The sequence below is a fragment of the Cervus elaphus genome, chromosome 15, assembly GCF_910594005.1.
Source record: "Cervus elaphus chromosome 15, mCerEla1.1, whole genome shotgun sequence".
In the NCBI taxonomy this organism is placed as follows: Eukaryota; Metazoa; Chordata; class Mammalia; order Artiodactyla; family Cervidae; genus Cervus; species Cervus elaphus.
This window is the reverse complement of record NC_057829.1, coordinates 84,726,339-84,870,517: the sequence shown is the minus strand read 5'-3', so window position 1 is coordinate 84,870,517 and position 144,179 is coordinate 84,726,339. Positions and strand designations below refer to the sequence as shown.

Here is a 144,179-nt window from a genome sequence, read left to right as displayed (position 1 = left end):
TTATTCAAGATTCTACAGTCTTAAATTGTGGATGGCAACATAACATGGATTGATACAGAAGTTGATCCCAATGTAGGTTTTTTTCCTTTCCTTCTTAAAAGAAATACTTATAGACCAGAGAGGGGGAAGAAAAATTTGGTTTTAAAAGGGGATGAACCATGGTCTGAAAGAGCCAGTTCCTCAGCACCAGAGACTTCTGCTGCGGCTCAGGAACTAGATTTTTAACTTGATTTCATTTTGATTACACGTGGCCACATGTGACCGTGTCCATAATATTGACAGCACTGATCTAAACGGTCTTGTTGAGTGGCTTGTTTGGCTCTTTGGAGGGACTTGCTGAGGAAAATGAACTCCTGATGCACGTTGAAGGGCCAGTGTGTACATGCTAGTGCAGGGCATCCTGAGCTGACCAGCACCACCCTCTGCCAGCTCAGGGACCACAAGTAAGTCCCGGGACCTCTTGGAACCCTAATTTCCTCATCAGTAAAGTCATCACGATAATCAAAAATTCCCCAAGTGATCATGAGGATAAAATATGATTAACATGAGTGAAAGTACTATACTGAATAGTGTATTTGCTGTTTATTTTGCATGGATGATCCTATGACCAAATTACTAGTGTTTGCATGGGTGTGTGCACTCAGTCGTGTCCAATCCTCTGCTACGCCATCGACTGTAGCCCGCCAGGCTCCTCTCTCCATGGAATTCTCCAGGCAAGAATTATGGAATGGATTGCCATTTTCTGCTCTAGGGGATCTTCCCGACCCAGGGATCGAACACACATCTCTTGTGTCTCCTGGATTGGCAGGCAGAATGTTTCCCACTCTACCACCTTGGAAGGTCTAAATGACTAGCATAATACTCATTATCCCTGGTCCCATTTTAGAGACAAGGACACCGAGGTTCTAAGAGGCCAGTGATGCTCCTAGTCTCCCCAGGTGGGAAGGAGCCGTGCAGTCCCTTGGGCTTTGCCATTCTGCCAAATGACCCCAGCAGCCAACCCTGTAGATGTCAGGGGTGATTAATCGAAACAGTTTCCATGGCACCTTTTGTCTTGAGGGAGATGGCAATCCAAGCCACCTCGGGGGGATGCTTAGCTTCTGGAGTGGAGGGGCCTGGGCAAGCAGCCAGGGCAGGACCGCTCCTTGGCAGAAACCCCCATCCCGGAGCTCTTCCTGCTGGCCATCTCCCCTGCTGCTGAGAGAAGTCATTTCTTGCTTTCATTAGGCTATGGTCATATTTTGACAATAGCCTTGCTGCAAACTGCCTGCTGCCCAGAGTCCAGCAGGACACTGGTCTACTTCCCTCGATGTCTCTGGTGGCCCTTGGGCCCATGGAGAGGCATCTGAAGTGACACCTGTAAATGGTGTCTTTCTTCAAACAAGGGTTATAATTATTCACGTCAAAGAGTAAGCAAGTGGCAGGTAGAGCAGGGAGAAGGTAAAGGTAAGTGGATCTGAAAGTGATGGCGAGGGGGTGGCAGCCCCAGAGTGACTCCAGGTGGCAGATGAATGGACACCAACAGAGGGTGAAGATGGCCACGGTCCACCTGCACGTCCCTCCTCCTTTAAGGACACTGGTCCTGTCAATATGCATCTGTGTATTTAAACCCCAGATGGGTCTACAATGTCCGATGTCATGGAGAAATCCACGCCAGCTGAGGGTTCCACAGCACGGTGAGAACAAGCCTGCCGACCAGAGTCCCACTTGAATTGCTTGCAACGGGAAGACTGAGCACCTGCCTTCTTGCTCAAATAGGGGCCAGGCTCAGATTTAAGGAATAAGGAGATATTCAAAGGATTAGCAGTTTAAGATGTTCCAAATCTCTATATTCCCAAAAAGTTTGTCTTTTTGTTTTTGTTTTTGATGGCTCTGGTCCATCCATTCATTTAAGAAATGTGTATTGAAAGCTTATTTTCAGATTATTTTATAAAAAGTTTCACAAAAAGCATTCATGGTTGATTTCACGTGGTCAAGTTTTACCTTTATATAAAAACAAAGAAGTCTGATTCTGGAGGCAGTGGCTCCATGCCCCATGCTTTGGGCTTTTCTGAAATACCCATTTCGTTAGATCTCCAGTCATCCTCAAGGAAAATGAAAACAGGGAGTGGAAATGGAGATGTCAGGATGCTTGACCCTGGGGACCTGGGTCAGTGGGGCTCCTGAGATGATAGGAAGTGTATTGGGATGTCCAGCCTGAGGGCAGACAAAGCCCAGTGGTGGAGGACGTTGGCTTGGCTAGTGGACACCAGGACTTTAGTTCCTCCAACTCATCCTCTGGGGAAGCTGAGACTCTGAGCAGTGCATTGGGTCCTTCTAATTTGTACAAAGCAGGTTTACTTCCATCATCTCACTTGATACTCACGGCTGTGCTGGGAAGCTGTACTGTTATTATCAACCCCATTTAACAGATAAGGAAACAAAAACCCCGGAGGAAAATGGCTCAGCCAAGGTCACACTGCTGGCGAAGAAGCAGAGCCAGGACTCAGATGTCCTGAACTCACTTATTTGGAGACAAATTCATACATTTCCCAGTGGTTCTTGGGGGACAGTGAAAAACAGGCGTTAGCTGGGGCCTCATCAAGGTAGCTCTGAAGATGTAATCTGAAGCCAATTTTGTTGCTTTTATGTAAGGCGTGTATCTTCTCAGTGCAGTTCTGGTTGTGTTCCATTTAATTATTTGAAACGCAGCATTTTCACAGCTGCCAGTAAAAATACGTATAATTACAGTGTGCAATGATCGGAATCCTGAAAATCCTCAAGGCAGCCACTTTCGTGGGAAGGTGAAGACTCCTGAATGAAGCAGCCCACTGCTTCTTTATCAAAACATCCCCTATAATTAGGTCACGTTAAGGATGCAATGCCCGTAAAATTGGATTATTTAAAAATAATGAAACTTTAAGCAGCAAAAAAAAAAAAAAAAGAATTTCAACAATTAAAGATTTTCAGAGGGTGATTAAGGGAGATTTGCTCCAGTTCGAACTGATTAAAATGTCACCGAGGGAATCAGATGCAGGGAAGGAATGGAAGGAGCACCTTTACCTCCATGACGTGGGTGAGACCGTGGTGAGTTCTGTCTCCAAGGGGGTGGTCGTAGAGAGTCATACAGATGGAGTCTCAGAAGCTTAGAGGTTGTGGGGCATCACCAGTTATGGTGTGATTATGGGCTGAAGAAAGGCTGCCAGTTTTTGAAAGAAGTCCAGTTACATGCCTTTGGGGCTTCGATTTTTTAAATATATATTTATTTATTTGGTTGCGGCACGCGGGATCTAGTTCCCCGACCAGAGATCAAACCTGAGCCCCCTGCCCTGGGAGTGCAGAGTGTGGGCCGCTGGCCATCCAGGGAGGCCCCTGGGCTTTGATTTTAACACTGGGAAAAACCAGTGAAGTCCACCCAAGATGCCCGGTCTGGATCCCTTTCTCCCGCCGCGGTCTCTGTGGCCGGTCTGGCCCTCGGGCCCAGCCACCACCTTAACCTAGCTTGTTTACAGTGGCAACAGCTTGGCCTCTGTGCCCATAGGAACATCAAGCCTGCGATCAGAGACAGGAGGTCAGGAATCCTCCTCACTCCTGCTCTGGAAGCTTCTAGAAAGCTCTCTAGAGAGTCCTGGAAACCAGGCCCATGAGCTGAATCGGGAAGAATGAGGGCACATCCGCTCGCTCAGGGAGGGGCTGCACTTTCCAGGGGAGATGTCATCTTGGTTAGGGTGTCCACCCCTGGAAGATCGTTCTGGGTCGTGAGTGTCCCTCACATTCACTTCCCGGTCCCATGTTATTGGTGGGGGGGATCCCCCTGCTCTCTGGGCCCCAGGCACTTGCACTGTTAGGGGGAGAGGCAGACAGGCCCTAAAGGGAAAACATGCAATTTCAGATCGTGAGGAAAGTGAGCAAGGAGGATGTGGGAGAGGGTGGGTGCCAGGTTGGAGAGGCTGGGCAGGGAGGGCACAGGAGAGGGGAAGGACCCCAGGAGGGGCTGCTGCCAGGGGCTCAGGTGTGTCTGTGGGTAGTCTCCATCTCTCCCAGGGCTGGTGGGGAGTGGCATCTGGAGGGACTCTCTCCCCTGCCTGGGGGCCGCCTGGGGTCCTGGAGGAGGCCTCCCCCTCTCCTGGAGGCCCCGCCAGACTCACCCCTTCAGCCTCACTTTCCCACCTGCCTTGCCCACCCTGTGCCTCACACGTGGGTGCCCTGGGATGGACCAGTTGCTTCCCCAACTCAAGCTCCGAGGCAGAGACACCTTTGCTGCTCATCACGGTGGGTGCAAAGAGCAGACAGAGTCCTCTGGGGTAGGGGTGGGGGTCATTCAAAGAGGGGATGGGAAATACCACTTCATTTCTTGTCTCCGCCTCACTTGTCAGGCCCTTTCCAGGCCAGTGTTCATGGGGTGTCCATGTTGCTATCAAATTGGGTGCAAAAAAATGGGGGAAAATCCAGGTGAATGCTGGTTCCCTGGACCACTCAGAGTCTCAGGAAACAAGGCCAGAGTAAGATCGTGCTACAGGGGCTTCCCTGGGCGGTGCAATGGTTAAGAATCCACCTTCCAATGCAGGGACGCAGGTTCGATCCCTGGTTGGGGAACTAAGATCCCACACGCCTGCAAGGCAACGAAGCCTTCAAGCCACAGTTATTGAACCCGTGCCACAACTCAAGAGAGAAGTCAGACCTCAACTAGAGATGGCCCACACGCCACAGTGAAAGATCCTGTGCCACGACTAAGACCCAATGCAGCCAAATCAATAAATAAAATCTCTCTTTTTAAAGATAGTGCTACAGCTCCCAGGCCTGAACAGACCGTGGTGTGTGCCTCTTGACCCTTGTTTCTGAGGCCCTTTCAGAGCTGTTTGAGGTTTGGAGACAGAAGGGTGTCATCCCCACTGCCCAGGGAGTAAACCACCCACTTGATGTGAAAAGCCAACTCAATGGAAAAGACTCTGATGCTGGGAAAGATTAAAGACAGGAGAAGGGGACAGCAGAGGATGGGATGGTTGGATGGCATCACCAACTCGATGGGCATGAGTTTGAGCAAGCTCCAGGAGATGGTGAAAGACAGGGAAGCCTGGCGTGCTGCAGTCCATGGGGGTCACAAAGAGCCGGACACGACTGAGCAAGTGAACAACAATAAAAACCACTATGCTCCGCTGTTATCACTGAGGCCAAGATCACTCCGTGTCCTTGCTAATGGGCATGCCTGGCAGGTGGGACACTGACCAAGTCCCGTCTCCCTGCAGAGCCTGGGCTTCCTACCCACTGCCTTCTTCCACTTCTTCTCCCCATAGTCAGTGGACAGCGACCTGGCTCACTCCTGTGCCCTGAGGGACTCAAGCTAGCCTAGCCTCTCTGTGCCCAGGACATCTTCCCAATGGAGATCATCAAACTTGCCCTGAGCCTTTCTTGTGAGGGCCCTATGAGCCGACATATGCAAAAGAGTATTGAAAACACTTGAAGTGTGTCATTAAAAATCATGATTCTCAGGACTTCCCTGGTGACCCAGTGGTTAAGACTCCATGCCTCCACTGCAGGGGGCTCAGGTTCGTTCCCTGGTCAGGGAACTAAGATCTCACATGCTATGGCAGCACAATCAGAAAGAGAATCATCGTCAGGATTGTTAAAACCTTGAGTGGAGCAAGCCATGTGAATAAGTAAAGGAGTAGAATGGTCTGTGCCAACACCCCAAACACATGGAGGCTGTAGAGGGGAAAGCCTGCCCTCTGAGCCAGGACCAGGCTGCAGGAAGACAGGTTTCTGGCTCTGAGCCTCCCTGGCCACTTTGCTGAGTCAGTCCCCAGACAAGGGCTGGACCAGCAAGCTGGCACCAACTGTCACTTGCCCGCAGGCCTGGAGCAGAGCTCTCGGGTCAGGCCATTTGCATGCAAGCCACAGACAGATGAGACATTTAAATTTTACCAGCCTTCAGTTATATGCTTGACATAGAGAAATGGCTGCAATTCTTTTTATCAGCTGAGGGAACAGGCATTACATGACAAAATATTAGCCAGGGCCAAGATTCACAAAACCTATGTGCTCTGAAGCAGCTTCATGAAATTTAAACTTGCAGGGAGGCTGGAGGAGAGAGAACGGCCTGGGCCTCCCTTTCCAGGCAGAGCTCTCCAAGCATCTTGTCCATTCTTATATTTATTGTTTTGCCCAATCACTTTATTCGTCTGTCTGTTTATCTGTGCCGACCCATTTTTTAAAAATTTTAATTCTTATTTATAGACTGACCTTCATAAACTCTCCTCAAGTACTGCGGGTTTGTCACTGTCACGGATGAAAACATTATTAATGGCAGGCTGGTTGACCGGGGACAACAGCTGCCCTTTAAACCCCTCACAGATGACCAGACTGCAGAAACTCAGCTGCGGAGAGGGGCTGCGGTCGATGAGGTCAAGGGTCAGCCATCATGGCCCATCATTAACGCCCTTGCCTATCATCACAGCCCACCACGCCCGCAGTTGGAGCGTTCTGCTCCTGCATTCATGAACAGTCCCCAGCTCTCAAATGCACCCGAAAATCCATAGCCGTGGTCCTATTTGTTTAAAATTAAGGCAGATAAATGGGAAGTGGAGGGAGCCATTTAAGGAGAGCATGTCTGACATCACCGGGGGGTGGGGAACCATAGGGCGGCATGGGGAGTGGTCTGGGTCATGATGGGGGACACACGATGCCCTTCATCTTAGCTCCTCCAATGAGCTGCCTCAGTCAGGATGTCCTGTCCTTGAAAAAGAGAAATTCCCAGAGGAGGATTTGAAGGTTGGATCCTGCAACCCAGATCAGGGCCGATGTACCCACCAGGCACAGTCCCTAGGGCCCAAAGAAATGTTTTAATTTTCATTTCTTGCAAAATCAGAAGCAGAAAATTTAATGTCACAGTAAAGTCTTTCTAATCACGAATCTAGTCCAACTTTTACTTGTCTTCATACCAATGCAGTCATAAAATGCAATTTAAAATACACAAATCCATTATATACTTATATATAGTTATATAGTTAACAAGTATTTTAAATTATGTATTTTTAAATTTATTTTTAATGGCAGGAGGAGCACACAAAGGCAAAAGCATCTAGGACCATGAGAGTTCAAAGGCAGCCCAGCCACTGGTTCAGGCTTCCAGGTGGTTTTGAGCTGCCTCCAACATTCTTCCCATATGAGCAATCCATAATTTCATTAAAGGCACGGCCCAGCTTTGCGGGCTTCTCTTGCTCCTCGAAACAACAAACATTCCAAAGACGCTGGCTTTTACAGGGTAGGAAAATGTTGGGTCGAATTGTAAGTCCAAAGAAGGAGGGGGTATGTGTATATAAAGCTGATTCACGTTGCTGCACGGTAGAGACGAACACAGCATTGTAAAGCAATCATATGCCAATTAAAAACATTTCTTTTAATTATTAAAAAAAAACGTAAGTCAAGGAGGTGCCCATTAGCCTTAAAATTAGATATTTTTACATAAGCCTTGGACATGCTCTTGACAGACCACAGTCTCTGGCCTCACTGAGGAATTGGCCGAGTCCTCTCTGTCCCTGGAGGACTAACTTGCTTGAAATAGACATTTTCTTCCCTAGTGACTTAAAACCAGCCGAACAATTATTTGGCAATCTCACCCACCACTTACGTTCATCTCAGGAGAGCCCTGCCATGTGGGGTGACATGGTTTGGGTACCACAGGCAGAGCTGAAGGGCTGCCTGTCACAGCTTTCCCAAACACGTGGCCGCTTGGATGTGGGACATCCTCTCCTGCCACGGGGCCCAGAGCCGGCGAGGTAAATCACGCCGCGTCCCCATTAACGTCTCATGTTGTTGCAGGGTGGTAATTTTGACAGCAAAATAAGCTACAAAACTGCATATGCTATTGGGTGACATGCAATTTTAACTTCATTCAGGAGCGAGACCTTTGAGACATTGTTACCTGCGGGAGCAAGCAATAAAACAAGGATGTACAGGGATGTGTCAAATAGAAGCCCTTCCTAAATTACGCGGGGAGGCCCAGATTAATACATTTAATATATTCTGGTCATGAGTGAAGTGCTCATAGCAGAACAACTGCTCCTTCAGCGATATCAGTCATGGGAATGAACTACAGTCTCACTGACAGCCTGGAAAAATGCTCCCACTTTTCAAACTGTACAAATGGTGGTTGGACACAGTAACTCAAAACTGGACACTTCATTTCAAGTTTAAAGCTAGTGGCCCAGCCACAAACTATTACTCCATCTTCTTTATTTGTGGTCCATGGTTTTGTACTCTTTAAGAATCAAATAAATACTGGTGTAATGGTTAGCAACTGCCAGTTCAACGAAAAATACTGCTAAATTCACCAATAAGTCTTTTTTTCACACACACAAATTTATGCCCCAAGACCAGAAACCATTCCTGCCACAGGGTCTGGATAGTTTTTTAATGTAGAGGGAGACTCACTTTAGTGATAAGAGTTTAAGCCCTTGCTCCTTTTTCCTTTCCTCTTGCTCATAGATCTAGCGCTGGGAACAGGGGGAGGTAAACGATCGATATATGTAAGTGCAGGCGCGTTCACTCGAGCCGTTCACTGCTTGGTGGACCAGGCAGGACTCCTCCCCACTCCGTGCCAGCTGGACACGGCTTCTGGAATTCCAGTTCACGCTGGGAATCTTCCGGGTTGGCTTCATAGGCGTCCACCTTACACTGAGTCCCAGCCAGCACTAACTTACTGTGATATTGTTGCTGTTGATAAAAATATCTCCTGTTTCCAGAAGGTTTTTCTTTTTTTAAATAACAGCTTTATTGAGATACTATTCACAAATACAAGTCACCCATTTATTTATTTTCTTACTTACTTTTTGGCCACTCCCCATGGCATGTGGGATCTTATTTCCCCGATCAGGGATCAAACCCAAGCTCCCTGTTAGAGTCTTAACCACTGGACCACCAGGCAAGTCCCACAATTCACCCACTAAAAGTGTATGATTTGGTGGCTCAGACAATAAAGAATCCACCTGCAGTGCAGGAGACCTGGGTTGGGAAGATCCCCTGGAAGAGGGCATGGCAACCCACTCCAGCATTCTTGCCTGGAGAATCTCCATGGACAGAGGAGCCTGGCCAGGCTGCAGTCCTTGGGGTTGCAAAGAGTTGGACAAAGTGACTGAGTGAGTAAGCATAGCACAATACATCTGTAGATAGGTGCAGACATCACCACGATTTTAGAACATTTTTATCATCCCCAAAGAAACCTCAAGCTCATTAGCAGTCACTTCTTAGTTTCCCTCAATCCTCCAGGCCTCGGTAACCACGGACCTACTAAATGTCTCTGTAGATTCGTAGGATGGGCAAATATATTCTGTGTATTTACATAAATAGAATCAAATAGCACATGATCCCTTGGAGCTGGCTTCTTTCACTCAGCATGTTTCCAGGGTTCTCCTACGTGGTAGCATGGATCAGTATGTCACTCCTTTTTACGGCTGCATAATATTCCATTGCATGAATAGACCACAGTTCACTCGTTAATGGATGGATCAGAGTGCCTCCCTCGCCCCTTCCCCAAATATTCATGGCAGGCCTGCTACGCTCTAAGCATGCAGAGGACAGTACAGCATGTGTTTATTCACGGCTTTGAGGGCTTGTGGTATACCCCGAGCATCACCCTTGGCACTCTCAGTTCCCAGTTATTAGATAGCTGGGGACTCCACAACCGTCTTACCTGGGACATCAGCTCAGAATGTGCTTTCTGCTCAAGGATCTTCCTCCCACACAGGATGGATATGCTTCCTGTGGGGTCATTACCCCGGGAAATGTAAGCCCCCCCCCATTGAGGCAGGGAAGGAGTTGGGCTGCATGTTCTTTAGAGGCCACCTCACAGGTCACTGGGGTTCAGCACCCTGGCAAAGACCACACAGGGGACATGCTGCAGAATGCATAGGTCGGGGCTTCAGCAGGGCTCCTCTCCATACCCGCCTTTGGGAGAGGGATTGACTATGACTTAGTCATCTTTCCAAGGTAGAAGGCCCATCACAAGTTTGGGTGAGGCCAGGAGGAGCTGGATTCAACAGGAAGCCAAAGCAGAGATTTGGGCAACGTAGCCCCAGCCTCCCTGTGTGCTATGCGGATAAAGCTGAGGAATCGTGCCCTGGACAGAGGCTGTGAGTTCCGGCCTGATGTCTGTTCTCCCTTCTTCCTCACTGACCTAACCTCAATTACATCCAGGCATCGGTATACCTAGTTCAAAGACTACATTTCCCAGACCCCCTTTCTACAAGGGCTGGCCAATGAAAAGAAAGCAAAAGTTATTGGGCAAGGATTATGGGAAATAGATCTTTAAAAAGGAGCAAACTTTTTATTAAGAACATTTTCAAGCATGAAAAAAAGGGTAATGGACACCCATATACACCCATAGGCCAGATTTAATACTTGTTAATATTTTGCCATGTTTGCTTCTTTTGTACCCCATATATTAACCAGCCCATAATTCAAGTTATGAAATCTGTTTCAAAAAGTTGACTCAGATGGGAGACAGGTGTCCCTTGTCCATCCTTGCTTTATCCTTCTTCTTTCCTAAATCACAAACAAGAAGGCTGGAACCCCAGCAGCCATCTTGTGATTCTGAAGCCATCGAGAGGATACAAGCCAAGGATAAGAATGACAAAATGTAAAGAGGGAAGTTTAGCTTGCTTGATTAGCAAAATCAAACAAATAAAACTAACAGAATAAGATACCAAAAAACAAAACCCCCCAAAAGGCAAATAAAGAAAAAAATAAAATCCCTGAACACCAGTTTAATTTGAATTTCAGATAAAAATGAATGATTAGTTTAGTATGTCTCAGGCAAAATTTGAGACATACTTATAATTTTAAAATTCTCTATTGCTCATCTAAAATTCAAAATTAATTGGGCGTCCTGCATTTTGTATGGCAATCCTGTAATGGGTCTGGGTCTCTGGTGCTTGTGGACCTGCCATACAAGTGCTGGACTGTCCATTTAGACCTCCCATTTTATCTAATTAACTTATTTAGTGAGCACCTATGTAAATACCTAATCTGTGCTCAGTCTTGGGCAAAGTCCTGTGAAAACAGTCAGATGGACACATGGGATTCACAATCTAGTGCGTAATACCAATATTAAGACAAATACCCAAGTACCAGTGAAATGAGTAAGGAAAAGGGGACCTAGGTTTTCCCCTCCCCACACTTGTCCGTACTGGTTATTCCTTGAAGACTGAGCTGTTCCCACCCCTGACCTTTGCCCACAATACCCTTCATCTTGGAATGTCCTCATCAACACATCTGCTCGTTTCACTTCTTCCACTCATTCATTCACTGAGCACACTCTGGTTAAGAACCTCCTGTGCCCTGTACTAGGGGACAGAGTGCCCACCCTGCAGGGCCTTAAGGACTCACTGCCCTCTGATGAGTCCTCCACGTGCCAGCTAGAGGTCGGACTGTGTGATGATGGTGGTGCAGGGACAAGAAAAGAAGGGGAGGTGGAAGGGCAGGCCAGCAACAGAGTGGGGTCTTGGGGGATAAATAGGAGCTCAATACGCATGTGCGGTGTGAGTGCAGCCGTGATCAGTGGACAGGTGGATGAAGTTGATTCACGAAAATGAGGCCACCCCACATCACGACTGGCCCCAGCCCCACCTCCCTTCTCGTGGGGAGCAAGCCAGATCCAGGGAGGTTTTGGTGTCCCCGCAGGGTGGACAGAGGGCTTCCTGGGAGCCAGGTGGCCCCTGCTCATGCAGTCACGCCCCGAGCCCATTCCAGAAGGAGAAGGTTGAGTCAGGGCATCTGAGTCATACCATCCAGCTTCCTCCACCCCAAACTTAACACTCTACAAAACAGTCCTGGAAGGCCCCCGAGTGGGCACATTCTCCAGGCCCCATGAACATTTATGGAGTCCTCCGGGTCAAGGCCAGAAGGTTTCTTAGCTGCAGTCTATTTCAACAGCTCACTTGTGCTGTACTGTGCTTAGTCATTCACTCGTGTCTGACTCTTTGCGACCCCATGAACTGTAGCCTGCCAGACTCCTCTGTCCATGGGGATTCTCCAGGCAAGAATACTGGAGTGGGTTGTCATGCCTCCCTCCTGGGGGGATCTTCCCAACCCAAGGATCGAACCCAGGTCCCCTGAATTGCAGGCAGATTCTCTACCTTCTGAGCCACCAGGGAAACCCAAGAATACTGGAGTAGGTAGCCTATCCCTTATCCAGGGGAACTTCCTAACCCAGGAATCAAACTGGGGTCTCCTGCATTGCAGGCGGATTCTTTACCAGTTCAGCTACCAAGGAAGCCCAACCTCCCATTTAACTGATAAATAAAAACAGTCCCAGAGAGGGGAAAAACCCAAGGTCACATCCCACAGCCGGGTCCTGTCCAGCACTGCTGGACCCCAATTCCCTGGCCTTCCAGTGTGATCAACAGCAGAAGTTATACTTAGCAAAATCTATAAATAACACCCTGCAACCAATTGTTTGGGGCACCCCAGCAGTGACCTAATCCCCTGTGTACAGACCCCAGCTCTGCCAGGCCTTAAGCCCCAGGCAGCTCAGCTTGGCAGCCGCCTTAGTGAGTACAGGCCACAGCTCCAGCAGCCAGAGGACCTAGGAGGTGCCTCTGGGCAGATGGCCGGAGCATCCTAGAGATTCTTTTTACAGGGGCACAGGAAGGATCCCTCTCCCAAGCTAGTCTCTCTTTCCTTTCTGTAGGGACTCTGCCCCCTAACCAGCCAGGAGTGCGTTGGCCACAAGCAAACAGGGAGGGAGCCACGGCCAATGACTCCTGTTGAACAGATTTGGGGTTGCAGCCTGGCAGGGCGAGAGCCTCCGATTACCTTTGGAGGGAGCCATCATGGATTGTGGAGTAGCTGGTTTCCGCAGACTTTGGGGGAAGTGAGGACAGCCCAGAAGCTTAGAGGACTTCTAAGACCTGCTGGACAACCCCTGAGTTACTGACGAGGCCAGAGAGAGGACAGGCCTCCCCACTCCAAACCCAGAGCTCCCCTGGGGTTCATTTTCACCCCAAGCCCTTCACGAACGCCAGCTCCTCCAGGCAGAGCAGTCACCCAGATGGCCCACTGAGAATGTTCCAGGGTCCTGGGATGGGCCCGTCCTAGGTGAGAGTGTCCTCTCAGGAGCGGGGGACATTACCCTTCATGGACTCAAAGGTTAGCTGCCAATTCCACCTTGCCGCTGGTAATGAAGAGCGCAGGAGACAGATGGAGGCTGCCCCACGCACAGTATGCTAATTCCGCTAACCAGTGGACCAGGAAATGGCCGGTCATTTGCGCCGCCATCTAGAGTCAGAGATGCTGCCTCAAAGCTCACTTGTCTTTAATGCTGTCCCCCTGTTGAGGATCCTCAGAGCGATCGCTCCAGCCAATTTCCAGAGAGGCAGGCAGCCGGAGGACAGGAGGAGTGATGGATGTGTGGGCCTTGCAGGGAGCCCTCCACCAGCACTCAGGTTGCCCGGGGTCCAAGCAAGCATCGGGTGCTCTTGGGGCAGTGCCAGCATCTCCACCTTTGCTTCCCTGCCCACGGGGCTTCCCTCTCGGGGTTGGGGCCTGGACCAAGAGGCAGGCAGGCTGCTTCCATCAGCCTCCTGTAAAAGAATAGAGTTCCTGTTTGTTGTCGTCGCTAAGTCGTGTCCGACTCTTTGCATCCCCTGGACTGCAGCACACCAGGCTCCTCTGTCTTCTGCTATTTCCTGGAGTTTGCTCAGATTCATGCCCATTGAGTTGATGATGCCATCCAACCATCCAATCCTCTGCCTGCCCCCCCGCCCCGACCCCCACCTTCTCCTTTTGCCTTCTGTCTTTCCCAGCATCAGGGTCTTTTCCAATGAGTCAGTTCTTGGCATTAGGTAGCCAAATGCCAAATTAGGTGGCCAGCTTCAGCATCACTCCTTCCAGTGAATATTCAGGGTTGATTTCCTTTAGGATGGACTGGTTTGATCTCCTTGAGTTCCTGTTGCTAGTGGGCGTTTCTGGGCTTGCTGCTGGCTCTCAGCCCCCAGGTGGCTGCTCTCCTTGCACGTAGGGTGGTGAAGGAGGGTAGGACCAGAACACTGCCTGGTACATGCAGAGCTCTGTTCTCAGATTCTGGGACATGTTTGAGGCCAAACCAGGGCTGCCTCCTTGGCTCCCATTCAATTCCTCTTATGTCCATGTCCTGGAGCCCTGATACTTTGAGCTTGAGTCCGGTCCTCCTGGGACACTTTCTCTCCAATCATCAATGGTCCTTTGCCATGGGGAAGCCACTCATATTGGGAAAGCCCGCCCTACCAAGGTAACAGAGACCTGGAGAGGCTGGTCCCACCTAGAACCTGAGGGTGAGAGCTCAGGACAACTGATTCCTGATTCCTCTCTTTCTCTCCTTCGTGTGTGTGTGTGTGTGTGTGTGTGTGTGTGTGTGTGTGTGTGTGTTTTCCCTGCTCACTTATGCTGGGCAAGTGCATGTACGTGATGAATCTCAGAAGCTCTGAATCATAACATAAAGAATGTCCACCTTTTGTCCTGGGGATCCAGGGATCTCACCTGGGGTGTACAAGGTCCATTCATCCTAGGAAAATTAGTGCTAGAAAAGGCCCATTTTAAATGGACCTGTGTTAAGCAGAGATCTCCTTTCTTAGTAAATGGTAAAAACTAAAAAGATGTGGAATTCATCTTAAAGCTTAAATTTGTCTTAAAACTTATAAATGGTATTCCAGTTTATTAAAATTAATTTATCTTGTGTGTTAAGCTATGACTATAATACCATCTGTAATCTTTGAGCAAATAATGAATCAAATGTTGATTTGGGGGTATAAATTTTTCAGCAGAGAATTGTGCAATGACCCACTCTGTAGCCGTTCTTTGTAGTTAATTTTCACAGCATGATCTTCCCAGGTGTCATTTTTTTGCAAAATGATCCAAAGTCTTCATACATTTTCACAAAGGTGTTCGTTAATCCATGGCACTCAAACCATTCCCTTTTAGTGTCTGCTGTGTTATCACCTTCCTCCTTTTTTTCCTTCAAATCAAAAATGGCCAGATCCTTCTTTGTCAGTGGCTTTGCACAGAGTTTGAATGCTTCTTCAGCGTCATTTTCACTTCCTGAAATCCTGTAACTTTAACAATTTGCATTTTGATTTTGCAATCAATTTATCTGAGTTTTGTGTAAGTGGGCAAAGATGGACACCAGAGTTTAGCAGAAGCGGGTGTTGGCTGGGCACCACATTTATAGATGGTCTGTTTCTTAGCAAACAGTGTTATGTTGACTCTCATTGCCCTAAGGAAGTGATGTGACTGGGGGACCCAAGTACTGAGTCCAAGGATAACAAGGACCCGTGTGTGGTTCCCCTTCTTTTATGTATCCAGATCCTTCTCCTGGCCAGGAGTAGTGGAGGCAACGTGCTTCATCTTTCTGGTCTATGCTGGCTCTTCCTGAACCATGTCGGGGACTCATCCTGATAGGGGACTTGAGCCTCTGAAAAGGACCAGCCAACACTATCAAAAAGAGCTCCCGATTTAACTGTACCCACCTTAATTTGTGTCCCAGCAGCCTTCTCATCCCTGAACAGGGTTCAATCTGAGATGGCACTTTCCTGCCATTTTCCCTGGGGGCAAGAGGCTGCAGGATCCAAGGAAGTGGTGTGCAGTACTTGGGGACATCCATTTCATTAAACATCATCAACAGGATAAAAAAAAAAATGAAAAGAGAATTTGTCAAAATTTGTTACGTGCAGCTGAAGCTGCTCAGTACAACTAAATGTTAATACAGTGTGGAATCTTGAATAAAGTCTGAACATAAATAATGGACACTAACATAAATTTTGTGAAATTTGAACAAAATCTGTACTTTAGTTAATAATACTGTATCACAAGTTAATTTTCTGCTTGTTTGTTTGTTTTGTTTTTTTTACAACATAGTATTTCTTTATATTCTCAGGTTCAGATTAGAAGTTTCAAGCCTCATTCAAATTTTTTTTTAAATCACTAAAATAATAAGCTTTCTAGACTTTTAGCAGTAATTCTAGAAGCCAGAATAAATGGCATCAAAGTTTTGAATGAACGTAAATTAGAAATCTAGCATTCTATTCATACTTAGTCAAACAAGTGGAGCCAAAATGTCATAATTTTTTTAGCTAAGCAAAAATTCATGTTTTATAAAACATATATATTATACATACTATATATATGATATAAAAGTTTTTTTTATTTGATAAAGGCTTGAGAAAGAACAACAAAAAAAGAGAGAAATTGGAAAGTGTTAACTAAGATGGGAGCAATGAATATGAAATAGAAAAAGTGTAACAAACTAGATAAAAGTAAAAGATCATCATATCGTCCAGTTGTTTTTAAACATGGCTCTTCATTAGAATCACCTCTGGAGCCTTGGAGAAAAAAAATGACACCTGGGCATTTGTGCTATTTTTTAAAAGTTCCAAAATAATTCTAATGTGTATCTGGATTTTAAAAAGTGATTACAGCTTTTTCTATTAAATGACAGTTTTAGTGGTATAGAATTCTATTATTTTCTGTTGACCAATCATGATACAATGGTATTAAAATGAATAATAGTTTAAATAATCACAATAGTAAAAGATGTCTACCCGTTTCCACAATATGTTAAAAACTATTTTCTAATTTTCCTTAGTACAGCTTCTTAGGTATACACATCATTTAAAAGTGGACATTTAATTTCCAAATACATGGGGTTTCTAAAGTATCTTTGATATTAATTTCTCATTTAAATATTTTATTTTCTGCCATCATCCTGTTTTTTTTCAGTCTTTTTTTTTTTTCCAGTCTTTTTATTGAGGCTTTCAATGGCTGAGTCAAAGATCTCTGTGTAAATGTCACGTTACACTTGAAAATATGTGGGTTATTTTCAAATATCTTTTGATATTGATTTCTAACATAATTCCACAGTGATAACAGACTTCGTATGATTTTAGTAGCTTTAGACCATGAAATGTTTGTGCCTTGTTTTTTGTCTCTGGTTACATCCCAGTGTCTCCTGGTTTATAGTCTGTGTGGTCAGTTGCTCAGTGTCTCTGACGCTTGGTGAACCCATGGACAATAGCCTGCTAGGCTCCTCTGTCTATGGAATTCTCCAGGCAAGAATACTGGAGTGGGTAGCCATTCCCTTCACCCGGGGATCATCCCCGCCCAGTGATCGAACCCGGGTATCCTGCATTGCAGGCAGATTCTTTACGGTCTGAGCCACCAGGGAAACCAGTTTATAGTCTGTGGGAACTTAAACAGAATTTGTATCCTGCTTTTGTGTGAAATTACATAAATCTTAATTATGTTGAATTACTTTATAGTGCTTTTCGGGTCTATTATATCCTTCTACTTTTCATTCTATTAATTCCATTGTATTTCATTATTATATTATTATTTCTTTCTATTAATTTTTGAGAGTTTGATATTGAAACTCCAACTAAAAATCTTAATTTACCTACTTTAAAAAATAATGGTAATTTATAGTGGAACTATATGTAACTTTGTTCTGTATTTTCCAAGTCTCCTGTAAATGTGTTATCATATTTTCATAATTTTAAAAAATCAAATGAATTTAAACTAAAACTATAGTAAAATAAAGAAAATGAAATGACAAAAACCAAAAATCATCATGGTCTCCCAAGTCTTAAATAATAATAGTAATAAGTAAAATGTATTGATTACTTACTATATGCCAGGTATTGATGTAAACATTTCACAAATATTGTCTTACTTAATTCACACAACCCTGGTTAGCGTTACCCCCATTTTACAATTGGGGAATAAAGACATAGAAAGTTTATTTTTTTCCAGGTCATAAAAATGATAAATCGTGAATTGGGATTTGAATTCAGGCAGTCTGACTCTAGACCTCGTATTCATAACTAGTAATGTGTTGGAAACTAACATGTCTTTTTTCTTCTGGGTTTGAATGATGCTGGGGGGGGGTGGATGTAGAATTGATATGTTACAGGACAATAGGATAATCTGAGGGAAGAAAACTTGCCAAATGCAGCCTCCAAAATCAATAGCAAAGTGCCACACTGAAACTAACAAGTGTACTTTATGTTTAATCATGGATCCATTTTGAAAATTCTGTGCATAAGTCAAGAAACTGTCTTTTAGGACCACGAACCCCAGAAAACCTGGTGTCCCTCAGTTTCAGGCACAGAAAGTATTTTCCCAAAGATGCCCCATTTCTTGAAACTAATAAAATAATTGGGTTGCAAATGCTCAGGGCCGTCTTTCCCCTACCAGTGAGCTCTTTTATAGCCACTGAAAAGTCACTTTTTGGGGGGGCTCATTATCCCTCAAGATCCTGTGCCGCTCATTTGCATATGAAAGAGGAAGTTCATAAAAGCTCTTTCTTATTTTCCAACACGAGTTCAAATCAGGGGCCATTATCACCCTATAGAAAGATCCAAATGGCATATGGATCATTCTGGAGAAGGGGGTGAGCGCCTTTTAAGAGAATTGTTTTAGTTTTTGCAGGAAATTAATCAGAGGGATGGGCTTTGTGGAGCGGGAGCAAATCTAATCTGTTCTTTGTTCGAATTTGCCTTGCTCCAATTCCTAGCAATTGTAGACAACATGCTCTTTTGTTCGGGAGACACTTGTTACATGCATAATTAGAGACTGCAGTAGCTGTGTTTAAAGAAAAACTGTTTTCCAATGTAATGTGTGATCTTGATAATAGTATTTTCATCAAAGGTAGCAATTACATTCATTAAGCTGAGACTGGCGTGGAGGCAAGGAAATTAAGTGGCAAGTGAATAAAAAGCTCCCCTCCCCCCCTGTTATCTCCTACTCTTTATAAGTTGAAATGCACCATGGTGAGCTGGAACTGGGAAATACATAGTGCATATAAAAAAATAAAGTCCTCCTTAACCTTTCTGAATAATGACCCTGCAGATATCCTAGGGACGTCAACTATAGATGCACTTTTCAAATTAAAGGGTTTTATTCTCCCTTAATTTCCTATGCAAGTTTTAAACGAGCTCAACATATGATTCAGGTCTTTAAAGGCTGCAGGGCTCTTTAGGATTAATTCACTGTTCTTCGCACTCATAAATTAATAGTTTTGTGTCCTCAAAGAAAAAGAAAAAAAAGCTACAACAAGGCATAAATCAACCAGTTTAGAGAGAAATAGAGCCATTTGCCAGTTTTTAATTACTCCTTTAACTATTTATTTAGGCTTCCTTATACTTTCATTTTAAAGATGCTGAAAATGAAGTCCACACGTGGAGGGTGGAAAACACAGTGCAGAAAAAGAGCCCCCTCTCCACAGACACTCAGGTTCTTGAATCCCACTATGTTGCTGAAAGAAATTTATCCTGAAAAAAAATTCCACACATGTATTTGTATATGCGTGTGTGTGTGTGTGTGTGTGATCTCCTCCAGGCAGATGCTCTGGGTCCTCCCCCACCCCATCCCCCTGGTTTAAAAGTCCTGCTTGAAAAATGTCCTTGCAATGCCTCAAAGGGCTTGATGATTTCAATTTTATTCAACAGAGCACAATGATAGCCAGACATTTCTGGGCAAAAGCAGATGGAAATATGCCACCTCCTATCAGCACCCTAGCTCCGGCCAATGTTTTGACCTGAAAAGCTTTCTGAGAAAATGAAACCAGTCCACAAAAATCAATTGGGGACCCCTATTTCTTGTGATTGGACATGCACCGCTCTGCGGCAAGAATCATTATCTGTAAATTGATTGACCCAAATGTCATGCAGACCATCTTGGAGTGGGAAGCCGAGAGCTTGAACGGCCTCTGCATTTTCTGCTGGCTGCACAGCCAGATGTGGCAGTGGCCTTGATGGCCAACCTCTAACCAAGCGGGTCAGGGTAGGGGAGCAGCTATAATTTGAGAAAAAGCGAGACTTCAGAAGTTTTTCAACTTTACTTTCTGCCCTACTCTCTGGCAGTTGATCTGACAAGGGTATTGAATGAGGAGCCAGGAGACCTGCATGTGGTCCCAGCTGGTGATGAGATCTAAGGTTTGTTGAATGGCTTGCTATCTGTCAGGTACTTGGCTGCAGTTCACACACACCATTTATCTCATTCCTCACAGCAAGTCTTCGACGGGGGCATTGGTATTACCATTTTCATTTTCCAATCAAGAAAATAAAACTTTGCAGAAGTCAAGTAAGCTACCTCAGTTTGCATAATTAAGACATCGGGGAATGGACATCCCTACACTGCAGTCTGATTTCAAAGCTCAACCCTCTTGGTCATTGACTTCATTATTGTGGGAGCAGGGGCTTTGCTCTTTTCAGACTCAGGTTTCCTGGATGTCAACAAAGGGGCAGCTGAGAAAGCCCCAGGGTCCCAAGCAGCTCGACATTTACAAGATTTTTCAGGAGACCTTTCAAGTTATCTTGTCGAAGCAGCTACTTTGCTTTTGGGGCTTTTTTGAAAAGCCATAGGTAGCCCCCAGAGTTGACAGAGGACAGCGCTGGGTACCCAAAGATCATGGGCAGCTGAAGCTCCTAGGAGGGGGTCCAAAGACAGGGGATGGGTGTGGACCTTGCTTCACTGACTCAGGTGAGCAGGAGGGAAACAGCACATTGGAGCTCAGTGGAAATGTTTTCTAATAACCATCTCAAATTACCCTCTGCCCTATACCTCTCTCCTGCTAGGTGGTAGCTCCCTTGACAGCTGTAGATCTCAGTTCAACGTGACAAAGTCAGAGTCACTTTTGGTTCATTGAGCAGCCTCAGTTCGTTCTTGGCCATATTGGGAATTCCCTGGTGGCCCAGTGGTTAAGAAGCTGCCTTGCAATGCAGGGGATGTCGGTTCGATCCCTAGTCGGGGAACTAAGATTCCACATGTCATGGAGCAGCTAAGCCTGAGTGCTGCAACTAGAGAATCTGTATGCCTCAATGAAAGATCCCAAGTGCCACAGCTGAGACCCGATGCAGTGCCCACTCCTCAAAAGACAGCTCAGTTCATTTAAAAACTGCAGCCTCATGTCCATTTAAAAAAAATTTACTTATTTAACTTTAGTTTTTGGCTGTGCTGGATCTTGGTTGTTGCATGCAGGCTTTCTCTAGTTGCAGTGAGGGGGACTACTCTTCTCTGTGGTGCACAGGCTTCTCGTTGCAGCAGCTTCTCTTGTGGGCCGAGCACAGGCTCTAGGCATGCAGGCTTCAGTAGTTGTGGTGCTCAGGTTTAGTGGCCCCAAGGCATGTGGGATCTTCCTGGACCGGAGATCGAACTGGTGTCCCTTGCATGGCAAGATGGATTCTTAACCACTTAACCACTCGACCATCAGGGCAGCCCCCTCATATCCATTCTGAGGCTCCTATGAACAGAATCCCAGCAGTGGTCCCATCTGCCTTCTGTCTCTAACAGCTTGTGGCGTGTGTGTGTGTGTGTGTGTGTGTGTGTGTGTGTGTGTGTGTGCATGGTATGGGGAAGAGTTCACGGTCTTTCTTGACTCTTTCCTTTTTCCCTCTGGTGTTGGGGTTGGTTGTGGCTTGAGAATGGATGGGAAGGGGGGAGACCTGGGCAGGTGACTCCGCTTGACTTTGTTGTTCTGGCTCCTTTTCCATGAGCATGTTATGAATGAGGATTGACTGTCAAGGGGGTCTGTTTCCTTGGGCCTTGGGGGTCTCTGGCAAGAGTGGCTACATTTCACCACTGGCTCTTTGCATTCCTTCCCCACGCCTATTTCTTTGTTCTCAAGGGAAAAGATCCTATAGAAAGCGTATCATCTACAATCCCATTCTAAATCCTGTGCCAACTCTCAGGCCTGTGGGCACAAGCAGGACCTGTCTTCCTTAACTTTTTGGAACAAAGAACTCAAGATGAGGTCATCCTGACCCCGTCTTGGGCATTCCCCCATAATGCCATATGGTTTCCTGGGTTCTTTTCTCCTGCATTTATGGGAAAAATTAACAATCACCTGGCTAAGTAAGTTGTCCAGGTGGGAACAAAATGCATTGGCTGATGGACTCTTTACCACTAGCGCCACCTGGGAAGTCCAGAAGATCTAAACACACTGAGAATTATTTTGGAGATCTCCCAGCCCCACAGTCAGCATCACTGGGCACTTATGGACTCTTTCTGACTTCCTGAACTTGCCTCCTTGCTTGTTCTTAAGGTTTTGGTTCCCTGTTGCTCCACATCTGAAAGCCAGTCCCTAACGATCCTTGGCGCCAGGATTCATCTCATCCTTCCCTCAGTGAGAATAAAAACGTTGGGGGGAAAAAAATGAAACGTTGAAATCCTTTCCTCAAGTGCCTTCAGTTCAGTTCAGTTCAGTTGCTCAGACTCTTTGCAGCCCCGTGGACTGCAGCACGCCAGGCTTTCCTGTCCATCACCAAATTCCGAAGCTTGCTCAAACTCATGTTCATTGAGTCGGTGATGCCATCCAACCATCTCATCCTCTGTCATCCCCTTCTCCTCCTGCCTTCAATCTTTCCCAGCATCAGTACAGTTCAGTTCAGTTCAGTCACTCAGGTGTGTCTGACTCCTTGCGACCCCATGAACCGCAGCACGCCAGGCCTCCCTGTCCATCACCAACTCCCAGAGTCCACCCAAACCCATGTCCATTGAGTCAGTGATGCCATCCAACCATCTCATCCTCTGTTGTCCCCTTCTCCTTCTGCCTTCAATCTTTCCCAGCATCAGGGTCTTTTCTAATGAGTCAGTTCTTTGCATCAGGTGACCAAAGTATTGGAGCTTCAGCATCAGTCCTTCCAATGAATATTCAGGACTGGTCTCCTTTAGGATGGACTGGTTGGATCTCCTTGCAGTCCAAGGGACTCTCAAGAGTTTTCTCCAACACCACAGTTCAAAAGCATCAACTCTTCGACACTCAGCTTTCTTTATGGTCCAACTCTCACATCCATACATGACTACTGGAAAAACTATAGCTTTGACTAGACAGCCTTCTGTTGGTGAGTAATGTCTCTGCCTTTTAACATGCTATCTAAGTTTATCAGAGCTTTTCTTCCAAGGAGCAAGCGTCTTTTAATTTCATGGCTGCAGTTACCATCTGCAGTGATTTTGGAGCCCAAGAAAATAAAGTCTGTCACTGTTTCCATTGCTTCCCCATCTATTTGCCATTAAGTGACGGGACCGGATGCCACTGTACCTTCACCCCTACGTAAAGGATATCAGCTGCCTTTAGGATAAAGCTGGATGGGAAACGCGGGCAGAGCCTGCACCTTCTCTCCAGTCTTGAACCTGATCTTCCAGTCAGGGTTGAGAAGCAGAAGCTCTGTGGCAGACAAGAGGTGCCTACTGTATACACTGGGAATGGCCTCGGTGGTAGCCAACTCTACTTTCCTTGTTTGTCAGGAGCCAAATCTTAAACCAAAACTAACAACCTACATGAAGATGTGGCAACAGAAGCAATTTTACACCTAGATAAAAGTGTAACATTTCATCACAGTTTCGAGAATTTGGCTAGTTGTCTCGGAGTATTTCAGAACGAAGCACTGTGCAAGTATTGTATGAATATTCTCAAAGTTAGTACCTACTTAGACATGGGCGAGGCGAGCTGCTGCCTGGGGCTTTCACATTTCATAAACACACAACAGGCCCTGTATTCCCCTGGATCTGGTGCTATGCTGGCCCCCATGACCTGAACCGGAAGCATCCACCCTCATGACTAACACCTGTCAAGCCGTGGGGTCCTTCTTCAACTGCTTTGCCTGAGACAGAAGGAGCAGGAATCCTGACGAGCATCTCAGAGAGAGATACCCATGTGGGGGTCGGGGTGGGGTGAGGAGGGTTTGCCTGAGCAAAGGACAAATTTACTAACCTGTTAAATCTTTCCTCTCAGAAAACAAGAGTGCAAGAGATTCTTGAGTAACCAGTGACCATTTCCTAAAGCAGGGAGCGTCCCTTCTTTGGTTCCTCTGTGTTCCAGCGGAGACTTCCTGAAGTTCTCATGAATTGGCATAGCTTTCCAACAGTTTTATATGGTGCTGGACAACATTTTGTAGTAATAATTCACATGACTTTTGATTTTATGTATGAAGGTCTGGAACTAACATGCATGATATGTGACAGCAATTCATTACATTAGCTGATGAATACAAGAATTGTGAATGTTCTTGTTCATAAAAAGCATTTACAACTAATTGAAATATCAAAAATCAAGATTAAAAAGCAAGTTTCGTTTAAATTATTAAAACTTTTATACAGGTTGGAATTTTATCTGGCCTTTTAATATTAATTATTTTGAATACTTTAAAAGCTAACTTTTGGGAAGAGATGAAAAAAGAATTCTAATTTTAAATTCTGCATTAACTTCAATATACATTTTTTATGAAGGTACATTCTACTTTTGTACACTTTGAATAGAAAAAAATTTTTTTAGGTTAAAAAAATTTTTTTTAGATCCTGAGTACACATAAGATCATAGTAGAAATAGGAAGTACAAAAACAGGTTAGAAAACAAAAGTAGAAATAAACTAGAAATAGAAAATCTTCAGTGAGGTGGTGATGTCAGCTTAAAACTTTAAAACTCTATAATATCAAGCAAGATAAAACACATTTTTTATTTAAAGAAGATTTAATTACTGATCACAACAATGTAAAGTATGTGAAAACCATTCCCATCAAATCCATACCATGAGGAAGGTTGAAATCTCTGCAATTTCACCCTGTTTATTAATGAAAAAAATAATTACTGGGGCTTCCCTGATGGCTTAGTGGTAAGGAATCTGCTCGCCAGTGCAGGAGATATGGATTCAATCCCCAGTCCAGAAGATCCCACATGCCACAGAGCAACTAAGCCTGTGTGCCACACTACTGAGCCTGTGAGCCGCAACTACTGAAGCACGCAAGCCCTAGAACCCATGCTCCACCGCAAGAGAAGCCACTGCAATGAGAAGCCTCTGCTCCACCACTAGAGAGTAGCCCCTGCTCCCCGAAACCAGAGAAAAGACTTCGCAGCAAGGAAGACCCAGCAGAGCCTGAATAAATAAAGTAATAACTGATTAAAACAATAAGACCAGGGGAGCTCTTTGGTGGCATAGAGGTTAAGATTCCAGGCGTTCATTGCCATGGCCCAAGTTCAATCCCTGGTCAAGGAACTGAGATCCTACAAGCTGTGAGGTACAATCAAGTGAAGTCGCTCAGTCGTATCCAACTCATGGTGACCCCATGGACCGCAGCCTGCCAGGCTCCTCTGTCCATAGGATTTTCCAGGCAAGAATACTGGAGTGGGTTGCCATTTCCTTCTCCAAAAACTTAATTAATTATTTTAAAAAACCCAATAAGACCATAGCTGCGCCTCTGCTGGTAGGTTAGCTCCAAGAGCAGGGCTATCAGGGCCTGGCCTCCTCGCCTTCAGAGAACAGTTGCAGAGATGATGGCATGGGCTCATGTTCTGTCTCATGCATGCTGAAATCATCATGGCAAAGTCAGAAAGTAGGGCAGTAAAAATGGTAGAGGGACTAGGGGTCAAAAAACATTAGAAGCAAAGGCTTGTTTTGAAACTTGTATAAACTTGTTTGAAACTTTGTCTTTTCTTTTTTTTGCCTGAGCCATATGGCATACAGGATCTGAGTTCCCTGACCAGGGATCGAACCCACAACCCTTGCAGTGGAAGTGTGGAGTTTTAACCACTGGACAACCAGGTAAGTCCCCTGAAATTTTTATTCTTCTGGGGTTTGCCGTGGATTGCTGAGGCCCAGTAGAAATTTTAGACCAAAAAACCTGCTTGGAGGCTGCAAACATTTGTATAATTTAGGGTCAACTGGGGCCTTCCCAGGTGGCTCAGTGTTGAAGAATCTGCCTGCCAATACAGGGGATGCAAGAGATGAGCTCGAACCCTGGGTTGGGTTGACCACCTGGAGTAGGAAATGGCAACCAATTCCAGAAGTCTTCCCTGGAAAACTCCATGGACAGAGGAGCCTGGTGGGCTACAGCCCATGGGGTCGCAAAGAGCCGGACATGACTGAACACCACACCCACATATTATAAGGTCAACTGAAGTGAGAAGTGTGCTGATTCCAAGACAGCAGGAAGGTTCACACCAAATGATGACCTGTTAGAACATGACGGTAGATGAATGGAGCCTGAGTTTTTAAAGTTGAGTAAAGCAACACGTACGCCTTTCTGTATTTAGTCAGTTTTCAGTGTTAGTACATTTCAACCTGAGTAATTCCCAAGAATTCTTACCCGCTGTACAAGAGCAGGGTTGTTTCAGCCTCAAGATGCTCTTTATTATGAAACACACTTAAAATGAGCTTAGCAGCAATCAATAAGCAGCATATCCTTAGCTTTTGTCTACTTGGAAAAATCAATTGGGTTGAAAAGATGGAGCATTAATACTCAAAGGAACTGTACATACATTATGCAGTGATAGGTTTCTGTCATATGACTGAGTGCAAAATAACTCAAAGGACCCACAGAAGCTGTCTACTCAATCAGAGGTGTTCCCCTCAGACTCCCCAACCATCCAAAGATGCAAAACCTTACAACTCTGGTATTACTTTATTGTGTTTACATCTCCAAGAGGAAAATAAAGAACAATTTCTCTCTAAGAGAAATGATTAGATTTTAAATCACCAAGTTCAGTTCAGTTCAGTCACTCAGTCGTGGACTGCAGCATACCAGGCCTCCCTGTCCATCACCAGCTCCCTGGAGTTTACTCAAACTCATGTCCATTGAGTCAGTGATGCCATCCAACTATCTCATCCTCTGTCGTCCCCTTCTCTTCCTGCCTTCAATCCTTCCCAGCATCAGGGTCTTTTCAAATGAGTCAGCTCTTCATATCAGGTGGCCAAAGTATTGGAGTTTTTCCAGTCTTTCCAGTGAACACCCAGGACTGATTTCCTTTAGGATGGACTGGTTGAATCTCCTTGCAGTCCAAGGGACTCTCAAGAGTCTTCTTCAACACCACAGTTCAAAAGCATCAATTCTTCAGTGCTCAGCTTTCTTTATGGTCCAACTCTCACATCCATACATGACTACTGGAAAAACCATAGCTTTGACTAGATGGACCTTTGTTGGCAAAATAATGTCTCTGCTTCTTAATATGCTGTCTAGGTTGGTCGTAACTTTTCTTCCAAGGAGCAAGCATCTTTTAATTTCATGGCTGCAAACACCAAATCTAAGGTGATTTATCTTATCATTAACTCTCTTGCTAACAAAGGTAAACTCTCATTAAAGCAAGCCTCACCGAGCCTCCTATTTTGGGGTGGGAGAATTGCAATGAACACACTGCCCACGATTGCTTTTGGCTCCAGAGAACTAAGTGCACAGCTTCTAGTTGGAGCCCTGGGAGAGTGACTGCTCACTCTCAATGAGCAAGTCACCTCTGGATTCGGTAGGAGGAGGTGCCCCTCTCGTTCCTTCTGCTCTACCCCTCTGAGTAGGTGGGTGTCTGGGGACTTCTGGGTTTGCTTAGTCAGTCCTGTTATATTGGGGTGCTGCACAGGTTGAAAAGGAACTCAGACATTGGGGCTGGAATCACTTGAACATTACTCAAGTTTGAGTGTGTGATGAAAACGCTCAGGGGTGTGGTGACAAAGGCAGACTCCAGACCCCAGGTCCAGTGATCTAACTGGAAGTGATCTTCCTGACTGGTCAGGAAGTCTGTCTTTCCACAATGACCACAGGTGATACAGGACAGAAGGCCCAGAGGAAGCCTGTCTTTACACCACTAGTAACTGTTTACGTTGTCTCCCAGACCTCAACCTCCCACCTCATTTTATGTTTAGGTTTTTTTTTTTTTAGCTGTGCCGTATCATTTGTGGGATCTTAGTTCCTGGAACAGGGATCGAATCCACACCTCTTCCAATGGAAGCTCACAGTCCTAAACACTCGACCACCAGGAAAGTCCCCTCCTGCATTTTACATATAAATTTTCAAGAGCCTCTGGACATCCTGCTGGGACAGATCTGAAAATAAACATCATCTCTAACGACTCGGGAACTCTGGGACTAGTATTCCATGGTCTGCACTTTAAGACTCCAGAAGTTACTCTAAAGTACAGTGAGGACGTTGATACGAAGGATAGAAGATGAGTCCTGATAGAATCTTGATAAATGGAAGAATGTCCACGTAAGGGAAAAGAAACCAAGAGTCGGTCAAAAGTAGATGTTTGTCAAAAAGCAAAGGAATCAGAGTCTTAGAAGAGGGGTATCCAACACGATAATGTCATCAATTATGGGTCCAAAGATAACTTTAAGAAAATCATTTACATTCACTGACAAAAGTAAACACCAACCAAAAGGAGATTAAAGGAGCAGGCGCTGAGGATGAGCGGATGCCCGAGCGCTTCTGTAGACTGAAGGAGGGAGCCCATCGGGCTTTGTTTTTCTGTCGCTGAATCATGTCCAGCTCTCTGCGACCCCATGGATTGCAGCACGCCAGGCTTCCTCTGTCCCCTGCACTATCTCCAGTAGTTTGTTCAAATTCATTTCCATTCAGTTGGGCTAGACAAGCTACAAATGAAATTACGAGAGAATAATGATCCAAGTTCCTAGGGAAGGTCTTCCCTCTCTCTTTTTATGATGTGACACCCAGATGAACTGACCAGCTTCGGTAGGATCTGACTTAGGAGGCAACCCTTTCATCAAGGGTTGGCCAGTTTTCCTTTAGGTTTCGTGGGCAAAAGGCATAATTGGGGATATCAGGTCCATGTTTATATAGCATTTTAAATGTAAAAAAGAAATTACTTTGCAGGTCATAACAAAACCAGGCAGTGGGTCAGATTTAACACCCAGGCCCTGGTTCTGCCCACCCAATTTAAACCTGGGTCCTTGGATTTGAGATGCTTTGAATGTTGTTTTGTTTTTTGTTTTTTTTTTTTCTGGTCCAAGAAAATATTATGTTTGAGTACCTCAAGTCAAATCACATATAATCAAATTACAATCAAAGGCAAGCTGGTAATCCCAAGGCCAGGGTGGCTGGTCCAGTTGATGTGAGAGGGCCCCTAGGGAAGTCTTCCCACTCAGCACACCCACACTGCTTTGTGGGGGAGCGGGGTGTCTTTCAAAGTGGTCAGTGCTGCTTATCCACAGAGGTCAAACCTTCAAGGAATTAGGTGTCAGACCCCTTTTCTGTCCTCTCTGTTTCAGAGTCTAGTCTCCCGTGGCCGAATGGAGCTGACTGCATGGCTGTGCCTATTTGAGAAAAGCAGAACAATAAGTTAAAGGTAAATGAATGCACAAAGGGAAAACTTTCAGTAACCCTATAGGTAGCTTTAATTTTATTTTAAATTACACAAGATTATATTTACTTTATTACAATTGTACGCTCTAATAAAATTATGAAGTTCAAATAGTCAGGATGAAACCAGTGACCCCTGTGGCTGCCCTCTTGACCCCCTGTCCCAGGGCAGCCCCCAGCGTGTTGACTGTGTTCTCCGAGTTTATTCCAAGAATTTATATACATGCTTGGATTTACAGAATATATAGATTTGTACTGTTGTGCACAAATCTTACATGATGTGTTATTTTCTTAAACAATGGAACTTGGTGATGATTTAATCTCGGAACATGGGTCTTACTCTTTTAAACTGCTGCACCGGATTACATGGTATGTATGTCCATGATTTATTTCTTCTCCTACCTAGCCATTTCTAATTTGTCACGACTGCAAACTCTGCTGCCCTCAAAGTCCCTGACATGACTTTCTGTCCATCCTCCCAGAGGCACTGGCCACTACAGCTGGGTTTGTTTTGACAACAATATATAATTTATATGTTTATTTTCCAATTAACCAAGGTTATTTGAAGTTATGATCAGTTTTTTGCAGCTTACCTTTTGGTTATTTACTTCTCATTGTGTACAGTAAATGTTGCCTGTAAGTCTGTCTTTTTGGCATTTATAAAAGCTTCCTTTGTGGCAAAAATTCAAAAGTAGACAATTCACTTGCATTTGAAAAGGAAAACTTCTCTCTGTATATAAATATATATGTCAGACTTGTTGATTATGCTACCCAGTCCCTCTCTGCTCTTACCGTTTCCTACTTGACTTGTTGATTTCTAGGTCAGAGGCTGTGATTATGACTTTATCAATGTTTTCACTGTATTTTTATTATTTGTTTGGTTGTCTACAGTTCCCAGCTACACTGTAAGAGACATAAACTTCATGACTACTGGACCTTCTTGGTGAAGGCTTCCTGTTTTATTATGAGATCTCTTTTTCTGCCATTTAAAAATTATCTTAGCCTTTAACTCCATTTTGATGTTAATTTTGCTGTTCTTGCTTCCCTCTTAGTAGCATTTTGTATGGGCTTTCTCCTTCTCTTCATTTCAACTTTCCTGTGCTGCTGTTTTTTTAAGATGTTTCTAACATTATGTAGCTGGGATTTAAATTTTCCTTTTGTCCCATCTTAACATAGTTTAATGGGTGAGTTTCACCCATTTATAAGTTTTACTATGTTTGGCTACCTTGCTTTGTTCTCCACTTACCATAATTTCTTTGGGGGAAAAAAAAGCTGTGTAAAGTTAAGTTTTTTAAAAGCTATTTTAAAAATTTATATTTTATGTATTGGCTTCACCAGGTCCTCTTTGGTGCTCATGGACTTTCTCTAGCTGCAGCGAGCAGGGTCTACTCTTCATGGTGGTGCACAGGCTTCTCATTGTGGTGGCCTCTCTTATTGTGGAACATGGCCTCCAGGCTCACGGGCTTCAGAAGTCGCAGCTCATAGGCTGAGCAGTTGCGGCGTTCGGGCATGTGGGATCTTCCTTGGACCAGGGATCAAACTTATGTCCCCTGCATTGGCAGGCAGATTCTTAACCAATGGACCACCAGGGAAGTCCTCAAAGTTACGTGTCTTTTTTTCCCTTTATATTGTGAGTTACCCACACAAGTGATGGCAAATCGAACCTCCTGTAGCCACTCCCGCTCAGATCTGTATCCTGCTCCATCTTTCTTCCTGCCTCGGGGCAGTTCTTTGACGGCTATGATGGAGATGAATTTTTTTTGGAATTTCCTTAGTTCCCGTTCAGTACCCTTCTCACTCCTCTCCTGCATCTTCCTATTGCCCTGTCCACCCACCCTCCATTCTTTCTCGCCAAACCCATATGCTCCCACCACACCTGTTTGTCTTACAGGCCATGTTCTCAGCTAGTTTCTCTGCTTGAAATGATCTGAAACAATCCCTGAAGAATTATTAGCTAGTAAAGGGCTATGTGGCAGCGACCTTTTAATAGGACACTCCTAAAAACGAACACACCTTAAAGACCCAAAGGAATGAATCTGAGGGGGCCTTCACCAGCCAGACTGAGTTTGAATCATTTCTGTCATGTATCAATAAGCAACTTATTTCCCTGTCTGTGCCTCAGTCTCCTGGCCTTTAAAATGGGCTCACAAGAGCACCTACTATATAGAACTGAGTTAAAATGTGTCAAGAGCATAGAATAATGACTGGTACATGATAAACGCACAAGAAATCTTAGTGCTATTGTTGTCATTCTAATGGATCTAAAGAAATACTTTTTTAAATGCTGCTGCTGCTGCTGCTAAGTCACTTCAGTCATGTCTGACTCTGTGCAACCCCATAGATGGCAGCTCACCAGGCTCCGCTATCCCTGGGATTCTCCAGGCAAGAACACTGGAGTGGGTTGCCATTTCCTTCTCCAATGCATGAAAGTGAAAAGTGAAAGTGAAGTCGCTCAGTCGTGTCCGACTCGTTGCGACCCCATGGACTGCAGCCTACCAGGCTCCTCCGTCTATGGGATTTTCCAGGCAAGAGCACTGGAGTGGGTCGCCATTGCCTTCTCCATTTAAATGATGAGTTTTTTAAACTAATTAATTTGGCTGTGACAGGTCTTAAGTTCACATGCAAACTCTTAGTTGTGGCCTGTGGGATCTAGTTCTTTGATCAGGGATGGAACCTGGGCCTCCTGCATTGGGAGCATAGAGTCTTAACCACTGGACCACCAGGAAAGTCCCTAAAGAAATACTTTAGGGTTGGCCTTGGTGGTTTTCTGTGTGTGTGGATTCACTAAGGAGAACAGGAAAAAAAGACACCTGACATAAACGTTCTGATAAGAATAAGGTCTTCCTCAATTTCGCATGGCAGCCTGGAGTGCACAGCACCTCGTGCCCTTGGTCACAGTGACTGCGTGGCCACATCACTGGATGACAAATGTAAAGATGGACTGGTGTCTAGATTTCTAAAACACTGCAGGAAATGATGAGGAAGAGATAGGCTGAAACCTCCTATGAGCTTAGACAACAGTGTATCACTGAGAAAGAGGTCCACCAATACAAGATTTCCAGACATGATACTACAAACACAGGCATAAATATCAGCTAGATAAGAGCTATCCTGTGAGGAGAAGTCACAGTCGTGTCGGACTCACTGCAACCCTATGGACTGCAGCCTACCAGGCTCCTCCATCCATGGGATTTTCCAGGCAAGAGTACTGAAGTGGGTTGCCATTTCCTTTCCAGGGGATCTTTCCGACCTAGGGATTGAACCCAGGTCTCTGCATTGCAGGCAGACGCTTTACCATCTGAGCTACCAGGGAAACCCCAGTACATACTGTGAAGATGTGCTCAAAAGAAGTGACCTCTCCACTTAAAGCTGCTTTTTCGCTTTAAAAAGAAGCAGGGGAAGGGGGTGATCAATCTGGTAAAAATTTTATTTAGCATCACGAATTTAAAATTGGTCTCTTCCCTGAAAACAAACAAAATTGGCTTACATGACAGGCAAGCTATCAGCTTGGTAAACAAAGGTACAGTGTCTGTCTTGCAAGAAGAGTACATTGTTTTCTTACTTCTGTATGCACAACAAACAATTTTGCTTTATTAAAGTAGCAAAAGCCTTCAGGCAGTGCTTTATTTTTTCATTCTCCGTAGAATACTGATTTTGTAACATGATTACAGTCTGATGTGTACCATTACAACCAAAGTTTTACTTTCTGAAAGATCAGCAAAAATACATCAGCAAGGATATAACTAGTGCATTTACTAAAACACACCATAATCATAAAACCAAGTGATTACAATCATCCTCACATTTGACGTACCAGCTACATCCTAGGAGAGCTGGTATTATTTGGCAGATGATTTATCAATGTAAGTAGTGACATCTATCAGTCTTAACACTTCTGAAATGTTATTCCTTTATCAGTTAAACCTAAAACAAACCAATAAGAGGACTGAAACATAACAAGGATGTAATCCAGAATGTGTTGAACAGAGACAGTGGTAAACAGTAGGAAGAACACTGAATTGGGAGACAGTACATTTGGATCTCTGTCTTATCTTTGGCCCTGGATGGATGATCTTGGGTAAGTATTCTGGGCTACATGAATCCTTCACTTTTAAAATGAAGAGAGTTGGCTGGATGGTTCTCTAAAGTCTTTCTAAGATTTGAAAGTGAAAGTGTTAGTCAGTTAGTCGTGTGGGACTTTTTGCGACACCATGAACTGTAGCCTGCTTCTGTACATGGAACTCTCCAGGCAAGAGTATTGGTGTGGGTAGCCATTCCCTTCTGCAGGGGATCTTCCCCACCCAGGGACTGAACTCGGATCTCCTGTACTGCAGGCAGATTCTTTACCGAGACACCAGGAATCGGGAGCTTTCCATAATTCTAAAACCTTTGACACCGATTCATTTTTGTGTTGTAAAGTGAAATTCCTGACAATACTAACGTGGCAGTTGGGGTGAGTCCAGCTCTGCCCACATAAATATGACTTGGTGCTTGTGTTCAAGTCTCTTCCTTCTGGGACCTGTAATGGCCCTATCCTCAAATTAACAAACAGTAATGATAGGTTTCAGGAGATAAACAAGTCTGTCCTTCCACTAGACACAAACTCAAAACCCCCAAAGTCATGGTTATTAAGAAAAGCTATAATGGAAGAACTATGAGGAAAACCCACCATATCCTTTTTGGTAAATGGTACAATAACAAAATTCACTAATGGAAGAAGGCATGGACAGATATTAACTATAATACATGATTTTCAACTGTTATTTTCAAACATGCGCAAAAATATACACACAATTAGAACTGTACCAATATGAAATATAAATTCAAGGTTCAGATATACACGGAAGCCTCGCTCATACTGCTAATCTGAACAAGGTTTATTGTAGCTTCACATGTTTATAACTCTAGGGGAGGAAGTTAGCATTACTGATATTGGCTTCTACTCTGTCATCTGAAAAGCCCACCTCATTCAAATAATCACAGAAATCAAAGTTGTCCCTGCCACGCTTTAGGACAATTCATCCATCCCCTACTTTCCTTATCAGAGTACTGTCCTTTTGTTCTGAAAGACTGAATGACTGGCTTCCATCAGCAATCTATCTGAAAGTAGACTTGATCCCTTTTGATCAGAGGTCAAAATTTGTCCATATTTCTAATATTCTAATGTAACTCCTATCTCCACTATACTTACACAATTCTGAATACTTAACCAAGATATGCATTATACAGATTTGAAGAACATGAATGTGTAAAGCAAAATTACTTTCAAAATGTCAAGTTTTCTTAATAAACGTCATCCTTTCATTAAAGTACTAAAGTGCTTCCCATTTGACAGCAGTGATTGCTTTAAACAACTGGATGTGTTGAAACATTCTCCAACACCTCTAATGCATGCCCTGTCCCAGGAAATATAATACACTCAGCCCTTCACTGTACACCTCCCGCCTAGGGGACAGAGGACTTAGATTCTGTTCTCCTGGTCGAGAATCCCTGATACTGAAGAACTGGCATTGCCAGCTAGATATTTTGTTGAGCTTTGCCTTTCTATAATTTGACTGTAAAACAACAGATTTTTGCCTTCCTAGATATGTCCTTTTATATAATATCTAAATATGCTTTTCAAACCCTATAGCTCTCTTGTACTCCTCCTTCCTTACAGGATTTTATTTATTTATTTATTTTTTAGATTAAAAATGTATATTTTATTTTTTCCATTTATTTTTATTAGTTGGAGGCTAATTACTTTACAATATTGTAGTGGTTTTTGCCATACATTGACATGAATCAGCCATGGATTTACATGTGTTCCCCATCCTGATCCCCCCTCCTGCCTCCCTCTCCATCCCATCCCTCTGGGTCTTCCCAGTGCACCAGCCCCGAGCACTTGTCTCATGCATCCAGCCTGGGCTGGTGATCTGTTTCACCCTTGATAGCTTGCAGGATTTTAATACACTTCATTAAGAGGGCAAGACAACCCCTCTAGATAATCACTGAACTAAAGTATAATTTCTGAATTACCTATCATGATAAAGCTCAACAACTAAGCTTGAGTAAACAATTTTACTCAGTATTCAATTTAAATTGAAGCCCAAGTATTCAATATAAAGAGAAGTAAACAGCATCGTTGGTAAAATGAATATTACAGTGTTGAGTATATTCTGATTATTAAACCAAATTATTTAAACTTCATACTTGAAAACTACTGTAGAGACTGTTTATTATTTTTTTTAAGTCCAATCATCTTTTATTTATTTAAATGTTTTTTTATTTATTTGGCTGTGTCAGGTCTTCTGTCACATGGGATCTTTCGTTGAGGCACACGGGCTCTCTAGTCGGGTCACACGGACCCTGGAGCACGCAAATTCAGTAGTTGCCGAGTGTGGGCCCAGCTGCTCCATGACATATGGGATCTGAGTTCCCCTACCAGGGCTCAAACCCATGTCCCCTGTACTGCAAGGCAGATTCCAGATTCTTCACCACTGGACCATCAGGGAAGTCCTCAAGACTTGTTTTCAAAATGATTTACTGCAATCATCATAAAATACACCTTTCACACTGGTCAGTTATAGGAACAAATTATATCACTTTCCTTTGTTAAAATGTTTTCTTCAATTATATAAACTATAGAGTTATACCCTCATTTTCCACTCATTTTCTTATATTCAGAACACTTTCAGTTCAGTTGCATCTGACTCTTTGCGACCCCATGGACTATGGCACACCAGGCTTCTCTGTCCAACACCAATTCCCAGAGCTTGCTCAAACTCATGTCCATCGAGTTGGTGATGCCATCCAACCATTTCATCCTCTGCCATCCCCTTCTTCTCCTGTCTTCAATCTTTCCCAGCATCAGGGTCTTTTCCAATGAGCTTTTCCAAAAACTTTTAGATTTTTCTAAATAAATTTTTATCAGTGTCTACCTAGTTTAGCAACTTGGAATTGAATCTGTTTGTTCAATAGAGCTGCCAATGATCACAAATGTCTCTTTGACTGATGATGTATAATGATAGGAATATAAAATAGCCATATCTGCAAGAAAGACTCAAACTGTCTTTATTTTTCCAAATTCTAATAAAGTGAAACTTCTGTATACTGAAGCTAGAATGATCATGCATATAGAGCTTTAAAAATAGTTTTGGAGAAAATATGGGCACATTTCTTCCCAAATTTTAAAAATGATTTTCTGTGCCTAAGTTAAACAGATTGTAAAGAAAAGACAGAAAGGGTCTCAGATCCAAGAGGAAAGGCCCAAATGAAATCATTCAGTGAGACGGAGATCCACAGCCCCCAACAAGGCACAGAGTTTAAAATTTAACACGAGCGGCAGCAGGGAGAGGCCCCACTTCTCTGGCTGTCCTGTCAGTATTCCTCTCTGATGCACTTTGCGATGGTGTTCAGCTGGATATTTGAAGTTCCTTCATAAATTGTGCCTTAAAGAAAGGGGAGAAAAGGAACAAATAGGAGTGGAGCCACGGTAAAAGAGTCTGTACAAGAATCAGGTCTGCAAACACCACCTCTGCATTTACTATAAAACTTTACCAGGAACACTATCTAACGTCCCCTAAATGTGGTATTATTTGACAAGGTAATTTTACCTAAGAGATAACAATATTCCATTTGATTTACAGATTTCCAGAATCAGTATTAAACAGGTGAGGTTTCCCGTTCCTAAACTATCAAGGCACAAGCCTGGATGGTTTCCTGGGAATAGGCAGCTTTTATAACTGCTGAGTTTCTGTCTTCCCACCTGGCAGTACAGCAGCAGAATGCTCAGGCTTGGTTACCCACTTAATGTCTAAAATTAGAACTGAGCTTCCAGCAACAGCATTAAACCAGTCAAAAATATTAACATTTTTAGTAAAAGAACAATTAAGACAGCAGAATTTGTTGTGGCTTTATTGAAAGGCCTTCAGAGGCCTTGAGGCATTTAAAAAGACAATTTGATGCTTTAAAAAAAAAATAAATCTACTTTTTTGAAGGAAGAAGTAGGGGGGAAAAAAACCCAGCCACAAAAAAAGGAGAGCCAAGAAATATAGTAACTGAAGAGATTAAAACTGCCTCTTCCTAGGTACCAGTAACGACAACAACAAAAAAATCAAACCAAATACAACAGCCTAAAACACCTACAGAGTCAAATAAAACAAAATAAATGTTAAAAACTCTATTTACCAATCTTCGCATCTCGGAAATATTTTTCCATAGGGTAACTTTTGGTGTAGCCCACTCCTCCCATCCACTCGATACACTTGCTGGTAATGAGGCCTGCAACCTACCAAAAAGAAGCACAAATCATGCTGAAACCACATAACTTACACATGACCAACACTCTAGAATATTCTTAGTAACACGGATTCTCTGCCATTGGCAATTGGAAGGACTGAAGTTATTTTGTAAATTAACATTTCTTCGTCCCAGTCTCCATACCATTTATGGAAAATTTCCTATTAGTTCATAAAATTCATTTTTTAAGAGAATTAGGGTCTTTGTTTTAGATTCATACACTTGTCGACAGTGTCATTTACTCAGCAAATGTTAACTAAGGGCCTTCTTGTATCACCCACTCTGCCAGCCACAATGTCTGGGCACTGACCATTCACTGTCCTTTTGGTCCTGCTGGTCTTTCAGAGAGACAGATGGTGAACCACGATCACCGAAACTGAAAAACTGTATGGGGTCAGAGAAGAGCCTGCAGGAGAAACTGCCATGGTTTAGATGGGGCAATGGGTGAGGAAGGTACAGCCTCGCTGACAACTAAAGGACAAGTCCAGGGACATTTCAAACTGAGGAATGAGACGTAGAAAGGCTCCAAGGGGGAAATGGGTTCATCGACCTCAGAGGCCTGAGGACCAACGGGCTGGCATGGGGGTGAGCTGTGAAAAGGGAATGGGTGTGGGCAGCAGTGGGCCTCATGTGATGTGAGCAGTTTAAATATTTTGCTGGCCCCCAAAAGGTGTCCAGAGAAGGATCCCCAGAAAGTACAAATGTGCACCACATACACGGCATAGGAACTTGCAGGCTGATTAAGTTAAGGGATGATCCCAGGTTATCAGGGCAGGCCCTGTGTCCTCACAAGGGTCCTTATAATGGAAAGAGGGAAGGAGAGGAGGGTGATGTGACCACAGACACAGGAAGATCTAAACACACGACACGGCTGGCTCTGAAGACAGAGGAAGGGGCCCTGAGTCTCAGAAAGCGAGTGGGTTCTAGAAGCTGGGGAAGAAGAGGAGATGGACTTTCCCCCAGAGTCCCCAGGAGGGCAGCTCCACTGACACTCAAATTTCACCCCATGTGTGTGTACATGCACACATGTGTGAACGCGTGTGCATGTGCGTGTGTGTGCTCAGTCGCTCAGTCGTGTCCAACTCTCTGCAACCCCATGGGCTGTAGCCCGCCAGGCTCCTCTGTCCATGGGATTCTCCAGGCAAGAATACTGGAGTGGGTTGCCGTGTCCTCCTCCAGGGGATCTTCCCGACCCAGGGACAGAACTCGAGTCTCTGTGTGTCTCCTTCATTGCAGGTGGATTCTTTACCACTGCACCACCTGTGAGGCTCATTTCAGATGTCTTACCCCAGAGCTGTGAGATGATAAAACTGTACTATCTCAGGCACCAACTTCTCAGTAATTTGTTCAAAGCAACAATAGGAAGTGAATAAAAAGGTCCCATTTGTTGTGAGGAGTCACTAAGGGTTTAAAACCGGAGCGCGGCATGGCCTCATGGACACCTTGAAAGGGACACTGGACTGGAGGAAGCCACAGGGACCAGCGAGAAGTTAGAAGGTGACTCCGGTGGTTTGGTAAAGAGGTGGTACAGCTTGGACTAGACAACTGGTAATAAATACCAGGGGAGAGAGAAACAAATTCAAGACAAATTGAGGGGTGGAATTCTCACAACGGATGACGGATTCAACAGGGAGCGGGAGCACAGGAGGGGCGTCGAGGGGACTCAGGTTTGTGACTGTGCAGGGTGGGAAGGGAGGGTGGCGGGCAGGGGAGGGCCGTGGCGGGTAAAGCAGAAGCGGATCTGTTAGTCTGGAGCTCAGAAGGGAGGTTGAGGCACAAGATTAGACCTGAGGGCTGAAGGGGTTAAAGAAATATCTGAGGCCAGGGAATGACACATACTGCCTAGCCCCGTGATGCGACCAAGTTTCCGCCCAGGTCCACCATGTTACATGCAGAGTACAGTCAACATGTGGACAGCCTTTTCCTGCTATTTTCTACTTCACATTATCTCCAGGGCATTCGCTTTGTCCCAACTTGAAACCACAGCCACGATGCCAGTGTTCAGCTGAGGCTCACCTAGGGATTTACAGTGGGTTTTCCACCTGAACTGGGTGACTTGGTTTCCCCCTGAGAGCCATGAGAACATGGAAACCCTACAGAGTTAAAGCACCCTCCTATGGCAGCTTTACTTTCTTGCATTTCCTGTGTAGGAACTCGAAGGTCCATGTTATTTTACTTGAAAGACAAACAAATGTTTTAATGTTCCTAATGACAATGTTAGGCAATGTTCCTAAATGACAAGGTTAATAAATAAATATCTTAAAAATTAAAAGACTGCAACCTGAAACTATCACAGCATTGTTAACCAGCTACGCTCCAGTATAAAATAAAAAGTTTAAAAAAAAGTTTTTTTAAAGACTGCATGACTCTTGCTTGGTTTACCTCTGATGCGTAGTATTTGGCCATAGACGCTTCTTTGATGATTGGCCTTCCAGCTTCTAAGAGCCTCGCGGTATTGTATGTGAGTAATCGTGCAGCTTCCAGCTGGGTGGCCATGTGAGCCACTTGGTGTTGGAGGCCCTGGAATAGTCAGACCCGGTTCAGAGAATCACGATTTCTGGAAACACAGCTCATCGTCAAAATCCTGCCTGGATGTGGAACACTGACAGACGCAAAACATACTTCCCCGAAAATAAACATTCATTTTGCAAAAGTGTTATTTAGTGATACCCAACTCTTTTTGACCTCATGGACTGTATGTAGCCTGCTAGGCTCCTCTAGTCCATGGGATTCTCCAGGCAGTAACACTGGAGTGGGTAGCCATTCCCTTCTCCAAGGGATCTTCCCAACCTAGGGATCGAACCCAAGTCTCCTGATTGCAGGTGGATTCTTCACTGTCTGAGCCACCGGAAGGTAGCTTAAAACATGCAGTCTAAAATAAACCACTCCACATATTGCTTCTGAAAAATTTTTCAAAGTTCAGGTAAATTGTTTACAACTGCCGAGATTTAAAGCCTTCCCTGGGGGCTCAGTGGTAAAGAATTCACCTGTAATATAAGAGTAGCAGGAGATGCAGGTTTGATCCCTGGGTCGGGAAGATTCCCTTGAGGAGGGAGGGCATGGCAAACCACTCCAGTATTCTTGCCTGGAAAATCCCATGAACAGAGAAGCCTGGCGGGCTACAGTCTATGGGGTCGAGAAGAGTCAGATACAACTGAAGCAATGTAGCATGCATGCCAAAATTTAAAAGATAAATTATCATAGAATTATGTTTAAAAATGTAAGTGTTATTTTTAATACTGTGTCAAGCACTTGAAACATCTGAAATAAAGCGAAAGTCACTCAGTCGTGTCCGGCTCTTTGCAACCCCATAGACTGTAGCCTGCCAGGCTCCTCTGTCCATGGAATTCTGCGGGCCAGAATACTGGAGAGAGTAGCTGTTCCCTTCTCCAGGGGATCTTCCTAACCCAGGGATTGAACCTAGGTCTCCAGCATTGCAGACAGATTCTTTACCATCTGAGACACCAGGGAAGCCCCTTAAAACATCTATTTGATTCCAAATCATCCTAAAGAGTCCGCAGTGTTATTTTTACAGATGAAGCAGCTGAGGTTTGCAGAGGTGATGTAACATGCTCAAGGACTAAGCCAGCAAGACAAAGAACTGGGATTCTAACCCAGGATGTCTGACCACAAACCCCAGGCTCTGGAACTTGGAATCCATGAAGAGGCAGCTCCCAAGTGCTCACCTGTGTATCCTGAATCATGCCATAACCAGGCCTCAAGGACTACTGTTTTGCCCTTGGAGAAGGTCAAGGCAGTCACAAGTATACACACTGAGACCTATTCCTTCTTTCCTGTGCCTCTCCCATTAAAATCCCAGAGAGGATTCCCTTGCGACTTTGTAACAAAGCTTTTCATTAACAGGAAGACAACAGAGTATGGAACGGTAGAAAGATGCCCATAATTACATACCTGAAAATCAAATACCCTTCTGCCAAATTGTTCCCTTTCTTTAATATATGGAATAGTGGAGTCAAAACAGCCTTGAGCCAGTCCCAGCATCTGTTAAAAAAAAAAATCAGACTTTCTTATTTTTTTATTAATAGTTTATGTTCTTAATTATTCAGGTTACAAATTCTTTTTACAGGCAAATTGAAAAGTTGGGGTAGAGAAAGAATTAGGCATACCAAGATGGTGAGGCATATGTTAATGACCTTCACCCACTGCATTTATAGAACTTAAGGTCTAGTAATTGGGAGAACACTTCCCTGATGGCTCAGTGGGTAAAGAACCTGCCTGCCAATGCAGGAAATACAGAATACTGGAGAGAGTATGGAGAGATCGGACTCAGGTTCGATCCCTGGGTTAGGAAGATTCCCCAGAGAAAGAAATGGCAACCCTCTCCGTATGCTTGCCTGGGAAATCCCACGGACAGAGGAGCCTGGTGGGCTACAGTCCATGGGGTTGCAAAAAGTCGGATGTGACTAAGCAGGCAGGAAGGCAGGGTTTTCCATCTTTCTCTGTGTTCTATTGCCACTGTCGCTAAGCTTAGATTAGGAAGTCATAAAGTCATGAATTGGGAGAAAATGTGAGTAATTTCCTATGAAGAAGAGTACATTTGATTCCAGCATGGAGGTAGACTTTTTGGTATGGTTATGCCCACTTTTACAAATTCTTCTTTAAGCTTGAGTCTCTAGGCACAAACTAAGCCTCAGAAATTTTATCGCTTCTGAACCTTCTATCTTCTGGTCCATCTTGTATATGATCAGGATTAATAAGAGCTTTGGTGCTGGATAAGACTCTTGAGAGTCCCTTGGACAGCAAAGAGATCCAACCAGTCCATCCTAAAGAAAATCAACCCTGAACATTCATTGGCAGGACTGATGCTGAAGCTGAAGCTCCAATACTTTGGTCACCGATTACGATGAGCTGACTCACTGGAAAAGACCCTGATGCTGGGAAAGACTGAAGGCAGGAGGAGAAGAGGGTGACAGATGATGAGATGGTTGGACAGCATCACTGAATCAATGGACATGAGTTTGAGCGAACTCCAGGAGATGGTGAAGAACAAAATCCAGTGCTATAGTTTTTAATGCCACATGTGATGAAGGTGAATCACAGAAAAACTTTAAAAAAGAACAGATAAGCCAGTTCTCTTTACTGATATGTTATCTATGCTTTGTGGGAAATATGGGTTAAGTTTGAGCTAAGACTATTTTATTAGCAGATTAACAGCAGGGAAGAAAAATCTAGAGTAAAATTATAATTTAACTACTCCAAATAGTTAATATATGCAGTATCTTCAAAATCTAAAAGCTGTAAGTTTTTGTTTTCTGAATACTCACTGATTAAAAGTTAATACATTACAAAAATGAATTCATAAAACCAAAGATTTCATTTTGTGATTCTAGAAAACAACTGGTGTCATCTAATAGAAAAATTTAATATGCTATTTAAAGGGCAAATTTGGTGTAAAAAAAAAAATTTGAATAGTTCTTATCATATATATCTGTTTAATTGTTGTCATTTTATCTCTAAGTGCCAGGCCAAAAAGTTGTTTGATTTTCACATGCAAATCACTAAGTAAAAATCTTTCATTACCTACAGAGACTCCCACAATAGATTGTAACTTCTTCCTTTTTTAAAAAGATTTATTTACTTATTTTAAGTGTTTGTTTATTTATCTGGTTGTGCTGGGTCTTAGTTGTGGCACCTGGGATCTTCGCCTTCCCTTGTGGCACGTGCGATCTGGTTCCCCGACCACGGATCAAACCCGGGCCCCCTGCACTGGGAACATGGAGTCAGCCACTGGACTGCCAGGGAAGCCCCCTAAATGTTCAGTTCAGTCGCTCAGTCATGTCCAACTCTTTGCGACCCCATGAATCACAGCATGCCAGGCCTCCCTGTCGATCACCAACTCCCAGAGTTTACCCAAACCCATGCCCATCGAGTCGGTGATCCCATCCAGCCATCTCATCCTCCGTCGCCCCCTTCTCCTCCTGCCCCCAATCCCTCCCGGGGTCTTCCCCTAAATGTTACTTACTCTTAATTTTAAAAATTGCAAAATGAATTGCATGCTTTGAAAAGTTGATTTTCAAAAAAAATACCACATTAATCTACAATGTACTTGTTATCAATCCAGGTATGACATAATACTTTAATGCTCCCAAAGCAGAAAAAAACTGTTAGCTCTAAGCCACTGTTTGGGTCTGAGGACATTACATAATTGACCAAGGTGGAATTTTAAAGAAATCACAGCCAGAAGCTATTCTTTGACTTCATGGAAGGGAAGGGCGCCATCTTGTGTTGACAAGCTTCCAAATACTCACTGGTTTTACTGATTTTTTTTTTTTCCTTTTCACATTTTAATTGACTGTGTGTAGAAGAGTCAAGTTAAAGGGCTAAAATCTGACTAACCTGTGCAGCGATTCCTATTCTGCTTTCATTAAGACTCCTGATGGCGTACTTATAGCCATGTCCAACTTGTCCCAGGATATTTGTTTTTGGAACCTGAAAAGAAAAATGTGCAGTTATTTCTCACTTTAATTTGCCATAATTCATTTTGATTATATATTTTCAAATGCACATATACTCTCAATTTCTGTGATAACACTCTAGCATAGTATTCATTAAACTCCAAGGAAATTGTCCGGTATGTCTCTGTAACTCCTAAACGGCTTCCCATGCACTCTCAGAGGGATAGAACTCAAGTCCACGCTGTTCACTACTGCTTCCTCCAGAGCCTAGCACAGACATCTGTCGAATCTAGAAGAATGAAATCTCATGCAATTAACAACAACATAAATGAATAACAATTCCCCCCCTCCCCAAACTCTTACTTGTATGCTACAATGTGAATAAACTATTAGGAATAACAGAAAACATGTAAGGGTAGTAAGTCTTTTTCTTCTGTTGAGACTTATTGCGACAAAAATCAATGGAGTGATGTGCGTGGACACATGCGTGTGGACACAAGATAAAGGAGGACTGAAGAAATAGATTAAACTGTTTACTCATATTTTAAAAATCTAGACTAGGATCAATTTAAAAAAAAAGACAGCAATTAAAAAAAAAACCCTGGCAGTCCAGTGGTTAGGACTCTGCGTTTTCACTGTTGGGGGCACAGGTTTGAACCCTGGTTGGGGAACTAAGATCTCACAAGCTGTGTGGCATGGCCACAAAAAAAACAAAACAAACAAACAAAAAAAAACTGCTTTATAGAGAGCAGGAGAGAAATAAAAAAAAAATACACTTAGCTTCTTAACATGAGCAGTTAGGAGACAAGAGCGGGCAGCGTGGCGAAAGCAAAGAGAGATGAGGAGAAGAGAGAGAGTTGGGGTGCAGCAGTGAGGTCACACGACACCATCAGGACACCCCAGGAGCACACAGACAGTCACCAGGGAGCCAGAAAGGTGACATGCTGACCAGTGGCAGCTGACGGATTGCACCCTGCCCTAACTCAGTCAAGTCTGAAGCACCTCATTCTAGTCATCCCGGCTTTTTTTGTTAAGACTCAACTCTCACCTGCGGGGGGCTGCCCGGCTGTTTTCCATTCTTCCTGGGCAACAGCCCCACCTTGTGGCCTCCTCCAAAGCCACGTTTGGTGCACTCTAAGTACCAGGCTGCTAAACGGCGAATGAGATGGCCCTGGAGACAGCGGCTGGGCAGACCGGTTTCTGTCCTTGGTGTCAACGCTTGTGAGAAGCACACTGAGGTCATGACCTCAACGAAGATCACTGTTCAAGAGGTTTGCAAAATACTCTCCTGTGTAGGACTAGTAATTTTGATACCTTACTCGCATCTATACGTATAGGCAGAGCTTATTCCTTGTCTAAGATACCCACCTTGACATTTTCAAATGTGATTGGGCAGGTGGAAGATGCTCTGATTCCCAATTTGTTCTCTGGTTTCCCTATATGAAGGCCCTCGGAATCACCATCGACCAAGAAGCAGGTAATTCCTTTATACCCCTGAAATGCAGATTTAAAATGCTATCACCACTTTGACTGAGAAGATCTGTTACTTCCAAAGGGCTCAAAGTAAACAGAAAACTAAAAGCAGACTTTAGCACTATATACTAATGAACTCAGAATTGCACCACGTGTGTTATGAAGCCAGAGTGGTGAAAGTAGACTCAATATCAAGAACTTTACTGTTTATTTTACACTTTCAGAAACCACTGTTGCTATTAAAATTATTAAGCAACACAAAAGTATTACATGATTAATTCCTCAACTTAAATTTAACTTTATTTTATACATTTCAAAATTTAATTAAATGTTACCCTAGAGAAAAAACAAAAGCAATCTTTACCATTTTGCTATATGTCTATTTTTCAACTGAATGTGTATGTGCGTGCTGTCATGTCCGACTCTTTGCAACCCCATGGACTGTAGCCCACCACGCTCCTCTGTCCATGACGGATACTCTAGGCAAGAAAACTGGAATGGGTTGCCATTGTCTCCTCCAGGGGATCGTCCAGACTCAGGGATTGAACCAGTGTCTCCTGTGACTCCTGCACTGGCAGGCGGATTCCTTACTCCTGAGTCATCTGGGAAGCCCTTTTTCTTCTAAATAAGAATAAGCTCTTCTTATTTTAAGAATGTAATAAAACATTCTTAAAAATAAATGTGCTAGAAAAAGAATTTTAAAAAATGTGCTAGGGGACTTCCTGGCTGTCCAGTGGTTAAGACTTCACCTTTCAATGTAAGGGGTGTGGGTTCAACCAGGGACTGGGGAGCTGAGATCCCACATGTCTCCTGGCCAAAAAAATTAAACAGCAGCAATACTGTAACAAATTCAATAAAAAACTTAATATGATCCACATCAAAGATAAATAAATAAATGTACTAAATAGCTATTTAAATTCTTTATTAAACAGAAAATCTGAAATTCTATAAAATTCAAGATTCTAGCCTCCTGTCTAACAGATTAGGAGATTAATTCAATGGTCCTCCATGTAGCTAAAATTTATTGTTAATTGTCATATTTGTTTTAGGAGGTTAGTAAATTAAGCGGATGAAAAGATGTTGGCTGTCTAACCTTTCCAATTCTGAGGAGAATGAAGAATTTAAGACTAAGTCCTAAGAAGAAAATGGAAGTAAGGAAAAGAAACAAAGAGAAAAGATGAGGGGGGCAATGGCGAGCACGTTTGTCTTCAAACTTACAGCAGAAAAGTCTGCATTTGCCATCACCAGGAACAGCCCAGCAATCTCAGCGCAGCTAATCCACATCTTTGACCCGTTGATGATGTAATAATCTCCCTTTTTATCAGCTCTGGTCTTCATAGCAAATGAATCGCTACCTGCTCCAGCCTCTGAAATGCAGATACTTGATGCCTACATATGCAAGGAAAAAATTCCAAATTAAGACCTATATTTATATTTATTATATTTATATTCTGGATAACAAATACCCACTTATAGCAAAATCAACATTTGAAAATCAAAAACTTTTAGCTACTTCCAAAAGCCTGTACATATCAAAATAGTAAAGGCATTCTGACAGCATTATTTCCCAAAATATATCCCACTATTTGTCTAGGTCAGACTTAAAGATCTAAGCACACATATTCAAAGTTACGTTTCATTAAACTGGTTTTCATAATTGCAATGTAAATGAAACTACCAATCAAAATAATAGATATAATTGGGCCCAAAACAGAAATAATTTAATTGTGCAATGGTAATTCTCTAAATTTCCGAGTGTATTTTTCTAGTGTGTATTAGCCACTCAGTCATGTCCAACTCTTTGCAATCCCATAGACTGTAGCCCACCAGGCTCCTCTATCCATGGAATTCTCCCGGCAAGAATACTGGAGTGGGGTGTCACACCCTCCCAGCCCAGGTCTCCGGCGTTGCAGGCACGTTCTTTACCATCTGAGCCACCAGGGCAGCATTAATTTACTGAGCACTGCCTGGGTAATTAGTGGTGCTGTGCTGTGGTCTTAAACAGAAAAGCCAACACTGTAGCTACTTTTCTCCTGAAAACATCCTACATTTAGACAAGATCAGATCCATTTCAACAACTCATGTCAACTCACCTTTTCTGTAGCTAGCTTGGGCAAATAGGTAGCCTTCTGTTCTTCTGTTCCGTATTTTCCAATCATCCTGTTAATTAATGTGTTCTGAATTTCGCATACCAGAGCCACAGATGCATCAACTTTGGCTAACTCCTCTATCACTAGGATAGAGGAAAAAAATGAAGCTCCCGTTCCTCCATATTTTGGGTCAATTTCAATACCCATCAACTAAAGGAAAAAGAAGGAAACACACACTAAGAAAGCTATTTTTTATATGGGACAATTTCTTGCAAGAATGAGTTCAAAAATAATTTGTAACTATATACGTTCTTAATTTTTAAATTCTGTACGTATATGTTATTTTTATTTGGTATGGCTCTATCCCTCTAATAACAAAAAAAAATCTGTAACAGAAAAATCTATAACAGAAATATATTTTCAAAAGATAAAATGACATGCTAGAACTATCAATTATTTGCTTTTGGTATCTAAAAAACAGAAATAAGAGAGGTAAAATAATTTGAAGGATACTGAAATGGAATAGCAATAAAGTATGTAATAAGGAAACTGGAGAAAGCAGCGAATATCTCCAATTTCACTGAGCAGAATCTCTTTGAGTCAGTCCCCTCCACCTTGATCCTTTAAACTGAGATAATAATTGAATGAATAACTGAATGACCATTCTTTTGGGGACTATTTCAGCAAGTTCATATGGTTAGCAGACCACATGTGGTCTAGTGTTTCCTAGAATCACACAAGACAAGGCCCAGCTGCTTGACAATCATAGTCAAAACTGGTCAAGGCTTTTCAGTTAACTGCCTGACTGTTCAGTAACCAGTCCTCCGTCTGGAACAGGAAACATTCACAGTATTCCGTTTTCTAAGTATCCTCGTTTCAGAAAGAGAATGTGTGCACATGTAATTCAAGACCCAAAACTGTGAATACTCTGACTTCTCTTCACGTAGAGTAAAACTTCTGCCTTTTACTGAGGTGGGTGGGGGGACACACAAAGCCGTGAGCAGGCAGAGGAATGCTTCTCTCTGTTCTCTCCAGGTCGTAGGGAGCTGCACGCCCTGCAGCCAGGGTATAGTTATGTTTTCAGCTGATGGGAAACTTAGCTGACAGGAAGTGAGAACCGCAAGGGGGAGGATAGAGGGGCTGAGCAAACCCGCAATGATGTCCTCTGAGGAAGGATTCGGGACTGGGAGGTGCCTGGAGGCTGACGGAGGCGTGAGAATGTTGGACTATCACATCTTTAACAGGTGTCAGAGACACTGCTTCTCTAAAAAGGTCACCGATGGACATATTTGTCAGTTATCTTGGCAGGTGACCTCTGCAGAGGTCAGAAGTTAGGAGTCACGTGAGGCCGAGAATAGCTGATGCAAGATATGAAAGGACGCAGACCCCCAAGGAGTGTGTGACTGCGATGTGGCAGGCAACCTGTCGCTACAAAGGACCCTGCCTGCAAGAACTACCCCCTCGAGAGAGGGAAGCTCAAACTGTGGGACCCCAAGACCTCTCAGAGAATTGAGGTTCTGTAAATGGACCTGGCTGAGAAGTGGATGCTTTCTGAACCACTGTGACTTCACATAAGATTCTATTTTCCCAACAGTTTCACTGCTAAAAGAAAGTTGAAAAACTACTACTGTATGGTATTTAACAACAACAAAAAAAGCTAGTATTATTTGAACAGTAAGAAATAAAACAATTACTGGAAAAGGCTAATTTTCAAACACGATAACTGGTTAAGATTTAAGCCAATGGCTCTGAACTAATAGGGACTATTAGTTTTGGGATAGCCTTGTGTGCTAAGTTGCTAAGTGTCTGACTCTGTGCGACCCCATGGATAATAGCCCACCAGGCTCCTCTGTCCACGGGATTCTCCAGGCAAGGATACTGGAGTGGGTTGCCATGCCATCCTCCAGGGGATCTTCCCAACCCAGGGATAGAACCTGCGTCTCTTACATCTCCTGCATTGGCGGCCAGGTTCTTTACCACTAGCGCCACCTGGGGTAGCCTTGCATGTGTGCGCTTAGTCGCTCAGTCATGTCCCCACTTTTGGTGACCCCATGAACTGTAGCCCAGCAGGCTCTATGGGGATTCAGCAGGCAAGAATATGGAGTGGGTTGCCATGCTTTCCTCCAGGGAATCTTCCCGACCCAGGGATCGAACCCAGGCCTCCCACACTGCAGGCAGATTCTTTACCAGCTGAGCTACCAGGGAGAGCCTTGGTATTCCAAAAAAATCAAGAAAAATCTTCTCACCTATACAGAAGGGAGAGATGAAGAGCCCGGTGATTCTGAAATGTTCTCCGTGGGGCTCCCATGCTGATAACCTCTCCCTATACTCACAGTCAGAACATTTCTATTTTTATCTATTTTATATACTGTGCTTCTATTAAAGCACCATGAGTTTCTAATTAAAAAGTTGGAAACTGGTTGCCTGGGTTATTCTGATGGATTTCAGATATGAACCTCTTGCTTTTAGGTTTCCTACATACACAGAGATTCAGGTAGATGCTCTGGTGTGAAGTTTTACTAAAGCAAGTTTTCGTATCCTTGGCGTTACTAAGCTGGATAATTCTGTGTCTCAGCAGGCCAGCCTGTGCACTCTGAGATGTTTTGCCTGCATCCTACAAGATGTCAGTAGCACACCTAGTTGTCACTACCAACATCTTCAGACATTGCCAGATATCCTCTGGGGAACAAAAACAGACCCCAGTTTAATACCACTGGTCTGAAGAAATCACTCTTGCTTCTAACCTTTTACTTAAAAAGCACCGGTATTTCTAATTTTAAAAGTTAATTCAATTTAAAAAAAAAATTTAACTAGGCTCTCAATCTGAAAGAGAAGTCACATAATTCTGACTAGGAAATTATGCCATCATTACCATTCCTAAATTTAAAAGTATGCATGCATTTTAACACTGGAAGGTATTTCTGAAAGTTTGAAATTAGAATAATCATGAATTATATACCCCTTGTTGAAATAATCCTTGTATTACGGAATTTTCCATTTTTGAATCTTCATCCATTTTTGAAACAAAAGGAGCAACTTGTTCCTGGGCAAATTTTTTAACTGTAGGGGAAAAAAAAATACTAATAAGTCTTTATTTTATAAATCTGGCATGTATTAATTTTTAAAGAAAAAGGAAAAGAGGAAGACTTAAAATTAATGACAAAAATTCCATTCACAAACTTAGGAGAACACCGCCCCAGTCCTGTGACAGGCCATGTGATCTCATACCAAAGGCCACGCCGTGACCTGAGGGGAAGTGTGGTGAACCCGGCTTCACTCACCTGTGCTCTTTATCATCATCTCCTCTTCAGAAAATGTTTGCAGAGGAGCAAGAGGTAGTCCATTGGTTGCTGCTTTGAACTGAGCTTCTGGCTGAGAAGAACTTAGGGCGTGAGGAGGAGTTTTCCAGGAAGACAGGCAGCTTGGGAAGTTTCTTCGTAGCTGTGCGAACCGTCGCCATTGCGTAGGGAACACGCGCACACGCGCCAGGGCAGAAGAGCACGTCAAGAGGAGAGAACGTCAGTTGCTTTGGGAGTTAACTTTACAAACCCACCCTTTATAACGTCCTTCAGCAAAATAAGGGAGATTGGCCTGGCGCCTGGTCACATCCTGTAACCAAAAACCACAGGCTGGGTTATCCGGGGAGGAGCTGTTCTAAAGGAATACGTCTCCCCACATAATTACTTCTTACCTTTGAGGAAACAGAACGTTCCAGGTGGAACTCATTCTTCAAATGACACATTTCTGTAACCTCTTGGCTAGGAAAATCAGACTCTAACAGTACTGACTGACTACGGTGAAGAGAATTCTCTCGTGGGGCAGGGATGTGTGAGGGCCCAGGGACAGCTGAGGGAGCCAAGCATCCCAGCTGCCCTGCCTGGCTGCATGGAGCTCTGCTTTTTGGGTTTCTGTAGCTAGTGTTTTTTTGTTTTTTTTTTCTTCAGCTTCTCATTAATTAGTACCAGAACATACAGGTTAAGAAAACAGCCTCCAGAGTCTGAAAGAACTAGTGTCAGTCTGGCTGCTTACTATGTGATCTTGAAGTGAAAAGTGAGTCACTCAGTCATGTCCAACTCTTTGTGACCCCATGGACTATGGATTCTTCAGGACAGAATACTGGAGTGGGTAGCAGTTCCCTTCTCCAGGGGATCTTCCCAACCCAGGGATCGAACCCAGATCTCCTGCATTACAGGCAGATTCTTTACCAGCTGAGCCACAAGGGAAGTCCAAGGATACTGGAGTGAGTAGCCTATCCCTTCTCCAGCGGATCTTCCTGACCCAGGAATCAAACTGGGGTCTCCTATATTGCAGGCAGATTCATTACCAACTGAGCTATGTGATCTTGGGCAGGTGGTTTTTAACCTCTGTGTTAAAATCGCTCATCTTAATTTCCTTCCCTGTAAAAATAAGGATAATAACCTTTGGAAAATGAGGATAATAACTTTGTGGAAGCAATCCACATCAAGGGTTTAGCATGGTACCCACTGTATAGTAGGAGCTCAACAACGGTGATGACTAACTCTCCTCTGATCCCTAAGAACACAGCCGTGGTGGTCTAAGAGAAGTAGTCAGGGTTGTAACTCCGTGAAACTGCAAGGCTAGCTCCTCCTGCCATTAGTGTGTCCCCTGTCACAGGGTCCCAAATCCTTCAACTTCTGGTCAACAATGGATTTGTTGACCAGAAAGAGAGACCGTCCGATTTCAATAAAAAGAAGAGAGAGACAGAGAGACATCATCTGATTTCAAATGTTTGTTATAAATCTGTTCTCTATGTCTGCATCTCCATTGCTGTCCTGCAAGCAGGGTCATCTGTACCATCTTTCAGGATTCCATATGCATGTGTTAGAGGGTGGGATGAATTGAGAGAATAGCATGGAAACAGATACATTACTATAAGTAAAAGAAAGAGCAAGTGGGAATTTGCCGTGTGACACAGGGAGCTCAAGCCAGGGCTCTGTGACAACCTAGAGGGGTGGGATGGGGTGGGATGGGGAGGGAGGTGGGAGAGGGGTTCAGGAGGGAGGGGACATATGTATACCTGTGGCTGATTCATGCTGACATATGGCAGAGGCCAACAAAATATTATAAAGTAATTACCCTCCAATTAAAAAAACAGTGAAAAAGAAAAAAGAGTACATGGAATATCTAGTATCACCTCTACCTGGGAAGAACCCAGAAAATGCTAGGCAGATGGAGGTAAAGAGGAAGAGAAGGAGCACAGATAACTGGCTTGGGATGCAGGGATTAGGACATCGGGGTGTAGGGGTAATAAAAGATAGGAAGTTAAATAAATGGATAAGTGTAAATTGCATACATGAAGAAATTATATGAAGATGAATTATTTTGGGGAAAAAATGCTTGTTATGCCTTCCCAATTTTTTTTCTGTAGAATTTTAGTACAGGGGAAACAAATGAGGAATTAGTTTTTTCCTGAACACACACAAAACACGCCAAGTGAAAGAAGCCGGCTCAGAAGACCATTTATTTATGTAAGTCTCTTTATATGAAATTTCTAGAACAGGCAAATCCACGCAGACACAAAGTGGAGCAGTGGTTGTGTTTCAGGGCGAGAACAGTGGTGCCTGCCAAAGGACACATCGATCTTTTTGGGGTGATGGAGATGTTCCAGAATCGGACTCTGATGCTGGCTGTACATCTCTGTGTATTTACTGAAAACTATTGCATTATACTCTTAAAAAGGACAAATGATGTTGCTGTTCAGTCATTCTGTCGTGTCCGACTCTTTGCGACCCCATGGACTGCAGCACGCCAGGCTTCCCTGTCCTTCACCATCTCCCGGAGCCTGCTCAGACTCATCATCATTCAACCACATTATAATTACACAGTGTGAATTATATTGCTACATAAATTATACCTCAGTGAAGCTGTTAAAAGAATTAGTGTTTTCCTTGCGGCCAACAAAAATTAACAGAATATACTGAGGATCTGCCAAATGCCTGAGAGAACATAGGGACAGAGTTTACCAGCTTCTGAGAAGCTGAGGGCACTGTCAGGACAAGACAGAGTTCATGGAACAGGCAAGAAACAAAGTCAAGCTTTGCAAAATTAAAAAGCAAATGTAAAGTTGAGGGGAAAAAAAGCAAATTAAGCAAATCCGGGACTAGGCCCACAAGGCACAGCCAGCCCCCATTAAAAATACAGAGGAAGGAGTAGTACTTTCACGCGCACACACACAAAAAAACCCGGGGGGGACCAAATTCTTAAAACCTGGAGAGAGGGGTCTCTCCAAGACCACCTATTGACTCATTGGAAAAGACCCTGATGCTAGGAGGGATTGGGGGCAGGAGGAGAAGGGGACGACAGAGGATGAGATGGCTGGAGGGCAACACCAACAGGATGGGCATGAGTCTGAGTAAACTCCGGGAGTTGGTGATGGACAGGGAGGCCTGGTGTGCTGCAATTCATGGGGTCGCAAAGAGTCGGACACAACTGAGCGACTGAACTGAACTGAACTGATTGCTGTCAAATTGCAGGGGATATCTAGTTGGGTACACTTGTCCAGACTAAAGCTTTTACCCTCAGAAACCCTGCAGGTCACAACAGAAAATAGTATACCTGTGAGCCAGAAGCTCTGAGATACCTGTTCAAAAGATAGGCACCATCGGACAGCTAAGTAAAATGATGTAGAGGGTTGGCTCCTATTTGAAGTCTTATAGGGACTTGGAAATGTTCTTGTTCCCTTGGCTGACATGGTTCTTGACAATTGTCTGATCCTTGATAATCTTCTGACAGAACAACTGCTTCCTGCTGCACTTGGATCAATGTGCCAGAACGGATAAAATTTAATATTAAGGAAATACAAGCCTAGGCTACATATTGTCACCCTGCTTATTTAACTTATATGCAGAGTACATCATGTGAAATGCCAGGCTGGATGAAGCACATGCTGGAATCAAGATTGCTGGGAGAAATATCAATAACCTCAGATATGCAGATGACACCACCCTTATGGCAGAAAGTGAAGATGAACTAAAGGGCCTCTTGATGAAAGTGAAAGAGGAGAGTGAAAAGTTGGCTTAAAACACAACATTCAGAAAACTAAGATCATGGCATCTGGTCCCATCACTTCATGGCAAAGAGATGGGGAAACAATGGAAACAGTCAGAGACTTTACTTTTTTGGGCTCCAAAATCACTGCAGATGGTGACTGGAGCCGTGAAATTAAAAGACACTTGCTCCTTGGAAGAAAAGCTATGACCAACCTAGACAACATATTAAAAAGCAGAGACATTACTTTGCCAACAAAGGTCTGTCAAGTCAAAGCTATGGTTTTTCCAGTGGTCATGTATGGATGTGAGAGTTGGACTATAAAGAAAGCTAAATGCCGAAGAATTGATGCTTTTGAACTGTGGTGTTGGAGATTTTTGAGAGTCCCTTGGACTGCAAGGAGATCCACCCAGTCCATCCTAAAGGAAATCAGTCATGAATATTCATTGGAAGGACTGATGCTGAAGCGGAAACTTCAACACTTTGGCCACCTGATGCGAAGAACTGAGTCACTGGAAAAGACCCTGATGCTGGGAAGGACTGAAGGCAGGAGGAGAAGGGGCCGACAGAGGATGAGATGCTTGGATGGCATCACCGACTTAATGGACAGGAGCTTGAGGAAGCTCCGGGAGTTGGTGATGGCCAGGGAGGCCCGGCAGTCCATGGGGTCGCAAAGACTCGGACACGACTGAGCGACTGAACTGAACTCAACTGAACAAGCCCAGGTGATATTGCCTCCCTTATCAACATTAAGGAAGACCAAAGTTAACCAGGTTCCTTCTCTTTCTATGTCCTTCAATGGTTATTGTTCTCCATTACATCCCTTGCTTGTTTAACCTTTTGGTTAAGTTTGTGTCCTTTTGGCTCCAACAGCTTGATGTCAGGCTCATGATTGCTCAAGGAACTCAGCCCACTCCAGTGGAGAGTGGCCCAGGTCCCTATAGGTCCTTGGAACAGTCAGGGAGGGACGTCTACACCTCTAGGGTAGGCTAAGGTCTGCGGTCCCTGTCCAGCAGGAAGAAGTTTCAGAATCTTGAGCATCTTAAGAACAACAATGTAGAGTCTCTCAGTGGGGAATGAGACAGGTCTGGGATCTGGGACCCTTTGCTGCACTGCTGCAAAGTTTATACCTGAACAACCTCTCCTCCAGCAATAAAATACAAAGAAACTATATGGGATGAAAAATAACTGCTTGCATGAGCAGTTAGGGCAGATTCTGGGCAAAGGATACAAAGAGACCAAAAAACCCAACTGCCATGAAGAGCAAAAGCATGCTCCAGCACCCAACACCACCTAAGGGGTGGGCAGACCACCTAAGTAAGCCACCCCTCCTACCTGACCCCTGGACACATCCCTACCCTCTCCCATATAAGGAACAAGCTCAGCCTTCCTTGGGGTGCAAAGTAAGCAGGGGAACCTGTTGGCTTGTTCTCATATACCCCCACCCTGCAGCAGGAGTCCCAATAAAGCCTGGCCTGGGGGAAAAAAAAAAAAGTATACGTAGTAATATATTGCAATATATTTTCTTAATATCTTTTGAGATTTCACTGAAAAGCTTATTGATAAAAAGAGGAAAAAAGAAATAAGAGTCACCATGTCTGACATCACTGTTAATCTCACCTACATATGGGTTAGTCTCTGCAGTTCTGTGCTTAAGAGTACATGCAGTCTGCTCTGGGTTCTCCTGGGGAAAAGAAATACTGGCCAGTCAGGGAGAAAAAAAAAAAATGTGTCCATCTCAATTTTTCTAGCTGATTTGTTTTGAGAATTAGGAGACAGACAATTCAGGGCAAAGCTGCATGGACCTTTTTCTTTTCTCATTAAAACACAGAGCTGAGACATGAAAACTTGGGACTAGATAAAAGGAAGGGGGAAGACACCGCCTTCTTCCTGTTGAAACAGATGACAAGAATGAAAACACAGGATAAGGAGTGAGTCAGAAATGCAAGTATGAAGGGGCCCCCCAACCCGACCTCTGCGGGGTGGGGCAGGGGAGCGTTGCTAAGCAGCAGAAGGAGACAGAGTGATCAGCAGTAGCAGGCACAAGGAGGGAGGAAGAGTGGGAGAAGGGGAGCTGGAGTTAAGTGTGGGTGCCCTTCTGGTCAGTGGCTGGATGGGGCCCTCAATCTATATTCGAATGAATGAAAGAACCGGCCAAGCTACTTTCTCCACAAAATGTTCTGGAATCTTGCCTATTACATGTCAAAAGCTGTAATACACTGCCCACATTTCTTATTTCTAGGGGAGATTTGCTTCACTAAACCCACTACAGAACTCGCTGTACATCACCTTTCTACCAAAGCTAATCTTCAGCAGAAAACCCAGCACTGAGAAACTTAGGATGCCAGGGGGTCTTACTGTATCAAGTTTTCCGTGCTGACACAATTGTGACCCCGTTAGTCTCAATATTGCTACTGACAAAGTATATGACTGTTCAACCCATAGCAGTTACTTTAGACACAAGATAACAGGGGCAAACGTACTTTAAAAAAGTGGTGTACAAGTACAGGAGACTACTGAAGATACTCATCATAAAATAGTGGCTGTGTATGCTAAGTGAATGGAATCCATTATAAACCAAAGCATTGAAAGATAACACCTCTCCTTTTGGGCAAGAAAAAAAAGATTTCCTTTTAACACGGCAGTTCTTAATAAAGGAGATATCTCCTTGCCTTGCCTTTAACAGCTCAGCCCAAGGTTTCCACGATGATTTTCAACTGCCCCCTGCCCTTCAGTGTTGACCTCAGCCTCTGCAATTTGGTGTCCACTCCATCAAAATGATTTTCCACGGTTATAACCCATTGCACCACATCATCACATTTTTTTGTATAGAGCAGCAATTGCTAGCTGAATGGAATAATGGTTATTTATGCCTTGCCAAATACTTTTCGAAGCTTGAGTCTGATCTGTTTCCTACTCAACTGCCCAGAGTTCTGCTGCACTCAGAAGTACTAATGATCAAATCTGGGGTCTGCAGGCTCCTACAGGCAGAACAAAGCCCAAGAACATAGATGGGGAAAAACTATATTTTATTTCACTAACCTCTAACTGGAATATTAGAGATTATGCTAATACTTGATTCAGTTCAGTTCAGTCGCTCAGTCGTGTCCGACTCTGCGACCCCATGAACCGTAGCACGCCAGGCCTCCCGGTCCATCACCAACTCCCAGAGTCCACCCAAACCCATGTCCATTGAGTTGGTGATGCCATCCAACCATCTTATCCTCTGTCATCCCCTTCTCCTCCTGCCCTCAATCTTTCCCAGCATCAGGGTCTTTTCAAATGAGTCAGCTCTTCGCATCAGGTGGTCAAAGTATTGGAGTTCCAGCTTCAACATCAGTCCTTCCAATGAACACCCAGGACTGATCTCCTTTAGGATGGACTGGTTGGATCTCCTTGCAGTCTAAGGGACTCTCAAGAGTCTTCTCCAACACCATAGTTCAAAAGCATCAATTCTTCGGTGCTCAGCTTTTTTTATAGTCCAACTGTCACATCCATACATGACCACTGGAAAAACCATAGCCTTGACATTATTAGGTAATGCTAATCAAGGAAATCAGTATTCTTTGAATGTTGGCAACAAGTTACAGTAGTTATTATCTGTGATTGTCACCAAAATAAATCACAGATACCTTTACATCAGTTGAAATATTGTTGGGGGCTCATCACCACTTCAAAATTATAGTAGTTATCCAAATTTCTGTCAGGTCTTACTTAAGAAGCACATATTCTTGTATTGCAATGTAAGGCATATGTATCACTTTTATGGTAACTAATTTCCTTTGTGATCCTATATATTTTATGCATTTTAAAACATTTTGAGAAAAGGTGTATAAACACAACTACATTGCTGTCTACCTTCCACAAACAGCACAAAGAAGCTTACGAACGCCCAACTGCTGAGTGTTCTGGCGAAACTTGTTTAACTCATTGAGTGAATCACAGCCCTTCTTTGCTACGTTCTAGCTAACAAAGTGCTGTTGGGAACCTTCAAGTGTTTCAGTCAAGAAGCTTTCACACATCTGAAAGGTAAAGAGGAACACAGAAGAGAGGTCTTTTCCAAGGACACAATCGGATACAACAATACCTTGCGCCCTAGTAGACAGTGGTTCCCACCACCTGTGCCTTCCTGGCTCTCCTTACTGCACATGTGCAAGAATCTTTTTTTTTTTTTTTTTAATTCCATTAAGCACCAGACTTCACAAGAGTTCATTCTAGCCAGTTTTTCTTGTTTTAACTTCTGACAATGAAAAACCTGGCTATGGGCTTCTCATTGGCTAGGACGAATCTGCTTGTTCAAACCTAGCACATACATGAAATCATTTCAGAACACACTACACCGTGAGAATCAAATTAATCGGAGTGCTTGGGTTCAGTTCTGTCTTTAGCCCCATGTAGCCAGTCAAAAGAGTGCTTCTGAAAGTTCTTTCTTCACCCCATCTCAGTCTGGTTGTGTGATTCACTTGTAATGATTCTGAGACCAATTCCAACATCTGAGGGACTTCCCCACACCAACGAGCAACTTTCCAGTGCCAACTGAGGGTCCTTCTATTCAACTCGATTTTGACACTACAGAACTGTGAAAGCAGCTCTTCTGCCCCTTTCCCGTTTCCCCATTTCTGTCCTCCTCTTCCCTTCAAAGAACCTATTTAAGAAATGAGAGCACCGAGCAATTTAACCTAACTCCCGACTTACACTCCCCTGAATGCACACTGTGCCTTGCCTACCCTGCTGATTCTTTTCCAAGAAGTAAAGATTAGCCCTTTAATCCCAAGATAACGTCTGAAGAGAATGAGCCAGTCTGCATACAATGGAGAAGGAGGCAGAATCCAACCTTCTGCATCAGGGATTCACTGATATTCTGCACCCCACCCCCCCCCCCCCGTTTTTCCCCTCTTTAAAAACTGTCAGGGCTGAGCAGAATCTTTGGCGGTGGTCTCAGGACATGAACCCACCTTGCCCCCAGATTTCCCGCTTTTCTGATTAAAGCACCTTTCCTTTTTTCTGACACTTGCCTCTTGATTATTGTCTTTGAGTACCAAGCAGCAGAACCTGAATTCAGTAACAGATTTTGACACCCAACATGGGGCTGGGCTCTGGTGATGTCTAGTTGCTTCAGGCTTCCTGGGTTGGAGCTGCCAGCTGCAGTGACTTGCACTTAAAATGGTGCATCATAAAACTGCTTAATCTTCAAGAAGTTTCAAAGAAAGGATTTTTTGACAACTGCAGGTTTTTAATAACTTTTAAATCATACTGTTGAACTGGGTAAGATATACAAAAAGTCTAATGTAAACTGATTTCATAAAACTATTAAAAAGAAATTAGTTGACTTGAATACACTGGTGAATACAGTTATAATTTTTTTGTTTTGTAAAATACTATTGGCTTTTAATCTTATTTTCCCAGATGTGAGGAAAATCTTTCCCCTTAAGCTAATTATGACAGACAGCAATTTGGTAAATTATATATTTGTTAGCAGACTTGAAACATTTTTTCCTTTCTACTTGATCCCTCCAGAGACTGAAAACGCTTACGTTCCCAACAGCTTTATCAGGGAAATTAGGAAGGCCACATCTTAACAGGTGCAAAAGTCTCACGGTATTTTGGGGATCTCAAAAAGCAAGGAATTCACCTAAATCCACAGAGCAAAAATATATGACAAGCCGTTGGTATGGTTTTCCTGGTCCTGAGACACCTTTATGAAAACTTTTGGCACAGTCAATTTAAAGGAGCCAATATAATCAATTAATCAGATTCATTTTACAAACAAGTTTAACCTGAATTTGGTTATATTTGTTTAAAACAAGGGTAATTTTAGATAGAGATGTTTCAATGGATATCAAATTCTGATTCTGTTGAGTTCAGTTACTCAGTCATGTCTGACTCTTTGGGACCCTATGGACTGCAGCACACCAGGCTTACACGTCCATCACCAACTCCTGGAGCTTGCTCAAACTCATGTCCATCGAGTCGGTGATGCCATCCAACCATCTCATCCTCTGTTGTCCCCTTCTCCTCCTGCCTTCAATGTTTTCCAGCATCAGGGTCTTTTCCAGTGAGTCAGTTCTTCACATCAGGTGGCCAAAGTATTGGAATTTCAGCTTCAGCATAAGTCCTTCCAATGAACACCCAGGACTGATTTCCTTTAGGATGGACTGGTTGGATCTCCTTGCAGTCCAAGAGACTCTCAAGAGTCTTCTCCAACACGACAGTTCAAAAGCATCAATTCTTCGGTGCTCAGCTTTCTTTATAGTCCAACTCTCACATCCATACACGACTACTGGAAAAACCATAGCCTTGACTAGATGGACCTTTGTTGGCAAAGTAATGTGTCTGCTTTTTAATATGCTGTCTAGGTTGATTATAGCTTTTCTACCAAGGAGCAAGTGTCTTTTATTTTTTATTTTTATTTTTTTAAAATTTTATTTCTTTATTTTGCTTTACAATATTGTATTGGTTTTGCCATACATTGACTTGAATCCACCATGGGTTCCCCATCCTGAACCTCGCTCCCACCTCCCTCCCCATCCCATCCCTCTGGGTCATCCTAGTGCACCAGCCCAGAGCACCCTGTATCATGCATCGAACCTAGACTGGCGATTTGCTTCACATATGATAATTTACATGTTTCAATGCCATTCTCCCACATCATCCCACCTTAGCCCTCTCCCATAGAGTCCAAAAGACTGTTCAATACATCTGTATCTCTCTTGCTGTCTCACATAAAGGGTTATCGTTCAATTCAGTTCAGTTCAGTCGCTCAGTCGTGTCCGACTCTTTGCGAACCCATGAATCGCAGCACGCCAGGCCTCCCTGTCCATCACAAATTCCCGGAGTTCACTAAAACTCATGCCCATCGAGTTGGTGATGCCATCCAGCCATCTCATCCTCTGTCGTCCCCTTCTCCTCCTGCCCTCAATCCCTCCCAGCATCAGGGTCTTTTCCAATGAGTCAACTCTTCTCATGAGGTGGCCAAAGTATTGCAGTTTCAGCTTCAGCATCAGTCCTTCCAATGAACACCCAGGACTTATCTCCTTCAGGATAGACTGGTTGGATCTCATTGCAGTCCAAGGGACTCTTGAGAGTCTTCTCCAACACCACAGTTCAAAAGCATCAATTCTTCAGAGCTCAGCCTTCTTTATAGTCCAACTTTCACATCCATACATGACCACTGGAAAAACCATAGCCTTGACTAGACGGACCTTTGTTGGCAAAGAAATGTCTCTGCTTTTTAATATGCTACCTAGGTTGGTCATAACTTTCCTTCCAAGGAGTAAGCATCTTTAAATTTCATGGCTGCAATCACTATCTGCAGTGATTTTGCAGCCCAGAAAAATAAAGTCAGCCACTGTTTCCCCATCTATTTCCCATGAAATAATGGGACTGGATGCCATGATTTTAGTTTTCTCAATGTTGTGCTTTAAGCCAACTTTTTCACTCTCCTCTTTCACTTTCGTCAAGAGACTCTTTAGTTCTTCTTCACTTTCTGCCATAAGGGTGGTGTCATCTGCATATCTGAGGTTATTGATATTTCTCCCGGCAATCTTGATTCCAGCTTGTGCTTCCTCCAGCCCACCGTTTCTCATGATGTACTCTGCATATAAGTTAAATAAGCAGGGTGACAATATACAGTCTTGATGTACTCCTTTTCCTATTTGGAACCAGTCTGTTGTATCATGTCCAGTTCTAACTGTTGCTTCCTGACCTGTATACAGGTTTCTCAAGAGGCAGGTCAGGTGGTCTGGTATTCCCATCTCTTTCAGAATTTTCCACAGTTTATTGTGATCCACACAGTCAAAGGCTTTCGCATAGTCAGTAAAGCAGAAATAGACATTTTTCTGGAGCTCTCTTGCTTTTTCGATGATCCAGCAGATGGCAATTTGATCTTTGGTTCCTCTGCCTTTTCTAAAACCAGCTTGAACATCTGGAAGTTCATGGTTCACGTATTACTGAAGCCTGGCTTGGAGAATTTTGAGCATTACTTTACTAGCGTGTGAGATGAGTGCAGTTGTGTGGTAGTTTGAGCATTCTTTGGCATTGCCTTTCTTGGGGATTGGAATGAAAATTGACCATTTCCAGTCCTGTGGCCACTGCTGAGTTTTCCAAATTTGCTGACATATTGAGTGCAGCACTTTCACAGCATCATCTTTTAGGATTTGAAATAGCTCAACTGGAATTCCATCACCTCCACTACTTTTGTTTGTAGTGATGCTTCCTAAGGCCCACCTGACTTCACATTCCAGGATGTCCAGCTCTAGGTGAGTGTGAGTGATCAACCTTCATGATTATCTGGGTCGTGAAGATCTTTCTAGTACAGTTCTTCTGTGTATTCTTGCCACTTCTTAATATCTTCTGCTTCTGTTAGGTCCATACCATTTCTGCCCTTTATTGAGCCCATCTTTGCCTGAAATGGTCCCTTGGTATCTCTAATTTTCTTGAAGAGATCTCTGGTCTTTCCCATTCTATTGTTTTCCTCTATTTCTTTGCATTGATCGCTGAGGAAGGCTTTATCTCTCCTTGCTCTTCTTTGGAACTCTGCATTCAGATGGGAATATCTTTCCTTTTCTCCTTTGCTTTTTGCTTCTTTTCTTTTCACAGCTATTTGTAAGGCCTCCTCAGACAGCCATTTTGCTTTTTTGCATTTCTTTTTCTTAGGGATGGTCTTGCTCCCTGTTTCCAGTACAATGTCACAAACCTCTGTCCATAGTTCATCAGGCACTCTGTCTATCAGAGCTAGTCCCTTAAATCTAATTCTCACTTCCACTGTATAGTCATAAGGGATTTGATTTAGGTCATACCTGAATGGTCTAGTGGTTTTCCCCACTTTCTTCAATTTAAGTCTGAATTTGGCAATAAGGAGTTCATGATCTGAGCCACAGTCCGCTCCCAGTCTTGTTTTTGCTGACTGTATAGAGCTTCTCCATCTTTGGCTGCAAAGGATATAATCAATCTGATTTCGGTGTTAACTATCTGCTGATAAAACATAATTCTCAACTTTTACGTTGTGCTTTTTTTTTTTTTCGGTCAACACGTGATTCTAACATGGAATAATAGCATGAACCAGAATTTGTGGTTTTCATGCTTGACTGTGGAGAGTAAAAACTCAACCCCTTCTTACAACTTTCTAAAGCCAAATGATTCACTTGTCCAAGATAAATGATCCACAAATGTGCCTTCCCTGATCCCCCTACACCACACTCCCAGCTGCCCTACTTAAAACTTTTTGGTTTGACCAGATGTTCAAAAAAGCTACTGCCTTATCCCCATCCAGCCTCCCATAGGGGAGCTTCTTACACACCCATCTGGTAATCTTCACAAACAAACATAAAGCAAATAGAAACACAGTTGTTTATTTTCCTCCTGGTCCTTCTAAAAGACAGCACACTATGTACCATATTCTGGTTTCTCCCAACCCCAGGTAGCAATATATTCTGGAGAGGTTTCTAACATGTAACAGAATTCCCTTTGTTTTCATAAGTAATGCTGCAACAAGGAAGATCTTTGCTGTGAATGTGTCCATCTGCACCTGGACTGTGGACTTGGTTATACAAATCTGCAGGAGATAAAATACCACAGAAATATATGTACACATTTCTTTGGAAGAGAACTTCTCTACCCCTTTGGCTTCTAATGGTAGGGGTTAGGGTGTGGTGAGGGCGCTGGAAAATAACTGACAATAGATTTACAAGAGAAAAGAAAGTTTGTTTATATCTGCAGAGGTACTTTCAGCAGGCTCTGTTTGAATATAGAAAATGCTTCTTTCTTGAGGCTGCTGAATGGTCAAATGGTTTAGGGTTAGAGTAATTTTCATACCATTTTGGTGGGTTGTTATTTCCTTGTTATTACAATAATATCAATTTTCTGGTTTCAATAACTGTATGACTGAGATGTAACTACGGGAGAATCAAAGAGTGATGGACAAGGGAATCTCTGTCTCTACTATCTGTGTTTATGTAACTTTCTGTGAATCTAATTACATATTTCAAAGTAAAGTTTGTTTAAAAGATGCTGCAAACAGTAAATTTGGATCTACATGATTTCACGTCTGTGCATTTTACTTCTACCTGCAGCATAAGCTAGAAGAGGGAATTCTCTAGCAAAGGGCAAAATAAACTCAAAAATACTGATAAATTTTCTCTAACTGTGCTTTGCAGCAGTTAAATCATTCTCTTTCCCATTAGCAAATATATCACGGGTCCTATGTCCCTAGCATCTTGCCAAAACATCTGGTAGGCCAATGTTTAGGTCTCTGCATGCCTCTCATAGGTTAAAAAAAAAAATTGTGTCACAGTATTCTTATACTTGTCTTCATTTATAAGTCTGCACCCGATGGTGTGATCACTCACCTAGAGCCAGACATCCTGGAATATGAAGTCAGGTGGGCCTTAGGAACCATCATTACAAACAAAGGTAGTGGAGGTGATGGAATTCCAGTTGAGCTATTTCAAATCCTAAAAGATGATGCTGTGAAAGTGCTGCACTCAATATGCCAGCAAATTTGGAAAACTCAGCAGTGGCCACAGGACTGGAAATGGTCAATTTCCATTCCAGTCCCCAAGAAAGGCAATGCCAAAGAATGCTCAAACTACCACACAACTGCACTCATCTCACACGCTAGTAAAGTAATGCTCAAAATTCTCCAAGCCAGGCTTCAGTAATACGTGAACCATGAACTTCCAGATGTTCAAGCTGGTTTTAGAAAAGGCAGAGGAACCAAAGATCAAATTGCCATCTGCTGGATCATCGAAAAAGCAAGAGAGCTCCAGAAAAATGTCTATTTCTGCTTTACTGACTATGCGAAAGCCTTTGACTGTGTGGATCACAATAAACTGTGGAAAATTCTGAAAGAGATGGGAATACCAGACCACCTGACCTGCCTCTTGAGAAACCTGTATACAGGTCAGGAAGCAACAGTTAGAACTGGACATGATACAACAGACTGGTTCCAAATAGGAAAAGGAGTACATCAAGACTGTATATTGTCACCCTGCTTATTTAACTTATATGCAGAGTACATCATGAGAAACGGTGGGCTGGAGGAAGCACAAGCTGGAATCAAGATTGCCGGGAGAAATATCAATAACCTCAGATATGCAGATGACACCACCCTTATGGCAGAAAGTGAAGAAGAACTAAAGAGTCTCTTGACGAAAGTGAAAGAGGAGAGTGAAAAAGTTGGCTTAAAGCACAACATTGAGAAAACTAAAATCATGGCATCCAGTCCCATTATTTCACGGCAAATAGATGGGGAAACAGTGGAAACAGTGGCTGACTTTATGTTTTTAGCTCCCAAATCACTGTAGATGGTGACTGCAGTCATGAAATTTAAAGATGCTTACTCCTTGGAAGGAAAGTTATGACCAACCTAGGTAGCATATTAAAAAGCAGAGACATTTCTTTGCCAACAAAGGTCCGTCTAGTCAAGGCTATGGTTTTTCCAGTGGTCATGTATGGATGTGAAAGTTGGACTATAAAGAAGGCTGAGCTCTGAAGAATTGATGCTTTTGAACTATGGTGTTGGAGAAGACTCTCAAGAGTCCCTTGGACTGCAAGGAGATCCAACCAGTCCATCCTAAAGGAGATCAGTCCTGGGTGTTCATTGGAAGGACTAATGTTGAAGCTGAAACTCCAATATTTTGGCCACCTGATGTGAAGAACTGACTCATTGGAAAAGACCCTGATGCTAAGAAAGATTGAAGGCAGGAGGAGAAGGGGATGACAGAGGATGAGATAGTTAGATGGCATCACTGACTCAATGGACATGAGTTTGGGTAAACTCTGGGAGTTGGTGAACGACAGGGAGGCCTGGTGTGCTGCGGTTCATGGGGTCGCAAAGAGTCGGACTCAACTGAGCAACTGAACTGTGTCTAACTGTAAGAATTACTTTAAAAGTAAATTAACACAATGGGATATAATTACAAACCTATCAGAATGGCTAAACTAAAACAATTTACTGACAACTCCAACTGCTGGCAAGAAGGAGGAGAAACAGGATCTCTCGTACCCTGCTAGGAGGAATGGACAATGGCAGGGCTAAGGCGAAAAACAATTTCAAAGTGAAAGCAAAGTGAAAGTGTTAGTCACTCAGTCCTGACCAACTCTTGCAACCCCATGGACTGTAGCCCACCAGGATTCTCTGTCCATAGGATTTTCCAGGCAAGAATACTGGAGTGGGCTGCCATTTCCTTCTTCAAAATATATATGTTACTCCAAAAAGGAAATAGAGGAAGAGAGGAGGAAGGTCCTTCATACTAAGTTTTTTTAGATAATACATACAAGATCAAATGTCAATTTGCTTAATTATGGGCTTCCCAGGTGGCTTAGAATCTGCTTGCAATGTAGGAGATACAAGTTCGATCCCTCGGTCAGGAAGATCCCTGGAGGAGGGCATAGTAATCCACTCCAGTATTCTTGCCTGGATAACCCCATGGACAGAGGAGCCTGGAGCACTATATAGTTCATGGGGTGACACAGTCAGACATGACAGAAATGACTTAGCACACATGCATGCCCTTAATTATGCTCGTTGCTTGTTATTGCTTTAGGTTAATTACCCTAATCAAGATGAGAACTGTGATTTTCTGATGTTTTTATGATCCATGAGAGGATAAAGGCGTAATATGGCATATCAACAGTTCTATAGGTTGATAGGTCAATTAACACAGAATTTAGATTTGAAAGATGCAGCTCAATTATGACTAAATACAGCTACTCAATTCTGACTAAACATAGGATATCCACTTTAAGATCTGACATAAGTACTGCATATCTCACTGTAGGTTTTAAAGTTGATCCTTTCTCTGTTTTAATATGCTCGGGCCAAAACTTTAGCAACAGAATCTCTTGAATCCCTGCATGCTTTCTCTCCAAACAGTAGCTTCTCTTCTAAGGTGTTCCCCAAAACTACTGAACATGTAATCTCTCCCTTCCATTGTCTGTAGCTCTTCATTCCAGTCACTAGTAGTTCCTAACAATGCCACCAACTTCTGGAAGAACATCGGACTGCCTCAGGAGTGGGCTAAATCAACCAACATAGAGCACAGTGCCAGGAACCAGCATAAAGGAGACCTGTTTGCCTTCTGTATAACCTTCGCAAGTCAGCACGTTCTCCTTCCCAAACTACCAGTGCATAAAAATGAAAGCAGAGACTATCTTTCCTTTATTTCCAAAGGAATCTTAAAAGAAGGAATTATTAATGAATCTGGTTTTTTAATTGTGCAATTAACTTGGGTCCAATACCTTCTGGGAGCTGGGAATTTCTTTGACCCTTACTCCTATTCAGGCAAACCAGGCTGGTAGCAGAAAAAACAGTTAAGACCGAAGTTAGCACACCTAAATTCCAGAACATGCATGGCATAGTCCAACGCCAGCAGGGGCCAGTTGGTTGCCAAACCCAATGATGACAGCACTAGCGCCTCAAGCAGTTCTTCATGGGTCAACGAACCAAGTTCATACCCTGCCACAATTTTCAATCCAGCATCTCCAAAAATTTGCCCTGGGTTAGGGGGCTGCACTTGGAACTTCTCAAAAAACATTTGCCTCTGCTTTCCTTAGGTTGTTTTCTTTATGTGGCACAATCTCTGCTCGTACTTCTGCTCTTATGAAAAGACTGAAGGAGATGAAAAGACTTCTCCTTCTTTTCCTCCAGTTCTGAATAATGCACGTTTGCCACAAAGCCTCCTCGGATATCCTACATTTATTCTTCTTTTGCTTTGCCTTTCTGCAACATTCACCCAGCATGGTCTGTAATGTACCCCAAGAGGCATAGACTTGGGCTCTCTGGAGCTTTCAGTCCCTCAGATGTCCCAGGCTCACCTGTGACTTCAGCTAATACCTACTTCTTTAGTTCTTATTTTTCTGATTTCCAGATCCTCATCCTGCCCAGCTTCCCAAACTCTCCAGAGATACGTTTCACTGGCATTTTTTAAAATTAAAAGTCTAACAGAGAATTATTTTCCCTCTGTTCCCCCTAAATTACCTTTCCTCTAAACATCCCAATCTTTGCCCATCATTAAGCCACTCCATTTAGAAAATGTGTAATTTCTTCATCTCAATGGGAGTCTAAGATAGGGTTAGTACTAAAGGATTGTAAGAGAAAGGAGAAAGAATCTTACGGCTGCCAGAGATCTTTATGGTTAGCCTTCAAGGCACCAGAGAGAAAGGACGGTGGAAAACAAATTGCAAAGAAATACTGTCCTTTCAGTACCGACGAGTACTAGCATTATAAATGCTGTGTTTTATTAAACAAAAAAAGCTGTTGTCTGTGACTGTGGGCAATGCTGTTTGGGCTATACTCAGTGTTATAGGAACAAGTGCAGTCAGACATAACCTCTGAACATGGTAAAGTCCTGCCAGCTGAATTCGTTCTATCCCTCTGCAAGCTATCCTGGCACAACTACTCCTCATTCCAACCTTTGTTAGTACATCTCCTTGGTCTTGAACTTTCACCCCTCTGAGCTTTACTTAAACCTAAGATATTCCTTCTTTTGGTGCTCACGTCAAGCCCTACCTTCTGTAAGCACACCTCTCTGAACTATTTATTTAGCACTGGCAATAATTCATGCAAGGCAATAATAAGCTAACACTTAAAGAGAGCTGACTCAATACTGGGCACCGTTTCAAGTGCTTATGAATTAATTTAATCTTCACAATGCTCCCACTGTATAAGTACTGCTATTCTCCCCATTTTACAGGTCAAGAAACTGAGACCCAAAGTGGTTAAGTAAGCTGCCCATGACCTGAGCGACCAGTCTACGGAACCCACATTCTAACCCACTCTGCTACAGGCAACATCCCGTCCATCAGATTTTGCTAACTTAAGTAAAAGAGCTACAAGTGAAAGTGAAAGTCACTCAGTCACGACTCTTTGCGACTCCATGGACTAGACAGGCCATGGCATCCTCCAGGCCAGAGTACTGGAGTGGGTAGCCTATCTCTTCTCCAGGTTATCTTCCCAAGCCAGGAATCGAACCCAGGACTCCTGCATTGCAGGCAGATCTTTTACCAGCTGAGGCACAAGAGAAGCCCAAAGAGCCCCAAAGGCCACAATAAAACCAACAAATCCAAATAGGCTTTTGATATCTCTGAGGAAGGGGAGGCACTGGTGCAGGAAGGTTAAGTTTAGAAGCAGACTGTGGAGAAATTAACTGACAACACGGAGTCAGTCAGGTTCTCCTGTCCCACTCTCTCACGGTCTCGTACCTTATATTCTTTAAACAATGATATTCTGACCTTGGTAGCACTGGGCCTGTGCGCGCACTTGGCCATGGGCCACTTTGTCTTAATATATGAGTAGTCTTTGAAGACTCCTTGCTGCTGCTGCCGCTGACCCGAGAATAAACATGCCTGCGGTCCCTACAGTTCCTCAGTCTTCGTCCAGCTTCCCTGGTCGTGCCTTCCCTACCCTGGGTTCAGTGAACGGTGTGAGCGGCAAGACACAGACCAGTTAGAATACCAGCTCTACCATTTTCTAATCAATTTCGAGCAAGTCAAGTCACCTAACCTTTTTTAGCGTGAGCCTCTGCGTCTGAAAGACTATAAACTACTTTTCAGAATGGTTGTGAGAATTAAATGAGATGATACAGGTAAAGCACCCAGCACATGGCTGCCACCTAGTATGTGATCAATAAATGCTGGCTCTAGAACAGGAGAAGAGGCTCAAATTATAAAATAGCGTGCCCTGTCTTCACTAAAGTATTACACAATGGCTATAAAATGGTATTAAGCAGTAACCATAAAAACCTAATTCTTTACGACAATACACTAATGTGATTTTACTAATTTCCTTAATATCCCAAGCCTGTAAAAGAGCCAAACATTATCTCTAATGAAACAAAAAGAGCCTTGCCTCTGGGTATCAGACTGAAACAGGAAAGGGCCTATAACTCACTAAAGACAAATGCAAATAACAATAAAAAGCAAAAAACCAGCAGTGGAAAAGTTCCCATAAAGTGCACCAACAAACGGGAGTGTATTGGGATAGTTCTGGAAAGCGCGTCTTAAGGGCTGAAGGTTCAATGTGATGAGAACTCGACGACGCAAGAGTCTACAGTTTTTGGAGGTCTGGAAAGCGGACCTGGGAGGCAGGTTTCAGTTCCCTTTCTAGGAAGAGGGATAGGAAAGGGCTCCTCTGTGCCACGATGAGCCCCCCGTGCAAGATGCTCGCGTCCTAGCCGGCTTAAAGGGCAGAGGAAATTCTCCTTCTGGCCGATAAGGCCCACCAACTCCGAGGTCCCTTTCCAACTCTGGAGCAGGGCCGCGTTAAAGAGGACAGGCGTGAACTGCGCAAAATGAGACTGCTCACAATTCAACGATCTTTTTAGGGGGTAAGGGTAGGCGGTGAAAACGTAAGCATTGGGAAAAGTCGGCATCAGATAAGTGACATCTCTGCAAAATGCCTCCAAAGAATCTCAGGATCCAATGACCTTCAAAAGCTTCCTTGCAGCTGTTGTCTCTCCGACCCCACGCAAGGTTCACTGCTCCTCCAAAAAAGCTTCTAGGCCAGTCCCTCGCCTACTTCTCACCAGCTGCTACTCCCAGCCTTCCTTACGGAAACTGAGGCCGGTTGGATCAGAAGCCTGGAGAGAGGTCGGGGTCGTGGCCTGCCCGCGGTAACAGGTCTTGGGACAGACCTGGCGGAGGGAGGGAAGCGCGGGTCCGGGACAGGGACCGGGCACACACCACCCTCCCACCCCAGTCCTGTTAGGAAAAGACCCCTCTGCCGCTGCCAAGGTAATCCGGCACCCCCCAAGACGCCGGCCTCGAGCGCACTCACCAGCGCGCCGGCGCGCAGCAGCCGAACCGTAGCTCGCTCCATCAGTGCTAGAAAGCAGATGCTACTGATCCCGCCAGGACGTGCGTGGGGGCCCTAGGGCCGCACGCCAACACCTGAAGGCAGGTAGAAAGAGAGCCCCGCCCACTCACCCCGCCCTTTGTTCCGCCCCCTTGTCCCGACGGTACGCCGAGAGGGACAACAGCCTCCCTTCGCTTTTCGCTCTGCTAACGCGAGAGTTGGGCAAGGCAGTGGGGCGGGAAGGGAACCGGAGACACAACAAACATGGCGGCGGCGGTGACGAAGACGGCGGGGGCAACGGCAACGGCAGCGGCATTGAACAAGGCGGTGGGGGTTCCTCGGTGCGACTGTCAGGCGGTAAGTAGCTGGTCGTCGGCTCGGACGGCAGTGACAGGGCTGGGCAGAGCGGTTAAGGAGGAGCGGCGAGGGGAGAGAGCCGGGTGCTCGCGACGGGCCGGCTTACTCCGCCCGGGACTCAGCCCCAGCGGAGGGGCGGGCGTGGTTGGTCGGTCGGTCGTTCGGGTCGCGCCCGCGACCTTCCTGACAGGAGCGCGGAGGGTGCGGTGTCTGGGCCTCCGGAGCTCCGAGGGAGCGGTGTCTGCGGTGGGGTCGCCGTCAGTTGGGGGTTTGGAGGCTCCGGGGTAGGGAGTAGCCTCTCTCGCTCTGACAGGTGGTCGCGAGTGCGGGGGGGCGCGCCCCGAGGTTCGCGTCATCACTAGGTCCCTGGGCCCGGGGTCTCCGCTGAGGCGCCGGTCTCCTAGGCGATCCGAATCCTGGTGAGGATGCCGCCCCGACGCCAGTTGCGGGCTGCAGGTTGGGAGGACTTTAAAAACCTCCCGTCTTTTATCAGACAGTCCGGTCTTGATCCTTTTCTACTGCTTGAGAGCACTCCCTCTACTTGGGGGGAGATGTGAGATGTAGGGAGGATTTTGCAACAAAGAACTGTTGAGGTTCGTGCAGGATTTAAATCTTAACTGGCCGAAGTGGAAGTAGCCAAGCCATACACCTCCTAAGTGCTCGGTAACTGAATCTAAAGTGAAGTTAAACCGGTTCCGGCTGCCCCTAACCGAGCGGCCCAGTCAGTTAGTGGCCCCTCAGTGTGCTGTTTAGGTCCGAAGAGGTTCGACCAGTGGGGAAAAGAAATACAGGCCTTTTAAGTTGTGAGCTCTGAAGAACTTAAGTTTGGAAGACACATGACTTCTTTAGAATGACTGTTTAAACATCTGAGCTAACAGTTTTACAGATTCCCTTTAGTTTTGATTTATGTTGTGCATTTAACACGACGGTATGTTAATATAATCTTGGGAGTTCGTTACAGAGAATTGAGGTGTTTGGTGTTTTTTTGCCTCCTGGGATCCCAAGAGTTTCCCAAGGAAACCCGAAGTGTTTTGAGTTGCGACAGAGAGGACAGTAAAGATGGGGATCAGATATGTCGTTATTAGGCGTGCCTGGTGGGTTTGTTCTTTTAAACCTTTTGCCGCAAATGTTTCCCTGTGGGGCTACGCTAGTACCTCGTTTTCAGGCAGTTACAGCTGTTCGGCAGTACTAAGCCTGAGCCTTTTGGAAGTGTACTGTGAACAAGTGAAATAAATAATTTAATTTAGAAAGACAAAATTTTTGCCCAAAATGTGAAATCTTAAGAAATCGACCAGCGGGGGAAAAAAACGATAGTCACACTGATGCATGTCACTCTTTGTTGATTAGTTGGAGCTTTTGCTGAAATGAAGCTGCTGCTTTGGTCTTTATCTTCCAGCTTAGTTTTCTGGTACTAGTAAAACTGGCACGTTATTTTATTAGCTTATTAAACCTGTGGATGTTAATTTTTTATCTGTGGTCTGTTTTTCTTTGCGGAACTCTGTATGGCTTTTCAATTTTAGTTGAAATTCCCTCCATGGCCTTTGGGAGTCTCTTGGTGTGTCTCCAGAGTAAATTTCGATTACTTTACATTTCATCAATGTTGGAGTGGCAAGAAAAAGGAGGAACTGATTTGGGGTGAAAAGGTTAGATTGCATACATCTTTATTTCTTCCAACGTGTTTTTATTTATGTTTTATATTATGTTTTATGATTTCTCAAAGCCTCATCATGTGCCTTTTGCCTTTGAAGAACTTGCTTTTTTGACAGTTATGTAATTCTTTCTGAAGTTTCATGTTCTCTGTACAAAGGAAGCGTTATGTATTCTATGGCAGAGTAATCAGGACCATAATTGTTAAAGTATAAAAGTATATATACATTCATTGAACTGCAGTCACTGTGTGTATATAGGCTGTCTAAACCCCAAATTAAGTTATTGTACAAGGAAGTTAGTTGCTAAGTCGACTACTTGATGTAGATAAAATAAAATAGATCCTACTGCTGCCTAATCATATTCTCAAAACCTCCTGTAACTTATTAAAAAAATAGAGTTTGGGAGGAAGGTAGGTTAAAGAGCTCCTTCTGGTTCTCATATTACCTCTCTTTCTTTTGATTGTCTTCTAATTTGCATCATGATGCCTCTGTTTTAAATTGTTAGCTCCTAGTTAAGAGGGTTTGTGGGTGTATTGATGAGCAACTTCCCTTTCTTAGTGTGACACTGAAGAAGATCAGAGGACTTGAATATCAGGACCCAGAGAAGGTCAGAGAAAAGTTTAAGTTACCTGCTTAAACAGGTTTTTGTGTTCTTTTGGGATATCAAAACTTATTTCTCAGATGCTTCTTTCTTTCACTAGCGTGGGTAATTTCTGGTTGTTTTGTAAGAACCTTATTTGTAAGTTTTGAATGGATAGTTGGGGAGGGCTGTTGGCATAAAAATAATTTAAGTGCATTCTAGTTAATTTCTGTATAGACATGTATCTAGAACCCGTGGAATACCATGCCAGCTTAACTTTAATCAGAGGGATCACAGGGAGGACTCAGAATTTTGCTGTATCATAGGAAATGATAATAAGGACATTATAGTTTGCTGATTCTGAAAGTAGATTTTTATGTTAACATTTGCAAAAGTTTTAAAATTTATCACTGTCTTAGCTGCATCTCTAGATACTAGTTAATTTATGGAGTTCTTAGATTAAACATTCCGTCCTGAGACTGACGAGCTATCTAAAGATAGGAAGATGGTTTGGATACAAAAACCCTTAATTTTTTTCCCCCTCCATATCAGGAACTCTTCTGTAGTTTCAGAATTATTGTTCTTTTTCTAATTATTGTATTAGAACTACTGACTTGAGATGGAGAAAGCTCGGTTTTCAACTGTAGACTCTATTCGGATTTAGGAATCTCTCATATATACTTGCTTGTTTTATAGACTAGACCCCTGCAAGGGCTTGCAAGTCTGCAGTCGGGGAGGAGTCTTGCAGGTCTGTGTGGGAGGAGGTGATGTAGGTCAAGTGGGCGCAAAATTGCTTAGGGATGGAATGACAATTTTTAAATCATTGCAGGATGTCTGTGGTTATAAACCATATCGATATATTTAAAATTTTTAAGTATAGAGTTTCTCTCAAGTTTACAATGTTCAGTTCAGTCACTCAGTTGTGTCTGACTCTTTGAGACCCAATGAACCTCAGCAAGCCAGGCCTCCCTGTCCATCACCAACTCCCGGAGTTTACTCAAACTCATGTCCATTGAGTCAGTGATGCCATCCAACCATCTCATCCTCTGTCATCCCATTCTCCTCCTGCCTTTAATCTTTCCCAGCATCAGGGTCTTTTCAAATGAATCAGTTCCTCACATCAGGTAGCCAAAGTATTGGAGTTTTTCAGCTTCAGCATCAGTCCTTCCAGTGAACACCCAGGGTTGATCTCCTTTAGGATGGACTGGTTGGATCTCCTTGCAGTCCAAGGGACTCTCAAGAGTCTTCTCCAGCACTACAGTTCAAAAGCATCAGTTCTTCGGCGCTCAGCTTTCTTTGTAGTCCAACTCTCACATCCATACATGACTACTGGAAAAACCATAGCTTTGACTAGACAGACCTTTGTTGGCAAAGTAATGTCTCTGCTTTTTAATATACTTTCTAGGTTGGTCATAACTTTTCTTCCACCGAGCAAGTGTCTTTTAATTTCATGGCTGCAGTCACCATCTGCAGTGATTTTGGAGCCCCCCAAAATTAAGTTTCTTACTGTTTCCATTGTTTCCCCATCTATTGGCCATGAAGTGATGGGACCAGATGCCATGATCTTAGTTTTCTGAATGTTGAATTTTAAGCCAACTTTTTCACTCTTCTCTTTCACTTTCATCAAGAGGCTCTTTAGTTCTTCGCTTTCTGCCATAAGGGTGCTGTCATCTACATATCTGAGGTTATTGATATTTCTCCCGGCAATCTTGATTCCAGCTTGTGCTTCCTCCAGTCCAGCATTTCTAATGATGTACTCTGCATATAAGTTGAATAAGCAGGGTGATAATATACAGCCTTGACTTCTTTCCTGATTTGGAACCAGTCTGTTGTTCCATGTCCAGGTCTTACTGTTGCTTCTTGACCAATGTTGTCTTCCCTTTTTTCACTGGCATCCTTTGTGGTTGTTTTTTTAAGTCCATCGTGCATTTTGATTCAAAATCAAATTTATGGCGGGGAACACAGTGAAATTTGTAATGTGACAATGTGATAATAGCCTGGACTGTCAGAATATGCCAGCCATCCTCTGTGATTAGGTTCATTTGTGTTCTTAAAACTTGAGATGCATGCATAAAAATGTCCTGCATTTTTCCCTGCAGTCTCGTGCATTTTTCCTCCTGCCTTGTGGTGTGTACCTTAGCAGTGTTAGGCTTTCTAATCAGGATTTGGTGTAATTTATCTTGCTTGTTGAAGAAGTATGTTCAGATACTTTGCAGTGGAAACATTGGTTTTTATGTGAAGTGATTGGCAAGAAGTGATGCTAAGTTGACAGGAAACACCAGGATTTCTTTCTAAACTACAGCCTTTATAATTAGAACACAATCTGTAGGGCCTTAACAGCTTTTATATTTTAAAAAACAATTTCCCAGATCTTATTCTTTTCTTTTTTGGGGTGGGGGGAGGGGTATCTCCCAGTCCTTATACGTTTTAGTACTTTTTTCCTTTTTATATTGTGAGGGGCTTTTACCTGTGTTGAATGGCAGTAGTAATAGCAAGCATTCTTGCGTTCTTAATTCTAGAGGGTATGCATCTAAATTTTCTCCCTTAGTTGTGATGTAGATTTTCAGAAGTGAGCCTTTAGCAGCTTGAGGAAGTTTGTTGTTTCTTTGTATCCAGTGCTGCTACTATATCTGTTTTTCTATGTGGGTTGGCAGTCTTTTCTCACTAGAAAGTTTCCTATTACTCCCTTTGTCTTTGAGGTTTTAAAATTTCACAATAATGTGTCTAAGTGTTATTTTAGTACATGTTATATTTTGCACTCTATGCTCCCTTTAAGACTGAAATGAAAGAAATCTTTAATCCTGGAAATTTCTTGGTCATTTCTTTAAAAAGCATTTCTCTTTATTTTTCTCTATCATTTTGGAACTCATTCTGCATCTTTATCTGCTATTATTTCTTACCTTTTTATGTATATTTTTATGTTTCTCCCTATCCCTGTATATTTTGAGGTGTGGTTTTCAAATTTATTGAGATACAATCTTCTTAAGAGTTCATTCACTCAGTCATGTATAGTTCTTTGCAACCCCATGGACTGCAGCACACCAGGCTTCCCTGTCCATCTTCTTATATTTTTATTTTTTTGGCTGCACTGTGCAGCCTGAAGAACCTTAGTTGCCTAATCAGGGATCCAACCCATGCCCCCTGCCGTGGAAGTGTGGAGTTTTAACCACTGGACCGCCAGGGAAGTCCCTATTACAGATTATTATTATTATTTTAAATCTTATTCTTGATGATCATTTTCACTGTAGCTGATTGGCCAACTTTTTTTTTTTTCCTAAGCAAAGGGCAGATTTTAAAGGAAAAATAATCAGCAGAATCAAGTGTGGTCATAAATACTAATACAATGATAAGGAAACATAGAGAAGCAGTTCAGGTTGACAGATCGATGAGAAAACAACGGAAACAAACTTGTTTAGAAGCCAGCAGTAATCCTTAAGATTGAGAAAGCTGAGCCAGATTAAAGCAAGTGACTTAAAGAGGTGGCCTAAAAGAGGAAAATAAGAAGAGATGAGTTTGGGAAATTGTAAATTGATTTGGGAAATTGCAAATTGGAATATATGAATAATGGAGAAAAGTGGACCATGTTTGTTTCATTGTAACCACAGACGAGATATGTAAAATGGTAACATAAGACACTTGGAATTTTGGACAATGGGGAATTTCTTAATCTAAGGTATAACCATTTTTGGCTGCAGAAATAGCTGCTATTGTCTGAAAACATAAACTGCACATCTTGCAAGATACTTATACTTACTTGTAAAACTTAAAACAATACTGCAAATTGGTACTGTTATCTCATTTTACAAAATAGGAAACTAAGGCTAGAGAAGACCCTGTTCAGAGTCTTTAAGGTGGTAGGTTTAACCTAATACCACAATAATATTCTGTTCTTCCAGAGGACCGACTTTCAGTAGCCTCAACTTTGTAGAACACGGTGAAAAGAGACTAATAATAATGACCCCTAGGCATCTTCTAAAAAAGGAGCAAAGAAACTATTCAAACATGTTGCCTTAAGAAAAGTGAGGATTTGGTCACCTGTAGGTTCTTACTTAGCTGAATGTTTCTGGAATAAAGAACAAATTAAATGTTAGGAGAGAGGAAGGCAAGAAAGATAAAAATAAAATGTATCGGTCTGGGGCCAGTGAACAAGGGAAACCAGATGAGCCCCCGTGTTCTTATTGGTTCCTCAGTTCAGTTCAGTCGGTCAGTCATGTCTGACTCTTTGCGACCCTATGAACCACAGCAGGCCAGGCCTCCCTATCCATCACCAACTCCCGGAGTCCACCCAAACCCATGTCCATTGTGTTGGTGATGCCATCCAACCATCTCATCCTCTGTCGTCCCCTTCTCCTCCTGCCCTCAATCCCTCCCAGCATTAGGGTCTTTTCAGATGGGTCAGCTCTTCACATCAAGTGGCCAAAGTATTGGAGTTTGAGCTTCAACCTCAGTCCTTCCAGTGAACACCCAGGACTGATCTCCTTTAGGATGGACTGGGTGGATCTCCTTGCAGACCAAGGGGCTCTCAAGAGTCTTCTCCAACACCACAGTTGAAAAGCATCAATTCTTTAGAGTCCAACTCTCACATCCATACATGACCACTAGAAAAACCATAGCCTTGACCAGACAGACCTATGTTGGCAAAGAAATGTCTCTGCTTTTTAATATGCTACCTAGGTTGGTCATAACTTTCCTTCCAAGGAGTAAGTATCTTTTAATTTCATGGCTGCAGTCACCATCTGCAGTGATTTTGGAGCCCAGAAAAACAAAATCAGCCACTGTTTCCACTGTTTCCCCATGTATTTGCCATGAAGTGATGGGACTGGATGCCATGAACTGAGTTTTCTGAATGCTGAGCTTTAAGCCAACTTTTTTCACTCTCTCTTTCACTTTTCATCAAGAGGCTCTTTAGTTGTTCTTTCTCCCATAAGGGTGGTGTCATCTGCACATCTGAGGTTATTGATATTTCTCCCAGCAATCTTGATTCCAGCTTGTGCTTCCTCCAGCCCAGCGTTTCTCATGATGTACTCTGCATATAAGTTAAATAAGCAGGGTGACAGTATACAGCCTTGATGTACTCCTTTTCCTATTTGGAACCAGTCTGTTCCATGTCTAGTTCTAACTGTTGCTTCCTGACCTGCATACAGGTTTCTCAAGAGGCAGGTCAGGTGGTCTGGTATTCCCATCTCTTTCAGAATTTTCCACAGTTTGTTGTGATCCACACAGTCAAAGGCTTTCGCATAGTCAATAAAGCAGAAATAGATGTTTTTCTGGAACTCTCTTGCTTTTTTGATGATCCAGCGGATGTTGGCAATTTGATCTTTGGTTCCTCTGCCTTTTCTAAAACCAGCTTGACCATCTGGAAGTTCACGGTTCACATATTGCTGAAGCCTGGCTTGGAGAATTTTGAGCATTACTTTACTAGCGTGTGAGATGAGTGCAATTGTGCGGTAGTTTGAGCATTCTTTGGGATTGGAATGAAAACTAATTGTTGTATAACACAATCTATAGTAGCAACACAGTCAAGGTAGTCTGTTTCTAGTAGATTTCTAGTTAAAGTTAATTAAAATAGAACTTTTTGTTTTCAAAACGTTGGTCAAGTTTTTTGGGACCTCCCTGGTGGTCCAGTGGGTAAGACTCCATGCTGCCAATGCAGGGGGCCAGGATTTGATCCCTGGTCCACGACTGAAGTGACTTAGCAGCAGCAGCAGCAGGGAGCTAGATCCCACATGTCGCAACTAAAGACCCTGCACACCGCAACTAAGACCCAAAGTAGCCAAATAAATAAATATATTTTTTTAAAAGTTGATCACACTTTTGTTAATTGGAAAATGTGCTTTTATCTCATTTCTTCAAAGCTGCAATTCTTCCACAGAAAAACTTAGGCTGAAAAGGGTGCTGACTCAGACCATAAAGAAAAGAACCCAGAGTGGTCCAAATATTCTTTAAGAAGAAAAACAACTGATGGACTTAAATTACTGAGATATTAAGATTTTTATTACTGAGACTGTGTGATGGTAGTGTGAGGAGAGACAAAAATAGGCCAATGGAACAGAATGAAGAATCCAGGAATAGCATCTCGTGTATCATCTGTTTTAGAAAGGTGAGAAAAGAGGCTGGCGGAGAAAGGCTGGTCTATCAGATGCATGTTGCTCGGACAGTTGGATATCTCCATGGGGAGAAAAAGTGTATTTTGACTCATAACTTTACAATACACAAAGCTCAATTCCAGATAAAAATATGAAAGGTAAAAACATAATAAAAATTTCACAAGAAAATACAGGAGAACATCTTCATGTAAAATATAGGCAAGGATACCAGCAACTATAAATGTAAAAGTAGGGGGAGGATGGGTAAATTGGACTATATTAAGAACTTCTGTTCATCAAAAGTTACCATTAAGAAAGTGAAAAGGTGAACCACCAGAGTGTGAGAAGTACTCAAGATATACATGTCTAATAAAGGGCTTCCCTGGTGGCTCAGTTGGTGAAGAATCCACCTGCAATGCAGGAGACATGGGTTCGATCCCTAAGTTGGGAAGATCCCCTGGAGGAGGGCATGACAACCCGCTCCAGTATTCTTGCCTGGAGAATCCCGATGGACAAAGGAGCCTGGTGGGCTACAGTCCATGGGGTCGCAAAGAGTTGGACACGTCTGAGTGACTAAGCACAGCACAACAAAGAAGTCACATCCAGAATATTGTGAAGAACTCTCACATATTAATTAGATGGACAGCCTAATAGAGAAATGAACAAAAGACTTGAACAGATGCTTCATTGGGTATGAAATAGAGGTTATGTAAGCGGGAAGTTAACATAACAAGTACACAGCTTAATTAATTATCAAGTCATACAAATTAAAACCAGTGCAATACCACCATACACGCATCAAGATGGCTAAAATGAAAAAGGCAAAAAAGTTCCTGAGTGTTGGTGAGGGTGTGTGGCAATAAAACTCTTGTTCCACACTGATGGGAGTACAGATTGGTATACTCACTTTGAAAAACTATCTGGCATCATCTGAAGCTGAATATATGCATACCCTTCAGCCCAGCAGTTTCAGCTGTCAGGGATGTGGGGCCCTTGGTGGTGCACAGGGGCATTCGTGTTGGAAGGGTGCATGGTGGGGCTCCTGGCATGCTGGTAGCCTTCTGTTTCTTGACATTAGTGTTGATTTCATGGATGTGTTCATTTTGTGACAATTCATCAAGCCTCTATCCTTAGGACTGCTGCGCTTTTGTGTGTATGTGCTATGCTTTGAGAAAAAGTTAAGCATATATACTGAGACGTGACTGATCTTTAGCTTTAGATGCCTACTACTGGCTGTCAAAGATAACTTTCTTAGATAGTAGATTACTCATTAAGTAGTTGGGGTTTAGGAAAAGAAACTTTTAGCCTAAGGTATATTTAAGAACATGTGCATAAATATGTATTTATTGGAAGGATAGACTTGTTGTCTCCTAGGTGCTAGACTTCCTCAGCTTGTTTTTACTAGAAAACTTTTTGGTTATTTGATTTGTGAGTTTGGGCCATACACTTGTGTGAAGACCAGTTTTAGTTTATGATTGCAAAATCTGACATGAGAGTTTCTCTCTGTTAGCATCAGGTATTTTTTTCTTTTCTGTAAAAAATTTTTTTCTTTTCTGTAAAAAATTTTTTTCTTATTCTCAGAATGAGTAGGATGGTGAGTGTGGTAGAGGTGGTGATTTGGGTTTCTAGGGTAGGGGTCACGAAATTTCAGCCCATAGGCCAAACCTGGCTCTGTGCCTGCTTGGACCCTGATGCTGGGAAAGATTGAGGGCAGGAGGAGAAGGGGACGACAGGATAAGATGGTTGGATGCCATCACCGACTCGATGGACATGGGTTTGGGTGGACTCCGGGAGTTGGTGATGAACAGGGAGGCCTGACTTGCTTTGGTTCATGGGATCGCAAAGAGTTGGACACGACTGAATGACTGAACTGAACTTAGAACATGAGCACATTTATTCCTTTATGTATTGTCTGTGGCTGCTTTTAGCTATAGTCACAGTCACAGGCTAAAATATTTCCTATCTGGCCCTTTTCAGAAGTTTGCCACCACTGTTCTAGATCACCTACTTCTAGAGTTCTCATTCATGAGAGAATGTTGTTTTAAGACCCTTTGCTGTTTGATATGGTAGTCACTAGCCACATACAGCTATTTCACTTTTAAATTAAACAAAACTCAAGTCATTTGTATTAGCCGCATTTGAGCACTCAGTAGCTACATGTGGCTAGTAGCACCTGTACTGGCCAGTGCAGGCGTGCACCATGGACATCATCCAGAAATTCTCTCCACCAGCCCCGTTTGAGCCACTTGGTTTCTCTACTGTCTCCTTCAGTGATAATCCCTGCTGATATGCTGATTTCTTTCATCTGGATTTTTCTTTTTGTAATTTCTTTCCATCCATTCAAACTAAGTTTGAATCCCAGTTTATTTAAATATTAAATATATGAATTGTTGACTGTTTTTTGTATGTCTTCTTTAGTTCACTAGGAAGATTATAAGATATTTAAAAGCAGGGACTGTGTTCTCTTGCTTTGTAGTACCTGGCCCATAATAATCTTCGTCAGTGTTGTTGTTTTGATACATACTGCATCTCCCTAAATAGTGTAAAATTATTTTATTTTCCCCCCATAGGTATAACGAACTGTAAACTCCAGAAACATTTATATATATATACATATATATATATATCAAACACAAAGATGGGTGAGAAGAAACCGGAGCCTTTGGACTTTGTGAAAGATTTCCAGGAATACCTAACTCAGCAGACCCATCATGTCAACATGATTTCTGGATCAGTTAGTGGGGACAAAGAAGCAGAGGCTCTTCAGGGAGGTAGATTCCTCTTAATACCATTAAATAATTCATTTTTTATACATGTGATGTTTATGTGTTGTTATCCATAGTATGAAGCCACTATTGCTTGCTAATGTGAATCATTCTGTTTTTCATAGAAAGATGGGCAGTTTTTTTCCCCCCCTTCTTTAAACAGGTCAGGTTTTGCTGAGGGAGAGGAAGCCCCCTCCCCAGAGCTTACCCTGGGATCCAGAGATGCGTTCTCTCTTGTGCAAAAGTTGGGGATTCTAAATTTCCTTCCCATTCTCCAGGTTCCATTAGCTAACAGTGGGCACAAGGAGCCCAAAGGGGGTCCATCTTCATTACACAAGGCCTTTGGCCATTAGGAAATTTGTATTAGACCTGAGACAAAATAGAGGCTTCTGTTTCTTCTCTTAAAATGAAGAGAGGGCCCACCATGTGTGCTCACCTAGGAGGTGAAACTAGAAGAGAGAAAGCAGTGACTACTTGAACCTGTCCTACCTGCCCTACAGAGAGACCAGCGGGTTTGCTCCCACACGAAGACTGGGGTCTCTTCCTAACCCTCGCTCAGGAGGCAGCAAACTGCAGCCTGTGGGCCCCCTCTGGACTGCTGGTGTGGTTGCTAAGAGTGGTTTCTACATTTGTAAATGGTTGATAGGAAAAAGAAAAATAATGTCATGACACATGAAAATTAACACGAAATTCAAACTTCAGCATCCATAAAGTTTTACTGAAACATAGCCATGCTTGCTGACCTATTTTCTATAGCTGTTTTTGAGTTATAGCAGCAGAGTCAAGTAACTGTGAGAGACTTTGTGGCCCACAGCCTGAAATATTTGCTATCTGACCCTTGTGGAAAAAGTATGCTAACCTTTGACCTAGATGGCCTAGGGCTTTGTAATTCAGGGACCAGCAACAGCAGAGACAGGCATCACCTGGGAACTGGCGAGAAGTGCAAACTGTCAGGCCCCACCCCAGATCTACTGAATCAACAGCTATATTTTAATAAACTCTCCAAGTGATTCCGTATGCATGTAAAATTTTGGAAGTCACTGCTTTAGAAGAGCAATGGGAGAAAGGGGGACACTGAGCCTGGTTGTCCGTCCAGTGCAATGGACCCACTGGATTTTGGACTTGCACCAACCAGCAAAGTCCCTTCTCTCCTCCTGGTGAGGGATGGAGGAAACCGTAGAGCAGAGGGCTCAAACTGCCCATACATCCATGGCTACCTCTTGAAGATGGTGTAGAAGTGCTTTTCCCATGAAACTGGAGGAATAGACACTCCATCTTAATGCTCTAGTGTACAATTCCTGGACTCAGATTCGAGAGAGCAGGGTTGTAGTCCCCACCATCTGCTGGTTTTCCAGACCTGAGCACTTGCTCCTTCAGTTTACCTATACAAAGTAGTTGATTAAAATTGAACAGCCCAACATCTCTTAACTGAAATTCTTCCAGGTTATTACATCCAGAGATATCAGGTACAATATTTCCCTTTATGTGCTTAATTAGAATTTTAAGGTCCTAAATGCAACCCAGGGTCTAGAACATACATGTAAGCTGAGTGGAACTACAAAACTCAACATGAATTACTCTAGATTAAATAGACTAGGATTTGGGAAGATGATCATGACGGCCCATTGTATTTGTAGAAGTGGCTAGAATCTTAAACATGTATTTGCCATCACTGTTTACTCCCCTCTTTCTCCTTACCTGTCAGATAAAGGTAATGCCCTGTTCTCTTCCTCAAAAGCATGTTGAACACTGATATGTGTTAATGATTTGAGATCCCCCTCATATAATGCTGCTTTTGTATGGAATTAATGTCAGTTCAGAAAGACTGTGATTTTTGTGAATTTAACTTTTATGCTAAGCGACCTGTCAGTTTATGAAAGATTTTCTACCACTCAATACTAAATTGCTAAATTGAGTTGATGCTGAGATGCATAATTTCTTTTGCTATACTTTGTTTGTAGCTGGAACAGATGGTGATCAAAATGGACTTGATCACCCATCTGTTGAAGTTTCCCTGGATGAAAACTCAGGAATGTTAGTAGACGGGTTTGAAAGGACCTTTGATGGAAAGCTCAAGTGTCGGTACTGCAACTATGCCAGCAAAGGCACCGCCCGGCTCATTGAACACATTAGAATTCACACAGGTAACGGAGAAGGGGCTGGAGAGGGGCCGAGGAGGCAGGTTGATCTGTCTTATATATAAATAGTTGTGATTGTTTGAAAATGAAGATTGATGTAAGGTTTGAGTAAATGGAGAAGTGAATCCAGTTTTACAAAGCAATAGCATGACAGCATACAAGGAAGGAAGACCCCTTGTAAGCTTCCCCTTCCTCAGCTATCTTCCTTCGTGGTCTAAACTCAGTATCTGTCAGCTTTTCACATTGGCCAGCTTAATGCTTAAGGCAGAATGAAGTGATAAATGTTTTTATCTGTATCCTGTCTAAGTCCATTGCCATTGCAGACTAGGGAGGAGGTTTCTGTACAATTGCAGGCGACACTGCTAACCCTTAGACGTCACCTTAGCCATCCCTTCTGTGAAAGGAATATATTCCACTAGTCAGTATAGTATGAAGATTGTTGTATGCAGCTTTCTTAACAGATTTTAATAATATTTTGTGCATGTGTGTATTTCCGAAAAGCATTTTATTTTTGATCAGTTTCTAAATAATGAATGGACAAAATATGAAATTTTTCATAAATGAGCTACTCCTGCAGTTTCTCTCCCATTTTTCTTTTTAAACAGGTGAGAAACCTCATCGATGTCACTTGTGTCCATTTGCATCTGCCTATGAGCGTCATCTGGAAGCCCACATGCGTTCCCATACAGGAGAAAAACCATACAAATGTGAATTGTGTTCCTTCCGCTGCAGTGACCGAAGCAACCTGTCCCATCATCGAAGGCGCAAGCATAAAATGGTACCAATTAAAGGTACTAGGTCTTCCTTAAGCAGCAAGAAAATGTGGGGGGTTTTACAGAAGAAAACTAGCAACCTGAACTATAGCAGAAGAGCACTCATCAACTTAAGCCCACCTTCCATGGTGGTTCAGAAGCCAGACTACCTTAATGATTTTACCCATGAAATCCCAAATATCCAAACTGACTCCTATGAAAGTATGGCGAAAACCACACCAACTGGAGGCCTGCCAAGAGACCCCCAAGAACTCATGGTCGACAACCCTTTAAACCAGCTCTCAACTCTAGCCGGACAGCTGTCCAGTTTGCCACCTGAAAACCAAAATCCCGCATCCCCTGATGTAGTTCCCTGCGCCGAGGAGAAGCCCTTCATGATGCAGCAGCCCTCTGCCCAGGCAGTAGTTTCTGCTGTGTCAGCAAGTCTTCCTCAGAGCTCCTCTCCCACCAGCCCCGAGCCTCGGCCGTCACACGGTCAAAGGAACTACAGTCCGGTGGCAGGGCCGAGCAGTGAACCAAGTGCCCACACGAGTACTCCGAGCATGGGAAACAGCCAGCCGAGCACTCCAGCCCCCACCCTGCCAGTCCAGGACCCGCAGCTTCTCCACCACTGCCAGCACTGTGACATGTACTTTGCCGACAATATCCTTTACACTATTCACATGGGATGTCATGGGTATGAAAATCCTTTTCAGTGTAACATATGTGGATGCAAATGTAAAAACAAGTATGATTTTGCCTGTCATTTTGCAAGAGGGCAGCATAACCAACACTGAAACAATCACGCTATGCTTTCGTTGCTTTGCCTTCTTGTGTTTTGTAGTTTACTGTTGTTTTTTGCGGGGGAGGGCTGGGGTCGTGTCATCCCTAATAAGGTGTCTGCTAATTTAAAGTTCCATACATATAGAGTATAAGTTTGACAGTGGAAACAAAATGTCTGTTTTCTTTTTTTCATAGATGCCTCGTCAGGGTCATTTATGTATTAGAAGAGTTGGACACATTGGTGTTTTAATTTTTTTTCCTTTCATTTAGACATTTGAGAATTTGAGTGCAATCATAATCTTACAAGTGGTTATTTAAATTTCTCACATTTACAGTCCATAAAAACGTCAAGGCTGATGGATACTCTTGGTATTTCAACATCTGAATTACAGCTAGATGTTATTTCTGCCATACTTTCAAAATGGTAGAATAAATTACTTTCTCTTTCAAAATCTATTCCAACTTATTTCAATGTTTTGTAGAGGAATTGCCTTTGAAATTGCCCTTAATTAAAAATTAGTTAACATAGCTTAGTTGAATCAATAGTTTAATTTCAACTGGTAATAGTAAAGCAGTATCAGTGTAGTAAATCTTTCTTTTTTCCATAAGGGCAAATGTAGAACATTTAATTCCTTTAAAATTAAAGTTATAAAAATATGAGGTAAAAGTTCTGAAAAGAAATGAAACTTTAAGACTGTAAATTGAAAATGGAGTTTAATATTTAAAATACCTGCTTATTCAGTTTCTAGTTTAAACATAGCAGTTTTCCATTGTATTCTTTTTATTGTAATTTATTTAAAAAACTACCAGTAAGTACTCGAGAAACCCTAGAAATATCAGAGGGTTATCTATGAAGATGCCTTTTTTTCTTTTAATTTGAATTTTTCATTTAAATCTTAACTCTGATGTTACAAATGAGTTTTACAGCCAAGCTGAGAATATGTTATTCCTTCCATTCCTTTGATGACCAAAGAGGTACAGTGGAAGTCATCCATCTTATTCCTAGGAAATGTGGTCCTTCCAAAAAAAAAACCTTAAGTTCCCTTTTCCTGCCTGCTATCCATTTATTGCCCATAGTTTTCAAGAAAAGGTAGATATAGAAACACTTGGGAAAATGTGATGGTGAAGTAGCATTTACAAAAATGAGAACATATGTCCACAACAAATTCTGTTCTCTTCAGAATTGGCCATTTAAGGTATTTTCTGTGAATTCAAGTTATAACATTATTTGCAGTTTTACCAGTCTTTCATGTATGGCAAGAAAACTATATGAAAACTGTGAACTGAATCATCGCCTTAGTAGAAGAGGATATAGATATAAAAATGCATTTAAACCTATTTGTTTACAAAAATAAAACTTGCTATATAAATCTAGAATAATTTTGAATAGAAGGCTGTTGTTTTTATATTGTGTAATAACTAGCTTACTCTGAGGACAGCTTGGTCAAACAATAAAATATATTGTTACTAACTGTTGGTTTCTGTGTACTTTGCAAAAGTTTTGTTTTTAATTTGGTTCAAATCTTGAAAGTGTTATTAATTGGCTTCTTAAAGCAAACATTTCAATTATTAAGCATTAACTAAAAAGGACTTGTACTCTTAAAGTAAGTGAAAGGGAAATATTGGTGGTATCTGTCCACAAAAACCCCCAAGTGCCAAGTTAATGAATCTTTTGCCCTCTCTTCCAAATACTACAAAGCCATTAAATTGAGTTCTTGTGGTTTAATCTAATCTCCACTGCACTGTGGAAAGAGCAGCACTGAGGAGTTTCTCTAGACAGCTCTTCCTGTCAGCCTGAGGCCTGTGAATCTCAAGTCTGCAGTCTCTTCTGCTCTGTTGCTTGGAGCTCTTGCTCCTCGGATCAGTTTTAGAGCAGCCTTTTCCAAATGTGTAACTTGACCCTCGTATGTATATACTGTCAGAAACAGGGTGCTGTCATTTGGACACTTTTGCATTTATTTTTTTCTTCTATTGTATTCTTCATATAAAAGCAATACCACAAAATAGGAAATGGAAGTTTTCATTAAACAAAAAGGAAGAACTCTAATGTTAAAACCAGTTTATTAACTGTATATTCTGGGCCAAATAGTGACAAATGTGGTTTCTTTTTTTCTGACAATTAAAGATGCTTTGAAAGAGCATTTTAGTTCCGATAATTTTTTCATAATTCAAACTAGAATGTATAATGTTAAAATTACTATGACTTTATTAAAGAGCATAGTTGTATTCCAAAGGTATCAATGCTTGAAAGCTACAGTTAATTCTAAATGCACTAATGTATTTGAAGCAAATCTACCTTAGAAACTTTTTTAGTATTGTATTTTTTAAAATATGTAGGATTTTATTTAAATTTTTTGAGAATTAAATTCTGTATTGGAAAGATATTATCTTCCATTAAGTATTGAATATGTTTCTCCCATTTTATTTTTAATCATATATTTTATAGAAATGAGTTGAGAAAAGTTTAACATGCACTATTTATAATACTTTGCTGATAACAGGCAATGTTCTGAAACTAAATTTATTTTTGTTCAGTGAACATAAGTTTAGATTTTTAAAGTTGGTAGATAATTTATCTCCACTAATATTTTTTTAAGAAACTGTGATGAGATTAACAGGGAATAATTTTATTTCAGATTTTTATTAATATAGTATGTAGCTACAACTTCTTGAAACTCAAGTAAAGGCTAGACTATTACTTTGAAAAAATTTAATTGGATATTTTCCAGTGCTATCTCATTTTAGAAATGTGTTTGCCATTCATCTGCAGAACTGTTTGACAAAGGGAATATTACCTAAAAAAATGTCCAGAGATAAACTCATTTAAGTTCTACAAAAATATTTATCAAATGGATGTATTATTTAAAAAAAAATTCCCTGCTAAGGACTTTTCATTAAGTAGTCTTAGAGGATATATGATTTCTAGAACGTGGTTTCATTAATATGTACTTTGATGTAAAGAACGTATTTTGTATGTAAAATATAAAACTTGAGTATGGTTGCAGAACACACTATATTGTTTAGGGATTCCAGAGAGCAGTTTAATGCTGAAATAACTCTATCTAGTATGTAGTTCATATTGTGAATGAAGCTTTGCTTTTGTAATGTATGAATAAAAAAATCACACTTTCTAATGGATCTCGATTTTTCTTTTTTGAAAACTAGGATCCAGTTTTTTAAATAATTTTTCAGTATGTCAATGTTAATTTTTTTTTAAAGAAAAGGTTTTATGGCTACATTGGTTTCGATTTGTAGAATGCCTTACCCATGAGAAGATCTGTCATGTGAGTTACCAAAAACAAAAATGGTAACATAATTAGCATTTTGTCTCCTTCCTAATTTCTGTTTATTTAAGGTGTGACCCCCTTAAAGTGTTCTGGCACAGGAATGAGGAAGGCTTCCTCTGCTGCTCAATTATTCATGTCACATCTGAAAAGTGACTACTGACTGAAGGAGTTTCTGTTATGACAAATGAACTGATTTTATTTCCTTCTCTGACTTACTCTACTCAACATGACATTCTAGGTGATGTTGCTGCAAATGGCCTTATTTCATTCTTAATGGCTGAGTAACATTCGAGTTGGACTATAAAGAAAGCTGAGCGCCAAAAAATTGATGCTTTTGAACTGTGGTTGAGAGCCCCTTGGACTGCAAGGAGAACCAATCCATTCTAAAGGAGATCAGTCCTGGGTGTTCATTGGAAGGACTGATGTTGAAAGCTGAAACTCCAATAGTTTGGCCACCTGATGCAAAGAACTGATTCATTTGAAAAGACCCTGATGCTGGCAAAGACTGAGGGCAGAAGGAGAGGGTGATGACAGAGGATGAGATGGTTGGATGGTATCACTGACTCAATGAACATGAGTTTGGATAAACTCTGGGAGTTGGTGATGGACAGGGAGGCCTGGCGTGCTGCAGTTCATGGGGTCACAGAGGCGGACATGACTGAGTGACTGAACTGAACTGAACATTCAATTGTATATTTGTACCATATCTTTGCCCATTCCTCTATAGATAGACTTTTAGGTTGCTTCCCTGTCTTGGCTATTATAAACAGTGCTGCAGTGAACATTCAATTCAGTTCAGTTTCAGTTGAGTCTGACTCTTTGCGACCCCATGGATTGCAGCACGCCAGGCTTCCCTGTCCATCACCAACTCCTGGAGCCTTCTCAAATTCATGTCAATTGAGTCAGTGATACCAGCCAACCATCTTAGCCTCTGTTATCCCCTTCTCCCGCCTTCAATCTTTCCCAGCATCAGGGTCTTTCCAAATGAGTCAGTTCTTTGAGTCAGGTGGCCAAAGTATTGGAGTTTCAGCTTCAGCATCAGTCCTTCCAATGAATACTCAGGACTGATTTCCTTTAGGATGGACTGGTTGGATCTCCTTGCTGTCCAAGGGACCCTCAAGAGTCTTCTCCAGCACCACAGTTCAAAAGCATCAATTCTTCAGCACTCAGCTTTCTTTAGAGTCCAACTCTCACAGTGAACACTGGGGTGCATTTATCTTTTAAGCCCATGTTTTTCTCTCGGGATATATGCCCAGGAGTGGGACTGCAGGGTCATACGGTAGCTCTGTTTTAGTTTTGTAAGGAACCTCCATAGTGGCTGTACCAATACAATATACGTTGTCACCAACAGTGAGAATTTACATTCTCACCAATTTAAATTCTCTCCACACCCTCACCAGCATTTCTTGTTTGTGGAGTTTTTGATGACAGCCACTCTGGCTGCTGTGAGGTGGTATCTCATTGTAGTTTTGGTTTGCATTTCTCTAATAACTAGCAATGTTGAACATCTTTTCATGTGCCTATTAGACATCTGTCCTCTTTGGATAAATGTCTGTTCAGGTCGTCTGCCTATTTTTTGAGTGGGTTGTTTGTTTTGATGCTATTAAGTGTCAAGCTGTCTCTTAAGTTTTGGAGACTTAACCCCATATCAGTTACATGATTTGCAAGTATTTTTTCTCCCAGTCTGTGGGTTGTCTTCATTTTATTCCCTTTGCAAAAGTTTTTGAGTTTAAGTAGGTCTCATTTGTTTATTTTTGCTTTTATTTACATTATTCTGGGAGATGGATCAAAAACGATGTTGCTGTGATTTATGTCAGAGAGTGTTCTGCCTATGTTTTCCTCTTAAGAGTTTTATAGTGTCCAGTCTCACATTTGGGTCTTTAATCCATTTTGAGCTTATTTTTGTATATGGAGTTAAAGAAGGATCTAATTTCATTTTTTACATGTGGTTGTCCAGTTTTCCCAGCTCCATTTGTTGAAGACGCTGTCTTTTCGAACACTGTGTAGTCCTGCCTCCTTTGTCATAGATTAATTGACTAAAGTTGCTGGGCTTATTTCTGAGTTTTCTATCCTGTTCCATTGATTTATATTTCTATTTTTCTGCCAGTATCATACTGCTTTGATGACTAGCTTTGGAGTATAGTCTGACTTCAGGGAGCCTGATTCCACCAACTCTGTTTTCTTTTTCTCCCCCTCCAAGATTGCTTTGGCCATTCAGGATCTTTTGTATCTCCATACAAATTTTGAGATTTTCTGTTCTAGTTCTGTGAAAAATGCCATTGGTAATTTGACAGGGATTGCATTCAATCTGTAGATTGCCTTAAGTAATATAATTATTTTGACAATATTGATTCTTCTAATCCACAAACATGGTATATCTTTCCATCTGTTTATGTCTTCTTTGATTTCTTTCATCAGCATCTTATAGTTTTCAGACCAAAGGTCTTTTATCTCCTTAGGTAGGTTTATTCCTAGGTGTGTTATTCTTTTTGTTGCAATGGTAAATGGAATTGCTTCTTTAATTTCTCTTTCTGATCTTTCGTTGTTAGTGTGTAGAAATGGAACAGATTTCTGTGTGTTAATTTTGTAACCTGCAACTTTACCAAATTCATTGATGAGCTCTAGTAGTTTTCTGGTAGCATCTTTAGGCTCTTCTATGTACACACTCACACTACCTGCAAACAGTGACAGTTGAGCTCACTTTCCAATTTGGATTCCCATTACTTCTTTTTCTTCTCTGATTATTGTAGCTAGGATTTCCAAAACTATGTTGAATAAAACTGGTGAGAAAAAAAAAAACAAAAACCTGGTGAGAATGGACATCCTTGTCTTGTTCCTGATCTTAGAGGGAATGCTTTTCGCCACTGAGTATGATGCTAGCTATAGGTTTGTTATATGGCCTTTCTTTTTTTTTTTTTTCCATTTATTTTTATTAGTTGGAGGCTAATTACTTCACAACATTTCAGTGGGTTTTGTCATACATTGACATGAATCAGCCATGGAGTTACATGTATTCCCCATCCCGATCCCCCCTCCCACCTCCCTCTCCACCCGATTCCTCTGGGTCTTCCCAGTGCACCAGGCCCGAGCACTTGTCTCATGCATCCCACCTGGGCTGGTGATCTGTTTCACTACAGATAATATACATGCTGTTCTTTTGAAACATCCCACCCTTGCCTTCTCCCACAGAGTCCAAAAGTCTGTTCTGTACATCTGTCTCTTTTTCTGTTTTGCATATAGGGTTATCATTACCACCTTTCTAAATTCTTATATGGCCTTTCTTATGTTCAGGAATGTACCCTCTATATCCACTTTCTGGGGAGTTGTTATCATAAATGGGTGCTGAATTTCATCAAAAGCTTTTTCTGCATCTATTGAGATGATCATACGGTTTTTATTCTTCAATTTGTTGGTATGATGTATCACAGTGATTGATTTGCAGATACTGAAGAACCCTTGCATCCCTGGGACGAATTCCAGGGATTCACCACTTGATCATGGTGTATGATCTTTTTAATGTATTGTTGGATACAGACTGCAAGTATTTTGTTGACGATTTTTGCATCTATGTTGATCAGTGATACTGGCCTGTAATTTTCTTTTTTGTGTGATATCTTTTTCTTGTTTTGACATCAGGGTGATGGTGGCCTCATAAAATGGGTTGGGAAGTTTTCCTTCCTCTGTGACTTTTTGGAAACAGTTTCAGAAGGATAGGTGTTAACTCTTCTCTTCATAAAATTTGCCTGTGAAGCCATCAGGTCCTGGACTTTTGTCTGCTGGGAGGTTTTTAATCATGGTTTGAATTTCAGTGCTTGTGATTGGTCTGTTCATATTTTCTATTTCTTCCTGATTCAGTCTAGGGAGACTCTATCTTTCTAAGAGTTTGTCCAAAGAATAGACTGATTTTTTTTAAACAGGTCTTTAGCAATTCACATTATTAGACTAGAACACATCCAGTAATACATAATTGTTTTAATTTGTTTGCAAAATCATAACCAAACTAGATGTTTGATTGGAGGTTCAGAAGTTTTAATGCTGCTTTGAAAAATACTTCTGTACAATGTTATCTTTCTCATAATGGAAAAAAGAAATAACATCTGATAAGTCAATGGTTTGTTGAAAGCACAGGTATCTTTTGTTTCCTTGTCTTAGGTCTTCCAAACACTCTGCTTTGAGCTTGTTAAGTTCCTCTGCCAAAAGCTTCAAGTTGTAGGGAAACATCTGTTCATCTAAAATAAAGATACTCAAAATTATTTGGGTAGATTAAATTTAGCTGGACTGATGACACTAGGAAATTAATTTGATTACTTCAGACAAACCATTCAGATTCTTCTACAAATTATAATTGAGCTGATGTAATATACATGTAGACAAAGGTCACAATTCAATACAAGCAAATCATTTAAATAACTTGCTATGAAATATGTGAGCAGAAAAGGCTTTTTGTTGACAAAATAAGTTGGCTTACAATCTTATTGAATTAACAGATAGTAAGGCAAAAGAGCAGAGCTAGAAAATGACAGTTGGGTTTAAAGCTCATATACCTAGAATAGTTGTCCAATATAATTTCCTACAATGATGGAAGTGTTCTATGTCTGCCCTATTCAGTTCAGCAGCCACTAGCCATGTGGGTGATGTGACTGAGAACTTGATTTTTTTGTTGAACAGCTTTATGGAGGTAAAATTAACATTACAGCTTACCATTTAAACTACAATTCAGTAGTTTTAGTATATTCACAGATATAAGCAGCAATCATCACAGTCAATCTTGAAAAACATTTTTATCATCTGTGATAGTTAATATCACCCTCCTGCCCCATTCCCCCTCTCTCTGCCCTCAAAATCTAAGCAAGCAGTAATCTACCTCATGTTTCCAGATTTCCCCATTCTGGACATTTCACATGACTAGACTCATACTTTTGTGACTGGCTTCTAACACTTTTCATAATGTTTTCAAGGTTCATCCATGTTGTAGTATTTTCTTGCTTTTTATGGTTGAATAATCCATTTTTTGGATAGATGGACATATCCATATGTTTGTCAGCTGATGGTCATTTGGGTTACTTCTATCTTTTGGCTATTAGTAATAATGATGCTATAAGCACCTGTGTACAAATTTTTATATGAATATATGTTTTCATTTCTAGGTCCCATGGTAACTACATTTACTCTTCGGGAGCTGCTAGGCTGTTTTCCAAAACAGCTGCACCATTTTACATTCCCAGCAGTGGTGGCCATGGATTCTGAGTTCTCCACATCCTCACTAAAACTTGGACTTTTAGGTTCTAGCTGTCCTAGTGAGTGTGCAGCGGCATCTCACTGTGGTTTTGATCTGTATTTCCCTGATTACTAATAATGCCAGGTGTGTTTCCATGTGTTTACTAGCCATTTGTCTATCTTCCCTGAAGAAATTTCTACTCAGATTCTTTGCCTGTTTAAAAAATTGGGTTATTTGTCTTTATTATTGAGTTGTGAGAGTCCTGTATATACTTTGGGTATAAGTCCCTTATGAGGTGTGATTTGCAAATATTTTCTCCCATTCTGTGGATTGTCCTTTTACTTCTTAATGGAAAGAGAACCAAATTTTCTAATTTTATTTAAGCAGAGTTCTAGAAGCTAGTGCCATCTCCTTCACCAAAAGGGGGGAAAAAATATTTTAATGGATAGGAAGAGAGTCAAGAGTAATTTGGGTATAACCCTATTCCCCCTTGATTTTATGTTGTTCAGTTACTAAGTCATGTCTGATTCTTTGCCACCCCGTGAATTGTAGCATGCCAAGCTTCTTTGTTCTCCACTGTCTCCCGGAGTTTGCTCAGATTCATGTCCATTGAGTCAGGGATGCCATCCAACCATCTCGTCCTCTGTCACCCCCTCATCCTCCTGCCCTCAATCTTTCCCAGCATCAGGGTCTTTTCCAATGAACTGGCTCTTTGCATCAGGTGGCCAAAGTATTGGAGCTTCAGCTTCAGCTCCGTCTTTCCAATGATTTCCTTTAGTATTGACTAGTTTGATCTCCTTGCAGTCCAAGGGACTCTCAGGAGTCTTCTCCAGCACCACAATTCAAAAGCATCAACTCTTTGGCGCTCAGCCTTTGTTATGGTCCAACTTTCCCAACCATACATGACTACTGGAAAAACCATGAAAGTGAAAGTGAAGTCGCTCAGTCGTGTCTGACTCTGCGACCGCATGCCTACCAGGTTCCTCCTTTCATGGGATTTTCCAGGCAAGAATACTGGAGTGGGTTGCCATTTCCTTAGTTTTGACTATATGGACCTTGTCGGCAAAGTGATGTCTCTGCTTTTTAATACACTGTCTAGGTTTATCATAGCTTTCCTTCCAAGAAGCAAGTGTCTTTTAATTTCATGGCTGCAGTCACCATCTGCAGTGATTTTGGAGCCCAAGAAAATAAAATCTGTCACTGCTTCCACTTTTTCCCCTTCTATTTGCCATGAAGTGATGGGACCAATGTCATGGTCATAATTCATTTTATAGACAAAGGCAAATGGCTGAAAGAACTTCTACAACTATTCTTGTTTTCATTCTGATGTAAGACCATTTTTGTTCCAGCTCTTTTCCAAATTTTGTATTATAACCCATTCCTGGGTTGCACATTGCAACCAGTGTTTTTCTAAGATGCAATCAAATAGTCCCACAGTAGAGTTCATTAAACATGGGAGTGTTTTATGAAACCAGTTTCTATGCAGGAGTGTGTTTGTGTAAGGGGCTACACACACTAGGTCATTAAAATCTACTTATGGATCACAGTTTTCAAAAAAAGTTTGAAAAACATAATATGGTTAGTATACTGTTTCTTCTTCCAATGACCTAAGTTTTTCTAAAGGTATTAATAATAAATGTTGGTGATGTGCGGGAGCATAACAGAAAGCACTGACTAGAATCAGACTTAACTCTGAACCCCAAGTTGCCCAAGTATATATAGCCACTGTTCAGTGTAGCCTTGAGCAGGGATACTTATCCTCTCAGACCCTCCATTTCCCCATTTGTAAAACTACACTTCTCTGATAGGATTCTGAAGACTAGAAAAAATATATAATGCTCTTAGCATATAAAAGGAGTTTAAGAAATGTTAAGCTGCTGTTATTTTTAAAATCAAGGGTGATAGTAAAGAGTTCAATATTTAAAACCTAAAGGAATAATTTTCCAAAATTGTAATTACCACATATTTCATCTAACCTCAGACTGACAGTGCACTGAGCTTGTTCAGATGCCATGCTGATTTTCCAACTGGCCCTGACTACCTCTCTCCATCCCTTGCTTCACTCTGGACTCAATGGCTTCTTTTGTGTTCTAGAACATAACAGCTTTACCTGTGCACTGCTTGGAATGATCCTTCAGGCATCAGTATGGCTTGCTATTTCCCTTCATTCACATCTTTGCTTAAATGTCATTTCCTCCGAGAAGTCTTCATGGTTGCTCTTTTAAAAATAAATCCTCCCATCACTACACTGTCATGTGAAAGTGAAGTTATTCAGTCATGTCCGACTCTTTGCGACCCCATGGACTAATGTACTGTAGCCCACCAGGCTCCTCCATCCATGGGATTCTCCAGGCAAGAATACTGGAGTGGGTTGCCATTTCCTTCTCCAGGGGATCTTCCCAACCCAGGGACCGAACCCTGGTCTCCTGCATTGCAGGCAGACGCTTTAACCTCTGTGCCACCAGGGAAGCCCCTATACTGTCTTACCCTACTTTATTTTTCTTCAGAGCACTGGTATATATTCGTATATTCATTTTTTGTGTGTCTCCTCACTATGACATTCTGCTCCCTCCAAATGTTCCAATATCTAGAATAAAGCCTAGTACAGAGTAGCCACTCAATAAAAACCTACTGGATGGATGAAAGCCTGATTCCAGGGGTGGAAGTTTAACATAACCAAGTTGCACATTTAAACAGAAAACATGATGTAAACGTCACAAATGAAAGTACATAAAGTACTCGTGTCCAGGGAACAAGAGTAGCAGGAGAGAATAGTCTCAACTGAACAGAATCTTAACTACTAAGCATACCTTTGGCTTCCTTCATTGTCTGAGAGACAATTCTTCGGAGGGTCTGATCAGCTTGATGAAGAATGTTAGTTGAACAGATAAGTCTGTCTGTTTCCTAGGTAATAAGACATTGTTATTGGGACAGTTACCTAGTTGTATAAAAGAAATGACTAAAGTGTAGGTGATACATAGGTGAACAGACAGAAAGAAAAGTAAAAGGGGCTTTTCTGTTCCAGGTATTCTCTAGTGAAAGTGTTAGTCGCTCAGTCGTGTCCAACTCTTTGTGACCCCATGGACTGTAGCCCGCCTGGCTCCTCTGTCCATGGGATTTCCCAGCCAAGAATACTGGAGTGGGTAGCCATTCCCTTCTCCAGGGGATCTTCCAACCCAGGAATCAAATCCAGGTCTCCTGCATAGCAGGCAGATTCTTTACCATCTGAGCCACCAGGGAAGCCCCCTTCTTCTCTAGGAGAGGGTCTAAGTGAAATACATCAAGTTGTAAACTGGGTTACATGTGCCTACATGTATGCTGGTTAATGTCTAAGAATGAGCTCTCAAAGACAGAAACAAACCCATCTATAGTGTTTGTCTATTTAGAATGGGAAAGATTCTCTATTCAAGAAAATTAGAGATACTAAGGGAACATACCATGCAAAGATGGGCACAATAAAGGACAGGAAAGGTATGGGCCTAACAAAAGCAGAAGATATTAAGAAGAGGTGGCAAGAACAGACAGAAGAACTATACAAAAAAGATCTTAATGACCCAGATAACCACAATGGTGTCATCACTCACCTAAAGCCAGACATCTTGGAGTGAGGAGTCAAGTGGGCCCTAGGAAGCATCACTACAAGCAAAGCTAGTGGAGGTGATGGAATCCCAGCTAAGCTATTTCAAATCCTAAAAGATGATGCTGTTGAAGTGCTGCACTCAGTATGCCAGGAAATTGGGAAAACTCAGCAATGGTCACAGTACTGGAAAAGGTCAGTTTTCATTCGAATCCCCCAAAAGGGCAGTGCCAAAGAATGTTCAAACTACCGCACAATTGCACTCATTTCACATGGTGGCAAAGTAAAGCTAAAAATTCTCCAAGCTAGGCTTCAACCGCATGTAAACTAAGAACTCCCAGATGTTCAAGATGGATTTAGAAAAGGCAAAAGAACCAGAAATCAAACTGCCAACATTCACTGGATCATAGAAAAATCAAGAGAATTCCAGAAAAACATCTACTCCTGCTTTATTGACTATGATAAAGCCTTTGACTGTGTCGATCACAACAAACTGTGGAAAATTCTTCAAGAGGTGGGAATACCAGACCACCTGACCTGCCTCCTGAGAAATCTGTATGCAGGTCAAGAAGCAACAGTTAGAACTGGACATGGAACAATGGACTGGTTCCAAATTGGGAAAGGAGTACATCAAGGCTGTATATTGTCACCCTGCTTATTTAACTTATATGCAGAGTACATCAAGTGAAATGCTGGGCTAGATGAAGTACTAGCTGGAATCAAGATTGCTGGGAGAAATATCAATAACCTCAGATATGCAGATGACACTACTCTTATGGCAAAACATGAAGAGGAACTAAAGCGACTCTTGATGAAAGTGAGAGAGGAGAGTGAAAAAGCTGGCTTAGAACTCAATTCAAAACACTAAAATCATGCCATCTGGTCCCAATCACTTCATGGCAAATAGATGGGGAGACAATGGAAACAGTGACAGACTTTATTTTCTTGGACTCCAAAATGACTGCAGATGGTGAATGCAGCCATTAAATTAAAAGACACTTACTCCTTGGAAGAAAAGCAATGACAAACCTAGACAGCATATTAAAAAGCATAGACATTGCTTTTCCAAAAAAGGTTCGTCTAGTCAAAGCAATGGTTTTTCCAGTAGTCGTGTACGGATATGAGAGTTGGACTATAAAGAAGGCTAAGCACCGAAAAATTGATGGTTTTGAACTCTGGTGCTGGAGAAGACTCTTGAGAGTCCTTTGGACTGCAAGGAGATCAAACGAATCAATCCTAAAGGAAATCAGTCCTGAATATTCATTGGAAGGACTGATGCGAAGCTGAAGCTCCAATACTTTGGTCACCTGATTCGAGGAGCTGACTCATTGGAAAAGACCCTGATGCCAAAAGATTGAAGGCAGGAGGAGAAGGGGATGACAGAGGATGAGATGGTTGGATGGCATCACTGACTCAAAGGACATGAGTTTGAGCAAGCTCTGGGAGATGATGAAGGACAGGGAAGCCTGGCGTGCTTCAGTCCCTGGGGTCGCAAAGAGTCAGACGCGACTGAGTGATTCAACGACAACAACAATGGTGTAAATATTCCCATCCATGCCCACTTCAAGCTACCAGTGTAACATCAGCAGGCTCCAACGTTTCTGAAAATTTAACAGCTGCCTTTGACCAAACAGCGCAGGCTGCCTCCAGAGCACCGCTGCACCCAGGTATCAGGGGCTGGATGCTGGTGAGATGCTGGGGCAGGGACAGAGATCATCTTCCACACGTTATTCATACTTCACACTCAGCTCCAAATGCTCTTCCTACAGAAGATCCTTCTTCCGAGAGAAAGTTCCTTCTCATTTATGCTAAATCTCAACTGAAAGACTTACTTTTTGTTCCAAATTCTCCTCCACGTATTTTATTGGATTTTCCAAAGCAGTAATCAATAAATCAGTCAGCTTCAGCCTGTAAGAGGAGGTAGGATTAAATAAATTCTTACATCAAACACCTGTTTTTTAAAAGAACTTGTGTTTTTGAGCACTAAGCTGAATTCTAGAGGAATACAAGTGGTATATTCAAAATCCTAAACAGAAGTGGGAAAGCAAAGTGATTTGGAAGCTACCTTCTACTTGCAAAATTCAAATGTAGAACTTCAAAACAAAGAAGCCCCCCAAAATCCCTCTTGTAAAAAATTAATAATTTCCCAAGACCCCTATTAATAAGCTTTGAAAAGACATTCTCTCTTTTCTCTCATTAAGTGCTGAACTTTAGGTACCTACAACTTTATATTCCCCAGAGAAGCATGCTTAGTCTTTATTTCCTGGCTTCTACTCATTTGTGTGTGTGTGTCTGTGTATGTGAGTTCAGATGTCATGTCCAACTCTTTGTGACGCTATGGACTGTAACCCACCAGGATCCTCTGTCCATGGGATTCTCCAGGCAAGAATACTGGAGTCGGTTGCCAATTCCGACTCCAGGGGATCTTCTTGACCCAGGGATCAAACCTGCAGCTCCTGCATTGCAGGCGGATTCTTTACTGCTGAACCACCAGTTAAGTAGTTGTAGTATTTCACAGAAGCCTGGGAAAGGTTTATTTGTCATATCATCTTTCAACTTCCAATAGAAGGTCACCAGATTTTAGACAACCCCTTCACAGCTATGCTGGGACTATTTTAGACCACAGGTTGGTTTTCTTTCCTCCCTGGTTTAGGTTTTGTCTTTTTTAAATTATATATTTATTTATTCGGCTGCACAGGGTCTTAGCTGTGGAACGTGGAATCCTTTTAGCTGTGGCATGTGGGATCTAGTTCCCTGACCAGGAATTGAATCTGGGTCCCCTGCTTTGGCAGCACAGAGTCTTAGCCACTGGACCATCAGGGAAGTCCCTGGACCAAGTTCTTAAGACTCAAGACAAACCTGCAGATTCTGCTCAGGGTTATCCCTGGCACTGGCAAAGCTCACACTCCTTCCTACCCCTAGTAAGAACTAGCCCCCAAAGCAGTGATGGTAACCTTGGGCTGCTCTCATGGGATATCTCAATATCTCAACCAGCCATTCATTTCCGAAGGAAAACATTTTCAGTATTCCAGAAACACAAGCCATCAATCAGCTATGTGTTCACCTGCTCAAAGTTTCAAGATATTATGGAAAGTTAAAATTAGAAATCTCAGCCATAGCTTATTTCATTAACCCTATGAACAGTACTTACTTAAATCCAATATTGAATGTTTTTAGAATGTTAGAGTATTACAAAATGCATGGAAACTATCTTGGGAACTAAACATTTTGAAGAATGAGTGTAAGAAAAACATTTATATGATTGGAAGAGAATACAGAGTTTAAAACATTAGCCTTTTAAAAACTGTTGATCTCAAAAAAAAAAAAAAAAAACTGTTGATCTCATATGGACAGACAACAGTGAGGCAGGAACTAAGGGACTAGGGGGACATACCTCTAGAACTGTGTTGTTCCTGCAGCACCCACAGGCCACATGCAACCAGTTAAGTTTAAAGTGATCAAAATAACATTTAAAATTCAGGTCATGGGATTTCCCTGGTGGTCCAGTGTTTAAGAATCTACCTGCCAATACAGGGCATATGGGTTGGATCCCTGGTCTGGGAAGATCCCACATGACTCAGAACAACTAAGCCCATGGGCCACAACTACTTAGGCTGTGCTCTGGAGCGTGTGGTCCACGACAAGAGAACCCACCGAAAGGAGACTCCCATGCACAGTGACTAGAGAGCATCCCTGGCTCTCTGCAACTAGAGAGAGAGCCCACATGCAGCAAAGACGACCCAGGGCAGCCAAATAAATACATAATAAATAAAATTCAGGTCATGAGTTGCACTGGTTATATGTCTAGTGCTTGATGGCCAGTTGCATGTGGCTAGCAGCTACCATCCCGGGCAGGACAAAGACAGAACAGTTCCATCATTGGTGAAATTTCTATCAGAAATGTTGTAAACTAGAACTCTAGAGACCTATTTCAGTAATCAAATGCATTAGACAGCATAGCCACAAGCCTCACACCTACACAAGCAATGTAATGGAGTGAGATTTAAGGCATAGCCAGGATTCAGTTCCATTACTTTTCTCTGTATAAGAAACTACTGGGGGGACCTCCCTGGTGGTCCAGTGGTTAAGACTTTGCGCTCCCAATGACGAGGACATGGGTTTGATCCCTGCTTATGGAACTAAGATCACACAAGCCTCGTGGTGCAGCCAAAAAAATAAATAAAAAGTTTTTTTAAAAAACTGACAAAGGAAAGAAAACTGCTGGGCAATCTAGACTACACTACTTCAGCAAGAGTATCAGAGAGGTACCCTACTCTGAACTCCCTGCCCTGATCCCTGGGAAACCGTATAATTTTAACAAGAGGACATATTTGCAAAGAAACCTGGATTCACCTCTCAGCTGTAACTGACAATCTCAGTGACTCTGGGCAAACTAAACTTCCTCACTGGGTTTTCTCTTCTACACAAAGGGGAAGAAATAATCTCTCTCCAGGCTTGTGTGAAGAGCAACCAAGTGGATACAGGACAAGCATGCAGCCCAGGGCTTGGCCCAGCAAGGCGCCTGGTGAAAAGACACCTTTGAGTGGGCTACCTGGCCTCTGAAGAACATGCTGGACTCTGAATTGCGAGGCTGTGGTGTTCCCAAGCATTTTTCTCAGGGTTGGGCTTTTCTATCTTGTTTCCCATCTGGTGGATGGTCTCAGCAGGCAGTGGTCGTGGTCTCTGGGCATTCCTCTGTAGACAGGTCTCGAGAGCACAGTCTAAAAAGAGCTGGCAAAAGCCTAATGAATCTGAAAACAATTCAAAAACCACAAAATTACTCAGGCAGTACTCTTCCAAAATGGGAACTAAATGTATTTACATAAGTTACCCCATCTGCAGAAGGAAAGATCATTTGCAGTACTGAACGTGTAGCTTTGAAAATGAAGTAAATCCATATAAACCTCCTAATCCACTTAAGTTCCCACTAAAAACAGTGATGTTGGTTTTGTTTTTTTTTTTTTTGATGCGACCATTTTTAAAGTCTTTACTGAGTTTGTGACAGTGTTGTTTCTGTTTTATGTTTTGGTTTATTGGCCACAAGGCATGTGGGATATCAGCTCCCTGACCAGGGATCAAATCCTCACCCTTTGCATTGGAATGTGAAATCTTAATCACTGGATCACTAGGGAAGTTCCAGCACTAGTAAATTTGACACATGAATAAATATCTTTGTGTGTGAGAGGAGAAAAAATGTGTTAATTACATTTCCGAGCCAGCTGATAGACTTCATATCTCATACTTTGATAATAAAAGTTGTCATCTAAAATCAAAAGCAGAGGTCTAGACACAGCAGTCTTCGTTAAGGAGTAGAGAGACTGGGCCTCAACAGCTGCAGAAGATATCATATCTTGATCCTTCAAGCAGGTTATAAAATCCTCCCACATGGTTTCAGTCCTGCTGGGTGGGGTAGACATCTGACACCCATTAATGACAGCCAGCAAGAAGTGTTCAAGGTACTTCAACAGTTCCTGGCGAAGCAATTTCCACTGGGATGGCTGCAAAATACCAGAGAACTGCAAATTATATTAGGCTTTGGCCAGTAGTGTGGTCATGCCTCAACACCCGCCCTGCTCCATATGATAATTTCTGAACCATTTGGAGGTCTCTAGACACAACTGGCTTTCTCATACTCATGTCTTCATATATGCTATTCCCTCTGCTGAAAAACTACTCAGTGATATTAGCTCTCTGTGAACTCTTTTCAGACTCAACCATGCAGAAGGCATGCAGACCCTTCCTTGCCTACCGTGACACCTGTATACATTGAGTCTCCACTCTAAGAGGGTTTACACTGTTTAAGCAACTCCATGTCCCTGCTAGATCAATAGAGTGCTGTATACTCAGCCTCCAGCAGAGGGTTTGACACCTAAAAATGCTCCAGAAATGTATATGAGATGACTGAAAAAGTGAATAAATGAAAGAATGAAAAGCTGTTACCAGGAGAAAGAAGGAACTAAAATAAATATCCTGCCAAGATAAAACAGTCTGGCTAAGATATAGCAATGCCCACATGCCCTTGAAATAAGCAAATTTGCAGACAGAAAGAGGATCAGCTGAAAATTCTCTGGGTCCAGATGAAAGGTATCAGGCTAACAATAGGAATGGAATGGGATAATGAAAGATAGAGCAAGCAGATTGAGGGGAAGAGAATAAATAGTGTGGAAACACAAGTAACCTCGCTGCTGCTCACGGGCTCTGGAGAACACCGACTCAGTTATGAGGTCAAGGCTGGAGGGAAAACACAAGGATGGGAGATGAGGATCCCTCTCCTGTCTGTCCACGCCTCATCACAACACTGAGATTACAGCTCACAAAACAAATATTGGATTGCCCAAAAAGTTGGCTCAGATTTTTCTGTACCATCTTATGGAAAAACTCAAATGAATTTTTTGGCCAACCCAATATATCAGTGAAATCCACTGAAAAGAAAAGAGCAACACAGATCACTTCCTAAAATGTGAGATATCCTAATCATGGTAACAAAATGAGCCCCTGGGCCTTTGTAGGGGGAGAGTGGAAAAAATACAGTAAGAAAACTGAGGGAAAACCACAGCAAATACAATCTCTATTGTCAAGTTCCAGCTTCCTGCAGAGTGGTGAAAATACTATTACCTAAGTAAATCCAGTGCTACCATAGGACTGATACCATATTTACCTCACAATTAGCCAAGAATGGGGAAATATATAACTTTGCTGGTGAAGTCCAAAATTTTTCACACGCCAAATGTATTGTATTTTTGCAAATATACTCAGACTGAAATCACACATTTGCATTTTATTTATGCGAACTCATCTACATTCAGCACTAAACAACGAAACTACTTAAAATTTTCAGAATATGTCACTGAGTATTTTCTCTAGAGTTAGCATGAGATGAGTGCCATCAACCTACTGTTCCCCAAAAAGTCTCTGTTTTCACATGCTTCTCAAAGGGATGCATCCCATCGCGCTGAGGGTGATCTGAGGGTTTAAAGCAGAGTATGCACTTGGTACCCAAAGACAAGCCTATTACTTCATTTGGTGGTCAACTAAGAAACCAACATCTTTTCCTATTCTGGCAGTGGCAGGTTTACTCTGATTACAAATGAAGATGCTGCTTCAGAGGACGAATTTTTCATTTGTACAAACTGGACTTTCACAGGAGGCACCCTAAAAGTACCTTGTTACTTGTAATTTTGAATTCTTCTTCTTTAAAAGGGTTTCCCTCAAACTGCATAACTTATAGCCCCATAAAACCTGGATTTTCCTGGCTGATTGTTAAATTGGCTGTGTTGGAATTTTTGAAAGCGTCTGTCCCTCTTTTCAGAACAACCTTCCCAAAGGATTTTCAGGAGGGTATCTGACAATGGGAGATTTCCACCTTGCACGCTGACTTCAGAATCTAACCCTATACTGGTGGCTGTTTGTACCTGTCATATTCATAGTCAACTTATTCTGTGTAAACCAGCTCACTTTCCTCGAACCCCCGTCTCTCCTCCATCAGGGATCCTTCCCCCACACCATGCATTATCCAGTACACCTATGGTGCCATCCAACCATCTCATCCTCTGTCGTCCCCTTCTTCTCCTGCCCCCAATCTTTCCCAGCATCAGGGTCTCCTCCAATAATACATATTTCCCTTGGCTATTGAAGACGGGAGGAGAAGGGGACGACAGAGGATGAGATGGTTGGATGGCATCACCGACTTAATGGACGTGAGCCTGAGTAAACTCCGGGAGTTGGTGATGGACAGGGAGGCCTGGCGGGCTGTACTCCTAGGTGTCACAAAGAGTCGGACAAGACTGAGCAAATGAGCGGAACTGAGCTGAACTGAACTCCGGCCTAGGCCCCGCCCCCTCCGTACTGACCAATGGGCGCGCGCTTGCCTCAAGGCTCGCTTCCGGCATGACGTCATCATAGGCGACGACGCCCACCGCCCATCCCAGCTCCTGCCGTAGCCGGTGTCTGAGGGCGAGCGCGAAAGTTGACTTTCCTGCCGCGGGCAGGCCGCAGAGAACGCAGAGGACTAGCTTCTGTGGCCCTTCGCTGTGCGCTCCTCTGACGTCCTCCCCCATCTTCATGCTGTAGCGGGAGACCCGAAGCCACCGGAAGCGTTGACGGCGCAATGGCCGTCAAACCGCGCATGCGCAGTCCCCCAGCGCCTGGTTGCACCTCCTGGGGGCGCAAGGGAGGACTTGGCGAGTCTTCGGATCAAAAAGGTCTGCCTGGTCTCGGTCGTTTCCGAGATTGTCCCGTTGGACCCTTGAAGCGCTGGTGCTGAACTGACTGTGAGTCGAGTCCCTTACGCTGGCAAGTTCACGGGGATGCGTTTCCTAAAAGGTCAGAAAAGTTGGACTTAGGAATTCCCTGGGATCCAGTCCAGCTAGGACTCAACGCTGTCACCGCGGAGGGCAAAATTCAACCCCTGGTCGGGGAACTATTGAAATCCCTGAAGCTGCGGCGCTAGGCAGTTAAAAAAAAAAGAGGAAGAACCATCGAGCTGAAGCTGAGTCCGACAACTGTGCCCCGCTGTTCCTTCCAGGTGACAGGTGGAAAGGCAAAAAATATTAGTTATTGCGCGGTAACGCCACCAGCCGGCAGCAAGTGTCCGGAAATGAAGGCAAGAAAGGCACATTCCTCCTTACACTTCCAAGTCCTGTGCATTCATGCAGAGCACACTTTTTTTAATGTTAAAAAAAGAAATGCTAAGATGTGGGGAAATATAAAACGGATTCCCTCTGTGGAGAATGTGATGTAGTATAATTGCATTCAGATTCTAGCTTTTAGCTTAACTTATGAGGTTACTTCTTCGTCATAAGGAGGTATGTTCAAAATGTGGTGAACAAGTGAATGAGAATGAGGGACAAAATATAATCAATAACCCGGTGTTGTATCTGATATATTTGTGATTACAGAGCAGGTGCACATACTCAATCTCATTTTCTTTCTCTTGGGTTTAAGGTGACCATTGAGTTAAACATTGATTTCATGACAGTTCATTGTCATATGCCCAGTGCAAGATCCCTCTCCTTTATTATTGTTTTTTTTTAATTCCTCATCCACGCTCACACTCATTTCCTCTCCCTTTCTTAAGCAACCTTTTTTTTTTTTTTCTTGCTTAAACATGGTTAGTTTTGCTTGCTTACTTTTTAAAGAGAGACTTTTTAAAGAGCAGTTTTAGGTTCACAGCAAAATTGAAAAGAAAGTGGAGAGTGCATATACACCTCTGCCCACCCCAACCCAAGTCTCTTCGACTATCAGCATCCAGGACGGTACATTTGTTACGAATTGATGAACCTACACATCATTATCAGGCTTCCCTGGTAGCTCAGCTGGTAAAGAATCAGCCTGCAATGCAGGAGACTCCGGTTGGGTTCCTGGGTCAGGAAGATCCCCTGGAGAAGGGATAGGCTACCCACTTCAGTATTCTTGGGCTTCCCTGGTGGATCAGACAGTAAAGAATCCACCTGCAATTCAGGAGGTCTGAGTTTGATCCCTGGGTTGGGAAGATCCCCTGAAGGACAGCATGGCAACCCACAGGAGTATTCTTGCCTGGGGAATTGCCATGGACAGCGGAGCTGGACCAGCTGCAGTCCATGGAGTTGTAAAGAGTTGGACATGACTGAGCAACTAAGCACAGCACAGCACACATTATCACCCATAGTTTACATTGGGTTTATTCTTGGTCTTATGCATTCCATGAGTTTTGGCAAATGTGTAATGACATGTATCTACCATTATAGTGTTAAACAGAATCGTTTCACTGCCCTAAAATTCTTCTGTACTCTACCTATTTGTCTCTCCCTGAAATGAAGCGGAACCTCACAGTCTTTGCCCACCATGTCCTCAGTCAGCTTTTTGTTTGTGGAAAAACTTTAGCCAAAGAGTAAGTTTCCTTCTTTACTTTCTTTCTAATTCCTAGAGCTAAACCTTCTGGAACCCCTTTCTATTCACAAACAGATTTTCACTTAAAAAGACCTTGAACTACTTTACCTTAACTCAAACACAACCTGGACAGCACGGCATTGTTCATAACCTCTCCAAAATCTCACCTGTAGTTGCTGAGATTAACTAAGACGTTTATTCTGTACTCTATAGAGCTGACTGTGGCTCAGTTCATGAACACCTTATTGCCAAATTCAGACTTAAGTTGAAGAAAGTAGGGGAACCCAAAAGACCATTCAGGTATGACCTAAATCAAATCCCTTATGATTATACAGTGGAAGTGACAAATAGATTCAAGGGATTAGATCTGATGGAGTACCTGAAGAATTCTAGACAGAGGTTCATGACATTGTACAGAAAGCAGTGATCAAGACCATCCCTAAGAAAAACAAAGGCAAAAAGGCAAAATGGTTGTCTGAGGAGGCCTTACAAATAGCTGTGAAAAGAAGAGAAGCCAAAGGCAAAAGAGAAAAGGAAAGATCTACCCGTATGAATGCAGAGTTCCAAAGATAGCAAGGAGAGATAAGAAAGCCTTCCTTAATAACCAATGCAAAGAAATAGATAAAAAACTAGAACGGGAAAGACTGCAGATCTTTTTAAGAAAATTAGGTATATTTCATGCAGAGATGGGCACAATAAAGGACAAAAGCCATATGGACCTAACAGAAGCAGAAGATATTAAGAAGAGGTGGCAAGAATACACAGAAGAACTATACAAAAAAGATCTTCATGACCCAGATGATCACGATGGTGTGATCACTCACCTAGAGCCAGACATCCTGGAATGCAAAGTCAAGTGGGACTGAGGAAGCATAACTATGAACAAAGCTAGTGGAGGTGATGGAATTCCAGCTGAGCTACTTCAAATCTTAAAAGATGATGCTGTGAAAGTGCTGCACTCAATATGCTAGCAAATTTGGAAAACCCAGCAGTGGCCACAGGACTGGAAAAGGACAGTTTTCATTCCAATCTCCAAGAAAGGCAATGCCAAAGAATGCTCAAACTACCACACAATTGCAGTCATCTCATGCACTAGCAAAGTGATGCCCAAAATTCTCCAAGCCAGGCTTCAACAGTACATGAACCAAAAACTTCCAGGCATTCAAGCTGGATTTAGAAAAGGCAGGGGAACCAGAGATCAAATTGCCAACATCTGCTGGATCACTGAAAAAGCAAGAGAGTTCCAGAAAAACATCTATTTATGCTTTATTGAATATGTGAAAGCCTTTGACTGTGGGGATCACAACAAACTTTGGAAAGTTCTTAAAGAGATGGGAATACCAGACCACCTGATCTGCCTCCTGAGAAATCTGTATGCAGGTCAAGAAGCAACAGTTAGAACTGAAGATGGAACAACAGACTGGTTCCAAGTTGGGAAAGGAGTACATCAAGGCTGTATATTGTCACCTGGCTTATTTAACTTATATGCAGAGTACATCATGAGAAATGCTGGACTGGATGAAGCACAAGCTGGAATCAAGATTGCCAGGAGAAATATAACTAGCCTCAGATATGCAGATGAGACCATACTTCTGGCAGAAAATGAAGAGGAACTAAAGAGCCTCTTGATGAAAGTGAAAGAGGAGAGTGAGTAAGTTGGCTTAAAACTCAACAGTCAGAAAACTAAGATCATGGAATCCAGTCCCATCACTTCCTGGTAAATAGATGGGGAAACAATGGAAACAGTGACAGACTTTATTTTCTTGGGCTCCAAAATCACTGCAGGTGGTGATTGTACCAATAAAATTAAAAGACGCTTGCTCCTTGGAAGAAAAGTTATGACCAACCTAGACAGCGTATTAAAAAGCAGAGACATCACTTTGCCAACAAAGATCTGTCTAGTCGAGGCTATGGTTTTTCCAGTAGTCATGTATGGATGTGAGAGTTGGACTATAAAGAAAGCTGAGCACCGAAGAATTGATGCTTTTGAACTGTGGTGTTGGGGAAGACTCTTAAGAGTCCCTTGGAGAGCAAGGAGATCCAGCCAGTCCATCCTAAAGGAAGTCAGTCCTGAATACTCATTGGAAGGATTGATGCTGAAGCTGAAAAACTCCAATACTTTGGCCACCTAATGCAAAGAACTGAGTCATCTGAAAAGACCCTGATGCTGGGAACAATTGATGGCAGGAGGAAAAGGGGATGACAGAGGATGAGATGGATGGCATCACCGACTCAATGGACATGAGTTTGAGTAAATTCTGGGAGTTGGTGATGGACAGGGAAGCCTGGCATGCCGCAGTCTATGGGGTCACAAAAAGTTAGACATGACTGAGCAACTGAACTGAACTGGACTAGACATTTAGTAAATGCTTGTCTCTTTGGCTGCTACCCACTTACAGACCCATAAAAATGAACTTCCTTACTTTAGTCTCAAAGAGGTATTGTTCATACCCATTTCAGCAACTCCTCCTTTAAAGTTTAGGCCAATGTAAAACTTACAAGCATATTGGCTCCTTTTCTATACCTTACCATCAGTGTCATTTTCAGTTGAATCATTATGTTACCTCCTTCTTATCTTACCTTCCTTCTTATCTTCCTTATTAAAAAAAAAAAAAAAAACTAACAAAGATAGCCTAAAATGTGAGCCAGGTATTCAAATGTTACCAAATCTTGAACTAATTTTACAGTATCAAGTGTTTTTCTGATTTCCCAAAGACCACTCTGCTCCTGGTATTGTGAGGCTGAAAGCAAAGTAAATGAACTAATGTGAAAGTGGGTACTTAGATCCAGAATAATCATCAGTCTCACTAATCCTAAGAATTACCTAAGTGTCTGAGGAAAGATCAAAAGTACAAGCAGTTTCTCCTAAGATAAGGGAGAATCTGAATGTTACCAACCTCTTATAGCAACAATGAATAGATATTAATTCCTTGTTTTTTTAAGCTTCCAAAACTATCTTCTCAGAAGAAAGAAATTCCTAGAGATTTCCAACAGAGATTTTTCACTGTTTGCTTACTTCCATCATTGTGTTTAAAATAATTATTAAGATATTTAAAACAACCAAATCCTTCAACAACAATAGATGAGCCTTGTATTTTAACACTGTGAAAGTTATCCATTCAATGTATTTGTGTATCAAATACTGTTAAATGCTGAGGATTCACACATAAATAAAGATACATTCTGCTGGTAAAAAAAACAAAAAAATTTATTTCAGGAGGAACGTGAGAAAAACTGTCCACGGCACAGAGATAAGTGTAACTAAATCATATAAAATTTACATTGGCTGTTCACATTAAATTGTATATAAAAGCAAAACTATCAAAGGTAAAGCTCGTAGGAAGGATTCTATACCTTCCCCTTAACCTGCAATGTGCAAAGGTGGGTTTGATAAAGGACAGAAATGGTATGGACCTAACAGAAGCAGAAGATATTAAGAAGAGGTGGCAAAAATACACAGAACTGTACAAAAAAAGATCTTCATGACCCAGATAATCACGATGGTGTGATCACTCACCTAGAGCCAGATATCCTGGAATGTGAAGTCAAGTGGGCCTTAGGAAGCATCATTACAAACAAAGCTAGTGGAGGTGATGGAATTCCAGTTGAGCTATTTCAAATCTGAAAACTGATGCTGTGAAAGTGCTGCACTTAATATGCCAGCAAATTTGGAAAACTCAGCAGTGGCCACAGGACTGGAAAAGGTCAGTTTTCATTCCAATCCCCAAGAAAGGCAATGCCAAAGAATGCTTGAACTACCGCACAACTGCAGTCATCTCATGCACTAGCAAAGTAATGCTCAAAATTCTCCAAGCCAGGCTTCAGCAATACGTGAACCATGAACTTCCAGATGTTCAAGCTGGATTTAGAAAAGGCAGAGGAATCAGAGATCAAATTGCCAACATCTGCTGGATCACTGAAAAAGCAAGAGAGTTCCAGAAAAACATCTATTTATGCTTTATTGAATATGTGAAAGCCTTTGACTGTGGGGATCACAACAAACTTTGGAAAGTTCTTAAAGAGATGGGAATACCAGACCACCTGACCTGCCTCTTGAGAAACCTGTATGCAGGTCAGGAAGCAACAGTTAGAACTGGACATGGAACAACAGACTGGTTCCAAATAGGAAAAGGAGTATGTCAAGACTGTATACTGTCACCCTGATTATTTAACTTATATGCAGAGTACATCATGAGAAACGCTGGGCTGGAGGAAGCACAAGCTGGAATCCAGATTGCTGGGAGAAATATCAATAACCTCAGATATGCAGATGACACCACCCTTATGGCAGAAAGTGAAGAGGAACTAAAGAGCCTCTTGATGAAAGTGAAAGAGGAGAGTGATAAACTTGGCTTAAAGCTCAACATTCAGAAAACTAAGATCATGGCATCTGGTCCCATCACTTCATGGTAAATAGGTGGGGAAACAGTGGAAACAGTGTCAGACTTTTATTTTTTGGAGGGCTCCAAAATCACTGTGGATGGTGATTGCAGCCGTGAAATTAAAAGATGCTTACTCCTTGGAAGGAAAGTTATGACCAACCTAGATAGCATATTAAAAAGCAGAGACATTACTTTGCCAACAAAAGTCCATCTGGTCAAGACTATGGTTTTTCCAGTGGTCATGTATGGATGTGAGAGTTGGACTGTAAAGAAAGCTGAGTGCTGAAGAATTTATGCTTTTGAACTGTGGTGTTGGAGAAGACTCGAGAGTCCCTTGGACTACAAGGAGATCCAACCAGTCCATCCTAAAGGAGATCAGTCCTGGGTGTTCTTTGGAAGGACTGATGTTGAAGCTGAAACTCCAATACTTTGGCCACCTCATGAGAAGAGTTGACTCATTGGAAAAGACCCTGGTGCTAGGAGGGATTGGGGGCAGGAGGAGAAGGGGACAACAGAGGATGAGATGGTTGGATGGCATCACTGATTCGACGGACATGAGTTTGAGTAAAATCCGGAAGTTGGTGATGGACAGGGAGGCCTGGCGTGCTGTGATTCATGGGGTTGCAAAGAGTCAGACACGACTGAGCAACTGAACTGAACTGAACTGAACCGTCAACATAATGGAACAAAATATCCCTGGGAGGACTTTTAATAAACATAACCTCCAGTTTTGGATTTTCTTTGGGATACCTAAAAAGCATAAGAGTCGTATGGAGGAATTAGTTTAATTCTGTCGTAGGGTGGAGATCTGCTTGGTTTTGAATGATGGATGAACAGGATTTTCTCTGCTCCAAAATAACAGGCTTTCCAGGAAGAGGGAACCGCTTTTGCAAAGGTTGAGGTAGGAGGGAGGGCAGGGAGGCAGGCAGGAATCAGAGTACAAGAGGCTGTACTCAGTCAAGAGCAACAAGCACCAGAAGCAGCAGCAAAGGGCAGAGCAGAGGGTGGAACGGAAGTGACTGGGAATGAAGGCTAAGGACAGGAAAGAAGCTCCTGAAATTGTTCAAATGAAAGTTAGTGCTTCAAAAAAGAAGCAGAGATGAAGAAAGATATAATAGGTTTTCTTTCAGAAAACCCAGATCTGGTGACTTCACTGACTGTGCAAGAGAAAGGAGAGACCATAGAAGTCTAGTTTCCTGACTCCTGGTCATTCAGCCTTGTTCAGGAACTCTGAAGTCCAGTGATAGTGTTGACCCTGCTCTTTCAAGTGCAGACTGATGTTTCTGAAGAAGAGTTTATTTGGACTGTTCAAACATGTTACTGTCAATGAAAGTTAATGTATTAGAACAAGAAGCAAGACCTTTCAAACTCTGACATTCCACTTTTTTATTCTGATTCCCTTTTTCCTTTCAGAACATGGAAAACTCATCTCTATGGGCTTCCTGAAGAGGATGGGTGGTGGTCGTGGGGAAGGACCATATACCTTCCTACCCCGAGAGTATCTAGAAAATTCCATCCACTCCCACTTTTCTGGGCAAAGCTTAAAGGCCCATCAGGTTCAGCTCAGATTTTACTCCACCACAGACTCAACGCTTCCTGATCGCTCCTCCAGGGGCCTCGAGTGCAGACGGGGGGCGGGGGGTGGGGCAGCCAACCCCTTCGGGCCCTGCTGTTTCTCCACCTTCCATCTGACCTGGTGGCCCCGTGGACAATAGGCCCACGTCCCAGAGCCCCTAACCTTCCTCAGACACCACCTGCCCCAGTCCCACAGCTGCCATGAACACCATTCAAATCTCTGCAACTAAAGTCCAATTGCTGGCATCCACCTGACACCCTCGAAGGAAAGAGTGCGTGTGGAAAAGGGAGTGAGGAGAGAAAATCCGACTCCATGCCCTCCCCGTCCCCATCCCCCCGCAACCACCACCCTCAGGCTCAGGGTCTGTTCCAGAGAGTGAGGGTCGGGAAGAGGTGCTTCAGGTCTGTAGAAAGAGGACACCACACTTACCTTGCGAGGGACTCTCCTCTTTGGACCAGGTTCAAAGAGGCACTGGCATCCCCACTACCTGCTATTTCTCTAAGACCAAAGTCACTGGCTGTCTGAGGAGGCCTTACAAATAGCTGAGAAAAGAAGAGAAGCTAAAGGCAAAGGAGAAAAGGAAAGATATTCATCTGAGGGCAGAGTTTCAAAGAATAGCAAGGAGAGACAAGAAAGCCTTCGTAAGTGATCAATACAAAGAAATAGAAGAAAACAATAGAATGGGAAAAACTAGAGATCTCTTCAACAAAATTAGATATACCAAGGGAAAAGTTCATACAAAGATGGGCACAATAAAGGGCAAAACAGTATGGACCTAACAGAAGCAGAAGGTATTAAGAAGAGGTGGCAGGAATACACAGAAGACCTATACAAGAAAGATCGTCATGACCCAGATAACCACGATGGTGTGATCATTCACTTAGGGCCAGATATTCTGGACTGAAGTCAATTGGGTTTTAGGAAGCATCACTAGAAACAAAGCTAGTGGAGGTGATGGAATTCCAGGTGAAGTACTTCAAATCCTAAAAGACAATGCTGTGGATGTGCTGCACTCACTATGACAGGAAATTTGGAAAACTCAGCAGTGGCCACAGAACTGGAAAAGGTCAATTTTCATTCCAATCCCAAAGAAAGGCAAAACCAAAGAATGTTCAAACTACTGCACAGTTGTAATCATCTCACAAGCTAGCAAAGTAATGCTCAAAATTCTCCAAGCCAGGTGTGAACTTCCAGGTGTTCAAGATGGATTTGGAAAAGGCAGAGGAACCAGAGATCAAATTGCCAACATCTGTTGGATCATAGAAAAAGCAAAAGAATTCCAGAAAAACACCTACTACTGCTTCACTGACTATGCTAAAGCCTTTGACTGTGTGGCTCACAACAAACTGTGGAAAATTCTTAAAAGATGGGAATACCAGACCATCTGACCTGCCTCCTGAGACATCTGTATGCAGGTCAAGAAGCAAGAGTTAGAACTGGACATGGAACAATGGACTGGTTCCAAAGTGGGAAAGGAGTACCTCAGGGCTGTACATTGCCACCCTGCTTATTTAACTTAAATGCAGAGTACATCATGCGAAATGCCTGACTGGATGAAGCACTAGCTGGAATCAAGATTGCCAGGAGAAATATCAATAACCTAGATATGCACCACCCTTATGGCAGAAAGCAAAGAGGAACTAAAAAGCCTCTTGAGGAAAGTGAGAGGAGAGTGAAAAAGTTGGCTTAAAACTCAACATTCAAAAAACTAAGATCATGGCACATGGTCCCAATCACTTCATGGCTAATAGATAGGGAAACAATGGAAACAGTGACAGGCTATTTCTTGAGCTCCAAAATGACTGCTGATGGTGACTGCAGTTATGAAATTAAAACGTGCTTACTCCTTGGAAGAAAAGCTATGACCAACCTAGACAGCATATTAAAAACAGAGACATTACTTTGCTGACAAAGGTTCATCTAGTCAAAGCTATGGTTTTTCCAGTACTAGTGTATGGATGTGAGAGGTGGACTCTAAAGAAAGCTGAGCACTGAAGAATTGGTGCTTTTGAGCTGTGGTGTTGGAGAAGACTCTTGAGAGTCCCTTGGACTGCAAGGAGATCAAACCAGTCAATCCTAAAGGAAATCAGTACTGAATATTCATTGAAAGGACTGAAGCTGAAGTTCCAATACTTTGGTCACCTGATGTGAGGAACTGACTCATTGGTAAAGACCCTGATGCTGGGAAAGCCTGAAGGCAGAGAGGGAGAAGGGGACGACAGAGGATGAGATGGTTGGACGGTATCACTGATTGGATGGACACCGGAGTTTGAGCAAGCTCTGGGAGTTGGTGATGGACAGAGAAGCTTGGCATGCTGAAGTCCCTGGGGTCGCAAAGAATGGACCACGACTGAGGGAAGGAACCTAAAGTCAAGTAAACGCTGGGGGGCGGGGTGGGGATGCGTGACCACGGCACTGCGCCTGCGCCTAGCCTAGAGTGTGGCCAACGTGCTGTCAGCGCGCATGCTCTAACCGGAGCTTCCCCTGCGCGCCACCCCACCGCGGCCCAGAGCTTTTGAACCTCGCTGCCAAATCCTGCCGGCGCGCGCATGCGTGTCTGCGGTAGCTAGTCTCCAGACAACCGGGACAAGCGGCCGCTCTCAGGTTTGCGGCGGGCCGAGCCGGAAGTTGCCCTGTTCTTTCACCTTCCCTCGGTCTGGCGCAAATTAAAGAGTTATAAAGAGAGGTTCCGGAGCCGGCTTGGTCCGTAGGTGGCCGAATGGAGACCGAGACCCTACACGGGCTGCTGAGCCGCTGCCCGACCCTAGCCTCTTCCTGGGATGCTGCGTGCGGAGCCTTGGCCCAGACTCTCCGTCTCACCCGGAATGGTCTTGGCGCCCGAGACGCCGACTGGAAGGAGCTGCTGGCGCCGCCCGCCGCGGGGTGCGCTGGGCCGGCGGGGACTGGGTTGTGCTCGGGGACACAGCCGCGCTCCTGGGGGAGCCGCGAGGGGAGGCGGGGACCCTGAGGGGAGAGGGTTTGCCCCCGAAATGCGGGAGCCGAGCGGGTGACGGGGCTGTGCGGGCGGCGAAGGCGAGACGGCCGGGCCCGGGTGTCGGGAGGACAGAGGGTCGTCCGCGGGAAAGCTGAGGGGACTCGGGTGTGAATGTTGGGAACGGGGAGGGGGGGGGCGGAGTGGGCGGGTGAGCGGGAGACAGCGTTTCACACACACCCGCCTTGAGTCCATCTCGTTGGCTCCTGAGGCCCCTTGTCGAGATCAGAACCGACCTCTTATCCTGCAAAAAAAAAAAACACCTGTCGACCAATGCATGCATGGTCGTCCCCACACTTACCTTGCGAGGGACTCTCCTCTTTGGACCAGGTTCAAAGAGGCACTGGCATCCCCACCACCTGCTATTTCTCTAAGGCCAAAGTCACTGGCTGTCTGAGGAGGCCTTACAAATAGCTGAGAAAAGAAGAGAAGCTAAAGGCAAAGGAGAAAAGGAAAGATATTCATCTGAAGGCAGAGTTTCAAAGAATAGCAAGGAGAGACAAGAAAGCCTTCGTAAGTGATCAATACAAAGAAATAGAAGAAAACAATAGAATGGGAAAAACTAGAGATCTCTTCAACAAAGTTAGATATACCAAGGGAAAAGTTCATACAAAGATGGACACAATAAAGGACAAAACAGTATGGACCTAACAGAAGCAGAAGGTATTAAGAAGAGGTGGCAGGAATACACAGAAGACCTATACAAGAAAGATCTTCATGACCCAGATAACCACGATGGTGTGATCATTCACTTAGAGCCAGATACTCTGGAGTGAAGTCAATTGGGCTTTAGGAAGCATCACTAGAAACAAAGCTAGTGGAGGTGATGGAATTCCTTCTTCAGCCGTGTCTTGACTCTTGGCGACCCGCGACCTATGGACTGTAGCCCGCCAGGCTCCTCTGTCCGAGGGATTGCCCAGTTTAGAATACTGGAGTGGGTTGCCGGCTCCTCCTTCAGAGGATTTTCCCCCACCGAGGGATGGAACCCGCGTCTCCTGTTGTTTCCTGCATTTGCAAAGGATGCTTTATCGCTGAGCCAGCTGGGAAGCCCGTGGACTAAAATAGCCCTTTAAAAAAATCCAAATGTTGAAAAATCTTCATCAGTTTAATTTTGAAAATGCCACACTTTTCCCCTTTATTCTGCATCTGCCCCCAACCCCCAACTTGTGAACGGTTTTTAATTCGCAGTAGCCGACCAGTAAATACATTTCATTAACTGGTCAGGCAGTTTCCAGGAAGTCGCCTACAGTGTAGATAGAAGTCCAGGGGAAAATAAGAGTGGAGAACCCTGAGTCTAAAGCATCATTTCCTCATGATTTCTGTATTGAGCATTTATTTGATCAGTGCTTTGCAGGGTGCTTGGACTCCAAATGCAAATGTCAATTAATTGGATAACATGTCAACCCCTGTGGCCCATTAAGGGGGTTAATGGCAGTGTTCTGTTATTGACAGGGAACTGTAATACTGCATGTTGTTCAGTCACTCAGTTGTGTCCGACTCTTTGCGACATCATGGACAGCAGCAGGCCAGGCTTCCCTGTTCATCACCATCTTCTGGAGCTTGCTCAAACTCATGTCCATTGAGTCAGTGATGCCACCCAACCATCTCAGCTTTTGTCATCCCCTTCTCCTGCCTTCAGTCTTTCCATCATCAGGGTCTTTTCTAATGAATCAGCTCTTCGCATGAGGTGCCCAAAGTATTGGAGCTTCAACTTCAGCATCAGTCCTTCCAATGAATATTCAGAGGTGTGTGTGTGTGTTAGTCAATCGTGTCTGACTCTTTGTCACTCCATGGACTGTAGCCCACCAGGCTCCCCTGTCCATGGGATTTTCCAGGCAAAGATACTGGAGTGGGTTGCCATCCCTTCTCCAGGGGATCTTCTCAACCCAAGGATCAAATCTAGGTTGCCTGCGTTGCAGGCAGATTTTTTACCATCTGAGCCACCAGGGAAGCACTATAACACTACATAATATTCTTCATTTTCTTTTCAGCCATGATCTGGTGATTTTGAAAAGGAACCTGAACAGCCAAGATGAAAACCCCTGCTTCCTTCACCTGAGATGTGACCCTCATGGAGGTGAAGAAATCGTTTCTATTGGCATTTTAAGTTCAGCAAGAAATATGGAAGTATACTTAGGAGAGGAGTACTGTGGAACCAGTAGGGGCAAGAATGTTTGTAATGTTCTGGATAACAGGTTTGTGACTTCTGCATGTGGAAGTGTTCTTCTGAAGTAGTGTTTTCTTGAGCTTTTGCAGTATCTGTTGATTCTCTGACATTGGTGCTAAACACTAGGAGAGAGAAGATAAAAACATACCAGCAGAGGTAGAAGTTTAGACCTTTAAGGATCTTAAAGACAGTGTAGATCAGCCTAGTTGGAAGTGTGAATGTGGAAATGGAGAGCAAATGGAAGGTAGAGAAGTCAGTAAAAGATCATAGCTAGTTTGGGAAATGCTTGATGAAAATGAAGTTCTGATAAGTTTCCTATTTGTTTTTAACTCATAAGGAATCTGTTTTCCAAAAATCACTTTGTCAGTCAGCCTGGAACTTTGAACATTTTCTTGTAGGATGCCGTTAACAAATAGAGCATGAGCTCAAGACTGTGCCATCCTGGCAAGCTTAACCCATTATTAGATTTTTTTACTTTTTTCCCCCCAATTTCTTATGAAGATTCTGTTCTAATCATTCTTTAATATGAATCAAAGTATGAGCTGCTTTATGTACTATATATGTTGTGTATGACAGATACGTTGTTGAGCTTTAAAATATGCCAGTGCTGCAGAGTATACTTTGGATATATAATTTAATTTTCTCCTATAATTAGTAAGTGGCAGATATTGTCTTCATATCTAGTGCTATTCAGTAGGAAGGCTCTACTGTTCATGCCTCACCAGGAAAACTGAATCTCAGGATTAAAATATTGTCCTGGTAACCTTTATCTTTAAATATAACTCTTCTTAGTGATAATGTGTGAAATTTTTAATAAATCAGTTCTTTTCTAATTTTAGTGAACATGAAAAGATTACTTTATACAAAAAATATCTAAAATTGGAGTCTTCCACACATGCTGGTAAAATAAAGGTAAGTCATTCCTAAATTTTCACTAATTTAAAACTACAGTTGCTTTCCTAATATATAGATATATTTATTTCCATAAATTGGTAATGCAGTTAGTCCAACGTGTCCCTCGTTTTATTTCAAAAATACTTAGTAAACATGTAAAAAGAAATTCTTTTCTAAAATAATTATCAACCTTCTTTTAAAATTTGATCATTTATTTCCTATGGTCATGTCAGTGTACTTTTGTTAGTAGAACAGTGTTGGACACAATTAGAGAAGTTACAGACAAGAGCATCCCAAAGTTAAAGGTGTTTAGACTGGTGGTGTCAGCATGAAAAATTTTATTAAGGTAAACTTTACTGATGTCATCAGATCTGGAGGAAGAGTACTGAGCTGGAAATCATAAGCCCTGACTATTAAGTGAGGTCTCTTGCTGACTAAAAAAGTAACCTTGGGCAAGTTCCTTCATCTTTTGGGACCTACTTTGTGGGTAATAATAGGGAACTAAAGAAAATTCTTGGATTATTTTTGTCTCTAAAATTCTGTGCTGATTATTACTTACAGAGGAGCACAGAACTATCTCAAGATGTTGTTTAGGTGTATACACTAATGGCTTCTAAAGTCATTTTAGTAAAGTGATGCATTCATCCAGCACATATTAGAGTGCATATAGATAGCGGCTGCTGTACTCGGCATTTAGGAAGTGGCAGTTATAAAATAAACTGGAATGTTGCTCATATTATAGTGGCAAGACAGGTAGATTAAGTGTGCAAAATAGGCACAACATTCACTGGTGAGAAAGGCTTGGGGGTTGAAAGGCATACTATGCATGTTGAAGTGTGGGTGTATACATTTCATGAGGTACTTACTTGTTGATGACAGTCACATCTTTGGTGCCACACTGAGTTTTTAGATCATGGACCTCTATTCACCTGTGTCTTTGTGTGATGTATGGGTTTGTTGTCTCTGAAGATGAATGGGGTTTGTAATTGTGCTGTGGAAGTACCAGGGAGTGCAGAGAGTTTCATTTAGGAAAATCTTTGGGTTTGTATGAAGGCCTCTTCTGGGCCAATACTACCTTCAATAGTTTATGAAAGTTAAATGGTAGTTACTGATGCATATCTTTGAGCACTCACTCAGTGATATATACTGGACATTTTAACGCACAATCCTTATAACAACCATGTAAACTGATTTTACTCCTAACTCAAGCTTGGCATCTGCCCAGGGTCACCCAGGCACAGCCCTCACTGAACTCAGGTCTGTCTGATTCTAAATCCTGTTTGCTTTCCACTTTGCTACTTTGCAGTCCTACAGCACACAGGAAACATCTTGGTTTAGAAGCATATACAAGATGAGGCAGGACACAGCCCTGAAAAGCTCCTGGGACAGAATCCAGAAGAACTAGGCTCAAAGATTGACCTTTATTTACTCTCTTGACAAATTAAAAAAATCACCATGAACTCGTTTTTCATGTGTAAACTATTGAGATCTCTTAGGTTGTCTTAATATTCCCTATGGTTTTAATTCTAAAATACTGAGTTATATTTAGCACTTCACAAACATTTTGCATGGGATCCTGGACAGTCTTCTTTTGTATTAAATGATATAGCATGTTTCAGGATGGTAAGATCTCAGATTGATACAGTTTATCTTTAGTTCCTTAAACAAGAAAACATTATTAAATAAAACATTATTTGTATGTAAACTTTTACTTAAAAAGGACTTTTTACATTTTCCTTGTTCTTTTGAATATTTTCTTGGCTTTGACTGTTCTAGAGACAACTTAAAAATGTACTTGAATTTAATTTTTAGATTCTTGAATGCTTCTTTCTTACTTCAGTATTAATAAGAAATGACCTTAAATAATGGTTGTTTTTATTACTATTAATTTTCCTGGTCTTCTGTGTTATAATAGCTTCTCTCCTTTGGTGAAAAGAACTGTGTGTTCATCAGTAAAGTTGTGGTACACCTGAGGCCAGTCTCGGCACATTCTTCAGCAGGCTGTCCTGCTCTAGGATCAAGGATAGACCTGGAGAGGGTCCAAACCATCATGGAGTCCATGGGGTCAAAGTTATCACCTGGAGCTCAGCAGTTGATGAATATGGTGAGATTCCAGCAGCAGGTGAGTAGGAATGGATTTCTTTCCAGATACCATTACAATTCTTTAAATAATAGCTTTTTATTAGGACATGTGGTGACATAAATCTTTTCTATTTAACTATTGTTATTGATGTGACTGTTATCTTTACTAACTTTTCTAAAAGTAACATTCTGTAGCCTTATGCCCTTACAAATAAAATATTTCTATTACAGACTTCATAATTTTCTACGAATTCACTCATTTATTCATTCAGCAAGTATTTACTTAGCCCCTTCTTCGTGAATGCTCTGTTCTAGTTACTACAGAAGGTTCCCGGGTGAATTAGTTTATGGCCTGTCCCTAAGGGTCTCTGTGGTCTTACTAGGGGACTACATAGGTGGAATTAGGCATGTGAATTTGGAGGGCTGCAGCTTGAGAGAGAGAGAGCAGTATGGATTAAATCTTCAGTGCTGGAAGGAGTATAATGTAGCTAGGAAACGGATAGAAGTTCATTTCTCTGGAGTGAAGAAGCGATAGGGGAAGCTTCAGGTAGACTAGGGCTGGATCATAGAGGATTTTGAATGCTCTTATGAAGCTTGTGGGCATGTTTTACCTGTTTTAATTAACTCTAATCCACTATTACATGTAAGATGAGGAGTCAGTAGAAAGTGAGACTGCAGGAAGAAAAGGATCTCTGTGTTATTTCTCGTCCAGATGAGGGTTAAGGAGGGTCTAAACTTGAAGGAGGAACCTAGTGCTGGGTGTGAGATGCTACAACAGTGGAACCACTGGGACTTGACAATAACTTAGTATGGGGTTTTGGGGAGAAAAATAGAATCAAACGTGAAACCAAACTTTTGAAGATGGTGATGCCAATAATACACAAGGAACGCAAGGGAGGGAGTGACTTGGAGGGGAAAAAAGTAGTTTAATTTGGCAGTATTGAGTTTTCTATGTGAATACCACATTCCCTGGGGTGACGTTGTGAGCCTTCGGAAACACAGAGGGGCGGGAGCATCCCTAGTAGATGACAGGGAAGGTGATGAAGGGAGAGACTGGAGCCAGGAAGGAAGACCCTGGGCAAGCACCTGCATTTGCTCAGAGCACAGGGAGAGGGGCGAGGAGCCGGAGTACAGGAGCCACTGTTTAGAGCAGCAGAGATGTGATGTCAGGAGACCTGAATTCAACCGTGTTAGTTCTGTCTTATTTAGCATTGCGTCCTCTATTTAAGGATACATTTCTTCATGTTTACAATCTAAATGGTAATTGTTTACAATCTAGCAATGCTGAGATCATAGGATGAATGTGAAAGTTTAAATCAAATAATACAAATAAAAAAGTCATATAACTTCTGTGAGATTTGCCATCATTAATGTAGTAGGAGTATCATTGGAGAGACAGGCAGACACAGGAGAACAGGAGAGCTGGTGATGATCTTGGAAACCTCGGAAAGGAGAGCTTCCAAAAGCACAGAGTCCGTCCTCTTCGTACTCTGCTACAGTGATCTTGCCCACATAGCTCAGGCGGTTCCTAACGGGTGCTCCTGGTCCAGCGCTCCCTCTCCACAGAGCAACCAGAATGATTTCAGAGGGTCCATCAGACTCGACTTCCCCGTGTAATGTCCCGAACTGCTTCCCCTCACACCAGAGTCAATCCAGATTCCTCACCCTGTCATCTCAGATCTGGGCCGTCATTCCTTCTTCAACACCATCTCCTGTCACGTCTACTCAGATGCTCGTCTCTAGACATTCTGAGGTGTGTGTTCCCCAAATATCCACCTGTGCTCCCACCTCAGGACCTCTGCACTCTTAACTGTTCTCTTTGGCCATAATCCCCTCTTCCTGATCTTAGCAAGTCTGCCCTTTTCTTGTTCTTTCAGCCTCATCTTAAATGTTCCATCTTGAGCGAGACCTTTGCTAGCCACGCTGTTAGATTGTGCCTGCACAATCTGTATCATATTTTCATCATGGCCTTCTTCATTATTTTTGTTGTTTTATATATACACGCACATGTATACATGTATATATATTGCTCTATTTATCTAATTGAAATATAAGCTTTGTGCAAACAGGAATCTGATCTGTCTTATTTATGACTCTAATGTATATGTTCCTTGATTATCAACTAAGCTTCTTTTGCAGATCCTTAATGGGTCTGCTTGAATAGTGAGGAGATGAAAACCAGATTCTGAAGGATTGGATAGTAAATGAGTAGTTGGAATGTGGAGGTAGCCAGGTTAAAGTGGATTGTTTCAAGAATGCTAGAGATAAGGAACCTGCCTGTATCAGAATCCCTTGGAATGCTTATAAAGACAGAACACTGGCCCTCAGTTGTGACCTAAAACCCTGAAGGTATGATCCAGGACTCAACTATTTCTAACCAGCAACACCAGATGAGCCCTATGCATAGTGTATTTTAAGAACAAATGTTTAAGGGGAAAGATCCAGTGGACATATAGATTAAAAATTTAAAAACAGAAGAAACTGTGTGTGTGTGAAAGATTTTGGAAACATTCAAGAGGGTTAATGAATTTTAAAAAAATCAGTTCATGACTGATATTTATGCTTTAAAAACTTGTCTTTGGAAAATAAATGATGCCAAAGTTTCAGGTTTTTTTTCGGCTATGTCTTTAAGGGTTTTTTTTTTTTTTTTTTTTGCTTTTTTATTTAATTCCCAAAACAATATGCTTTCTTCATCATGAATTTATGTCAGTTCAGAAGTGCGTTAGGTAAATCCTGAGTCCTTGCCCAGCTCTTATCTTACTCTCAACCTTGCTGTGTGTCTTTGTAGCTTTGTCTCTCAGCCAGAAATGCAAGTCCTCCAACCAGCAGCACATGTATTGTATCCTGTTTCCCCTCATATGCATGTGCTAAATCCTTACCTGTGGGGGCATTTGGGAAACACCCTCGGGAAGAAAGGAGATGATCCTGTGAACTCTTCTTTTAAACATGCTAATAAATATCCTATTTCTATGGGAAAACTATATTTATGGAATGATTCTCACGGGATATACCTGGTTCTCTGGGGTGGCTTTTGTTTGCAAACAAGTAACCCATGGACTGTCTTTCTGAGAAGTGTCACATAAGCTCTGTAAGTATCTGTTGAGTATAGAGTAGGGGTGTTTCACGATCAGGACCCCTCCTTCTGTGGAAGGGGGGTAACCACGCACACTGTCGAGGCCTTCGCGTGTTCTCTGGGGCAGGGCCTGTCCCGAGGGAAAGGAGGGACTTGGGAGCAGCTTCCTGGCCTCCCCTTGCTTCACCTGCACCTTATGGTTCCTTGTTGCCTGAAAAGCTTATTCAAGTGGTTTCTTATTTCCTTCTATTTGGAGTTCACATGTGCTGACTTTGATTTGTTTTTGCTTCAGCAGTTTAGAATAACTGAGTAAGAATTCTGTCTCATAGGTGTCTGGCATATGTTTGTCATTTAAAGTTATCTGAGTGTAAACTCTGGGCCATTTTCTCAAAGAAAATATATTCAGTTATTCCAAGATTTTTCACTATTTACCTTGTTTATCTTAAAAAATAAAAAGATTCTCTTTGTTGTTGTTTTTTCAAGGTGAGTAAAAGGTTAAAGCAAATCCTTTAAGAGGGTCAGAGATAAATATTTAATTTTTCACAATTCTGGGAGTATATATACAAATTTGTGTTTGCTTTTCACTGTCTTATTTTCAGGGCCTGAATCAGTACCTAACTCAGAGTAGATTTCTGGTAAATATTTGTTGAATGAATGAGTTCTGGGCTAATTTTATCCAAGCATCATTTTTTAGTATATCCAGAAAATATATGGATCGAGTGTCTTCACCTGATCTTGAATAATGCTTTTCTTAGTCTCTCTCACAAGGTGTTGAACAGCATTAACTATGAGATGATATCCCTTGATAAGAATCTCTAGGACTTCCCTGGTGGTCCAGTGGTTAAGACTCCAAGCTTCCACCTACAGGGGGCCCGGGTTCAAACCCTGGTTGTGGAATTAAGATCCCTTATGTGGTAGAGTGCAACAAAATAAATAAACAAACAGATAAGTTAATAGAAAAGAATTTCTAGTAGAGTTCTGGGTTTAGAATTTAGGGTAGAGCCATGTAATATAACAGTTAGCTAGGCTGGAGGTAGTTTTGCTTTTCTCTTGTGGAAAAATTGAAGAACTGTAACCTAACAAATGTGAGGCAGTCTTTTCAGGAAGAAATATAGCCTAGCTGGTCGAGTTGAGGCCACAAAACATAATCATTACCCTATAAATTATTACAGCAAACATGGCCCAAAAGTAGCTCATTTTAATCATTGAAAATGTCACAAAAGTATTCAAACTTTAAGTATACAAGTAGAACACCAAACTTTAAGCAAGTAACTATCTAGTCTATCTTCCAGTGAAAATGAATTGCATATCCTTAGGGTGGCCTACATATGTGATAGTGGACAGATGATTTTTAATTCTAGGAAAATTATCAATTATTGTGACTCATTCAAAAATACCATAAATTAAGGAGGCCTTTGTAGTGGAAACACTAAAATATGCCTGTGCAGTTTTACTAAGTATGCTTGTATTTATTTGCAGATTTTCCTTAGCAGAACTACACTGGAATTTGGAATGACTAGAAGTCCTGACTGGAGTTGGGTGTCCGGGGCTCCAGTCCTAGTTCTGCCACAGGCAGCTGTGTTACCTTGGCCGGGTTAGATTTAGTTTTTTCTCCTCAACTCAGTACTGGGACCGTGGCTGTAGTCTACTCCATGTGAATGTTCCCAGGCTCAGAGGGAAGAAGGCACCTTGCCTCCAGAGTTAGCTGTCATTATCATTAATGTTCCTGCTGTTTCCTTGCCTGCCTCCCTTAGAATCGTGTTGCCCTCGGAGAGCAGCTCCAGTCCATCCTGGGAAACGCAGGACACAGGCACGTGCAGGGACTGCAGTCCTCGTCTGCTCCGGGAGCCTTCGACAAGTCATCCTCCACACCTTTTCCTTTCAGAACTGGGCTGACATCTGGAAACGTGACTGAAGACTCAGAAGCTAACACTGAGAAAAGTCTGCAGCCAGCTGGTGGAGGAAGCCTGGGCAGCCTCCACGAGTGTAAAATTGTGCCACAAAGCCGTTCTCTTCTTGAGAATGACCTGAAGAATGCAGTATCTTCTTTCTTATCAAAGAAAGCAAGTGACAGCTCACACATACCTAACTCGGAGTTGCTGCCTCTTCTCCAGAATTTGTGTGGTCAGGTGAGCCATCTCCGGGTGGGACCCGGCATCAAGTGGCAGGACAGCATCCCGAAGCCCGGCGGAGGCACTGGGGGTGTCACGTAAGTGTTTAGGGGTGGATGAGGAGGCAGGTGGAGGAGAGGCGTTTGTTTCAGTAACTTCTGCCTGAAATTGTTTCCGGAGAGAACCGTAGGAGCTTTGACATTTCACCACTGACACATGTAGAGGAAAGAAATAGTCTACGGAGTAGAACGTGTTGCTTTGAAAGAACTGTGTAAACTGGAGGTGCCGAGCACTTCTCAGGCGTTTGGTGGGAGGAGCATAAGCATCAGACAAGGGTCGGAGTGGAGAGATACCTGTATGAAAGGAGAGGAGCTGTGGTAGCCATGATGTGTACACTGTTTGCCCGATTGTATGAAGTGAGCCGTTGCAATGGATTTTCCTTGTAGATCCTGTGTGACCCGGGCTAATTTTGGAGTCATCCAAACAGTTTTCAGCTCTTAATTATTTATAGTATACAGCCTCTTATCCTCTGATTTCATAATTCCAATTATTTCCAGTCCTGCTTTGATCGAGGGATAGTTAAGTGTTTAGTATGTGCAGCAGACAGAAGAGACACAGGTTCGATCCCTGGGTTGGGAAGATCCCCTGGACTAGGAAATGGCAACCCATTCCAGTATTCTTGCCTCAAAATTCCATGGACAGAGGAGCCTGGTGGGCTATAGTCCATGAGGCTGCAAAGAGCTGGGCGCGACTGAGCACACACACACCATCCTTTAGATAGACGGAATGTTTCCAAATATTGAACTAGATGGGAATTCAGGACTTTAGCCATGGTTCTGACTTAACTATTTTGCCTTACTATTTCAGTCTTTTGAGTTAGACTTTTTTTACATCTCAAATGAGGTCGTTGTATTGGTTGAAATTTTCTTAATGTATTTAATAGCATTGAAATTTGAGGAGTTTAGTAAGTTATTGAAACAAATAGTGGTCCTTCTTTGGGAAGAACAAGGAAAGGTGACAGTGTTTTAGTTGTTGACAGTCTTCATCAGTGTTAACCTGTGACATGGCAAAATGAACCAATACTAAAACGCAGAGAAAACAAAACCTAAACCTTAAAAACTGCGCTTCCCTGACAGCTCAGTTGGTGAAGAATCTGTCTGCAATGCAGGAGACCCTGGTTCAATTCCTGGGTCGGGAAGATCTGCTGAAGAAGAGACAGACTTCTCACTCCAGTATTCTGGTCTGGAGAATTCCATGGACTGTATAGTCCATAGGGTTGCAAAGAGTCGGACACGACTGAGCAACTTCCATTTCCACTTTTCTGATTCCAGCTGAGCTGGAATGTCTCCAGTACTCTCAGATCCTCCCTGTTAACAATAAAAATCCCTGGATATAATACAACAAACACGAAAGACTATAAAAGGTGGAGAGAAGTCAGATTGCTTAGGGCTGCTGAAGCTTAGTGTTTCTTAGTTCCTGGTTATCAGAGTTTCTTTCATCATAGAGGGATACAGGATTTTGTCAAGTATTTTTCCTATGGCCATTTATTTGATCATGAATTTTCTTCGGTAATCTCTTCATATGGTGAATTACATTAGTTTCAAAAACTGAACCTGCCTAGCATACCTAGAATAGATCCCACTTGATTGTGGGGTCTAATTCTTTTTATACAATGGTGGAACTGATTTGCTAATATTCTGTCAAGTATTCTTACATAGAATTCATTGGAGATACTACTCTGTATTTATCTTTTACTGTCTTTGTCTGGTTTTATATTATGAGGGTGATACTGGTCTCATAAAATGAGTTCTACCTTTTTTTGAGTTCTATATTTTAGAAGAGATTGTGTAAAATTGATGTGATTTTTTTCGTATGATGTTTGGTATTGATAGAAGTCTCCAATGAAAACCAGTTGGGCCTGGATGATTTCTTTCCTAGTAACTGTTAAATTACAAATTGAATTTCTTTTTTTTTTTTTAAATTACAAATTGAATTTCTAACACAGTAAAGTTGTCAGTTCTCCCCGTTGATATGAAGGTTTAATGCAATACATACTAAAATTTCACCACAATATTTTGTAGACATAGACAGGATTATTTTAAAAATTATATGAAAAGCAAAAGAGGAAGAATAGCTAAGACAGCCTTGAGAAAGAATGAGGTGGGAGGAGTCCCTCTTCCAATGTCGAGTCTTCTACAGTGAGAGTGTCAAGACCAGGCAGTGATGGCGGAGGGGCAGACCAGGGCTCAGTGGAGGCCGGTAGAGGGTTCAGAGGTAGACCCACACAGGTGTGCTCCACTGAGTTTTGACAGAGGCGCAACAGCAGTGCAATAAAGGAAGAAGAGTCTTTCTAACTCGGGGTGCTGGAGCAGATGGATAGCCAAGGAGCAAGAAGTGAACTATGACCCAAACCTTGTACCTTGTATAAAACTTCACTCAAAATGGATCAGAGACTTAAGTGTAAAACATAAAGCTATGGAAGTTTTCTAATAATCCATAGGAGACATTCTTTGGGAACCTAGACAAGACACCAAAAATGTTTGACCTCCATGAAAATGTTAGAACTTATACTCTGTGAAAGACTCTTTTAGGAGGAATAAAATACAAGTTCCAAAGTGGGAAAAAAATATTTTCAGATTACAAATCCAACAAATGACTTACATCTAAAATATAGAGAGTACTGAAAACTCAACATTAAAAAAAAAAAAAAATCCAATTAGAACATGGGTAAAAGACCACAGAGAGACATTTTTACCAGATAAGATGTACAAAGCAAATAACCACATGAAAAGATGAGCTGTTCTTGACCTCATGGCTATTAAGGAAGGGCACATTAAAACCATAAGACACAAGATACCACTAATTATTCAGATGGTTAAAATAAAAAGTTTAAAAATGGTGACAAAACCAGATACCAATGAGAAATGGGATCTCTCATACATTGCTCATGGGGATTTAAAGTAGTACAGCCACTTTAAAAAAGGTTTGGCAGTTTCTCATAGCTAAACATGTCACCATGTGACTCAGAAATCAGACTCCTGAGCATTTATCCCAGAGAAATGAAAACTTCTTTTTTTCATTAATTAATTTAGTTTTGGTTGTGCTGGGACTCCACTGCTGCTCGTGGGCTTTCTCGAGCTGTGGCGAGCAAGGGCTGCTCTTCATTGCTTGGCGCTGGCTTCTCATTTGTTGCTCTGTGGCATGTGGAATCGTCCCCAACTAGGGATTGAACCCGTGTCCCCTAAGTTGGAAGGTGGATTCCTATCTGTTGTACCACCAGGGAACTCCCCCAAGAATATTTTTCCACATAAAAATCAATACACAATTGTTCATAGCTTTATTTGTAAAAGCCCAAAACTATAAGCAGCCAATATGTCTTAAAGTTGATGAATGGTTAAATTAACCCTGGTACATCCATATCATGGGATGCTATCAGCAGTAAAAAGGAATGACCAAAAAAAAAAAAAAAAAAGGAATGACCTATTGACACATGCAACAATTTGGTTGTCTGGCAAAGGCATTATGCTGATCTACAAAAGAGAATCTCAAGAGGTCACGTTACATGGTTCCATTTCTGTAGCATTCTCATAATACAGATGAACACTGTAAGTGATTACGAGGTGTTCGGGATGGAGGAGATTAGGGAAGTGATGTGACAATGAAAGGGTAGCAGGAGGGAGATCATTGTAGTTAAGGGATAGTTCTGTCTCTTGATTGTGGTGATATTTACATGAATGTGTGTACGTATGATAAAATGGCATACACACACTGTATTGACATCAAATTCCTGCTCTTGATATTATACCATAGTTACATAAGAAGTAAAGACCAGGACCATTTGGTGAAGGGTACCGGGCAAATATAGTATCTTTACAACTTCCTATGAATCTATAGTTATTTGAAAAGAAAGAGAACAATAAAAAGCTTCTTGTATATTCTAGAGTGTTGTTGTTCAGTCATTGTTGTTTGACCCTCTGCAACCCCATGGACTGCAGCACGCCAGTCTTCCCTGTCCTTCACCATCTCCCGGAGCTTGCTCAGATTCATGTCCATTGAGTTGGTGATGCCATCCAACCATCTCATCCTCTGTCATCCCCTTCTCCTGCCTTCATTCTTTCCCAGCATCAGAATCTTTTTCAGTGACTCGGCCCTTCGCATCAGGTGGCCAAAGTATTGGAGCTTCAGCTTCAGCATCAGTCCTTCCAACAAATATTCAGGGTTGATTTCCTTTAGGATGGATTGGTTTGATCTCCTTGCTGTCCAAAGGACTCTCAAGAGTCTTCTCCAGCCCCGCAGTTCGAAAGCATCAATTCTTTGGTGCTCAGCCTTCTTTATGGTCCAACTCTCTCATCCATGCATGAGTACTAGAAACCACTACATTCTAGATTAGCAGTTCTCAAAGTTTTTGGTCTTTACCCTCTTAAAAATAATTGAGCACTCCAAAGAACTTTTATTTATGTAGGCTATATAAAAATATTTATTAGTTTAGAAATAACAGTAAACCCATTACATAGTAACATAAATATCTTTTTGAAAAAATACCATGTTTTCTTTTTAAAAAGTTTAGTGAGAATGGTATTGTTTCAAATGTATGTAAAACTGTATTGACTTTGGGTTGTAGTTTCATATATGTTGCCTGACAGAGCTAGTAAGACCACAGTAGAAATACTGAGAACAAACAAGTTACCTCTGAGAAAAACATTTATCTATACCCTAAACCTACTACCTTAAAGAATTCTAGGAAACAGAATATACAACCATATAGCTATTAGTCATCACAGTAATGACATTACATGGTGTGGCCTCTGGATAATTCATTGTACATTTATTGTACAATTCATGTTCATATAACTTAGTGTTATTATAAAAAATACTTTTGACCTCATGGAATACCTGGAAAAATATGAGGAGATCCTAGAGTTTTGTGGACCACTCTGAAATTCACTGTCCTTGTCCTTCCAATGCTTTAGAAGGTTGTTTGGATGAAGAAAAGAGAAAACTGAGAAAACTGTTAAAATGGTAGGGTTGCTTGGGGAAGGACTTGGAAGACATACAAAGACCTTAAAGAAAAAGCAAGATTGCTTTTGATTTGGAGCTCAAAACCAAAAAGAAAGACCCTTTGTATCTAAAGACTTGTTTTTGAGGGTAGAAATTCTGTCATCTTCATTTTTATATTCTTATTTCAATTTATGCTTAAATATTTAAAGAACTGAAGCAATAATAATGCTTTGAGCATTCAAGATTGTATGTGTCTAGAATCTGGAAATATGTTGGAAGGAGACAGAATGTAGTTGTGGAAACAAATTTCAGCAATGTGTATTGGCTACTTTATTGTAGTGTATTTTGGCTGTTTTGTTATAATACTAGGGAAAATTGTCATAATATTTTTTTAAATTTATTTTTAGAGTAGAAGAGCAACCTCTTTGTTCCTATTTGGAAAAGATTCTTTCTAAAAATATGGAACTGATGGAAAAGAAACTTACAGACTACATTGATCAGCGAATATATAAGCTCCAGGAGCACATAGATAATAAGATTGCTTTGTTAATGGGCTTGCTGCAGCGTCCGAACTCCCCACCCTCTGGGATGCCTCTGAGACATTATGACTCTGGAGAAGGACTTTCAAATGGAGAAAGATAAACGCTCAACATGTACAAAGTACTACAGATATTTATTACATATTTATTAGAAAGCCAAACCCTACCCCAGAAAGTTTATGAAAAGCAAGTATTTAATGTCCTTTGAAATATTACCACTTACGTGAAGTGACCTCAGTGTTCATTTTCCTGCACACATTGTAAATCCAGTACTGTACACTATGTTAACATGGTGTGATCTTCAGTTATTTTTGTTTGTAATATTTTTCACTCTTACTGAAATTTATGTATACTTCTGGATTAAATGTTTAAGATTTTAAGGATTTCTAAAGCAGTTCGTTAGTTTGTATTGTGTATGTGTTTTGTTGAAGTACTTTTTTTTTTATACAAAGACTTTTTACAGTCTTAGGAGTCTGAAAAATAATGCTTAGGGTATTTGATAATTTTTCTTTTTCTAATTGTTTTTGAAAAATTGGGAAGACTTGGAAACTTTCATTAAAATCTCTAATTGACATTTTGTATTGTTTATCTCAGGTAATGAGGAAAATGCAGTGTTTGGCATGTGTTAAAGTAGTTTACACTGATGTTAGTATCATTGGTTTCAGTGCAGTGTCGTAGTAGAGAGGGAAGTACAAAGCAGAGCTAGCCTATTCCTTGTTAGGAATGTTATCTTAGATCTAGTGTTTGATGTAAAATGAGAGAAGTCATTTTATTTTATCTCAGTCAATCCAAAAGATACAAGGAACTGTTTTCCTTTCTGGACTGGTACAGGTTCCTCTTTCCAGAACCCTTTTCTGTATATTTAAAGCATGAAATTCTGAGGATCTGCATTGAGGGGTTGAGGCATATGAATCAAGGAGATTACAGTTCTCTCAGGCAGACTTAATTTTTAGAAATTATAACTTATCATATGTGTGTTGAAGGGTGATGATTCACATTTAAAAAATAAATGTATCCACTCTGGAAACTACTTGTCTAAGTAAACAAATTTATTTTCAACTCTCTTTTCTAATTGGAGGATAACTGCTTTTACATTGTTGTGTTGGTTTCTGCCTTACAACACCGTGAATGTATATATATCCCTTTCCTCTTGAGCCTACCTCCCTCAACTATCTTTTCTTAAAATGCTTTATGAAAGGGGGTGTTTTGCAATCGACTTTGTGGTCAGTTCTTTCAAATGAGGGCAATTTACATACTCTCGTTCATTTGTATCACACTACAAAGGTGACACAGTATATGGGACATACTCTCACTATAGCCACTTGATAATTTGCATATTTTTCTATTCTTTTCTAATTGATGGGACAACATACATAGCTGTAAGATAGTATTTCCATTGTTGTTCAGGAGAAATGCCTCTCCCTCCAAGCTGAGCCCTTTAGTTCAGTTTTACAGCTTCTGGTAGTTGTAGTCTGTTGATTTACAAAATGTTTCCTTCCAGAGCTTCCCTGGTGGCTCAGTGGTAACAAATCTGCCCGCCCAAGCAGGCGACACAGGTTCGGTCCCTGATCTGAGATGATCCCACATGCCTCGGAACACCTAAGTCCCTGTGTCACAACCCCTGAGCCTGTGCTTTAGAGCCTGGGAGCCGCAGCTGCTGGAGCCTGCATGACCTAAGCCTGTGCTCTGCAGTAAGAGAAGCCACCACATTGAGGAGCCCACTCGCTGCAACTAGAGAAAAGCCCATGCAGCAGCAAAGACCCAGCAAAGCCAAAAACAATTAAAATTATTTTTAAAAAGGCCTCTTTCCAGATACATGACTCATATTACAAGTCTCACCTTGATTACATCTGAAACAGAAATATGGTCATATCAAAGATACACAAAAAGATATATAAAAGTTCAAGACTGAAAAGAGCTGATATCAAACATTCTTCAACTGAATTTTCCACCTTATAGACACCAAAATCTCTCTCTCAAAAAAGTGTGGGGAAGATGGGCCTGGAATGCAGGACTCCTTTCCTTCTCCTTGTTTCCTGGTGCCCATGTAGATTTTGGTGTAGAACCTTATTTTGAATTGATCTCCTTTGACATTTGAAATCCACGGCTATTGAAAGGTGAAGTGACTCATCTCTCAAGGGAAAGCAAATACAGCATCTTCCTCGTTGTCCCTTCCTGCCCTCACATCACTACTTCCTCCTTCTTAAAGGCAGCCCAGGGTTTCAGTTTTCTACCATTCTGACATTTCTTCTCTAAGTGTTCTTGGAGAACATATGTCCATGATGATGTAGAGGAAAAAACACAAGGATAGATAAATCTGAGCTCTTCCTTGTTGGTCACTTAACTGCTGTCTAACTTTGCATGAGGGATTCAATATTTTTAATAACTTCAGTTTTCCCTTCTGTAAAATGGGAATATCACAGCTTCCATCTTGTGTGAGTTTATAATACTCTGAACATGAAGCAACTAGTACAGGTCTGGCACACAGGAGGAAACAATAAATGTTAATCTCCCTCTTCCCTATTTTTGGCTACGCTGAATCTTCCCTGCTGCGTGTGGGCTGTTCTCTAGTTGTGATGTGCAGGCTTCTCACTGCAGTGGTTTGTCTTGTCGCAGAGCACAGGCTCTGGGGCTCCCAGGCTCAGTCGTTGTGGCGTGTGGGCTTGGCTGCTCCACAAGTGGAATCTCCCCAGACCAGGGATTGAACCCTTGTACCCTATGCATGGGTTCCTATCCACTGTACCACTAGGGAAGTCGTATGATTCTTAATAACCCTAGAATTCCAGGCAATTTGAAAGCCCCACTTCTCTTTTATTTCTTTGAAGGATAAAGAGAAGTCAGTTCTATGTCAGTGGTGTAGGGCTGTGATTCTCAATGTGTGGCAGCATCAGGATGACCTGGGAAGTTGTTACCTGTGCAGATTCTCAGGCCCCACCCACCCTGTTTGAGTCCGAATTGGGGGTGTGGTGGGGCCCAGCAATTATGCTTTTAAGTAACTCTGCACGTGCTTCTGATACTCCGTCCAGTTTCAGAACCACTGGGATAGGGTAAGGAACAGTACGGGCTCTGGAGCCAGGTGGCTTGGATTCAGTTCCTCTCCGCCTTCCATTAGTATGTGCCTTTGGTCACATTAAGTGACTTCTCTGGACTTTCTTTGGCTTCTCCAGTGACTCAGCTGGTACAGAACCTGCCTGCCAATGCAGGAGGTCCTGGAGATGTGAGTTCTATGCCTGGGTCAGGAAGATCCCCTAGAGTAGGAAATGGCAACCCGCTCCAGTATGGGAGCCTGGAGAATTCCATGGATAGAGGAGCCTGGGGATTACAGTCCATGGGGTTGCAAAGGATCGGACACAGCTCAGCAATGGAGCACAGCACACTGGACTTTCTTAGCCATTGACTGGGAATTAGATCACATCTACCCCTGTAGATGTGAAGATGAGAAGGCTGTTGAGAAGATTAACTGAGGCAGTTCTCATGAAACCTTGAGACAGTCTTGTAGTTTAGTGCCCTGTTCTCAGCTTGGCCTCACACTGAGATCACCTGGGCACTTAAAAAAAAAAAAAGAAAAAAAACGGAAAAACCAAAACCACCCGTGGGTGTATATTTATTTCAAAATAAAAAGTTAAAAATAATCAATTGGTTCTTGGGTCCCACCCCTGGAGATTGTGATCTGAGTCCAGGGTGTTCAGCCCATAGATCTGGGTTTTGGGAAGCTCCCCCACTGATTATAACGCACAGAAAAGCCCGGAACTAGAAGTTCAGTATCCTGGGGACAAGAATCTGGAACTAGACTAGCTGGCTACTAACTCTAGTCATCCCGTTTACAAACAGTATGATCTGAGACAAGTTCTCAACCTCCCTGTGAGCTTGAGCTGGGGGCACAATCATCAGTCAGTGACTTATCAGCCGTGCCCATCATCATCATCTATAAGCAGCTGTCTGTCTAACAGGTTTTTCAGTATGGGCAGAGACTTCAGCCTTTCTTGCTCAGAGATCAAAGTCTCCACTTGCTGAAAGTGGGGAAAGACGATTCTGATGTGTGGCTTTCTGCTTATTGTCCAGGTGCCGTCCTCACTGGGGCTAAGTTTCAGGATCAGGGCTTTGTGGGTGTCCGCTCCCCACTGGGAGATCCCCACTCAGCCACGTTGCTGGAAGTGAACCATGGTTCCCTCAGCACAGGCTTGGCTACCAGGACTTTATGTCCACAGTGTGAAGCTCTGGGGAGAACACATGTATGACGTCTTGACACAGGGTTCACAAAGAGGAAAAATTTCTTAGAGCCTGAAGGAGGACAGTTTTAAAAAGAAACTAACTGGGGAGGAGCTAAGATGGCAGAGGAATAGGATGGGGAGACCACTTTCTCCCCTACAAATTCATCGAAAGAACATTTGAACGCTGAGCAAACTTCACAAAACAACTTCTGACTGCTAGCAGAAGACATCAGACACCCAGAAAAGCAGCCCATCATCTTCGAAAGGAGGTAGGACAAAATATAAAAGATAAAAAGACAAAAGAGCTAGGGACGTAGACCCGTCCCGGGAAGTGAGTCATAATAGAGGAAGTTTCCAAACACCAGGAAACCCTCGCACTGGTGGGTCTGGGGGAAGTTTTTGAATCTCGGAGGGCAACCTAACTGGGAGGAAAAATAAATAAAACCCACAGATTACATGCCTAAAAGCAACTCCCAGCAAAAAAGTACCCCAGACACCCACATCCGCCACCAGCAAGTGGGGGTGGAACGGAGAGGAGTGGGCAGCATTGCTTAGGGTAAGGACCAGGCCCAAATGCCCTGAGGGCAATCGGAGGGAGCTAACGTGAGATAGCAACTTAAACTGGGATCGCGCGCGTGCGGGCGAGAGAAAATTAACCTGCCCGAACACACTGCCAGCCGTTTGCAGAACAAAGGGACTGAGCAATTCCATAGAAGAGCTAGCCAGCGGCGGACTGGCCCATCCCCACCGGAGGCAGGAGGCAGGGGGGAGGGGAAAGGGGCAAACTCAGCCCCAGAGATGGCACCCCCTACCAAATGGCAAACAGGCTTCCAGTTTCTAACCAAAGACTTCCTGAGATTCTGGATGGTTGGCATCCACTGGGAGGGTCGCGGCTAGAGGCCAGCTCCTGAGAACAGACACAAGGCACACCGGAAACAGGCTGGGACCGCAGAGGGGAGAAGGCGCACCGCACCCGGGGAGAGAGCGCCCGTCAAGCGCCTGGCCGCCTGAGCTGCTCCGCCGGGGAAGGTACAAAACGCAGGCCCAACTGAGTCCGTGCTTTTGTGGAATACCCGAAAACTGGAACCGCATGCAACTCAGGGCCCGCTCCATATAGAGCAGCCTGGAGCCTGAGCAGTGTAGACGGGGAAAGCACATACCCGTGAGCGGGGGCAAACCCAGTGTGGCCGGAACACGGTGAGTGCTCCCCACACACAGGGATATCTGTCTGCAGCACCCCTCCCTCCCCGCTGAACAAGCGAACCTGAATAAGAGACCACCTGCGCGCGCCTGTGTCAGGGTGGAAATTAGACTCTGAAGAGACCGGCAAACAGAAGCCAAATAAACAAAGGGAACTGCTTCACAAGTGACTGGTGCAACAGATTAAAATCCCTGTAGATAACACCAACTACACTGGAAGGGGCCTATAGATATCGAGAAGTGTAAGCTGGAACGAGGAGCTATCTGAAACTGAACCAAACCCACACTGACCACAACAGCTCCAGAGAAATTCCTAGATATATTTTTACTTTTTTTTAATTAAAAAATTTTCTTTTCTTTTTTAAATTTTTTTCTCTTTTATTTTCTTTTAAAATTCCCTATTCCTCCTCCATTACTCCTTAACTTTCATTTTCATTTTCATATATTTTTACTATTTTTTTAATTAGAAAAAAAAATTGTTTTCTTTTTTATGTTTTTTCTCTTATTTTCTTTTAAAGTCCTCTATTGCTCCTCTATTACTCCTTAATTTGCATTTTCATTTCGCTATAACCTTGCAAAAAAAAAGAAGAGGCCCTATTTTTAAACTGAACTTCATATATATTTCTAAAATTTTTTGTGTTTTTGTTTTTAATATTGTATTTTTAAGAGTCTAACCTCTACTCTAGATTTTTAATCTTTGTTTTTCAGTATTTGATATCAATTTTGGACATTTAAGAATCCAATATTCAGTACCCATTTTTATTCAGGAGTGTGTTGATTACTCTCTCCCACTTTTGACTCTCAGTTTTCTCCCTCAGATCACCTCTATTTCCTCCCTCCCCCTTCTCTTAATCCAATTCTGTGCATCTCTGTGGGTGTCTGGGCTATGGAGAACACTTAGGGAACAGAGTACTGCGTAGATCTGTCTCTCTCCTCTCGAGTCCCCCTTTTTCTCCTCCTGCTCATCTCTATCTCCCTCCTCCCTCTCCTCTTCTTCATGTAACTCTGTGAACCTCTCTGGGTGTCCCTCGCGGTGGAGAATCTTTTCACCATTAACCTAGAAGTTTTATTATCAGTGCTGAATAGTTGGAGAGGTCTTGAGACTACTGGAAGAATAAGACTGAAATCCAGAGGCAGGAGACTTAAGCCCAAAACCTGAGAACACCAGAAAACTCCTGACTACATGGACCATTAAGTAATAAGAGACCGTCCAAAAGCCTCCATACCTACACTGAAACCAAACACCACCCAAGAGCCAATAAGTTCCAGAGCAAGACATACCACGCAAATTCTCCAGCAACGCAGGAACATAGCCCTGAGTGTCAACATACAGGCTGCCCAAAGTCACACATAACACATAGACCCATCTCAAAACTCACTACTGGACAATCCATTGCACTCTAGAGAGAAGAAATCCAGTTCCATGCACCAGAACACCAACACAAGCTTCCCTAACCAGGAAACCTTGACAAGCCAATCGTCCAACCCCACCCACTGGGTGAAACCTCCACAATAAAAAGGAACCACAGACCACCAGAATACAAAAAGCCCACTCCAGACACAGCAATCTAAACAAGGTGAAAAGGCAGAGAAATACCCAACAGGAAAAGGAACATGAAAAATGCCCACCAAGTCAAACAAAAGAGGAGGAGATAGGGAATCTACCTGAAAAAGAATTTAGAATAATGATAAAAAAATTATCCAAAATCTTGAAAACAAAATGGAGTTACAGATAAATAGCCTGGAGACAAAGATTGAGAAGATGCAAGAAATGTTTAATAAGGACCTAGAAGAAATAAAAAAGAGTCAATTAAAAATGAATAATGCAATAAATGAGATCAAAAACACTCTGGAGGGAACCAAGAGTAGAATAACAGAGACAGAAGATAGGATAAGTGAGGTAGAAGATAAAATGGTGGAAATGAATGAAGCAGAGAGGAAAAAAGAAAAAAAGAATCAAAAGAAATGAGGACAACCTCAGGGACATCTGGGACAATGTGAAACGCCCCAACATTCGAATCATAGGAGTCCCAGAAGAAGAAGACAAAAAGGCCATGAGAAAATACTCGAGGAGATAATAGCTGAAAACTTCCCTAAAATGGGGAAGGAAATAGTTACACAGGTCCAAGAAACCCAGAGAGTCCCAAACAGGATAAACCCAAGGCGAAACACCCCAAGACACATATTAATCAAATTAACAAAGATCAAACACAAAGAATAAATATTAAAAGCAGCAAGGGAGAAACAACAAATAACACACAAAGGGATTCCCATAAGGATAACAGCTGATCTATCAATAGAAACCCTCCAGGCCAGAAGGGAATGGCAGGACGTACTGAAAGTAATGAAAGAGAATAACCTACAACCTAGATTACTGTACCCAGCAAGGATCTCATTCAGATATGAAGGAGAATTCAAAAGCTTAACAGACAAGCAAAAGCTGAGAGAATTCAGCACCACCAAACCAGCTCTTCAACAAATGCTAAAGGATCTTCTCTAGACGGGAAACACAGAAAGGTTGTATAAATGTGAACCCAAAACAACAAAGTAAATGGCAAAGGGACCACACCTATCAATAATTACCTTAAATGTAAACGGGTTAAATGCCCCAACCAAAAGACAAAGACTGGCTAAATGGATATGAAAGCAAGACCCCTATATATGCTGTCTACAAGAGACCCACCTCAAAACAAGGGACACATACAGACTAAAAGTGAAGGGCTCGAAAAAAAATATTTCATGCAAGCGGAGAACAAAAGAAAGCAGGAGTCGCAATACTCATATCAGATAAAATAGACTTTCAAATAAAAGATGTGAAAAGACACAAAGAAGGACACTACATAATGATCAAAGGATCAATCCAAGAAAGAGCTATAACAATTATAAATATATATGCACCCAACATAGGAGCACCACAATATGTAAGGCAAATGCTAACGAGTATGAAAGAGGAAATTAATAGTAACACAATAATAGTGGGAGACTTTAATACCCCACTCACAACTATGGATAGATCAACTAAGCAGAAAATTAACAAGGAAACACAAACTTTAAATGACACAATGGACCAGCTAGACCTAGTTGATATCTATAGGACATTTCACCCCAAAATAATCAACTTCACCTTTTTCTCAAGCACACACGGAACCTTCTCCAGAATAGATCACATCCTGGGCCATAAATCTAGCCTTGGGAAATTCAAAAAAATTGAAATCATTCCAGTCATCTTTTCTGACCACAGTGCAGTAAGATTAGATCTCAATTACAGGGAAAAAATTGTTAAAAATTCAAACATATGGAAGCTAAATAACACGCTTCTGAATAACCAACAAATCATAGAATAAATAAAAAAAGAAATCAAAATATGCATAGAAATGAATGAAAATGAAAACACAACAACCCAAAACTTATGGGACACTGTAAAAGCAGTGCTAAGGGGAAGGTTCATAGCATTACAGGCTTACCTCAAGAAACAAGAAAAAAGTCAAATAAATAACCTAACTCTACACCTAAAGCAATTAGAGAAGGAAGAAATGAAGAACCCCAGGGTTAGTAGAAGAAAAGAAATCTTAAAAATTAGGGCAGAAATAAATGCAAAAGAAACTCAAGAGACCATAGCAAAAATCAACAAAGCTAAAAGCTAGTTTTTTGAAAAAATAAACAAAATTGACAAACCATTAGCAAGACTCATTAAGAAATGAAGGGAGAAGAACCAAATTAACAAAATTAAAAAAGAAAATGGAGAGATCACAACAGACAACACTGAAATACAAAGGATCATGAGACTACTACCAGCAGCTCTATGCCAATAAAATGGACAACTTGGATGAAATGGACCAATTCCTAGAAAAGTATAACTTTCCAAAACTGAACCAGAAAGAAATAGAAGATCTTAACAGACCCATCACAAGCAAGGAAATCGAAACTGTAATCAAAAATCTTCCAGCAAACAAAAGCCCAGGACCAGATGGCTTCACTGCTGAATTCTACCAAAAATTTAGAGAAGAGCTAACACCTATCTTACTCAAACTCTTCCAGAAAATTGCAGAAGAAGGTAAACTTCCAAACTCATTCTATGAGGCCACCATCACCCTAATTCCAAAACCAGACAAAGATGCCACAAAAAAAGAAAACTACAGGCCAATATCACTGATAAACATAGATGCAAAAATCCTTAACAAAATTCTAGCAAACAGAATCCAACAACATATTTTAAAAAACCATACATCATGACCAAGTGGGTTATCCCAGGAATGCAAGGATTCTTTAATATCTGCAAATCAATCAATGTAATACACCACATTAACAAATTGAAAGATAAAAACCATATGATTATCTCAATAGATGCAGAAAAAGCCTTTGACAAAATTCAACATCCATTTATGATTAAAACTCTCCAGAAAGCAGGAATAGAAGGAACATACCTCAACATAATAAAAGCTATATATGACAAACTCACAGCAAGCATTACCCTCAATGGTGAAAAATTGAAAGCAATTCCCCTAAAATCAGGAACAAGACAAGGGTGCCCACTCTCACCACTACTATTCAACATAGTTTTGGAAGTTCTGGCCACAGCAATCAGAGCAGAAAAGACGTAAAAGGAATCCAGATAGGAAAAGAAGAAGTGAAACTCTCTCTGTTTGCAGATGACATGATCCTCTACATAGAAAACCCTCAAGACTCTTCCAGAAAATCACTAGAGCTAATCAGCAAATATAGTAAAGTTGCAGGATATAAAATTAACACACAGAAATCCCTTGCATTCCTATACACTAACAATGAAAAAACAGAAAGAGAAATTAAGGAAACAATACCACTCACCATTGCAACAAAAAGAATAAAATACTTAGGAGAACATCTACCTAAAGAAACAAAAGACCTATACATAGAAAACTATAAAACACTGATGAAAGAAATCAAAGAGGACACAAGCAGATGGAGAAACATACCGTGTTCATAGATTGGAAGAATCAATATTGTCAAAATGACTATACTACCCAAAGCAATCTATAGATTCAATGCAATCCCCATCAAGCTACCAACAGTATTTTTCACAGAACTAGACCAAATAATTTCACAATTTTTATGGAAATACAAAAAACCTCGAATAGCCGAAGTAATCTTGAGAAAGAAGAATGGAACTGGAGGAATCAACCTGCCTGACTTCAGACTATACTACAAAGCCACAGTCATCAAGACAGTATGGTACTGGCACAAAGACAGAAATATAGATCAATGGAACAGAATAGAAAGCCCAGAGATAAATCCACGAACCTATGGACACCTTATCTTTGACAAAGGAGGCAAGGATACACAATGGAAAAAAGACAACCTCTTTAACAAGTGGTGCTGGGATAACTGGTCAACCACTTGTAAAAGAATGAAACTAGAACACTTTCTAACACCATACACAAAAATAAACTCAAAATGGATTAAAGATCTAAATGTAAGACCAGAAACTATAAAACTAGAGGAGAACATAGGCAAAACACTCTGACATAAATCAAAGCAGGATCCTCTATGACCCACCTCCCAGAATATTGGAAATAAAAGCAAAAATAAACAAATGGGACCTAATGAAACTTAAAAGCTTTTGCACAACAAAGGAAACTATAAGCAAGGTGAAAAGACAGCCTTCAGAATGGGAGAAAATAATAGCAAACAAAGCAACAGACAAAGGATTAATCTCAAAAATATACAAGCAACTCCTGCAGCTCAATTCCAGAAAAATAAATGACCCAATCAAAAAATGGG

The 144,179-nt window shown here is 42.3% G+C and overlaps 4 protein-coding genes across 8 annotated transcripts; 2 read left to right on the top strand and 2 right to left on the bottom strand.

Annotated features, from left to right (window-relative positions):
• Positions 1–36,109: 36,109 nt before the first annotated feature.
• On the bottom strand, positions 36,110–71,319 carry ACADSB (acyl-CoA dehydrogenase short/branched chain). The gene is made up of 11 exons (XM_043925689.1): positions 71,121–71,319; positions 50,620–50,779; positions 50,298–50,398; positions 47,342–47,548; positions 46,467–46,637; positions 45,144–45,269; positions 43,717–43,809; positions 41,272–41,361; positions 39,742–39,879; positions 37,249–37,348; positions 36,110–36,509 (listed from the first exon to the last, which is right to left on the bottom strand). Exons 1-11 carry the CDS (start codon positions 71,160–71,162, stop codon positions 36,439–36,441), a joined length of 1,299 nt encoding a protein of 432 aa, XP_043781624.1. The 5' UTR covers positions 71,163–71,319; the 3' UTR covers positions 36,110–36,438.
• Positions 71,320–71,358: 39 nt separating this feature from the next.
• On the top strand, positions 71,359–89,382 carry IKZF5 (IKAROS family zinc finger 5). 2 transcript variants are annotated; one of them, XM_043925690.1, is made up of 4 exons: positions 71,359–71,495; positions 82,381–82,581; positions 84,537–84,719; positions 85,319–89,382. In XM_043925690.1, exons 2-4 carry the CDS (start codon positions 82,449–82,451, stop codon positions 86,260–86,262), a joined length of 1,260 nt encoding a protein of 419 aa, XP_043781625.1. In that variant the 5' UTR covers positions 71,359–71,495; positions 82,381–82,448; the 3' UTR covers positions 86,263–89,382. The 2 variants fall into 2 exon arrangements, with proteins under 2 accessions (XP_043781625.1, XP_043781626.1); XM_043925691.1 differs by lacking the exon at positions 82,381–82,581 and having other exon boundaries at positions 71,386–71,495.
• Positions 89,383–93,366: 3,984 nt separating this feature from the next.
• PSTK (phosphoseryl-tRNA kinase) lies at positions 93,367–106,631 on the bottom strand. Of its 2 annotated transcripts, none has more exons than XM_043926859.1 (6): positions 106,199–106,631; positions 103,537–103,828; positions 102,883–103,081; positions 100,163–100,238; positions 97,564–97,657; positions 93,367–93,764 (listed from the first exon to the last, which is right to left on the bottom strand). In XM_043926859.1, the coding sequence occupies exons 1-6, from the start codon at positions 106,391–106,393 to the stop codon at positions 93,565–93,567; spliced, it is 1,056 nt and encodes a 351-aa protein (XP_043782794.1). In that variant the 5' UTR covers positions 106,394–106,631; the 3' UTR covers positions 93,367–93,564. The 2 variants fall into 2 exon arrangements, with proteins under 2 accessions (XP_043782794.1, XP_043782793.1); XM_043926858.1 differs by having other exon boundaries at positions 93,484–93,764; positions 106,181–106,629.
• A 9,661-nt stretch (positions 106,632–116,292) lies between these two features.
• LOC122709269 (ATPase PAAT-like) lies at positions 116,293–134,038 on the top strand. Of its 3 annotated transcripts, none has more exons than XM_043926493.1 (6): positions 116,293–117,038; positions 119,139–119,342; positions 120,154–120,226; positions 122,124–122,330; positions 127,118–127,572; positions 132,885–134,038. In XM_043926493.1, exons 1-6 carry the CDS (start codon positions 116,875–116,877, stop codon positions 132,925–132,927), a joined length of 1,146 nt encoding a protein of 381 aa, XP_043782428.1. In that variant the 5' UTR covers positions 116,293–116,874; the 3' UTR covers positions 132,928–134,038. The 3 variants fall into 3 exon arrangements, with proteins under 3 accessions (XP_043782428.1, XP_043782426.1, XP_043782427.1); XM_043926491.1 differs by having other exon boundaries at positions 116,295–117,038; positions 132,880–134,038; XM_043926492.1 differs by lacking the exon at positions 116,293–117,038 and adding an exon at positions 118,850–118,892 and having other exon boundaries at positions 132,880–134,038.
• The last annotated feature ends 10,141 nt before the right edge of the window (positions 134,039–144,179 follow it).

Bases quoted from the DNA above. Each gene is read 5' to 3' on its own strand.
- ACADSB (XM_043925689.1), bottom strand. From the start codon at position 71,162: ATGGAGCGAGCTACGGTTCGGCTGCTGCGCGCCGGCGCGCTG. The intron at 45,270-46,466 runs GTAAGTTTGAAG...TCTGCATTTCAG, and splicing joins CAAATGCAGACTTTTCTGCT to GGGTATAAAGGAATTACCTG. The intron at 43,810-45,143 runs GTGGGTATCTTA...TTTTCTTTTCAG, and splicing joins TCACATTTGAAAATGTCAAG to GTTCCAAAAACAAATATCCT.
- IKZF5 (XM_043925690.1), top strand. From the start codon at position 82,449: ATGGGTGAGAAGAAACCGGAGCCTTTGGACTTTGTGAAAGATTTCCAG. The intron at 82,582-84,536 runs GTAGATTCCTCT...CTTTGTTTGTAG, and splicing joins AGCAGAGGCTCTTCAGGGAG to CTGGAACAGATGGTGATCAA. The intron at 84,720-85,318 runs GTAACGGAGAAG...CTTTTTAAACAG, and splicing joins ACACATTAGAATTCACACAG to GTGAGAAACCTCATCGATGT.
- PSTK (XM_043926858.1), bottom strand. From the start codon at position 106,393: ATGAAGATGGGGGAGGACGTCAGAGGAGCGCACAGCGAAGGGCCACAG. The intron at 100,239-102,882 runs GTAGCCCACTCA...CTCCTCTTACAG, and splicing joins GCATGTTCTTCAGAGGCCAG to GCTGAAGCTGACTGATTTAT. The intron at 93,765-97,563 runs GTATGCTTAGTA...TCTTTATTTTAG, and splicing joins GACAATGAAGGAAGCCAAAG to ATGAACAGATGTTTCCCTAC.
- LOC122709269 (XM_043926491.1), top strand. From the start codon at position 116,875: ATGGAGACCGAGACCCTACACGGGCTGCTGAGCCGCTGCCCGACCCTA. The intron at 122,331-127,117 runs GTGAGTAGGAAT...TGCCTCCCTTAG, and splicing joins TGGTGAGATTCCAGCAGCAG to AATCGTGTTGCCCTCGGAGA. The intron at 127,573-132,879 runs GTAAGTGTTTAG...ATTTATTTTTAG, and splicing joins GGAGGCACTGGGGGTGTCAC to AGTAGAAGAGCAACCTCTTT.